Here is a 132,188-nt window from a genome sequence, read left to right on the forward strand (position 1 = left end):
GGATCTACTGGATTTCATGATGGGCTGTGTACCACGAGGGGGATGGGGGGGAACACCCTAGATTCTCAGAGCTCTGTCTTAGGTGACATGGTCAGTGAGTCAAATAAAATGGGAAAAGAAGTGAGTTTGAAAGGCTTTGGGCAAGGTACCTGACCTCGCTGGGCCTCAGTTTCTCCACATGTAACATGAGAATAATAATATCCACCTCTCAGGGTTGCCACGAGAATGAAATAACCAGGGAAACTACAGGGCATAGACTAGATGTTCAGTAACCACTTCTGGATGATACTAATAATAGTGCTTGCTCGTGGGCCAAACACTTAATCCTGACAACAACTATAAGGCAGGTACTATTCGTATCCCTGTTTTACCAACATGGGAGCTGAAGCACAAGCCGGTGAGCAGACTTGACCAAAGTCACCCAGTTAGTAAGTGGCAGAGTGTACTTGCCTTGCTCCTGCACTCCACTTTACTCTTTCTGGGACCCAGAACTGGACTTGAGGCAGGAAGAGCGAACATGGCAGGAGAGATGGACGGCAGACCTGATCAAGGGTTCATTCCAAGAGCAGTTTTTATTTGGAAATGCGCCTCCACCACCTGGTGGCAGTCTGAGGACACACGCCGTTGGCTTGCTTATTTGCTCTCTTTTCCAGCCCAGGGCACAGGGTCCTTGGGGTTAAGGCACAAGATCAAGTTCTCAAGAATCAACATCCCAGACAGCCTCCGTGGTCAGGAGCCTGGGCTGGTGCCAAAAATGAAGTAGCCTCCATTCTGGACTGTGTCATGGCTGGAGGGCCGAGGGGGCTCCTGGCACCAGGACCTCAGCTCCCTCTTCTGCGAGGGCTGGCATCACCCACAGGCCAGCTGTGGCCAGGTTCTGGTGGGTATGAGGTTGGGGGGTGGGAGGGGATAGCAGAGGCTAATTTTCTGGTGCTGGGTCCAGTTTATTTTCCTGAGGGGGAGAAGCTGAGATGGGAGCCTCGTCCCCACCATTGAGGGACTTCTGCTCGTTGCTGCTGGGCGAGGGGGTCCGGTTGCCCTGGGATCCCCAGCGGGTCAGGCGCTTTAGGGAGGAGTCGCGGCGGGCAAGTAGATGCGGCTGGAAGCCTGTGAAGGAGCTGCTGGTGGTGGGACGCTTATCTGGCAGAGAAAAGGCAACTCCAAGTAAGGACAAAGGTGCATGCGCAGGGGAGAGGTTGAGGGGCCTTGCCTCAGCCCGTGGGGGAGAGGAGAACCTCCTGACTTTCAATACCACACGGCCTCTCTAGATCTGAAAGGATCCCTTTCTCCCTCATTTCCCCCACCCCACTCCAGAGAAAGCTCCAGGATCTACTCCTTCTCACCTCCAGGCTCAATTGGATGCATGAGCCGGTTCATCTGAACATTCCAGTGTTTCACGTTGGTGCTGGCCTGGCGCAACTTCTGCTGGGCAGCCTGTGGGGGCAGGGCCAGTGGAGAGCGGGTCAGAGACACCATCCTAGACAGAGTATCTTGACCTTTTCAAGTTTGGAGGCCTCTTAGAATCTGAAATCTCCCCAGAAAAACTCATATACGTTCTTAAAGAGTTATGTAGATGAACAGTTAGCTTCCAATTTCAGGGGTCTCATGGACCCCCAATGGGTCAAAAATAGTCATCATTATAGTTTCCATTCATTAAGCAGCTAAGATGTACTAAGTATATTTATTATTTTAGTTAATCTCCAGAGCATAAGTTAACAACAAAGTGCAAAAGAAGTTAAGTGATGGGGTGCCTGGGAGGCTTAGTCGGTTAGGCATCTGACTTCGGCTGGGGTCATGATCCCAAGGGTCCTGGGATCGAGCCCCTCGTCAGGCTCTCTGCTCAGGGGGGAGCCTGCTTTTCCCTCTCCCTCTGCCTGCAGCTCCCCCTGCTTGTGCTCTCTCTCTCCCTCTCTCTCTCTGTGTCAAATAAATAAAATTTAAAAAAAAAAAGAAGAAGAAGTGACTGGCCCGAGACCTATGTTGAGCTGTAAACCACCGCACCACACCACCTCTCCAGGGTCAAATGCAAAACCTCTACTCCACTGTCCCCCCGGTCATTAGCAGTGGTTGTGGGTAAGGGAATCACGGAGGAACTTTCCCTTTCTATGTTACATGTTTCTGTGTCCAGATTTTTTACAATGACCATGTCAGCCAACAAGGCAAAATAAAATAATCAATATTAATAGAATATCAAAAATTAGGGGCTCCTGGGTGGCTCAGTTGGTTAAGCGTTTGCCTTTGGCTCAGGTCATGATCCCAGGATCCCGGGATCGAGCCCCACATCTGGTTCCCCGCTCAGCCGGGAGTCTGCTTCTCCCTCTTCCTCTCCCTCTGCGTTCTCCTTCTCTCTCTCTCAAATAAATAAATAAAATCTTAAAAAAAATCAAAAATTAAAACAAAAACAACAACAACAACAACAACAAAAACCCTCTTCTATGGAGATCCGAGCCAAAGTACAGGGAGAGCAAGGTAGGCGCTTGGAAGAGTATGAGAAAAAAACTTTGCCCAGATTCATAATGATAAAAATAGCAGCTAATGTTTCTTCCCCACTTGCTACATACTAAATGTCAGCCATCAGCTCCTTTAGTCTTCAGACCATGCTATTTGAGGCCCCTTTCCCTGATGAGGGATTTGAAACTCAGAGAGGTTAGGCAATTTGCCTGAGGTCACACAGCGAGGAGACGGAAGAGTTAGGGTTTGAGGGAAGGCTCCAGATCCTGCGCGTGAAGGCGCTCACCCCGCCGGCCTCCTTCCTATCCCCCCACCCCCACCCCCCGGCCTCACCTCTACGTCCTCGTCGGCCCTCTGCCGGTTCTGCCGCACCTCCTCCAGCTGAAGCTGGGCTTGGTGCAGGGAGCGGCTCTGCAGCGCCATCTCCTGCTGCAGTTCTTGCTTCTCCTGCTGCGCCCGCTCGATGTAGCGCTCCTGCTCCTCCTTCAGCTGCAGCAGCTGCTTCAGCTTCTCCTCCTCCTCCTGTAGCAGTCTGCGGGCGGGCGGGCGCTGCGTCGTCTCCAGAGCCAAGGCACCTCGCAGGCGCTCAGCAAGTGGGACGCCGGGGAGTCAGGGGAGAGGAACGAGAAGGGGTCCTACCGGGTCTGAGCTAGGCGCACGGCCTCCTCGTCACGCCGAGCTTTCACCTCCAGGTGCAGGGCCTCCTCGAGCCTCTGCTGCATCTCCTCCAGCTCTTGGATCCGCTGCCGCTGCCGGGCAGCCTCCTCCTTCTTCAATTCCATCTCAGCCTGCATGGAGGCCCGGGCCTGTGCCGGGACGCGGAGCCACGTCACTGGGGGCACCGCGTGGGGTAGGGGAGGCTGCAAGTACACTGCCCTTTCCCCAGGGCTCCGCTAGGCCGGCCCACATAGCTCTCTCTCAGTGACGGTCTGGGAGTTCCTTCACGTCGGGATTCCTTCCTGATCTGATCTCTTTGTGGGAGCCTGGCTAGGTCAGATAATCGTCAGTGAAGAGATGCTACATGGCGGGGGGGGGGGGGGGGGCTCGTCACTCCCTGCCTAGCACCAGCCTTAATAACTATTGTTCTGTGTTATAATATTAGGTGTTATGACTGTAATTAGAGCCAGTGCTAGGCAGGGAGTGACTATAATTATAGTAATTGTAACAACTAAAGGTGTTTCCTCATTTGATCCTCATCATACCTCTAGGAGCAGTTTAGCATCAACACGTCACTGATAAGTGATTGGGGCACAGAGAGGCTAAGTAACTTGCCTGAGATCACAAGTCTCCTAAGAGGCAGAGCTGGGATGGAATCCAGGTGTCTAACTCCAGCTCTAGATCTCTTAAATCCTAAATCTGATTGCCTCTACATGCCTAGTCCGCCTCCACATTCGTAAATCCTTCCTTCCTCCCATCCTGCATTCCCCAAACTGGTTTCACTGTAAACTTAGATCAAGTCTAGTCCAATCTAGTCTAGCGTTGGTCCAAACTTATCCCTGACTAGGGGGTCTTTAGCACCATCTCTGTCCAAGCCCCGCCCCCAGCCAAGGGCTCCAAACCAGGCCCCACTCTACACCTATAGCACTCAGCTCCGGCCCCACCACATTCTTTCATCTCAAGCCATCCTTAGGCCAGGTTCCTGCACCCCCACGCCTTCCTCATCCCGTCCCTGGCACAGGTTCGGTCCCGTACGCATGTTTCCGGCGCAGGGACTCTGTCCCAAGTCCCTCATTGCAAGCCCCGCCTCCACGCACCTCCTTCCCAGCCTGCGGGCTCCGCCCTCGGTCCCGGCCCCGCCCCCGGCCCTCCAATCCCGGGCCCAGTCTCTCCGCATCCTTCTACCCGCCGGCCCCCGCCGGGTGCGGGCCCCACCTGCTCCGCCTCGCGCAGTTGGCCCTCCAGCGCCTGCTGCAGCTCGCGGTGCTGGCTGCGGCGTCGCTCCTCCTCCTCCTGCAGCAGGTGCTCGGCCTGCCGCTGCGCCTCCTGTAGCAGCTCCAGCTCCTGCAGCTTCCGCTCCTTCTCCTCCTGCAGCTGCTGCAGACGCAGCAGCTCTTCCTCCTTGGCCGCCCGGCGTCGCTCCCGCTGCTCCCGCTGCTCGCGCCGCTTCTGCTTCAGGTCCTTGTGCAACGACATCTTCCCCTCGGCCTGCAGCCGGATCGCGGTCTGGATGGCTGCGGAGGAACAGGGACCGGGTCAGCAGGGGGCTAGCTGGGAGCAGCGGGGTCCTCGAGGTGGCCCACCTCCAGAAAGGGGCCTGAGAGGTGGCTCGAGGCAGTCTCCAGCCTCTCGCTGGGCCGTGTTGTCACCCTTTTCACTCGGCAGTGTTGTCACCCCCTGAGGCGCAGCCAGACCCAGGCCGCCCAGCGAGCACTCACTCACCCGCCGTCCATTCCTGGCGCTGGCGCGTGTCGGAGGCGCTCATCTCGTACGTGCGGGAGGCTGTCTTCACACAGAACATGCAGCGCTTCCCCTCTCGGTCGGGCAGCACCTGGGAGAGGGCCGGTGGCCCCACACGGGCTGGCTTCACTGGCGCCGGGGCCACACCCGCCGCCGGGGTGCTCCAGCTCCATCCCCTACCCCCCATTGCTGACCGTCCTCCCGGAGTACCGCTCCCACTCTGCCAGGGGCCTGTATGGCCCGGCGTGGAGGTTAGTTATGGGTGCGCTTGTGTCCCCACAAGTCTTGTGGCCTCTGCTCTTTGGAGGTAGGGCGGGGATGTTTTCATCTTGGTGTCTCTCCATGGGGCCTGGCACCTAATCCGTTACTGAGTGTGGATGCAGATCATTCGCGAACACCGCCAGTGACAGGGTCCTCACTATCCAAATCATTCATTTTCACAGAGCCCTGCCTGTTGGGAAAGTTCTCCATTCATTCATTCCACAGATCTTTTGGAGTGTCTACTGAGTGCGGCTCATTGTTCTAGGCATTTAGGATACTGAGGTGTGCCTAACAGACCAAATCCCTGCCTTCCCTAAGCTTATATTTTAGTGGAAAATAACAGCTACCACGTATTTAAGCTTCTTCTTCTTCTTTTTTTAAAAGATTTTATTTTTAAGCAATCTCTACACCCAACATGGGATTCAAAAACTCACACACGCTCCATCAACTGAGCTAGCTGGGGACTCCCATGTGTTGAGCTTCTTACACTCTAGAGGCTGAACTAGTGTTTTATATGCATCATTTTATCCATAACACCGAGACAACCTTGCCAAACGCATTATTAGCTCCACTTTACAGAAAAAGAAACTGAGGCTCTACCAGGTCCAGGAACATGCCAAATTCACACTGCCTATTAGTGGTGGAGCTGGGCTTTCTGCCTAAGATCCATGCTCTGTCCTCAGTGACACCTGTTTCCTTATGTGACAAAAATGGAGAAAACCTAGGACGGCTATAATAATAATTTTTTTTTAAGATTTTATTTATTTGTGAAAGAGAGAGAGAGAGAGAGAGAACGAGTTGGGGGAGGGGCAGAGGGAGAAGCAGACTCCCTGCTGAGCAAGGAGCCCAACTCAGGACTCCATCCCAGGCCCCTGGGATCATGACCTGAGCCGAAGGCAGATGCTTAACCGACTGAGCCACCCAGGTGCCCTATAATAATAATTTTTAAAAATGTAAAATAACACATGTTGATGAGGATATGGAGAAAGTGGAACTCTCATACACTGGTGGTGAGAATGTGAGATGGTATAGCTGCTACGGAAAACAATTCGGCTGTTCCTTAAAAAGTTAAACATAGGTCGCCTGGGTGGCTCAGTTGGTTAAGCAACTGCCTTCGGCTCAGGTCATGATCCTGGAGTCCCGGGATCGAGTCCCACATCGGGCTGCCTGCTTGGCAGGGAGTCTGCTTCTCCCTCTGACCCTCTTCCCTCTCATGCTCTCTATCTCTTATTCTCTCTCTCTCAAATAAATAAATAAAATCTTTAAAAAAAAGTTAAACATAGAACATGGTAATTACCATATGATCTAGCAATTCTACTCAGTATGTACCCAGAGAAATGAAAACATATGCTCAACCAGAAACTTCTGCATGGATGGCCAAACCAGCATTATTCACAATAGCAAAAAGATGGGAACAACCCATTGTCCAGCAATGAATGAGTGGATAAACAGAATGTGGTCTATGTACACGATGGAATATTATTCAGCCATAAAAAGGAATGAATTCCTGACCCATGCCACAACATGGATGAACCTTGGAACATTGTGCTGAAGAAAAGCCAGTCACAAAGGGACAAAATATTAGATGATCCCATTCCATTCTAGGTACCCAGAATAGGCAAATTCGTGGAGACAGAAAGTAGAATAGAGGATACCAGGGGCTGGGGAGAAAGGAGGGATGAGCTATTTCTTAATAGGTAGAGAGTTTTTCTTTGCGATGATGAAAAAGTTTTAGAAATAGATAGTGGTCACTCCCCCTGCTTGTGTTCCCTCTCTCGCTGTATCTTTCTCAAATAAATAAATAAATAAAATCTTTAAAAAAAGGGGGGGTGGCACCTGGGTGGCTCAATCATTAAGTGTCTGCCTTCTGCTCAGGTCATGATCCCAGGGTCCTGGGATCGAGCCCCGCATCGGGCTCCCTGCTTGGCGGGAAGCCTGCTTCTCCCTCTCCCACTCCCCCTGCTTGTGTTCCCTCTCTCGCTGTCTCACTCTGTGTCAAATAAATAAATAAATAAATAAATAAATCTTAAAAAAAGGGATAGCGGTGAGGGCTACACCACATTGTGAGTATACTTAATGCTATGCATTGTACAATTAAAATGGTTAAAATGGCAAATTTCATGTTAGGTGTGTGTGCGTATATTTTTTTCAAACTACAGTTTAAAATAATTGTTTTAAGCCTCCTAAAATAAAAACAGACAGAGCCGAAGGGAAAATAGGGGGGAAGGACGGGAGGAGAGGGATGTGGAGAAAGAGTAGGGACAGAGAGAGTTTCCAAAGAGAATGGAATTTGGGTGAAGGAGAAAAACTTTTCAAGAGGACTTTTAGAAAGTTCACTGTGGGGGTACCTAGTTGGCTCAGTCGGTTAAGCCTCTGACTCTTGATTTTGGTTCAGGCCATGATGTCAGAGTCATGAGATGGAGCCCTGCCAGTGGGTGGGCTCCCCACTGAGCGTGGATCCTGCTTAAGACTCTCTCTCGGGGCACCTGAGTGGCTCAGTCAGTTAAGCAGCTGACTCTTGATTTCGGCTCAGGTCATGATCTCGGGGTGCTGGGATGGATTCTCCTTCTCCCTCCGCCCCTCTGCTACCCCATGCTCTCTCTCTCTCTCAAGTAAGTAAATAAATATTTTTTAATAAAAGGATTCTCTCTCTCTCTGCCTCTCCCCTGCACCCCTCCCCCACCCACTCTCTTTCTCTCTCTAAAAAAAAAAAAAGCTTTGCGTGTAGTGTGAGGCATAAGCCATCTCCTCTAAAATCCTTAGCAAAATCCACATTACTCACCAATGGCTTTAGTATTTGATTTGCGGTTTTGGGTTTTTTTTTTTTTTTTTTTTTTTTAAGTGCTGGCATGGATGAGAATGGCCTTGAGGCACCCAGGTATATTTGGGTTATGGTCATCTCAGCAGACATTTGCCACTGTGGCTTTTCTCCATTCACCCTCCTCCCGAGCCTCTTGCCTTTACCCCACACTGGAGAGCCTCTGGGCCCTGAGTTGTGCTCCACCCCTTCGCCTGTCCCCCTCACCTCCACGCAGCACTGTGCATCCAGCGGGATAGTACCCCTTTTCTCCTTGCACTCTTCACTCCCAAAATAGCAGAGGGAGCTGGGCTGCAGCTGGAACCAGCGTTCTGCCCAGTTCCTCCGCAGGTGCCCTCGCTTCCACAGGTAGCCCTGCCATAGCCAGAGCAAAGTCAGAGGCTTCCCTGCACCCCCCCACCCCTTAACCCTGCCCCCCACACCCTGCCTTGGGGTCCTCCCCAAGCTCCCAGCTTGGCCTGACCTGCTTCAGGACATCTTGGATGAGCTCCTGGTAGACTTCGTGGATGGCCATGCTGAGAGTGTCCCGCCCCACACCTCGAAGACAGCGCCCCGTGTTGAAGAGCTCCAGGAACTGCCAGACGCTGAGCCCTCCAGTGGTCTGGGCTGCCTGGGCTTCCTGGGCCAGCAGCTCTTCCAGCTCACCCAAGCCCACCTCCAAGCTCATGCTGCTGAGCACCTTCTTCAGCAGGTATTCCACCTGGAGGAGGGGGGAGGCCTGGGGACTGCAGCAGGCAGTGTTGCCTGTGACGATGCCGGGGTTGGGGGGGCCCCTCTGGCTCCCAGAGCCTGGGCGGAGGTGACCAGGGACAGGGGGTAGGGGAGCCAGATGACTAAATGTTGGTGGAAACCAGGGCAGATTTGGGGGGCGGGGTCCTGGAGGCCCAACCCCAATTTGGGCATCCCCTTCCCTCCCCAACTTCCAGGCCCACGTCCCACTCCTCCATGCTTTAAATTAAGGGCAGGGTGAAGGTTGAGGGCTGGGGGCCAGGCAGAGGCAGCAAATCACAGAACACGTCAGAGGGGGTGCAAGGGCCCTCTCATCCAATACCCTTACTTTGCCGATGACCAAACTGAGGCCCAGAGAGGGAAGTGACTCGTTCTAAATCACACAGCAAGTTGGTGGCAGCCAGAACTCGATTCATATCTCCTGAATCCCATCTGAGTCCTTATTCCAAGCCCAAGCCCCAACCCCGAGGATCCTTCCCCTATGGGAGGGCAAAGGGATTGGGGGTGGAGGTAAGCAGGGTAGGGACAGGAAACCTGCTACAGAGGAACAGGAAGTGGTGGTTAGGGTACATCCTGCTGCAGTTTGTTCATACAACATGTTGATCACGGCCGTGAGCAGCCTTCTGGCCTATGAGGGGCCCCCTTACCCTGATAGGCGGGGGTCTGACGAGGGTGCCTAGCCAGGTGCCTGTGCAGATGGACACACATCCCTTTCCTGCCCCAGCAGCTTCTTGGGACACTCTCTTTAGGACTTTCACTCTGGAGGTTACCGGGTCTCCAACTGGGAGTGGGGTGGGTGTACCAGCTCAGGGATTAGGCATCTCCCCTCACCCTTCCCACAAACAGAGTCAAGGAGATAAAGCTGAGTGCGGTTAGAGGTGTCAGGACTTCTTGTAAACACGGAGGACCCCCTCCCCTCCACACCCTAAGACCTAAATTCACCCTGGCATCTTCACAGCCACCAAAAGGGCTAACAGATCAGGAGAAGGCTGAATGGATGGGGGAGAGAAGTGGAAGGGGGGTGGGGGGGCACCTGCCCTGGCTTCGTCCATGAGTTGAAGAGGTAGGGGCACAGACCCCAGGCCTCTACTCCCAGGATGCTCCAGAGAGGGCTCTGGAGCCCGGAGCTGGGTCGGCCATGGCTCTTCCTCCATATTATAGAAGACAGGGAGGGAAAATCTAGAACCGGGGCCAGATCTAGTTGCCTCTGCTGGAATAATGGGCCAGGCATCCCAGGAAAGTCTCCCTTCCCGTCATCTGGTAACCTTCTCAGATTGCCACAGTGCCTGAAGTCCTGGCATTCGATCTTAAATGTTTTCATTTTTAAATGCCCGGTAACATATCAGGCTACACTCCTGTGTAAATAGAATCTGCGGTCATTTTCCTCCTTTGAGGGCCAAGAGAGCCCTGAAGGAAGTGTAGTTTTGGTTCTCCGGGGCACAGTGACTCTGATACAGGCAATTCTAGGCATCTGGAGACAGCTGGGTGCAGAGAGGCACCAGCGTGGGGAGACCAAGAGGTGCGGGGATGTGGGAAAGTTACAGAGGCGATTTGGCCTCCTTCATGGTTTTGTTGAGGCCTGGCCCCAGTGATTCAGCCCCTGGGGCTGCCATCACCCTCACCTCGTCAGGAACCATGATCAGAGGGTACTTGTCCTCAGACAGGAAATTGAACAGGCACCAGAGGCGGAAGGCATCCTCATTGGAGAGCATGTTGTTCCCGTTGCTGTCCACCCGATAGTTCTTCTTGGCCGTCAGGGTCCAGCACAGCTCATCAAAGTGCTCCTTAACGAAAGCCCCCTCCTCCACCTGCCACCAGGCCTGCAAGTCAGCCAAAACGGCCACCCCATCCTTGCTCTACCACCAAACAAGGCTCTAGGGGCTTTCTTGGGGGCACCTACTCCCCTGCTCCCCACCCTGCCAAGTTGGGGCTCTGACTTGAGTAATCCCTGAGCTGCTTACCAGGTAACTAGCTGATTCCAACCACCCACCCCCTCCCCCCTCCCCAGTCCCCTGCCAATAGAGAAACTAGTCCCTCAGCCCAAGGGAGAAAGAAGGGGAGGACAAGGGGGCGGGGATGCACGACCACGAAGAACCTGAGAAGAGAGTGACAGCTGGGAGGAGCAGGGGGCACAGCACTGGGGGACACTGGAGAGCCCTACAGCTAGAAATGGGAGGTGAGCCTAGGCAGGGATGGGGTGGAAGGGTGGAGGCTAGGATAGAGGTGAGGGAGATGGAGGGGGGAGTTGGGGGGCAAGGAGGGGACAAGTGGCTGGAATGTGAAGGACAGAGATGGGAGGGCAGGGACAGACAGCAGGGACAGAAGTGGGAGTTGAGAGGGTGGGAGGAGTTGGGGGGGCAATGTGTCGGGGCACTGGCCAGACTGGGAAGTGGGGACAGGTGCCCCCTCGAGCAAGGCCCCACCTTGTCCAGGATGTACTTGTTGAGGTAGGGCATGTATCCCTGGCTGGACACGGGGCCGTCGTCATCATCCCGGAAGTGCTCCTCCAGAGCCACAGGGTCGTGGGGGATGTGCAGGACCGTGTACAGGTTGTGGGACAGCACCTGAGACAGAGTGGCAGTTGGCCTTCCCATGCCCCAGCCAAACCTGGGCTAGAGGGCTGCTCCCACCTCCCGGCTTGTCCCCGTTCCCATCCTGGCTAAGTCCTCCGCACACATTATTCAATTCAATCATAACCAAAACATAGGCATTTGTATACAAGGGAATATTATTCAGCCATACAAAAGAAAGACATCTTGCCGTTTGTGACAACAGGGGTGGACCTTGAGGGCCTTATGCTAAGTGAAATAAGTCGGAGAAAAATATATACCAGATGATCTCACTTATACGTGGAATCTAAAAAACAAATTAACCCTCCACCCCCACCCCAAGCTCATAGACACAGAAAATGGATTGGTGGTTGCCAGGGGCAAGGGTAGGGGTGGGTGGAATGGGTGAAGGAGGGTCAAAAGGTACAGCTTTCGGTTATAAAATAAGTCATGAGGAGGTAACACACAACATGGAGACTATAGTTAATAATACTGTATGGCCTATCGGAAAGTTGCTAAGAGTAGATCTTAAAAAATTCTTATCCCAAGAAAAAAAGTTTTGTAACTATGTATGGGATAGATGTTAACTAGACATTGTGGTGATCATTCCACAATTATTTACAAATACCACATCATTATGTTGGACACCTGAAACTAATATAATGTTGTATGACAATTATACCTCAGTAAAAACAAAAAAACCTAAAACCGTACACCCTTACTATGCACCAAGCACTGAGCTAAGCACATTATATATAATTCACTTAACCCCCATAACCACTGTTAATATCCCCATTTTACAGATGAGAGAAAAGAGCTGGGATTCAAACCCAAGCAGCCATGTTCTCAGCCACTTCATTGGGTAGGGATGTCCTCTTTGTGCAGACAAGGACACTGAGGCTCAAGAGATTCGATAAATTGCCCAAGGATCCACAGTGAGCAAGAGTCTGGGATTCAAACCCAACTCCGCAGATCCCAAAGCCCAGGTGCTTCCTAGGATGCTGGGCTGTCAACAGGGAGGTGGCTGTCACCCCAGGGCAGGAACCCCGAATTTCTCATCATTCCCATCAAAGACTCAGGGTTCAGGCTGCAGTGTGTCTGCTCCAGGAAAGGCAAGTGCAGTTCCAGTCACTGCCCTTCAAAGATGGAAGGGAGCTGGAGGGGGTTCAGAGAAGGCTCACGAAAAATGGTCTGTGACATGTGGAGGAAAAGGCCTAGAATAGATGGTGGCCAGGATGGTGTGGAGGGGAAACATGAGTTGTTAACAAACCCACAATATAAGAACAAAGATTGAAGTCTGAACAAGATCAGGAAAGAAATAAAATTGCCTTGGGGGTACTTCTGTCATAGTACTTATCCCAGAGTGAATGATTAAACTACTCGTTACTGGGGCGCCTGGGTGGCTCAGTCGGTTGAGCATCCGACTCTTCATTTCTGCTCTGGTCCTGATCTTGGGGTCATGAGATCGAGCCCCGCATCGGGCTCTGCACTGAGCGGGCAGTCTGCTTGCGATTCTCTCTCTCACTCTTCCTCTGCCCCCCACCTCCCCTCCCTGGCTCGCACACACACTCTCTCTCTCTAAAAAAAAAAAAAAATAATAATAATAAAATAAAAAATAGGGGTGCCTGGGTGGCTCAGTTGGTTAAGCCACTGCCTTCGGCTCAGGTCATGATCCTGGGGTCCCGGGATCGAGTCCCACATCAGGCTCCCTGCTGAGCAGGGAGTCTGCTTCTCCCTCTGACCCTCCCCCCTCTCATGCTCTCTCTCTCTCTTTCATTCTCTCTCTCAAATAAATAAATAAAAATAAAATAAAATAAAAAATAAATTTAAAAAAGTAAAATAGTCATTATTGCACACCTACTATGTGGCAGCCACTGTATGAGATGCGTTCTACACCCCATGTCTAACCTCCGCAACAACTGTGATACACAGACACTATCCCTGTTTTTCAGATGAAGATGCTGAGGCTTGGGGAAGTTCAGAGCAAACAGCTGAGCTGAGCTTGCAACCAGGTGTGCCTGGCCCTGAAGGCTGCCTCACTATTACAGTGCTGACCCTGAGACTCTCTCTGCAGGTAGATGGTGAACTCTGGGGACAACGTCTCTGTTCATCTCCATGTCCCACGGCCCCTACGTCCTGTTCTGCCCCCGAAAGTCAGTCAATGAAAGCTGTATATAAGGGCTGCTCCCACAGTTAAGCTTAGAGTCAGTTCCTGGGGCAGGAGCTGGTAACATCCCAGAGGTGGTACGCGAGCCAAATCTGCACTTCTTTATTCCCTGGTGAGAAGAGGTGGGACAAAGGATTGACACTTTTCCCCCCGGTAATCTCCTGAGCCTCAGGCTCCACTGAGGCCAAGTGGGAGGTTGGTAGGCCCAGCAAGAGGGGTGCTTCTCTTTTCCGTCACTCCCCTCTGGGCAGCCATCTCTGACCGCCACCCCCACCCTCATCCCCACGCTCTTCAGATCATCTCCTGTGCCAGGTTTGGTTCTGCTTCTCTTGTTCTAGAGGACATCTTCAGTTTCTTCCTGACGAAGTCGGCCCTCTCCACCCATATTTGGTAATGGAGCCTTAATTTTTCTTGGAGAAGCACCTCTCCCCCCATTCTCAGTATCTGTGGTACGGACTATTTGCACCCCTAACCCACCTGGCTGCAGGGGTGGGCACATCAGAGTCACGGTGACTGGCTCAAGGAAGGGCACATGACCAATCCTGGGCCAATGAGAATCAGCCCTATGATTTTTGCTTCCTCTGGTGAAAAGAGGTATACGCTTCCCATGAAATTGTTAAGCTGTTGGAACGGAGATAAACATCTTCACCTTCCGAGCCTCAGTTTCACTGTCAGCAAAACAGTGGGATAATACCTGTCCTGTGGAGAAGCTGTGAGGATAGAGTGAGAGGACATATGGAGACAGCCAGAATTAGATGTGCACAGAGCAAATGTTAGATCCCTTCCTGTAGACAAAATGCGGTTTTTTTACCTAACGAATTGACATAGATCAGAAGACTGATAACATCAGGTACTGAAGAGGTTGTGGAGAAATAGGGACTTGAAGGCCCTACTGTTGAGGCGTGAATTGGTAATCTTTCTGGAGGGCAAGAATGTATCAAACTTAAAATTGGGAATGATCCCAGCATTTTTTTCCCAAGATTTATTTATTTGAGAGAGAGAGAGTGTGTGTAAGCTGGGGGAGGGGCAGAGGGAGAGGGGAAGCGGACTCCCCGCTAAGCGGGGAGGGCTTGCTCTCCCAACCCGGAGATCATGACCTGAGCCAAACCAAGTTGGTCGCTGAACCAACTGCGTATGCTCCACCCAGGCGCCCTGCCCCCTGCATTTCTAATCATCTAACCTGTAGATGCTCAAGGGAACAGAACTACATGTACAAGAATGTTCACTGAGGCATGTTTATAATATGAGGAACTGGAGACAGCTTGAGGCTCCTTCAGTAAGGGCCAGGTACATCGCGTCATGGACCTAGGTGTGGTTGGAAAGATTTTATACATCTGCCACTTGTGTGCTTACGGGCAAGTGATTTTCTCTAAGACCTTGGTGTCCTCTGTGAAGATTATAAGGAGGCCTAGTCTGAAGGGTTTTTAGAATGAAGAGCTTAGCACAGCACCTGGTGCGTAGCTTATTGTTTAATAAAATTGTGTGCTATTTTTATTATGTTTTTACAAACAGACATGGGAAGATAGGCGGCATGCTATAGTGGCTGGTGAAAAAAGCAAGCTATAGAATGAAATGTTTGTAAAATAAATGTGTGCAAAGATTAGGTTGAACCATAGCACATTTTAATAGATGTTTTAATAGACTGAAACAATAAAATGTCAGCAATTTCATACGGTTCAACCTAATATGTTTATGCGTACATAGAAAAAATCTAGAGGACTCAGCAAACTGTTACCAGCTATCACCCCACCATCCTTCCCCAGGGAGGGGCGGAACTTTCACCATCTTTTTTTTTTTTTAAAGATTTTTGTTTATTTATTAAGAGAGATAATGATAGAGAGAGAGCATGAGAGGGGGGAGAGTCAGAGGGAGAAGCAGACTCCCCGCTGAGCAGGGAGCCTGATGCGGGACTCGATCCCGGGACTCCAGGATCATGACCTGAGCCGAAGGCAGTCGCTTAAACAACTGAGCCACCCAGGCGCCCTCATCATCTTTAACGTTACATTTGTCTTTGAATTTTTTTAACCAGTAACATGTTTTACTTATAGAATAAATTTCATCTTCTTTAAAATTATATTCTTCTGCACTCTGATTTTTTTTAAACAGGAGCATATATTGTTTTTAGGACAAAAATTTAAAACTATAGAGATAAAAAGCAAAGAGTGCCATTAACCACTGTTATTAATGTACCCTGTTATTAAGTTGCTCTATAATAACATTCCTTTGCTGTTCCCTTTTTGTGTGAGCATTTCTGGGTGCTCGACATTCCTGGAGGGCAGCAAGGACTCTGTGTTCAGGCCTGATTCCAGATCTCAGTACGATGTCCTGCACACGATAAATGTTTTTGACCGACTCCTCAAGTTTCACTTAAACGCTCCAATGGTTTCCTGTTGTTCTCAGAGTAAAATCGCAAGTCCTTCCAGAGGCCTTGGGCCCCCTGGGACCCAGCCTGCTGCACCTTCTCTGGCTTCATCCCTCTTGGTCACTTCTCTGCAGCTACTCTGACCCTCTTGACATTCCTCAGCCGGGCCAGGCACACATTTGCCTCAGGGCCTTTTAGCTTGCTATGCCTTCAGCCTGGAATATTCTTCTCCCAGGTCCAGGCATGGCACACACCCTCCTCTCCTTTCCATCTTTACTTAGATGCCCCCTTCTCAAGGAGGACTTCTCTGGACCCCCTTATTTAAATCTATAACCCCATCCCCTCTACCGCCCCCACCAATCTCTATCCCTGTTTCTGCTTTATTTACTTCCATGTCATGTATCATTTTCCATCACATGATACATTTTTACTTATTTTGTTTTTCATCTGTATTCTCTGACTAGAATGTCAGCACCTCAAGGGTGGGGATTTTTGTCACTTTTATTCACCTCATTCACTGCTGTATCACTGGGTCTGGCACATAAGGGACACGCAATAAATATCCGTTGAATGAACTTAAATGCTTCACGGGAAGAAGTAGGAGAAATACAAAAGTCAGACAGACATGGACTGATCTCTCTGAGCAACTTAACCTCACTGGGCCTCAGTTTCCATAGGTCTGAAAACGGGGTTCAAAGAGATGATGTACAAACCCCCTCCCACCCCAGGATAGAAGGGACCACACAGCGGCACAGTTATTTGGAACTGTTCCTTGCCTTGGTTCGTTCGTCCACACTGTCCTCTAAGACCTGCCTTCCTCACCTGTACCTTTTGCCAGTGGAATCTCAGGGGCCCAGGACAGAGGCTCCAGTCCCTGTGAGCCATCAGGTGTCAGGACATGAAGGAATTAAAGGCTCCAGACATTGGGGGCTCAGGGCCTCTCCCCAGAGAGCTCGGCAGACCTCAGACTGCCAGGCTTCCTGTGCCTGGGCTCGGGTTGGGGCTAGAGGTGGGGAGAGGGTGTGACCAGAGGAGGGTCATGCTGGAAAGGAAATGGCAGGGGTGGAGGCCAGAATGTGCAGGAGCCCAGGGGGCTGATTTCAATCAGTCCTCAGCCCTGGAGCCAGGGACTCTCATGACCCTCCTTTTATAGATGAGGAAATCAAGGCGCAGAGAGGTAAAGTGTCTTCCTGCAAGTCTGCCTCTAAAGGCCTACTCTTGATCTCTCCACTACATTAGCTCTGGCTGAGCCTCAGAATCACCTGGGGAGCTGCAGAAACTGACTGGCGCTGGGGCCCCGCCCTCCTGACTGACTCAGAGTTTCCAGGGGTGGGTGGGGTCCAGGTGTCTGTAGTTTTCACAAGGCTGCCAGTGGGGTCCTTCAGAGAGGACTCTCTCTCACAGTCTCACCGCCCAACCAGGCAGCCCCTGACCGTCGAGTTGGCAGCCATTGACCTTCGAGAGGCTTCATTGACGCACCGTTTCCTCTGAAGGCATGTGGGGAAGTGGTTCTCTTCGGGGGGCTTGTGAGTTCCCTGAAAACTCAGGTGTGGGGATGGGGCAGATGCTGGCCTGTGGTTCTGTGGTTCCCAGCCTTTACTGGACGCGTATAGGACGGGTGTGGGAACCCATGCACAGCACCGACTGATGGCTACAGACAGAATGAATAATCTCTCTCTCGCCTAGATGGCCTATAGTGTGTTTTTTTTTTTTTTTAATGTATCTAGGTGCCAGGTGATTTTTTGTACAATATACAGATCCTTTTAAGAGTTACTGAATGTATTTTACTAAAGCATAACTATTATCACGAGGGAGGAGCACTGGGAATTTTAAAAGGTGGGAATCTCTGGATGAGCGGTGTGCCTGCTAACAGCAAGAAAGGGCTAGAAGGGGTTGGGGGGCGCCTAGCTGGCTCAGTCAGTTAAGCAGCTGCCTTCAGGTCCTGGGATTCAGCCCCGCATCTGCATCCTCGCTCCCTGCTCAGCAGGGAGTCTGCTTCTCTTTCTGCCCCTCCCCACCTTTCCTGCTCTCTCTTGCTCTCTCTCACATAAATAAATAAAATCTTGAAAAAGAAAGGGCTAGAAGGGGTTGAGGGTGGGCACCAAAGGAAAGACAGGCTTGGAAAAGGGAAAGGGGAGGCTGCATCAAGGGTCAATTTCATCTACTTGATGTACTTTGTTAAAATTTCTTTTAGTAGGCTAGCTGGTGATCCCCAGTTCAACCCTCTGCCTTTACAGATGAGAAACTAGAGGTTCAGAGACAGCGATCACTTGCCCAAGGTCATCTAGCTGGGGAGCAGGCCTATGTGGCTCTGAGTCAAGTGCTCTGCACATCACTAAATCATCCCGTCACTCCCTGCCATCCTAGCCCGAGACCAGTGGCAGGAAGGGGTCAGAACAAAGTTGAAGATCGTGGGCTCCTGGGTGGCTCAGGTCATGATCCCGGGGTCCTGGGATTGAGCCCCGCATTGGGCTCTCTGCTCAGTGAGGAGCCTGCTTCTCCCTCTCCCTCTGCCTGCCGCTCTGCCTACTTGTGATCCCTCTCTCTCTCTCTCTCTCTCAAATAAATAAATAAAATCTAAAAAACAAAACAAAACAAAACAAAAGCTGAAGACCCCAGCCAGCAGATTCCTGGACTGGAGTTGCTCTTGACTTGCCCTCCACCAAAATGAAGGTTGTCGTCCCCCTCCCTGCCTGCCCACCCTGGCTCCTGCTAGCCAAGGGTAAGGGGCAGGCCTGCTGCCTCCTAAGGGCTCACTGAGCCAGAGACACACTGCTCCATCCACATCCCCAATTGCAGGGCCATTACCCCAATTCTCAGCTGACTCCCCACTAGGCCTGGAACCAAGGCTGCTCCCCAGAGAAGAAGATGTGGCCATTAGGAAACCCATGATTGCCAAGGCTCTCCTCCTTGCTCTCCCTCCGGCAGGACCACTACTGCCTCCCAAAGGTCTTTAGAGAAGGAGGTTCTGGGGACCCTGGGAAAACTCACAGTCCTCAACTCCTGGGAAATTCTGTGCTCCACCTGAATCCATCCTGGGCAGAAGTGCCATGCCTATGGGTCTCATTCTACTTTTCTCAACTCACCTGGACAAAGGCCACGGTACCTTCTACAAGAATTCAAACAGAGGAAAACCCATCCGCTCTGCCGCCCAAGCCTTCTCTTCTCCAGAGAGAAAATCATGACGCGCTGGGCTACTTGTCAGACGCCTCCCTGCTCTTCCTCCTCCCTCATCACGGCTTTGCCCCTGAGAGCCAGTGGCAGCCCGAAGCATCAGGGAAGCGGGGACTGTCACAGACAGACGTTGCTCGCTAGGCGGGTGCACGTCTCCCTGCCTGGTCCCGATCCAGGGCCCTGAGGCCAGGGACAGTGTTAGTGAGGACAGACTAACCCCAGGGTCTTTTCCCTTCTCCCACGAGTCTTTTCAGGGGTGGGGTTGGCCCCCGCTGCTATCTCTCTCATCTGCTTCTTCCTCTGACTTCTGACCACTTCTCTTTTGCTCCTTTGTCTTTCCGGCATCCCTGCCCCCAACACGATCACTACTTCCTCCTATTCCAGTATCTCCCACTATGGTCTCAGGGAAGAACTGCCTTGCCTATCCTTCTCTGGTGTGACATGGGCCCTACCATGTCTCTGCCTCACCGACCACCCAGCCCAAGACTCCCGTGGCTTGGCACAGATTTCCAGAGTGGACACGTTTTCTGTTGAGTGGGGGAGAAAGCTCCCTGCTCCTGTGTGACCAAAGGCTGCTGGCTGTGGGCTCAATTTGAGCTGTGATGTGGTACAGACGGTGGACAGTTCAAGGACGTAAGCTCCTAATAGAATCTTCCCTGCAAATACTCGACCTGTGGGGGTGGGGAGTGGGCATCGATCCAGCTGGAGGCCGAGAAAAGAGGGTCAAGGTAGGAAGCCTTACTGGCTGATGGCACCAGGAAAAGGGGAACCACTTTCCACATGTGAGAGGTGGGCATAGAGAGCCTGGGGAGGTTATAGGGGCTGCAGGTAATGGAGACAGAAAATGGTACCTTGGAGATAAACTATGGAGGTTGGCATTGTTCCTACAAGATGGGAAAGGCAGTGGGAGGTGGATGTAGGGCACGGGTTTCTGCAGGGATGGATTTTGGATGATCTGCTATTCTCCTGTCTATCCTGAAGCCCCCACTAGATGACATGATCTGCAATAAAAGGATTTACGGAGAATGTAAGGAAGAACCTGCCTTATTGAGGAATCCTCCCTGATGATCCAAGGTAGTGGTGGACTATTTTTCCTGGGGGAGTCAAGAATCATTTTTTGGATGCTCATAAGTCTGGCTAAGGGACAGATTATGGGATAGGACCAGTTTGGGATATCCAAGTTTATTATGTCCTAGTTCAGCAAAGGAGGGGGCTGGAATGGGGGCGGTGCATAATGCCTATCCTGCCTTATTCATCTCGCCCACGTTTGCAGTCACCTCCTACACCTTGGTCATTAAAAATGGAGGTTTCCTTGACACCAGAAATCTAGAGCCTAGCATCATGCCAGGCACATGGTCACTCAGTTAACATGTGAACGGAATGAATAATCCCTTAAGGCAAGTCACGGAGAGCTGAGGCTTACCCTGCTCCTGTCTCCCAGTGTTCCCTGGTTCCAGTGGCCTGGGGCCTTGCTTCTTCCCCACTAACCAGGGTGGAGAAGGCAGCACTAAGCCAGGACTGGAGGGAAGGAAGGAGAGAAACTTGCTGGTCTCCCAGGAACTGTTTAGGTCCAAGTACTGAACTGTAGGGCAATCACTGATGGGGCTCTTCATGGGCTCACATTCGAGCCCCTCCCTGTCTGAGGTCCCACGGCCAAAGGGACCAGTTTCCCAACCTGGCGTGTGGGAGGAGGGGGCGGTGAGCTGGGCGGTCCGGGGCAGAACAGGGTCTCGGTCCTTGCCCCTTCCTAGCACTGTTGCATCTGGGAGACAGGGTTCAGAGGAGCTGTTCTCTGCCAAAGGTGACCCAGTCAGCCTGGTCTGGAACTGGGACAGGCTCTTTAAGCCTCTCTCTCAGCTCCGGGAGGAAGTGACTGACAAGTACTAACTAACTGTCTCTCTTCAAAGCCAGGAGGAAGCAGCAGGAAGGAGTAGGGTGCGTACCTAGGCTTCACTCTGGGGAGACGTGTGCTCATCACACGGAGTATAGGATGTAGCCTGGCCTGTTGGCCTTCAAAACCTAATGATGCCAACTCCACCCTCCAGAGAGTCCGGGGAGCAGGTCTCTGGGCAGAGGCTCCGCGTCTACCTCCGGGGGTCCCCAGAACATGGGCAGCAGCATTCACTGGGCTGCGTCGTCCCGGTTACCCAGTCCCGGCTCCCCTCCCCAGGCCTGGGCCTCTGGATGGCTGAGTGCCATCAGCACAGCGTTCCTGCCTGGCTCCTGGGCGGCAGGGGCTGAGGAGGCACGTCTGCCGGCCTCCCCTGGGCCCCGGGGGCTCCTCACCTTGAGCTGGGACTTGGAGACCTTGCCGCTCTTCTCCACGTCCAGGGCGGTGAACGCGTACCAGATGGACTTGAGCAGCTCCTTGCGCAGGGCCATGGCTGAGGTGCCCGCCCGGCCCGGGGGCGGCTCTGACACCGAGATCCGGTTTCAGGAAATGCAAACGGCTGCAGAGACCGCAGAGGGGCCATGGCGCAGAGCAAGAGCTCCACCTGCCTGCTTGCGCGGGCTCCCTGTGCTGCCAGGAACAGGCCTGTTGCCCTTGCAGTGCTCATGGCCTCACTCTCTGCGTGGGACCTCGGAACCCAGCCCTGGAGAGCCAGAGCCCTGCTTCTGTTCACTGTGGCTCCCCGAGCGTGCGGCCCTCGAGAAGTCTTCTCAGCCCCAGAAACTTCTGGGGCTTCCTGGGCTCCCAGAGGCAGCTTGTTGAGGGGAGAAGAAAAAAAAAAAGCAAGCCCACCCTGGCTTTCAGAGGGTGCAGGTAGAGGGTATCCTGTCTCACTTCCACACTTACCAGGCAGGAGGCCTTGGATGAGTTACTACTAACCTCCTTGAGCCGTTCCCTCATGGGAGAGCAGGAAAAATACCCACCTCACACAGTCCTAAGGTCTGAGGATGGATGTGAAGCAGAGCAGGCACTGGATAAAAGCATTTCTTTCAGGGCCATCTAACATCACTATGGTGGTGGGGCTCCTCCCAAGCGGAAGAAAACAAAGGCGACGACACAAAGTTGGCAGAGGAACTGGGCCAGGGCACCTCTCCAGGTCAGGCGGGCTTGGCACGTGATTGGTTGCCTCCCCATCCTCTGGGCTTTGGCTCGAAAAGGCCTCAGCTCAGAGCGTTGCCCACTCTGGGGCCCACTGGCCCTGAGGATGCAAGCCTGTTTCTGAATCACACAGTGGGGGGAGAGGCGTAAAACGGGGGCAGGGGTGGGGCAGCTCCCAGGGTGCTGACAGCAGGAGGCTTGGCATTCAGGGCCCCCCACGGCATGATCCCTTTCTTCAGATCCACTGCCTGTGAGGGCCGGGACACGCTCCCACCCAGAACAGTGGTCATGGATGCTGGATGAAGCCTGCTTGGGTAACCGAGCCACCCCCTCCCTGGGGGCATGCCCCAGCTCCCTCTGCTTCCACAGAGCTGCTGGCACGAGTACATAGAAGAGGAGAGGGTACCTGGGCTGGGAGGTAGGGTTCCATTCCCAGGTGGCAGGAAGGGACTGGGGCACATCCATCATCGTGGGGAGAGCAAGAGGCCCCTCCAATCCCAGCAACGCTCCCATGACGGAGGAGGCAAACTCAAAGAGTTCTTCCCATCAGGTCCCCCCCCCTGCACCCCTCCCTTCCCACCAGGGCTGGTCTGGTCCTCCCACGCACTTTCCACTAGGGTCCAATGGTGGCTTTGGGATTCCACAGCATGGTCCCTGACACCTCCCTGTGGGCATCTCCAGAGCTGGGACTTCAGCACCAGAGTCATCAGAGACCCTCGCTAACCTTGGCAAGGCACCTCCTACCCCCACTCCTCGGTGGGGCTCTGCCCACTTGGAGCAGCTGACCATGCGCAGAGTGAATGTGGGAAGGGGCTGGGTGCGGAAGGGCTCTATATCACATGAGGTAAGGTAGGAAAAAACACAATTCCTCTAGTCCAAACACCCTGATGCCTGAGATCCAACCAGAGCCTGGAAGCAGGGGTCACCCTGGGCCCGTCTGGCCACCCTGGGGCCCACCTGCTCAGGTGTGGGCAGGAAGTCGCTGGTGGCTCCTCGGGGCTTTTCTTACTCCTGGGCTTCCTCCTCCCCCCCGCCCCCCCACTCCCCGTGCCTCTGGTAGGCCAGTCCCACCAGTCTGTCACCGAGGCTCGCTGGGGTCGTGCCGGGGATATGGGGCTAAGAGCCTGATTCGACCAGCCCTGGTATCCTGGGCCCAAAGCCGAAAGGAGGGAGGGAGGGAGGGACCCAGGTGGAAACTTGGAACTTTTATTAAATACTCATTCACCCATTTGCCACCACCAACCAGAGCAAGAAAAAAAATTATCAAAATGGAATTTAAAAAAACAAACAAAAACAAATTAAACCCAGTCCCCAGTATGTACAAGGCCACTCACTGCTTCTCTGCCACAGAGAGGAGAGGGGGCGGCTGGGGGTGGGTGGGGCTGGGCACCTTTTCTCCAGCCACAGGCCCCTGAGCGGTTCTGACCATGGTGGCAGGAAACCCTGCTGCCAAGTGGCCAGGCACCATGGCAGGCTTCCAGGGAGGTGGTTATTGCTGGGAGGAGCGGGGCTGGATCTGCCCTACTCCTACTGGGCTGAAGAGCGGTCGGCCCCGTCCACTGGTGGGCAGTGACCAGTCAGAACAGAGGACCAGTCCCCCCACAGCAGTCCCAATCGCCATCTGAGCGGGGGAGTGGACTGAGGGTAGGAAGCGTGTTCTCTGGAGGGAGGAGAGTGGGCACCCAGCTGATTCTGAGGAGGGGACGCCCCAGTACAGCCTGGTGATCAGCTTGTCCTCTTTAGCTCCTGAGGATGGCACACTCCTCCGAGTCCAGCTGTGCAGCCCTCCTCTGGGGCAGGGCCCCCGTCGTCCCCTTCAGTTAGGCTGTTTTCCTGCCGCCGTCTCTCCCTGGAGACCTCTGTGGCCACCTGCCAAGTGTCGGCCACAGCCCCGGCCCTTGGAGGCAGGGACGCCTGTGTGGCATGGCACCTCCTCCAACGTGGTGTGGAATCCAGCCCCCTGGGACTCAGCAGCCATTCTCTGCCTCTGTGGCCTCCAGGGTCACGGCCCCTTGCTGCATGGCAGCGGTGGCCACGCTGATGGCCTCCTCTAAGGTCTGCTGTTCCTCCAGCTGCGGAGAAGGGGGCAGAGAAGCAAGGAGAGAGTGAGACACTCCCCACCAGATTCTAGTGCTAGCGAGTACGTGGCCTACTGTTCTGAATCCCCTCCATTCGCCCAGTGCCACATACTGAGCACTTAGCGGGGCCCCCACGAACGGCAGCTTCGCTGATAGAGTCCCAGTAAGCTGGCCGTGGCCAGGGAGCCCCAGAATGGTCCAGGGTCAGGGAGAGGGGCTTGTTCACAGAAGGGGAGGACTGGCTGGAGGGGACCTCAGTAATCATCTACTTGAGCCCACTTATTTTGCTGATGAAGAAATGGAGATACAAAGAGACAAAGGGTTTAGACCACCAGATATGTTGCCATCGAAATTATTCTGAAGGCCGGAAGGGGCTTCAGCACTGTTTCCGTCAAGAAAGCGCCTGAGACAGCTCTGTGGATATAGGTGAAATGAGCTCTTTTTCGGGCTGAGTGGCCTTCTTTTCAAGATCTCGGTCTCCTCCCTCTCCCCTCCTTATTCCTTCCTTTTTCAGGCTCGGGGACCTCCACCCACCTGCACGGCAATGTGTGTGCCGTTGGCTGTGGCCAACAGTGCCACCTGTTGGTGATGAAGGGATGCTACACTTGAGTCGTCGGCCACCACAGCCCCAGAGGTAATGATTGTAACCTGAAATATAAAAGAATGAGATTTTCCAACCCACCTACGTGACTCTCCCTCCCGCCGAGCCAAATAAAAATCCCTTCAAGCAAGGTGTCTGGGAACAAGCCATAAGGGGATGGATAACACCATTATAGGGCAGACTAATTAGCATGGGGCTCGGAGCTTGGTGAGGTGGCATTTTTCTAAGAGCCAACTTAATTTAGGGATTTGGATTCACAGAGGTCAGAACTGTAAAAGGCGCAGAGGTCATTTAATCCCATTTGAAAATGGACTGAAGTCCGTGGAAAAGTGACCTGCCTGTGGCAGCAAAGCAAGTGAGAGGTAGATCAAGATTTAGACACTGTCTCTTGACCCCCAGTGAAACGCTTTTCCAGAGAATGGCTGATGGAGCAGAGGAGCCGTGGGGAAGACGGACCCTTTTTTTGTGGGGGGAATCTTGGTCCCTGTAAGAAGGCTGGCCGAGGTCAGCCTGCACGTTGACACCCACCCCACAAAAAGGAAGTACAAGAGAACAAGAAACCCCAAGCAAACCGCCTGGTCATACGGGCTGCGTCTGGGTGCCATCAGCGCTGACCATGGTGACCGTATGTGTGCCAGATGTGGCCAGGTCATCGTCCTCACTGGGTATGGTGAGGGTGGTGCTGCTGTGCTGGGTCACCATGCTGATAGCACTCCCCAGGGCCTGCAGGTCTTCCGCGGACAGGCTAACCTGCCAACAGGAAGGAAGATGAGCTGGGAGCGCACTGGCAGGTTGTCTGAAAGCCCCTGGGTGGAGGTACCTGTGCTCGCAGACAAGGTTAGCTTCTGGAGAAGCTAGAAGATTTGCTTCATGTCACAGAGGGGGAGGGGGACAGGGACAAGCAAGAAAAACGGGTCTTTGTTTGCCCAAAGGAAACACTAGAAGAATTCCGCTGATCACTCCTATTTACCATCACTTTGCCTCGGGGCTCTGTTCCATGCAGTTCGGGGTCTCGACCCAATTTCATCCTCATGTCAACTCCAAAAGACAGAGGTGCACTCGACAGTGGGTGCTGATAAGGGTCTTATCATACTGCTAGCTAGAAACCCCGGGCCTCCAGACCCCCACCATGCTCTGGCCCCCACAACACGCCTCTCTTGAGGACAGCCGAATGTCTCACTCATACGATAGGACCGTCAGCCTCCATGTAAAGAGGGAAGCTACTAACTGTGCTCTAGAAGTTCCAGAGGCTGAGGTGGAAGCATGAGGAGGAGGGGCTGGCTGACAGGATTCGGGACCCTCAGCCTCAGCTGTCTGAGCTCCATGAGGCTAAGAGGAGAACCTGGGTAGGGGGTGGGGCTATCAGAACTTTGGGAGTCCCCAGAGAGAGTGACAGAGGGGACCAGCCACAGCGGCCCACCCGCCGCCCCCCTCCAGGGGGCCTGTACCTGCTGGGCGCCATCCTGAGTGATCAGAGCCACCCGGGGCGCCCCGTCCTCCTCGGTCACCATGGTCACTTGGGCTGGGATGTCATCGCCCTCTTCCTTCACCTCGGAGAGGTAGGCAACACGGGGGCGTTTGGGCGGCGGGCTCTCCCCGGTGGCGCAGGCAGCTGGGAGAGGAGAGCCCGAGCTGACACCTGCCACTGGCGGGCCACGGGGAGGCCTGGCCCGGCCCCGCTCTCACCTCCTGCCCGTAGCCCTCACCGTCGAGCTGCTGCTGCTCGTACAGGGCCTGCTCGCTCTCCTCCGTGGCCTCCAGCTCGCCGTGGGCGCTGCGCTTGTGCATGGCCAGAGTGGAGGTCTGCCGGTAGGTCTTGCCGCACGCACTGCAGGTGTACGGCTTGCAGTGCGTGTGCACCACATGGTGCTTGTACAGGCTCGAGTACTCAGTGAAGCGCTTCCCGCAGCCTGGGACCGTGCAAACGTATGGCTTCTCCCCTGGGGACACTGGGCTGTGAGGGGGGCGGGAACTGGGGCTGGCAAGGGGAAAACTAAGGGGCCGGGGGCGGGAGACGGGGATTGGTGAAGGGAGACCTGGGGGGTTGGGGGGGGAGGGAGAGGGACTGAGACCTGGGACTCTCAACAGACACAGCTGGGGGTGACGGCCAACAGAACAGAGGGGGCAGGAGTGTGGGACAGCTGAGCCTGGAGGGAAGGCTGGGGCGAGTGAAGGGACTGGTTGGGAGGACACGGGGGCGGGCTCGTAAAGGTGACTGTTGTGAACAGGAGAGGCAGGAGACAGAGAGGGATGACTGACATAGCGGGGGTGACGGGGGAGGGAAGGGACACATATGCCGAGAGAGGACACAGAAGGCTGGATGAGGGATATGACACTGGGGAGGGCGAGGATACACAGCAGTCATACGGGCTGTGGAGGAGGTGAGGAGCTAAGGGTGACACTTCACTCTTTTCCCCCCATCACGCCTGACCCTGGCCTTTTCCCGGGAGCTCGGCTGGAAGGGGAAAATTCAGGGTGGGTGTAAGGAGGTGGCAGGGAGCTTGAGAGGGCCAGCGGGACCTGTCGGACGGGACCTCACTGGCAAGGGAGGGACCGCTCGCTGCAAGTGAGACAGAGGTTCTGGCCGGAACCACAGAGCCCCCTCTCCCCGCCCACAGGCCAGCCTGCAATGGCCAGCAGAAGGGCTCGGGGCTCGGAGTCGAGAACGTGTCTCAGGTCAGAAGCCTAGGGTCGAGAGGGCTGGGGCCTCAGAAGGGGTGCTTCTCGCATGCCGGCTGGCCCACCTGTGTGGATGCGCACGTGATTCTTGTAGTTGGTGGCGCTGGTGAAGCCGCGGCCACAGTGGGGCTCGGGGCAGGTGTAGGGCCGCTCGCCTGTGTGGGTGCGCACGTGTACCTTGCGGATATTAGATGTAGTGAAGGAGCGGCCGCAGCCCTCGAAGGGGCACCGGAACGGGCGCTCACCTGTGGAGATGGGGTGTGTGGGGTGGGCTGGTTCAGGAAAGGGGGGTCATGCCAGAGTAAGGAGCTCCAGGTCGCAGCATGAACGGGGCAGGGCCCAGCCTACCGGTGTGGGTCCGGACGTGCTTCTGCAGGTCTCCTGAGGTCTTGAAGGCCTTGCTGCACAGCTCCTCTGGGCACTTATATGGCTTTTCACCGGTGTGGGTGCGCACATGGCTCTTCAGCCCGTATCCTGTCCGCAGGTGGGAGGGAGGGATGAGAAGAGCACTCCGGGGAATCTCATCCCCCACTGCCTCATTATCCTAATTCAGAGGCTCTCCATCTTCGGGTGGGCTCTGTGAGGCTCCACAGCTCCTCAGGCACAAGAAACCTGTGTCTGCCTTTATCCCTACCCAGCCCGGGCAGGTCAGAGGGGCTGGAAAAGCCCACACTGCTCTCCTCCCCTCTCCAGGGGCGGCCGGTGCCATTCCAGAACATGAGTCTGAGAGCCATGGCTAGAGGTTTCCGAAGGGAAATGGAGCCGAGAGAGACGCAATGGCCCAAATACCCCACAGCTGATGCAGGAGGCGGGGCCTCTCTACCAAGCCCCCAGCTCCCTTTGCGAGTCTGGATTATGCTGCCCCCACTTCCGTAACAGGGTTTCCTCCAGAGATGGCGCCCTGCAAGTCAGAGCGCTCGGACAGCAGTTTCTCCGGGAAGGCAGGAAATTCCCAAAGTGAATCTAGAACTCTCTGCCCTCAGTTGGAAGCAGTCCATCTTTAGTCTTCTTCTAGGTAGGTTACCTGTGGCAAAGGCCTTTCCGCAGCTGGGGAAATCACACCTGTACGGACGGTCACCCGTATGAGCTCTTTCATGCACCTGTGAGGACAAGCAACCACAGGACTCAGAGGGACCGGGGTATGGAGGGCCTCTTCGGTTGTCTTTAGGGCTCAGAGTACCAGCACTGGCCACCTCCTTTATCCTGCCTCTTTAGCTGAGAAGCCACCTCCTCCAGAGGGCCCTCCCTGATTCTCTTCCTTCCTGCACTCTTCACGTGTGTCACAGGCCCTGGGCTGACATTTTGGTACACTCATCTCTTCCTGTCAGTAGGGCAGGGACTGGTTCTAGTCAAAGCGGGAAGGTAGAATTACAGCCTCGTGAGGAAAACAGTAAGGCTGAAAGGTGCACGTGACGACCTTACCTTTAAGTGATGAGCAGTGGTGTAGAGACGCCCACAGCCTTTGTAGCCACAGCGGAATGCCCTGTCCCCAACCTGCTGTCCTTTGCCGTTATGGGGAGCCTGGCTGTCATGCAGGACCTGAGGAAAAAAAATCTTGAGGTTCCTATCTGTATCCTCCTCAGTGACAAGAGAGAAGAGGTGGAATACAGGCAGCTTAAGACCTAACACACAGGGTGAAACCTGCCAGGGGGAGAAGGGCAACCGGGGGAGACAGACCGAGACAGACAGGAAACAGGCACCGAAGCACTCTGCAGGAGAAACAGGGCTGGCATGTGCAGCCCCCACCCACCTGTCACGGATAGAGGGAGGACTCAGTGTCACAGGGGCTGTGACAGCTATGGAAGAAAGGCCATCTCCCAGACAGCTAGGTCAGGCTGCTGAGAGCCAGTACCTCCACTTTTTTTTAAACTTTAAAAAAATTGTTTACTTATTTATGAGGCGGGGGGGGAAGAGCATGCAAGGAGCACGGTGGGGGGCGAGGGGAGAGGGAGAGAGAATCTTAAGCAGACTCCGTGCTGAGCGTGGAGCCCAACATGGGGCTCCATCTCAGGACGCTGAGATCACGACCTGAGCCGAAACCAAGAGTCGGGCGCTCAACCAACTGTGCCACCCAGGTACTCCTTAAGATTTTATTTTTAAGTAATCTCTACACCTAGTATGGGACTTGAAACCACAACCCCAAGATCAAGAGTCCCACGTTCCACTGACTGAGCCAGCCAAGCCCCCCAGCAACCCCCACTTTTTTTTTTTTAAAGATTTTTATTTATTTATTTGACAGACACAGCGAGAAAGGAAACACAAGCAGGGGGAGTGGGAGAGGGAGAAAAGCAGGCTTCTAGTCTGACCTTGAGTGAGTCATTCTGCTCCCAGGCCTTAGCTCATGCCTCTGAGAGGATGAGACAGGACTAGATGACCTCAGAGGTCACTTCCAACCCTCGATTCCCCCGAGAGCCAGTGAGGCAGGGGAATGAAATCCGAACACCTGAGTGGGTTAGCCTGCCAAGCAGGCCTGGCCAGAGAGCCCAATGCGGGGCTCGATCCCAGGATCCTGGGGCCATGACCTAAGCTGAAGGCAGACGCTTAACGACTGAGCCACCCAGGCGCCCCCACTAGCAACCCCCACTTTTGACCACACGCACCTAGGAGGCCACAGCTCTGGACGCCGTTATCCTCTTATGGGAGGAGACCCCTCCCTCCTTGTGGGAAACCTATGCTTAGCAGGGGCATTAACAAAGGGGCTTGCTGTGGGGATACGCTCACCTGGGTTTACCAGGGTGAGGTACAAGCAGCAAACCACAGAAACACCCAGGGCAGGGGCCTGCAGGTGCTCACCAGAAGTTTCAGCTCTAACCACAGCACCCAGCTGACTGACCAGTCCCCCCCTACCCTGTCATCTCTCTTGGGAACATTGCTGGAGCCACCCACTTCCCACCTGCCCCGGGCTTCAGGGAGCCCTTACTGCTCTTCCGCTTTCCTGAGCAGGGTCCTGTTGGGACTGTCCCTTAGTCTTTGTTTCTGGGACACTTTGGCCTTCCCAGAAGCTCCTGAGAGTGCCTGGGTGGCTCAGTTGGTTGAGCGACTACCTTCAGCTCCGGTCATGATCCCAGGGTCCTGGGATCGAGTCCCACATCGGGCTCCCCTTGCTTTGCGGGGAGCCTGCTTCTCCCTCTGCCTCTGCCTGCCACTCCCCCTGCTTGTGCTCTCTCTGTCAAATAAATAAATAAAATCTTAAAAAAAAAAAAAAAAGCTCCTGAAACAGAAGTCTGGAAGGCACGGGGCATAGGAAATGAATTGGTGAGACCAAATTCATGGCAAGGTCTGTCTAGTCAGCTCCAGTTCAGGGAGTCAAGCAGCTGACAAAATTCCACAGACACTTAAACAGCTGGTGAATGGCGGGGCAGTGTCATAAGTGGCCAGGCCTGCTTGGCGGGCTAACCCACTCAGGTGTTCGGATTTCATTCCCCTGCCTCACTGGCTCTCGGGGGAATCGAGGGTTGGAAGTGACCTCTGAGGTCATCTAGTCCTGTCTCATCCTCTCAGACGCACGAGCTAAGGCCTGGGAGCAGAATGACTCACTCAAGGTCAGACTAGGTGGTGGCAGAATCAGCACGGACCTCAGGGCTCATGATCCAAAGCCCAGTTGTCTTTCCCTAACAGCAGCAAGTCGCAAATATGGCTTCTAAAATACACCGCAGGGAATGGAGGGAGTGGGCAAAGTCCAAAGCAGTCTGCTATCAAGTTTTGTGCTTCATGTTGGAAAGACATGAGAGTTTCCTCTTCTTCTCTGATACTGCCACATAGTCTTATTATAAAAACAAGCCCCCCGTCCCCAAATTTTGGGTAACATTAGTGCCCCAGGGAGCCCTGCCACGTCTACCCTGAGGCCCTGCAGTTCACCCCAGGGAGGGGGCCTCCCGGTATGGCATGCTCACAGATCTCAGTGCCCATGTCCCCCGTGGGCGGGACCGCCACTCCGGCAGAGAGCGTGCCACCTGACACGGGGGAGAGCCCTGATCTTCCTCTTGCAGCTGAGCTACTGTGCGGGCCCCATGTCCCGAGAAGCCCAGCTGCTCTGCTGCATCTGCCCTCGTCACTGCCTACTGAGGTTATTCCCCCAAATGACTACATGAGTTGCAGAGAAGAAATAAATACGAGACCGGCTGACCTCGGTGGCCCAGAAAACTAATAAAAGTCACTGGCAAGGGCTTTCTCAGACAGCACAGAGGATTATTATAACAACAGCCCAAGTGCAGCAGGCTCTAAGTCACCACGGTACAGATGTCACCGTTCTTTGAAGCTGCCTTCCCTTGGCCGAGACGGCATAAACTAGGGGGAGCGTCACCAGCTGTCGGTGGCCCCAGCCACGCTGTCAGGCACGCTGTGGACAGATGCGTCGGGGGAGCCGGGGTGGAGGGGCAAGATGGGGAGTAGCTCGGGCCAGGCCCGAGCACAGGACGGCCCTTGTCCCCTAGAGTGGTGGTGGTCTGGGCCGAGGGAGCGGACGGGCCGCGTCAGGCTCCGCAAGCTCACCTTGCTGGCATACTGCTCCAGGGCCACCACTGTGTCTGCGCTGAAGCCCTCATCATCCTCCGCGGCCAGGTCCTCCAAGCCCACCTCTGTCTGCACGGCCAGGATGGCGCTGTCTGGCGGCACAGCCACGGGGTGGTGAATGTAGGCAGTGGAACCGTCTTCCAGCTGGACGGCTTCCAGGGCACTGGGGTCATAGCCCTCTGTGGGGAACACGCAGTTAGCCCCGAGGCCGCACGAGGGCAAGGGATGCGGCAGGGACCCTGGCTTTAAGGTAACGAGAGCTACATATACCAAGGAAGGTTTCGGCATCTTCTGGTCCCTCCCCTTGGTGATTCACCCTGGCTGGCCCTTCTTCTGGGGCCAGCTCTCCGGAGGACAAGGTCTCCTATAGAGCTCTGACTGGGAATTGGCCTTAGATGACCACAAGGACCTCCTAACTGGTAGCCCTTTAATTCCCTCCAGGCTGCACAGCATCCAAAAGGATCTTTGCAGGACACATGGGAGATCATGTTATCTGATGGTTCCACTGCTTCCCACTGGTCTCAGGATAAAGACCAACAACCAAACCTTGAGACTCGAGCCCCAGGGCTCTGGCCCCTGCCTCTCTTACCTACCTATCTTGTCCCGTCCCACCCCCCCCCGCCCCGTTCTGGCTCATAGCACTTCCTGCAATATGCCATTCTTCCTCCTCCCATCTCTGAGCCTCACATGCTGTTCCTGCTGTTCCCTGCCGTCCCTCTTCTTCCAGCTGAGTCTACCCTTCAGCTCTCAGCCTGAGCATCACTTCCAAGGAGAAGCCCTCCCTGTGCTGGATCTCCGCTCATGATGATGAGTTCATCGGCGACCGTTCATCTCGCTCCTGTCCCCCGCTGGCCTCTGGAAGAGCAGGGACCATGCCTGCCTCCGTCCCCGCTTGTACACTCCAAACCTAGTGCAATGCCTGGCATGCAGTAGCTGCACAAGAAACCACTTGTAGAAGGGATAAACTGTTGTTCCTCAGGACTTAGACGTCCTCGGGTCCTATTTAAAGCCCTAAGACTTTGTAGCTGTGGTAGAGACAAAGCCACCATCAAGGCCCGTGCTGTTGAGCTCAGGGGCTCAGTTTCCTGGAGGCAGGAACTGCCGCTCTGATGGTGGGCACCGAGGAAGGGAGGCGAGCCTGATAATCCAGGTAAGCTTGGGCGCTACAGCTCCCATGGCTATGCCCCAACCTCTGCCAGTTCTGCCTCCCTTCCGTCCCACCAGTCGTGAGGACCGTGACCCCACCTTTGGGTGTGCGGTGTATGTAGGCCATGCTGCCATCTTCCAGCTGTATAGGCTGTCCATCCTCAAAGGAGAGAGGCTCTGTAGGGAGAGCAATGCTTGCCTTTCTCTGGAGCTCGATGCCATCCCACCCCTCCCTCGGTGGGAGCTGCCTGGACTCCATGAGGCTGGGGTGTCTTGGGGTGCTCTCACCTTTCTGCACCGTCACTTGGTGAATGTATGCAGTGGTCCCGTCCTCGAGCTGGATCACTTGCCCTTCAAGCAGCTTCTCTCCTGTGAAGGTGGAAATGGGGAGAAGCAGGGCAGGCCCGGAAGAGGGCCAAGGGACACCTGCCTGCTTCTCGAAGAGGCCTGTTTGAGGCACAGTTTGCATGTCTAAGCACAGGTGACATGCTCCATGTCCCCTGCTCCCTGCCTCTCTGGGCCTGGGCCTCAATGCTACTGGGTGTGAAGACATCCCACCATGAGGAACCCGACAGCCCCCAACAGATTCCCTTCCTCTACTCAAGGGGGAGCAACTTCATTTATTATTCCATACATGCCCAGTAAAGTAGGGACTTCCAGCCTAACGGTAAGCTGCCTAGACTGATCTAAATAGAGAACAAAGAATGCCCTGAAACCTGGAAAGACCTCAGTGGGTCAAAAATCAGCACTCTAACTGAACTAACAAATCGAAATACATTCCTTGTCTCCCACTGTGCAGTACACCCAGAACCAGACCTTCTAAGGCAGGATAGCTCAGTGGTTAAAAGCAAGTGGCTCTGGAACTGTCCAGGCATCCTGGGTTTGAATTTCAGCTCTACCTCTTACTAGCTGTGTGTTCTCAGCAGTTTATTTAACCTCTCTATGCCTCAGGTTCCTCCTCTTAAAAAGAGGATTAAAAACTGTGTCTTTGTCACTGGGTTGCTGTGAAGGTTAAATGAATTAACGAATATAAAACAATGCCAGGAGTGTGGGTAGTCAGCCCTCAAAAAGCCTTAGCTTTTTTTTTTTTTTTAATTATTTGGAGAGAGAGCGAGCGGCAGGGAGAGGCTGAGAGAGAGGGAGAGAGAGAAACTTTAGCAGACTTCTGTCTGAGCGTGGAGCCCAAAGTGGGGCTTGATCCCACAACCCTGAAATGACGACCTGAGCCAAAACCAAGAGTCAGATGCCCAACCGACTGTGCGCCCCCAGGCGCCCCAAGCCTTAGCTCTTATCATCATAAGCCTGATCTGCATTTTAGAAGAGAAAAGAAAGCAACAGGGAGCTAATGTGAACGCAACTGCTGCGCTATTGTGTCTCTTCTAGGCCTTGTTCCACTGCTGCTGTGGGGACTGTCTCCTTCATTCACCTGACATTTTCATTTCAATTTTCTAATTAAAAGATGACTCACCCAAGGCAACAAGCAAGCAGTATAAAACGTAACAAGACTCCAGAGTTCCTGAGATATTACCCTTCCTTTACCTCAGATCCTTACTGGGAAGCACTTTTTTTTTTTTAAGATTTCATTTATTTATTTATCTTTAGAGATGGTGGCGGGGGAGGGGGCTCACTGGGAAGCACTTCTAAGAGCAACAGGCTCTTTGGTTTAGAATTAGGATTAGACAGGGACGCCTGGGTGGCTGAGTCGGTTAATCGTCTGCCTTCGGCTCAGGTCATGATCCTGGGGTCCTGAGATCGAGTCCTGCATCGGGCTCCCTCCTCAGCGGGAAGCCTGTTTCTCCCTCTGCCACTCACCCTGCTTGTGCTCTCTCTCTATGACAAATAAATAAATTTAAAAAAACAATCTTTGTAGAATTAGGATTCGACAGGCCTCTCCTCATGTCCAATGAGTTTCCCAGGGGATGAGAGGGAACGAAGCGAGAAAAGTAAGAAGGGAGAGGGAAGAGCTCGTGACAAGTGGTTTGCTTACTCCTTTCTTCATGAGTTTCGGGTTTAGGAATTTGAACTCTTATGATGGGGGGAAAAGACCAGGCAGCTGCTTCCGGCCTAACTCTGCTATCTTCCCCTCAGAAGAATCCTCAAACTCGCCTCCACACCGAGTCTTCTCGGGTCAGGAGCCCACAGTTCGACAACCCAGGCGAAACCAGGTGAGGTAGACAGAGGTAAGTAGGAGAAAGGCAGTCAGAGGAGGGAGCGGGACCCCCTTACCGCCTCCCATCAGCAAGCCACGGGCTTCCCTGCATTTAACGCCTTATCTGCCGCGGCCAGGGCACCGCACTTGGGGTTCCAAGAGCAGGGGCAGACTTCTGCTAGCACAGCGGCTATTGCTTCGAGGCACGAGACCATAGGTTGAGAAGAGTTACTTGGGACAAGATTTCAACCTAGAATCACCTCGCACACCAGAGACGACAATGCGGAGGGCCGGGTGGGGACGTCAGCGGACTGACACGGCCCTCATGTCCCATGATGGAGAGGGGGCTGTATGTTCCCGTTTGCCCCGAAAGGTCCCAGTGCATTTTTATTCACAGCACACTCTTCCACTCTCAGAAGTGCTGGGCTTGAAGAACATGTTTTACGCTTACCCTGATGATAGACAAAGCTCATAAACTGTTAGGGCTGCCTGCTGCCTAAGCTGGCCCCAGAGAGAGCTGGCCGCTGACAAGGACGAAAGTGCCCTGGTCAAGAGCTGCAGAGGAGCTCGCCAGGGGGAGTGTGGTCCTGGTTCCCGAAGGCCAGCTTTCCCCTCAGAAGTGTGAAATCGGTTGTGTGTGAGTCTGTGTGTGCACACGCTGCAGCGCCATGCAGGAGCCAGAGAACAGCGACGTGACAGAGACAGGAACGGGGAGGTGGGCGAGGCAAGGAGACCCACACATAAAAGGGGAAGACATAAGAGAAGAGGGTGGCTTTCTCAGGCCAAGCGTGGCCACTTGCTTTTTATTCACCCACTTGACCATTAATTCACAGCAGAAGACCGAGGCACGGGAAGTAACTGGGTCCAGGGAGCAGACACAGCCATTTTTCCAGGCTTCCTAAGTTCTTCCATCTCATTCTGCTGTGACTGCAGCAGAGGGGAAGACCTGTGATGGGGAGTCTGCCAACAGAGAGTTTCAGGCTTCAAAGGTATTCCAGAGAAGTTCCGCTCTCAAGCAGACGAAGCCAACCAGGCCCAGACATCATAGACAGCTCTTGACAAAAAACCTTTCCAGAAGGCAACCCTCCCCGCCAACACTGTCATATGGAAAGAGCTTACTGAGGAGATTAAGGGGCCTCTTTGTCGTCATCAGGAAGCAGACAATTTAAAATAAAATCAACAAACAATTTCTCTGGGGAACCGAAATACACTTTCACAATGTGTTGACAATGAAGGCGGGCAATGTTGCAATGATAGTGCATTCACGAGGATGGTGGAGCACACAGAGTCCAGAAGAGGCAAAATAAAGAGCAGGAGCGAGGCGATGTTTGCCCAGTGCTGTCCAAGGAAGACAGGCAGGCCATCTGGCATGCCTGAGAATGCTGGTGAGAAAGGAGGCTGTCACAGCGGTGAGTGTCCCTGGCCGGGAGGCCCTGTCCTTCAGTGACACTCAGTTCTGACTCCACGCCCACCTTGATTTTAAGTTTCTTGAGAATGGAATTTCAGGTGATTCCAAATTTCAGGTAAACAGCAAACTCTTTTTCAGGACTTGGTGCTACTATTTTACTACTTTTATTTTATTTTCTTAAGATTTTATTTATTTATTTGAGAGAGAAAGAGAGAGAGCACATGAGCAGGGGCAGAGGGAAAGGGAGAAGCAAACTCCTCACTGAGCAGGGAGCCCAATGTGGGGGCTTGATCCCAGGACACCCGGATCACGACCTGAGCCTAAGGCAGACGCTTAACTGACTGAGTCACCCAGGTGCCCCATTATTTTACTATTTTTAGTGTTTAATCCCATGTTTATACTTATCTATCCCATGTGGTATTTGGGACATACTTTACTACAAAATTATTCACTGCCTATCTGCAATTCAATTTTTTTTTCCAATTCAAATTTAACTGTATACCCTGTATTTTTATTCCTGGCAACCTTAGTGGGGCCTAAGGCATGAGATCTCTGCTTGGGTGTCCCCCTCTGTACATGGCTTAACTTACTTGAAAGTTTCTAGAGAGCCCTGAGAAACTGGACTTATTTGAATTATTTGAAAAGCAGGAAGACATATAACGAGCACAGTGTTCATTCATGTCCAGAAATATTTATGAACTACTTACCACATGTAAGGAATTCTGCCTTTCAGAGGTCTTGGTTCCTCCAGCTGGGCTAGTCTGATTTTCTAGGCTGGCCTGCCTCGATGGCATTTTCTTTTAAAGAGTTCCTGTTTTGTCAATGACCTCAAGAAATTCTCATGCCGAGTAAGTTGTGGCATGCAAGCGGGAGTGCACAGTGGTGGTGGTGGTGAGACTCTGAGAAGGGGACACTCCTCTCCAGAGGCTGGGGGACAGGGTGAGATTCTGGGGTACCTGGAAATACTCACCTTTGACAGCTTGCTGGACATAGGCCGTCGTCCCATCACTGAGGGTCACCGTTTGCAGCCCCAAGCTCTCCATGGCAAACTGCTACTCGTACACTCAGACATGAAGTTGGCTTCTGGCCAGCACCAAGAGCCACCGCTGAGGTCAGAGATTTCCTTCTGGGTCACAAGTCTGAGAAAATGGACAGTGTCACATTATGAGTTGCACAGCTTTCTCCTGCTACAAGGACACATAAGGAAAGAGTGAATGAGGCCAACTAAGAAGAAAAAGAGATGAATTCTTCCAAGTATAGAACTATGCTGGCTTTTGTGAAGGTTCACAATATAAATATTGAAGAATTCTAAAAGTTGAGCATACAACAGAGGCACGCCAGCCAAACGGGTTGTAAAGTAACATTCATTGATCAAAACCCACTTTTAAACTCGCTCTCCTGGGGCGCCTGGGTGGCTCAGTTGGTTAAGTGTCTGCCTTTGGCTCAGGTCATGATCCAGGGGTCCTGGGATCGAGCCCCGCATCGGGCTCCCTGCTCAGCGGGGAGCCTGCTTCTCCCTCTCCCTCCGCCCCTCCCCAGCTCATGCTCGCTCTCTCTCTCTAATAAATAAATAAAATCCTTAAACTCACTGTCCTTAGAAGGAAGCCCCGTTAAAGGCAGGCTGCCAGCCCCAGTGCTGCTGGTTCTAGGGAGCACACATCACACCTCTACACATTCCCACAGCTCTCCTATGCTCGGATCGATCCATCCACTGGCCTTGTTGAGTATCGTCAGTGAACATCCCACAGGCATCACAAACAGAATGAGGCCCCAACAGAACTCACCATGTGCTCCCCAGAACTCTTCTCTTCCAGTATCCCCCATCCCTGGGCTAAAATTTCCAGCCACCCAGAATTGGTGGGGTCATCCTTGATTCCTTCTTTGTCCTCAAAAGTCTAGATACACCACTATCTGACACCATACACAAAAATTAACTCAAAAGGGATTAAAGACTTGAATGTAAGACCTGAAACCATAGAACTCCTAGAAGAAAACATAGGTGGTAAGCTCCCTGACATGGTCTTGGCTATAATTTTTTGGATTTGACACCAAAAGCAAAGGAAACAAAAGCGAAAATAAACAAGTGGGACTACATCAAACTAAAAAAGTTCCTTCACGGCGAAGGAAACCATCAACAAAATGAAAAGGCAACCTACAGAAAGGGAGAAATATCTGCAAATCACATATCTGATAAGGGGTTAATATCCAAAAGATACGAAGAGCTCATACAACTTAATAGCAAATACCCGAAACAATTCAATTAAAAACCAGGCAGAGGATCTGAATCAACATTTTCCAAAGAAGACATCCAAATGGCCAACAGGTACATGAAAAGATGCTCAACATCCCTAATCATGAGAGAAATGCAAATCAAAGCCACAATGAGATATCACCTGTTAGAATGGCTATTATCAAAAAGACGCAAAATAGCAACCGTTGGGGAGGATGTGGAGAAAAGGGAACCCTTGTGCACTGTTGGCGGGAATGGAAATTGGTGTAAATTGGAAAACAGTATGGAGGTTCCTCAAAAAATTAAAAATAAAACTACCATATATGATCCAGCAGTACCACTTCTGGGTATTTGTCCAAAGAAAATAAAAACACTGACTTGAAAAAATATACACATTCAGCATTATTTACAACAGCCAAGAGATGGAGAACTTAAGTGTCCATGGATGGATGAATGGATAAAGAAACTGTGGTGCATATATACAACAGGATATTATTTCGCCATAAAAAAAGGAAATTTTGCCATCTGTGACAACACGGATGGACATAGATGGTATTATGCTAAGTGAAATAAGTCAAAAACAAATACCATATGATCTCACTCATGAATGGCATATAAAAACACCCAAACTCATAGATACAGAGAACAGATTGGTGGTTGCCAGAGGCAGGGGTTAGGGGTAGGCAAAATGGGTTAAGAGAGTCAAAAGGTACAAACTTGCAGTTATAAAATAAGTAAGTCATGGGGATGTAATGTACAGCATGGGGACTATAGTTAATAATACCGAACTGCATATTTGGCAGTTGCTAGGAGAATAAATCTGAAAAGTTCTCAACATAAGAAAACAATCTGTAATCATGTAGGGCGATGGATATTAACTAACTGTGGTGATCATTTTGAAATACATACAAACATTAAGTCATGATGTTGTATATCTAAAACTTTAATATTGTACATCAATTATACCTCAACTAGAAACAATTTTTAAAAACTTAAGGAGTCTATGTACCTATTTCGGATATCACCTCTCACATCTTAACTACTATAAGAGCCTACTAATGTATGTCCTCAAATAAGCTCTTGCCTGTTTCCTAGGCATTTTGTAATATTGTGTCAGACTTTAAAAAAAAACTTCAGGCTCACATGAGTGGCTCACTGAGTTAAGCATCTGCCTTCCACTTAGGTTGTGATCTTGGCGGGGGCGGGGGGAGGCGAGGTGGCTAGGATGGAACCCCATGTCAGGTTCCCTGCTCAGCAGGGAGTCTGCTTCTCCCTCTCCCCACCCCCCTCCCCCACTCATGCTCTGTCTCCCTCAAATAAATAGAATCTTTGGGGGGAAAAAAAAAGTACAAACGTAAATCCACTACTTCTTTGATCAAAACGCTTCAAAAGCTTCCTATGGCCCTTGGACTCCACCTTGCAGGCAAGGCTGGGAGCTGTTATAAATCCCTGCAGCCCTTGGCTCTACCTCTTCCTAGCACTCACACACCTAGTCACCTACTTCAGGACTTATCACTGCCTCTTTCACATTTGTTGCCCACACAGGACTCTGGGCTCCAGCCTGGTTTCTGGTTCACTGTGGGCTCTCTGCAAATCCTTGTGGAGTGACTCACCGGGTCCTTGTGGGCAAGGAGGGAGGTGCTGGAGCAGCCTGCTGGCAAACTTCCTTTGCATTGGTGATCAGCCTACGTGAGCCAGAGCCCATAGCTGTGAAGTCTTGTATCTGGGTTTAGCAGTTACGATTCTCACTGCCCGTCCACAGAATTCCCCTGGACTTAGGACCTGGACTGCCTACTTGGTACTCACTATCTGCCAACTGATCTTCTCAATCAGTGCTCCCCAAACTGTTTTCATGTCCGGGCACCCAAAGAGAAGGATGTTTGTACGTAGCAGACGGCTTCTCCTTGAAGCCAGGAGCAACCAGCTGGGGCTCTGGCAGCCCCAAGGGCTGAGCGGGTCAATATCTTTTACATAACTATAGGCCACTTGTGACACACTGGTTGGGATGTTCTACTTTAGACTTGGCATCCCCATTAGAATTATTCATTCATTCTGCCCATAACCATTTACTGAATGGGCTAAGCTACTACTAGCAGTTAATAGTGAACAGTGCTGTAAAGGAACAGTGTACTAGGCATTTTATACATAGTAACTCATTTAATCCTCACAATGATCCTATAATTAAATACTGTTATTATCCTCATTTTATAGTTGAGGGAATTGAAGCCCGAGACACTAAGTAACTTGACTCAAGGCTGTACAGCTAGTAAGTGGGAGAGGAGGATTTTGAATCCAGGACATCTGGCTCCAGAGTATGCTCTTCAATACTTTACTATGCAGCCTAGTACAGAGGTTTTTAGCTAAAGCCACCTGAAAACACTATTTTGGTGTGCCAGCTTGTACGTTTTTCTGAAAAGAAGGGAGTTCAAGATTGTCATGAGTGTCTCACAGGGGTTAAAGGTAAAGAAGCACTGGTCTAGATGGGAATTCTGGCACCTGACCCATCTTATCTGGTCTACTAGGATCCTGGCAGTGACCCCAACCTCGCCCAGAGCCCTGATAACCACAAGCTCTGGTCCTGGCCTCTCTTGGTCTGCTCCCTGACCCTCAACTTTCAGAGTCTCAAGCAGGGAGAGAAATTCTTTTGGTAATCTGTTTTTGTTAACAGCATTGTCAGAATAAGGACACACGTGAGACCTAGGTCTGAAAACAAAGCAGATTATAGGTTGAAACAGGATTACAAAATGGCCTCAAATCTTTATGGCTGACTGCTGTGGCTGCTACAGCAATAGTTGGTTTAATTGAGCACACCTGTACTCTACTGGGACTTTCTGAGGAAAATCCGTGGCACGGTTAACAACACAGGTTCTGGAGTCAGACAGCCCGGGCTCTAACCCAGGCTCTACCTCTTTGAAGCTGTGTACCCTTGGGCAAGTCACTGAACCTCTCTGAGCTTCAGATGCCACTTGTAAAACAAATGGGACTAATAATAGCACCTTCGTCACAGGTTGCTGTAAGGATTAAATAAGGTCACATGTGTCAGCCTTTAGCACAGTGCTGGCACATAAGAAGTACCCTAGAAAAACCCTAGAAGTACCCTAGAAAAACCCCTCAGAGGAGGGGATGGAAGAGGAACAAAAAGGGAAGTGCTTTCGAAGCAACGGGCAATTTCCAAAAGGTAGCCAAACGCTGGCAACAGCCCTGGTCTAGACGTGTGCAGAAATGGCTTCTAATCTCAATTCTACCTCCTACGACTGCCCCCTTAGCTGTAAAGTGAAGTGCTGCTCCAGATGACCCTAAAATGCTTCCCACTGCTCGTGCTAATTACATTTACCACATAGACAGCCTTAAACGATGCCAGCCACTGTTCAAAGCACTTTACCTATATTAACTCTTTTAATCTTAAAAGTAACGCTATGAAGAAATAGGTACATTATCCCCACTTTATGGATGAGGTGACTGAGGCTTAGAGGTAGAGTAATTTATTCCAAGGTCCCACAGCTAGGAAATGCGGAAGCCAGGATTCCAAGCCAGGCTGGCCGGCCTAGGTCCATACCTCTCAATACCCCATGCATTTCTTCCTTCTGCTGATCCAGTGTGACACAAAACACTTGACTACTGATTAACTTTCCTCTCACCCACAGTAACTTAAACCCAGTCCTCTTGGACCTGACTACAATGGAAAGAGGGACAAGCTGGTAGCCACATTTCAGAATATAACACTTAGACTCAAAGAAAACAAATCTCCACTCCTTCACATGTTCTCATGTCCAGGCTAAATATTCAATTTTCCTCCTTAGGCCCATAATATAGACCTTTAAAACAGTCCACTGTGGCTCTCCAGGCTTTCCTGATCTCTGCTGCTGCCTTCCAACAGGGCCTGACCGCGGGTGGGGAGAAGGTGCTCAGTGGCGGCCAGGTGTGTACGAGGGTCTGATTGCCATTTCTCTCCCTTTCCTTTGTGAAACGATGCTTTCCTCGGACTCCTTCTGTGCTGGTACTAAACTGACAACAGTGATACTGGCAGAGCCAAAGAGAGGCCTGTCACTGCCTCTGGACGGCTATGACTGCACATTTCCTGCCCGCACTTCACATTTCATATTCATAACTCCAGTGGCCTTCTGAGCAAGGATGGAGGGGGAGCAGGGGCAGCTGCTCTGTTTTCTCCTTGTAGGGTATAAGGTTTGTCAGCTCCCCAGTGACCTAAGCTGGGTGTAAGGGAGAGACAGACTGGGGATTGTGGAGGGGAGAGAAGAGCCATGACAGTGGGTAGGGATGAACAGGGAGTACTCCCAGACTCTTCCAGAATTTGCAGCCAGCTTCTGTTTGTTGCATTTTAAAATGAACTTAATCTATTGTTGGCTCTGATGCAGGAAAGAGCCCTATGGCTTCATAATACATAAATGTTTCCTAATGTAAAAACGTAAATTATCATTTATCAGGGAGAGAGAACATTTAGAAAAGCTTTTTGGATACTTCGGATCTTTAGGCCTTTCTATGAAACAAGATGTGCTTCAATTGTCTCCTCAAAGCAGAAAAATAAGGGCCACGGAAGACGGGAAACTAGATGGCAGCTATATATTTGTGTTTCCCCACTTTGGCACGGTACAGATCTCATCCGACCCACACCCAAGCTAGGCTGCCTTGGCCACAGGCACCTGTTCACTCTTCCATCATCTTCTGCCAACCCAAACTCCTCGGACATTTGCAACAAGGCTTTCTGTGCCCTGCCTCAGCCAGCCCAGAGGATAACTGTATTTAGAAGCCAAAAAAAGAAAAAGAAAAAGAAAGAAAAAAAGAAAAAACTAAAACATTTGCTTGGAAGGAAAAGATTGTTCAAGTTGGGGGGGGCATGGAAGACTTGATTTTCACTCAGGAAATTCCTCATTTGGAGATAAACAAAACTCAGAGAGGACAAAGTGACATTATGTTGGGAGAGACAGAGGCTGAGCAAGTCAAGTGGCAAACAAATGAGAACCAGATTTGGAAGAGCTGTAGTAAAATGATTCAGTATTTGTTATTATAGAAAAGGACTTCAATGCACACACAAAAACCCTAGTGAAACAGGCTTGGTTCTGTGGGTTTTCAAACAGTAAAGAGAAAACAGGAAATTAATAACAGAAACTTGCATTAACATAACACACATTTAGAACATCAGCTAAGCATCTCTTTGCAAAAGGCACATTGATTTTAAAAGCCCAAATCACTTTTTAGTATGGTTCCTATTTGGCTACTACAATTTTTATAGATTTTAATTAGTCACAGAAAAGAGAGTAATTAGGCAAAGCAGATTATTTTTAATTCCAAAGGGCAATGAAAATGCATACCCCTTTACTAGCTGAACAGAATTCATTTAAACTAAAATAGGTAACTTAAAAACCTAATATTCAGTCCTAAGTTTAAGGTGAATTTTAACACCTTAGTTTGTAAACACCAAACACAGAATCATGGTTGAGTTTCAAACCCACCTTTAGTCCATGGAAAGAAAAGTTCAGAATAGTCATTTTGAAAGGGTGATCCTAAGGGTGTGCTTTATACCAATATGCAAATTAATATAGATATTACCAAGTTACATCTGACTTGTTTCTGGGGTCACTGCTGGCTTGGGAAGGGCTTTTTTTAAAGATTTTATTTATTTGACAGAAAGAGAGCATGAGAGCACACAAGCAGGGGGAGTGGCAGGCAGAGGGAGAGGGAGAAGCAGGCTCCCCGCTGAGCAGAAAACCCAGGACCCTGGGATCATGATGGGAGCCAAAGACAGACGCTTAACCGATTGAGCCACCCAGGCACCCAGGGAAGCGCTATTTGAAAATGAAACATGCCATCAGCCATCAGGAGGGACCGGATCATCATAGTTATTTAGGAGCATTATGTTATTTAAAAACATCACTCCAGGGGCGCCTGGGTGGCTCCGTCGTTAAGCGTTTGCCTTCGTCTCTGTCAAAGTAAATAAATAAAATCTTTAAAAAATAAAATAAAAATAAAAACATCACCTCAGGACAAAAAGGTTAAATTTATTCCATCAGTTCATTAAAATGGAACAAGATCCAAATCTCAACTAGGAAGAAAAGGTAGTTTTTGCTTTTGAAGCAAAAGAAAATCAAGTCAAAAGAAGAGTTAGGTTTAAAAAAAATCAGTATTAAGGGAAAATATTAAAGAAAATATAAGACATGATATTAAAAACACATGCAACTTAAACGTACACTTAAAAATGGTTAAGACGGTGAATATTATGTTACATGGATTTTACCACAATAAAAAAAAATTGGGTGGATAAAAAGAAACACACGCAGACACATATAAACTTCCAAGAACAGTATCAAATTCCCACTGGACAAATAAGGCTAGAGTATGAATTCATGCAAGAAAAACACTAGTAGTAAATAAATAATTCAAAAACGGTTTACTCTCATTAGTAATTAAAGTACAAGACAAAATAATCATGGTGGTATTATACTTATCCCATTACCATAAATCAAAGTAAAAGTATTAACATCCAACAGACAATGAGATACCACTACACACCTATCACAATAGCCCAAATCCAAAACAGTGATAACAGTAAATGCTGGCAAGGATGTGGAAGAACAGGAACTTTCATTTGTTGCTGGTGGGGATGCAAAATGGTACTGTGGAAGGCAGTTTGGTGGTTTCTTACAAAATTAAACAGTCTTGGGGCGCCTGGGTGGCTCAGTCGTTAAGCGTCTGCCTTCGGCTCAGGTCATGATCCCGGGGTCCTGGGATCGAGCCCCACATCGGGCTCCCTGCTTCATGGGAGGCCTGCTTCTCCCTCTCCCACTCCCCCTGCTTGCGTTCCCTCTCTCGCTGTGTCTTTCTCTGTCAAATAAATGGATAAAATCTTTACAAAAATAAAAAAATTAGAAAAATTAAACAGTCTTACCAAATGATCCAGCATTCCTACTCCTAAATGGGTTGAAAACTTATGTCCACAGAAAACCTGCACATGGATGTTTATAGCAGCTTTATTCCTAATTGCCAAAAGCTGGAAGCAACTAAGATGTCCTTCAATAAACAAACTGTGGTACATCCAGACAATGGAATATATTTCGGTGATAAAAAGAAATGAGCTATTAAGTCATGAAAAGACATGGAAGAAACTTACATGCATTTTGCTAAGTGGAAGAAGTCAATCTGAAAAGGCTACACACAGTATGGATCCAACTATATGACTTCTGGAAAAGGCAAAACTATACAGACAGGAATAATATCAGTGGTTGCCAAGGATGCGGGGGGTGGGAGAGGACGGATGCACGGATGGAGCGCAGGGCATTTTTAGGTCAGTGAAACAGTTCTGTAATGGTGGACATATACCCAACATTATGTATTTGTCAAAACCCACAGAATATACAGCACAAAGAGTGAACCATAATGTAAACTATGAACTTTAGTTAATAATAATGCATCAATATTAGTTCATCAATTGTAGCAAATATACCACACCAGTGCAAGATGTTAGTAATAGGGAAAACCAGGAACTGGGGAGGGAAGGGGGGCAAATGGGAACTCTGCATTTTCTTTTTTTTTAGTTATTTTTTTAAAAAGATTTTATTTATTTATGTATTTGTCAGAGAGAGAGCACAAGTGGGGGAGCTGCAGGCAGAGGGAGAAGGAGGGTCCCCACTGAGCAAGGAGCCTGATGCAGGACTTGTTCCCAGTAACCTGGGATCATGACCTGAATTGAAGGCAGACGCCTAACTGACTGAGCCACCCAGGCATCCCTCTTTTTTTTTTTTTTTTAAAGATTTTATTTGAGAGAAAACGAGCAAGAGCATGAGCCAGGGGAGGGGCAGAGGGAAAGGGAGAAGCCGACTCTCTGCTGAACAGGGAGCTCAATGCAGGGCTTGATCCCAGGACCCTGGGATTATGACTGAAGGCAGATGTTTAACCCGACTGAGCCACCCAGGTGCCCCAGGAACTCTCTGCATTTTCTATTCAATTTTTCTATAAACCTAAAAATGCTCTAAGAAATAAACTCTCTTAATTAAAAAAAAAAAAAAGAAATCCAACCATCAATGTTGGCAAAGCCAGGAGGCAGGCACAAATGAGCATTGCAGACAGTGCTAGAGACTGCTCCAGGCTTTCCAGAAGACAAACCATCAATTCTTAACCCCACCGGGGAAGGCTCAGGATCTGAGATCTAAGAACCTCATCTTCATAATTCATTCCACAAAAAGCATGCACAGAAAATATAGCTACTTGCACGGGGTGCTTGTTTAAGCCTTTGGGACAAGAACCATGAAGCCCATCTGGATGAATGGAGGAAAGTGAACAAACGAACACTAAGTGAAACAAGACATAAGGTTAACACTCATCCAGTTTCAACTTGCAGACACCTTAACTCCAAGTGAGGTGAGAACGAAAGAGGCCAAAAAGAGATGAGCAGGTGCACTAAAAGGAAGGGGTATAACCTTTCAAAAAGATAAGGTCACTGAGATGAAAAGAAACCAGCTGAGAGGTACTTCTCCAGTGGACACTAAACGCATTTGCTTGGTTACCAGCTCTTCCCTCTTGGGGTCTCCCTTTATTCCCCCACAGCCCTCCCATCACTAGCTGCACCTCGTCCCTGCCAAGTCCTGCAGGAAAAGACATCTATTTCTCCTTTAACTCATGTTAAAGACTGAGGTAGGGAACTTCTTCCTCTAGGATCTTCCTTTCTTCTAACCAGAGGTCTGGTGGCTATCTTTTTACATGTGGTATTCCTCATACTGGGCTGTGTTGGGCTTTGTATGTCTTGAGGAATAGAGTGTCAAGGTGGGTCCCATTATTCAGTATGCTGAATACTGGACCCCAGTATGTTGATCTGTAGGTGATCTGTATATATTTTTTAAAGATTTTATTTAATTATTTGACAGAAAGCAAGAGAGCACAAGCAGGTGGAGCAGCAGAGGGAGAGGGAGACGGAGAAGCAGGCTCCCCACTGAGCAGGGAGCCTGACGCAGGGCTCGATCCCAGGACCCTGGGATCATGACCTGAACCGAAGGCAGATGCTTAACCGACTGAGACACCCAGGGGCCCCGGGGATCTGTTTATTTTTAATTCAGAGCAATGTCTATGAAGCTGTGGGGGAAACATGCAGAGTCTTCCATTGCTGGGGGATATACATCGGTACGAGCTCTATGTAGGGCAATTTGGCAGTATTGATCAAAAGTACAAATGTACCGGGGCGCCTGGGTGGCTGAGTCGGTTAAGCGTCTGCCTTCAGCTCAGGTCATGATCCCAGGGTCCTGGGATCGAGCCCTGCATCGGGCTCCCTGCTCTGCGGGAAGCCTGCTTCTCCCTCTCCCACTCCCCTTGCTTGTGTTCCCTCTCTCGCTGTCTCTCTCTCTGCCAAATAAATAAATAAAATCTTAAAAAAAAAAAAAGTACAAATGTACCTACCAGCTGACCCAGCAATTTCAGGTCTAGTCTGCAGGAAGACATACACATGTGGAAAATGGCACGGGTCTAAGGTTAGTCATGGCACCCCTGTATGTAGTAATAGCAAAAACATTAAAAGCAGCATAAATGTCTATCGATAAGGAATTTCTATACGATAGGCAGACATAGGTAAATGAGGAAGGTCCTCCCATATTGACATGCAAAGATCTCCAAAACATATTAAACAAAAAAATGGGAAGGTGTAAAACAGTGCCTTCTGTATGCCGCCACTGGAGCACAAAAATTTGTGGCAACATGGTCGAGAAATGACTAACTAGGGTTGCCTACATAAGGGTAACTGAGTGACTGGGGAATAGTAATGCAAGGTTGACTTTTCACTGAACTTAGGGCTCGTGAATGTCTCATCTACGTTAAAGAAACAAATACAAATACATGAATGAAAGAAGAAAGTCTGAAAGCATGCCTTGCACTCCTTTTATTGGCTATTCTGATTCTCCATTCATGAGGCATGGCTAGTTCAGTGCTGACAGCATAGATTTGAGGTTATAGGTTTGTAGCAAAACCACATCTGAAAACTTAGCTTCACAATTCATGGATCGTATGGAAAGGTGATCAAGCTGAGCATGAGGCAACAGCGAATCTACCAGGACTTGGGACCATGCTGGCTCTAGCACATGTGGACCCGACCTGCTCACAAGGGGGGTGGGGGGTTCCGGCTGAGTAGTGGCTGAGCAGGAGCTGCCTTTGTCCTTCCCTGTTTCTGTGGCCTCAGGCAGGACTTCCTGGGTTGAGAGGATGATATTCTCAAACAGAGAGAACTCTGATCTCAGGGACACCCTCCACATCTAAGCCTTAGGTCAGTTCCACAATCTCACAGAGCCCCCATTTCCTTGGTTCTTATCGTAACTGCATGGGTGTCAGGCTTTATCAGCTATCCCACGGCAGGGGGACTTCCAATAAATGCAGTGAGAAACAGTACCAAGCTAGCAAGTTGTATCTGGGCTTCTCAGAGATGAACCATTTACCGAGGGCAAGCTCAGGGTGAACGTTAACCCAGAGGCACCAGAAGAAGTGCTCTGATTTCCGGCTGGTGACAGTTTAATGTGCTGTGAGGCTTTGAACATCACATCCAACAGCCCAGATCTTTTTGATTCTGGGCTCTAAGTGAGGAGCCTAAATAGGCCCTGTGCTTCTTACCAGCAAAACAGAGACAACTGCATAGGATCCCTGCATAGGATTTGGAACCATCTACTACACTCACGGCAACACCCATTTCTCTACCTTGACTGAGAACTGCCAAGGCAAGAGGCATCTGAAGTTTTGTCAGTAGCTTAAGGCCACTGGTTAAAGACAACAGCTTTAGCTGACCTTGGATTTTAGCTCAGTGGTTTTGTTTCACTCACCAGGACAAAATTTCCCCATTCCATTAAATGAAAGATGATTACATATCCACTCTAAAACAAATTTTGTGGGTGACCTGTCAATGAAGATGGGCTGTATCCTGTACTCTTGTTTAGCTGGTCATAGACTCTCCTTACAATATAAACACTGAGATCTAAATGACACAAAGATAAACACGGCACAGCAAGCACAGCGACCGTGCTTCCAGATGCAGTGAAGGGATTACTCTGCCACAGTATGTGTCCTCCTTAAATCGGACTCTTCTGGGGGGGCGGGAATAACACACTCCTCCTTGCTTATTAACTTACGTTGCTTGAGAGCATGTGTTTTGGTGTAATCAGCACCTAACAAAGAATGTGTCCCCAGATACTAAATGAATAATACCATTAGATCACATAGCTAACCGAGCTCTTTAGCTAAAATCTGAATCCTAAATCAGCTCCACTTACTGTGAATGAGCTCTAATGGAAACTCCTGAGGGCAGATTCGGAACCATCTACTACAGAACTAGGAGCTCCTGAAGAGAAGATCCTAGCAGAGGAATAAATGTTGAAAGAATGAAGGAGGGAAGAAACTGAGTCCCACCACCCCCGCTCTTCCCCAGCCCCACCACCTTTACTAGCTTGGGGTATCATCTTGCCTCATCTCTGACATCCATGTTCACTTTTCTCCCAGACCCAGGTGAAGCACAGGCTTTCCCTAGCTAATGTCACACCAGACCACCAGACTCTGGCCTGTTTCCTCTGCACTTAGCAGCGAAGCTGCACCAGGGAGCTGGTCTGTAGTGTTCCACGAGGGCACGGATGCATCTTCTGCATCCAGCACTCACTGGATGTTACTTTAGCGAAGGAAGGACTCTTACACTGCTACCTGGTATAGGGCTCAGCAGTTTAAAATGCTCTCAGATATACAGATACGTTATCTTGTTGACTCCGAGCACTACTTCATTGACTCTCACAATGGGTGTGGGCTGAGAAGAGGGTTCATTTCTAGTCTAATGCAGTCATTCTGCAGATGAAGATCTGGAGGTCAGAGCTGTGGGACGGAGTTCCAAAGGATCACACAGCTAGCTGGTGGCAAGCCAGTGTTCTTCCACTGTACTGCCCTGTCTCTTGCTCAGGAATAGTGTTCTTTCAGCTCTCAGATGAGCAGAAATTTACACGTCTCATAGACTTGTCTATCTAGCTGCTTATGCAACATCTCCGTGTCCCCAAACACCTGAAACTTGACACATTCGCAAGCGAACTCCTTATCCATCCCTTCTCGCACCCTGCCCCCTCCTCCAGGCTCCCCCCTTTCAGTAAATAGTAACTCCATCCTTCAGTTGCTCAGGCCAAAAATGAGGGAGCCATCCTCAACTTCTCTATTTCTTTCACATGTCATATCCAATCCATCAGGGGATCCTGCTGGCGCCTCTTTCAAAATATAGCCAGAATCCAACCACTTCTCACTCTTCCACTGCTTTAACTTTGGGTCCAAGCCATCAGCTTCCCTTGCCTGGATTCTTACAGTAGCCTCCCAACCGGCTTCCCTCCTTCCACTCTTGCCTTCTTGTTACTCTCACCAAAGCAGACAGAATGATCCTGAATGTCAAATCACGTCACTTATCTGTTTAGAACCCTCCAATGAGGGGTGCCTGGGTGGCTCAGTCGTTAAGCGTCTGCTTTCCTCTCAGGTCATGATCCCGGGGTCCTGGGATCGAGCCCCACATCGGGCTCCCTGCTCAGCGGGAAGCCTGCTTCTCCCTCTCCCACTCCCCCTGCTTGTGTTCCCTCTCTCACTCTCTGTCAAATAATAAATAAAAATTAAAAAAAAAAAAACAACCCTCCAATGGCTCCTCTCATGCTGCACAATAAAATCCTGACATGACCTGCCACCAACCCACTCCCACCCCCACATCTCCTGCTCTGTTTCCCCTCTCTTACTCTACTGCAGCCAGACTGGCTGACGCCTTTGTGGTCCTCGAATATAGAATATACAAGGCATACTCCTGCTCTGGAGCCTTGGCACTTGCTGTTCCCTCCGACTGGAATATATTTCCCCCAGAAATACGCTTGACTCACCGCTTAACTTCTTACAGGTTTTTGCTCAAATGTTACCTTTTCAATGAGAACTTCCTTAACCACCCTGTTTAAAATTTAACACCCTGACTTCTGGTACTCTCTCCCTTCTCTGCTCAATTTTCTTTTTTCTTTTAAAGAATTTTTATTTATTTATTTGAGAGAGAGGATGAGAGAGAGAGAGAGCATGAGAGGGGGGAGGCTCAGAGGGAGAAACAGACTCACTGCCGAGCAGGGAGCCCAATGCGGGACTTGATCCTGGGATTCCAGGATCATGACACGAGCCAAAGGCAGTCGCTTAACCAACTGAGCCACCCAGGCGTCCTCTGCTCAATTTTCTCAGCATAGATTTTACTTGTTTATTTGTTTATTGTATGTCTCACCCCCACGGTGAGCTCCTTAAGTCCCAGAACTTTGTCTTATTCACCGCTCTATCTCTGGGTACTAGAAAAGTACGTGGTCTCTAGCAGAAAGTCAGCAAATATTTGTGGAATGAATGAATGAATGAGGGAATGAATGAACACCCATATCTTTAAGATCTCCCAGTAATCTGAAGGCCTTAGGCCCAAAGGGGACGACCCTAGTGAGACCTAGCTCTGGTCTCTCCTTCACCTCCCACCCTCCATACTGCTTCACCTTCTCAGGTTCAGGGCAACAGGTACTTGCTGCCAGCATGTTACAATTTCTGGGCCACCGGTACAAAATTCTGCTGGGTGCTAATTTTTGTATTTAGCATCCTGCTATCTCACAAACAGAAGAGGTCAGGGATAGGTTAGACTAAATATACTGCTTAACCTAGATAATAGTACTGACTCAGTAACATTTGTGTTGAGGTGTTTTCCAAGGAACATTGCTAAGTTTGCACTTGTTCATCTACCATTTTTTTAACTTCTATTATGGATTTCAAACATATGCAAAACTAGAAATAGTGGTAATGCGTCCCATGAACCTATTACCCAACTTCAACAACTGCCAACATTTTGCCAGTTTGATTTCTCCTATCCCCTGGTGGTCTTTGCAACCCCCAGTAAATATTTCATCTGGCTGTTTTCTTGAGAATTGGTCTGTCTATAACAGACCCTGGCCTGTTACCATTGTGTTCTAGCAACTAGGGCAACCAATCCCTCTAGTCTTACCAGATATACGGTAAAAATGAGCACTCACGCCCATTCCCCCAGCCGACTAATGAGTGAAAAAGGAAGTGTCTAAATTCCAGACTGTTTAAATCAAGGGACTTGCCCATTACTCCTCTGCAGGGATTTGGGGATGTGGGGGTTGTTGTGGCTACAAAAAGAACACAGACGCGAGCTGTTTTTACTTGTTTGTACCTGATGCAGAATTTCTGAGTGAGTTCATTCAATTCAGTCAGTATTTACGGACTCTACCTCAGAATATAAGGGACCAGATTAAGATGACAGAAGATAAAGAAAAACTCTGTTCTCAAGGAGATCGCCGTGGGGTTGGGGAGTGGGTGAGAAGTAAACAAATAACTAAGATCCATGGCAGAATACGCTCTGTGCCCTAAGAAAGGTTAAGCAAGCATAAGGCAAAAGCTTCTTTCAAAAATCAATTTGTAGACCCCAGGGCTTACCCCTTCCTTAACTCTAGGTTTGCCCTCTGCTGTTATTTATTGCTATACAGCCAATATAGGAGACCTGGGAATTTGGTGACCTGCAGAGTAGACTCTGGGATGTGGATCTTTAATGTCACATTTTGCTATTCACCATCCAGTGTTCCGGTGGGAGAGAACTGGAAAGTCCTCCCAGAGCTTGGAAAACAATGGGGCTAATTCAATGCCGGCAGAAGCTAACACTCAGAGCATTCTACCCTGAGGGCATATACACCAAGCAGCTTCAGCTACAGAGGAGGATCGAAGAGGATCATGGGAGTGTGTCAAGGAGACGAGGCTCTATCAATTCAGAAAGATTTCCAAGATCTCCTTGCTAAAGGACAGTGATCTTGGTGATCTATGATCAGAAGTTCCTAGAAAAGAGTGTGTAGTTCTTTGGACAAACCAAAGAGGTCAGTGAGGTTTGGCCAGACAGTGCTAGGTATGAAGGTAGGAGAGCTGGCCACTCACGGGGCCCTGGAGTTAGATGCACAGAAGAGTGGAAGCAAGGAGAGGATGAGAGGGACATTTGCATCATAATCTATGTTACCGAAATTGGTGAGGTGAGGATGGCTGGGAGAAAAATAAGAGGAAGCATGGGAAGAGGCACTGTGAGAAGGGGCAGGGATGCAGGGAGAGGAAAACGGGGGGAAGACAACTCCGGTTTGAAAAGGAGCTCACTGATGACGAGGAGGATGCCACGGGATCGGGGAATATGGGAGGCAGGATCTTTTAGGAATCTGTGAAGAACGTGAAGAGGAGGGATCTTAGAATGGGAGGGTATATGGGTTCACGTTGGGATGGAAGGGGCTCATTTCACTGAAGCTGGGGGAAGGAAGTCACTGGATAAAGAGCTACTTAGATGAAGGCTCTGGGGAACAGGACTTGGCTGAGGGTGGTAGAAGGGAGGCAGCCAGAACACTGAGAAGAGACTGAAAATAGGAAATCAGGCGCGGAAAGACTACTGGGCCAGAGGGTTTGAGAGTGTCTGAACTCCTGGCAGGGAAGGGACTTAGCAGGATAAGCGGGTTTGGGGTAGAGTGCCTGTAAGCTGGCAGCCCCTTTAGGGTGAGATCGTGGAGTGAGGGCTGTGAGAGGATGTGTGGACAAAAGATGAAGAGAGGTATTAAGGTGCAGGGGTCTCAGGGCCCGTGGGGTGGAAAGTCATGAACAATGGGTTGAGGAAGTCACTAAGCCATGGGGCAAAGAGTAACAGAACCCTTGGGAGTCACGGTATGAATTAATGTTGGGCTTAGGAATCATTAGAAAGTAAGGAACAAGGGGCTCAGGGTGAGAGGACCTGGGAAAACTGCAGGTTTGGGGGCGAGAGGTAGTGGAGCAAGTGGGTTTTGAAGGCTGTGGACTCAAATACTTGGCTCTGCTACTTACTGCTTCAGGTTCTTTATTTATTTGAAACCAAACCAAACCAATAGAAATGGGAAATGGTGGTGGATATAGTAATAATCCCCTCTTGGCGTTGTCGAAAGGTAAATTTAATTTATACCCAGAAAGCACGGCACACAGTAGGTGCTCAGCCAATCATAATTAAAGAGGGACGAGATAAAGAATCAGAGAAGGAGGAGGCCACAGCAGAGATTAAGAGGACGGGGATTCCAAGAGCTCCGGGGTAGAGGAGCAATGTAACACATGGGCCCTGGCTGGTCTGTTGAATCCCTGGCACCCAGGACAGAGTAAGACCCATAGGAGCAGTTTGTATTTAAGGGTTCCCATGGGCCAGGCATGGTGCCGAGGGCTTTGTATGCATCATCCAGGCAAGATTATTCCCCTCCCTTAGCAGAGGTGGAGGCCGAGGGTTCAGACAGGCTAAATGGTATGAAGAGCCAGAATCAGACCAGAACCGAGGTCTCTTATCACATCAATGCCCCTAGCTGAAGTGCTCTGCTATCTTGCTTCGCCAACATGTTAACTGACGGGGCCTGGTCAAGGGAAATGGGTATATGGACTATTAAGAGTGTAGGGGGTCATGGGAGTGAGGGAATAAAGTTCATGAAGCAAGTGGACCCTGAGGTGAGGTTACTAGAGTAAACTTCTAGCGAGGGTACAAAAATGATTGCAAACAAATATTATCTTGACTGAGAATTGCAGAATTTCACAGCTGGAAGGAAACTCTCAGATCACTTAACCCAGCCTTATCACAATACAGAAGACAAGCTGAAGCCCAGTGAGGAAGGGGCCTGTCCCAGGTTTCCAAAGCACAACGGTGGCAGAGCTGGGACTTGATGGGATCACACACTCAATCCAGAATTCTTTGATGCCTCCAACTACTACTACTTCATATTCATCTCTACATCTTCCCGGGCACCAGCATGGTGCTAGGGCACTTCTAAGTCATGTGCTGATTGACACTGAGGGGCTGAGGGTGCAGAGAGGGACGTCGGTGGGGGTGACTTTAGGATGAAGGGGGGAGCATGGAATGAGGATCATGAGGTTACAGGGCAAAGAAGGGATTACTAGATATTGGGGGTTATGTAGATGACTGGGTGGGAAACTATTGGAGTAGGGCTTAAGAGTTACCAGGAAAGGTTTGAGGGGAGTCACCAAGTTTGTGGGCGAACACGGGATAGAACCGTGGGAGTTACCGGACCAATGGTGTGTCATTGAGAAGGTTGGGGGGTCACCTACGAGGAGTGTGGGGGTCTCGGGGCTTGAGTCACTGGATTAGAACTGAGGGAGTCACTGGGTTGGTGGGTCCCTGGGCAGAGCTGGGGAAATTCCTGGGTTGGCAGACTCAATGAATAAGAATTGAGGATTACCTGGCAAGGTTTTAGGGTCAGTGGGTGGGGTGCAGGGTCACAGAGGTGGAGGCGGGCGTGAGGTTTGGGAGTCGGGGTGGGGTTTAGAAGTCAAGGGGGAGGAGTCGCAGGGCGGAAAGAAGGGGCAGGGATGGGGGCCGGGGCCCCGGGTGGGGGAGGGGTCAGGTCGCCGTCCAGCCGCCCGGACGCTGGGCTAGGGCCGGAGGAGGGTGGGCACGCTGGGCTCGGGACCTTCCCGGGGCCCTGCGCCCGCCCGGCCTCCCACCTGGGCACGGTGGACCCACTCTTCCCGCAGCCACCAACCTGACAGCCCCCGAGGGCGACTCCGCCGACAGACCGCCATGCACCGGGCCCCGCCACCAGCGCCGGCCCCGCAACCCGCCTGCGCCATAGCCCGCCCGCCCGCGCGCAGCTTGCCTCGCGCGATATCCAGGTTCCAGGGCCGCCGCACTTTCCTCTCCTCGCGGCGCGCCTCTACCGGGCCCCGGAACCCGTATAGAAAATACAGGGCACGCTCCACCCCGCACCCCCAGTCGCCGCGGCAGCCGTCCTACTTATCCAGGTTCCCGGGCCCCTGGAGCCCAGGCGGCCGGGCTCTGAACCGTGCCCCTCCGAGCCCCGCCCCGCCCCCCGGCCGGGTGACGCACGGCCAGCGAGGCCGAGCGCCCGGGGAGGGCGTGATGACGTCACGACGCCCCGGTCAGGGCCTGGGCGCGGCTGGCGAGCCGGGTCGTCGCTATAGCAATGGGGAGCTGCCACCTGTCCCTCCGAGGGACTCGGTCCACCTGAGGCCTGAGGCGGCAGCGGGGAGGAGCCCGAGGCCCCGAGGGCTCCACGCTGTCTCGTTGGCTGCCTGCGGGAGAAAAGGGCGCTCCAGGAGCCGGGGAGGACGGGAGGGTTAGGTTGTGGGGGAAGCCGTTCCCGCGGGTGCCACTGCCCGCACTGGGGTTCAGAGCCCGGGGGCTTCCTCCTGCGCCTTACCGCCCCGAAGCGCTTTACTGGGCGCAGTCCGCAGGCACTGCCTACGATCTTCGAACTAACACCCTGAAGGAAGCAACTGCAGGTATTACTAGCTCCGTCTCGAAAAGGACGTCATTGAGGAGCCGTGAGGGACTTTGCCTCTCTAGGGAGGGCGCCCTGACGGCCCTCGCGGGTTCTCTCACCCTCGTACCCCCCTCAGCCCCACCCGCAACCTTAAAACCAGCTGCTCCCCACCGTAGGCTCGCCTGGGGTGAGCAAAACCAAGCCCTTTTGCCATTTCACCCCTCCCAGGAGGGAGGGGCTAGTTGGGGGAATTTGCAGAAATCCAAGGGAAAATTAAAAGGGAGTGAGCTTTTGGTAAGACATTAAAAATAACTGAGAGGAGTTAGATAAGGAACTGGTAAAGGTTGCTTCTTAGGAGAGGAATTGGGTGCCTGGAGGAATGAGGTGAGAAACTTTTCCCTCTCTGTCCTTTTAGACTAACTTTTTTTTTTTTTGGTATCCTCCCTCCCCGCACCCCCAAAAATTTAACTTAAAAAAAAAAAGAATTTTCAAAGGAAGTATTCCGATAAAATAGAAACAGTTACAAAGTACAGGGTTTGGGGCCTATGGTAGCTAACGATGCTATTGAGGGCACTGACAGCCTCTTACCTACCCTGTCGGAAGCATAAACTCCTGGTTAGAAATAGAGCAGGGACTAGAACTCAGGTTGTCCTAGTTTGTCTCCTCACCACCTTTTTCCATAATAGAAAATACATTTGTCCTTTCTCACATTCCATGCAGATCCTAATCTGGCTAATCACCTCTCCTATTACACAATGAACAAAAACTCTGGGCAATCAGTGTGTGACTTTGAAGTAATAAGATTTTGACGGGTAGTTTCAGGTACTCAGGAGAACTGATGAAGAACATATTTTGGAGTGGAGGATTGAAGGTCATTTCTAGCAGCTTGTGTTCTGCCTTTGAGCCCCACCCTGACAATATACCACCATATAGGCTAGTGGTCTTTTTTTTTTTTAAAGATTTTGTTTATTTATTTGAGAGAGAGCACAAATAGAGGGAGGGGCAGAGGGAGAGGGACAAGCCACCTCCCCGCTGAGCAGGGAGCTCGATGTGGGGCTCGATCCCAGGACTCTGGGATCCTGATCTGAGCTGAAGGCAGACGCTTAACTGACTGAGCCACCCAGGCGCCCCTAGGCTAGTGGTCTTAGGACATTTTTAAAACATGGAATCTATAAAAGAATTTGAAAGGACTGTATAACCCCTTGTTCATTTAAAAGTTGGTATCTAAATTTTCCATCACAAATTTAAGTACTTGTAGAAGATATAATTTCTGAGTTATTGTAATTTTAACATTTTAAACTTAAACCATTCTGTAACTCTTTAATGGTATCCAGTGTACTCCAAATACCCTAAATATTTGATGCCCACCATCATCTATTTAAAAATATATGAACAAGCCCTTTAGCAGAAATTTTATATGGTTCCCTTTCTTCTTGAACTCCTAATTCCATTCACTTTGCCTACAGAACTGTATCCTAATTAGTGTATTTGTATGTTTTAAAGATTTTTATTGATCACTGTCACACTTCTTTGCAACAAGAATGAGTGTAAATTTAACTTTATTGCCTGTGACCATAGGCTTTAATTGTTAAAAAGTTTCTTTTGAATTGAATTGTCATTACAGTTATTACTGGTACACAATTTATTAAAAAAACATAAATATACATGTTTTTATAACTTGTGAAACCTAAAAAGTATAATTTTTATTGAAAATGCATCCCTTGGGGTGCCTGGCTGGCTCAGTCAAGAGCATGCGACTCTTGATCTTGGGGTCGTTAGTTCGAGCCCCATATTAGGTGTAGAAATTACTTAAATGAATAAATAAAAACTTTTAAAAAATGCATCCTTTAATGAGAAATATGGTATTTCTTAATTAGTTCGGGTTTTCATGGATGAGTTCAGGTATTCAGACCTAATGGTAGAAGGAGATAAAGTGCAATATCCATTCTGTTTTTTATTTTTATAGACATAAGCATTGAGAAACCTTGTTAATGTAGTAATTGGGGAAAGGAAGAGATTTGTTACAGCATTAGTCCTTGAGGCTTTGAACTACTCCTAAATTACATGCCAGTGATCACAAGGTGTCCTATTACCAAATAATATTCTCAAGTACTATCAAATAGAGTCCTTTAATTTTATTAAAAACAAAGAATTGGAAACCACTGAACTTGCAAAAGGATTTGTTATCCAGTCATTAGAGTCTCAGTTTCAGTCTTATAAAAATTACTGTTAGTTACCTGTTACCTTTTCACTCAGAGGCACCTTGTTAATCAGACTGATTTTCATACTCTTTTACCAACACAATTTTTTTTATAAAATTCTTTTATCATTACATGTTTTCAGGATCTTTTTGTGAAAATATTGAAGTGCAGATTCACTTCAGTATGGAAAACACCTGCCATTTGTGGAATTAGCAAAGCCAATCTTCTTTCAAACCAATCAGCTAAATCAGACTTAACTTTGTTAGGAAAAAGTCTGACTTTATTCTTCAATTCAAATAAATATGCTAATATTTGTTTTAAAGACTATTGTAAAAAATCACTGGGAAATAAATTATTAGTTGTAACTTATAAAATAGATTACTAAAAATCAGTCATGATTAAAATTATGTAGAGTTAATATTAACATTGCAAAAACTGTAAAAACAAGATAGTACTATTTCTCATTATATAATTTGGAATAATGCCGTGTGATATGTAGCTAAATCTACTAGTAGCTAGTAGAGAGTAATATGTAGCTAAATCTACTAGTAGCTAAATGAGAAGTAGGATGGAAGGCATGTTATCCCCTTAGCAGATACGGATATGTGCTCGTGTTGAATTCTGATGTTTGACTTTGGGGGTGGCTCAGTCGGTTAAGCGGCTGCCTTCGGCTCAGGTCATAATCCCAGGGTCCTGGGATCGAGCCCCGCATCGGGCTCCCTGATCGGCGGGGAGCCTGCTTCTCCCTCTCCCTCTGCCTGCGTCTCTGCCTACTTGCTCTCTCTGTATCTCTCTGCCAAATAAATAAATAAAATCTTTAAAAAAAATCAGAAATAACTCCAATTAATTTTTTTAGACTTCATGACAAGCTTTTTCTAGCATACTTAATAAAAAAGAAAAGTATATTTGCTAAGAAATAATGGACTGAACAGCTAACAAACAATTTGGTTTTACTAGTAGGTGGTAGAAAATAGTAAACATTTTATAAGATGAAATAAGAGGACTGATTGTAATAGGAATATTTTTATATGAATGGAAAAAACACCTCCCTCCTGTTCCCCAGGTTGTTATATCCTGGGCCATGGATGAAGATTCAGTGTAGGTGAGGGATATGCCTTTCTTTTGTAAAGTAGGACAAAGACTATGCTGAAAGAGGAGGTGGAATGGAGTGTGCCTAAGTATCCCGGCTGGTTCCCAAACAGATTCATTTGGGGGAAGATTTCTAATAGAAGTTGAGGATCTGGAAACTTATTTCCTTAAAATGCCCCTCAGATTGATTTCCTTTCCTAGTATCTCTTCACATACCCTTGGAAAGAGTTCCTTGGGATGTCTTCATGTGCCCGTTTTATAAAGACTGATATAAGCAGACTCAACTGTACTGGCTCTGATATACATTAATCAGGGACAACATCACAAATGTTCTAGGAAGAAGGTGGAAGACTTGCTGTTTTGGAATAAAAGAGTAACCCTCTGAAATAAGTCAGAGAGGATGGCCCCGAGCTGATGTAGTCATAATAGTCCTGTATTGGTCCTTGGCTTTGCAGTTCCAGAAACGTGATTTTGTCAGCCCACCAAAGTGTTAATGTTTTGTCACACTAAATCAAACTTACAGGAAGTTAATATATAAAACGGAATGCCAGTGAATTAACATATACTCATAGCCACCACGTAGACTGGATTTTCTCTCCTGTTGAGAAGTGAATGTGGAAAGATCAGTTGTAATCAGAATCTTACCTGAGGAGTATGGGTCTTGAGTATGGCTATTGTTATCAAGCTGTGATAGCCTGATGCACGATGCAGGGCACATAACAGGAGCTCAGTAATTGAGAAATGAATGCACCTATCCTTTATAGATGCTAACAAGGAAGTTTAGGATTCTAGTAGGCCAACTCAACATATTTTTTGATCAGGTAGATTTTTGCCTTGTTTCTCTTAAATTGCTATATCATTTGGATATTAAATCCAATAAAATTTTATGTCAGGGAATTACATAATTGTAACAAGTTTTATCTATCATCTCTGAGCCTAGAAATTGGGACTGTTCATTTGTAAGAGACTGGAGATTGTGTTCCTGTGCCCTATGGTAGTAATGGTCATAGTGGCTAAATGATATTTCAGAATTCTGTTGGGTGGCCAAGAGTGTACTGCCTTGTACCTCTCAGTGCTGGTATTTTGCTAGAGCGGGACATCTTAATTAGGGAGTCTGTGGCCTGGCTAGATTTGGGGAACTGTACTATAGTAAGGAGAAACAATACCCTAAACTTCCCCTACTCCCTAGATCCCCCGTAGGGGATAATTCTTTTTTTTTTTTTTAAGATTTTATTTATTTATTTGAGAGAGAATGAGAGAGAGCACGAGAGGGAAGAGGGTCAGAGGGAGAAGCAGACTCCCTGCCGAGCAGGGAGCCCGATGTGGGACTCGATCCCGGGACTCCAGGATCATGACCTGAGCCGAAGGCAGTCGCTTAACCGACTGAGCCACCCAGGCGCCCGGGGATAATTCTTGATACTACCTTTAAAAATAGAGAGAGAAGCCTTTTCAGATTCCAAAATCATTAGGAATAAGATGGATACATGAGACAATTTTGTAAGTCCTATCTGAAAGCCAGAAGATACTTTGTTTCCAGCTCTAGAATAAACTATTGACACAGAGGAATAGATGCCAGGCCAAGGAGTTTCATTTAGTATTTTAATAATAATAATAAAAAAAGACAATACAAAATCCAAACATTTCTTTTTACAAGTTCAGATACATTTTTTCCCCAAGTGCAAAATACTCTATGAACTGCATCATTTACTGTTTATTGTTGATTGTGTAGGAGATACTTACTATATTGGCAGCAGTGGAAGGCAGATATAAATACATTTTGAGATTCTTTTTCTGCATTAAAAAAAGCCTCCCACATGGTAATGATTATTCTCTGAAACTTCAGTTTAACTCACATAGAAGAATAAAGTTTTCAGTTTGTCCAAACTGCTACAATGTGTTGTCTAGATAAGCTGATAACGGAACTGGGGGTTCTATTCTCTCTAATCATATATTTTCTTAAAGGGTTCCTAGTCCAAATAATGGCCCAAGGACAGGGTGTGCTATCTTTGAGACAGGTCCAATTTAAAGATATCCTTGTGTTGTTTGCTTCCACTTTTGTGCTTTAGAAAGAAGCCAAGCAGGTTAACATTATTTTCTGCTTATGGTCAGTTATACTTTGTCTCCCTCCCCCTAGTGTGAGCCTGTTATATTGAGGTTAAGCAGCAAATAACAAAGTTTGAATGCTCTATGTTTTCTGACATTTTGAGATATGACCTGTCAGTCCACTACAGAGTCCCCTCACACATGCCTATGGAGAACACTTCTCAGATACAAAAATTTCATTAGGGCCAGAGACCAGGGCCGTATTACTGAACTTGCAGCAACAAATCTGAGCCTCCATTACCTCAAACTAACCCAATCCTCAGGAAGTCAGAGCAGTCACAGCTCAGTGTCTTCTGGGGATTTATAGGCCTGCGGTAGGGCAGCTCAAGTCCGGGCTCTGGTCAGTTTTCTCCTGGCTGAGAGTTCCCTCGGGTTTAAGGAATGGACCTGGCCTAATAATACAGAAAGGGAGGCAGAGAAGTAAAAAGGGATTGCCATGTTGCTGAGGATTTAAGTGCCTTTCTGATGTGCATCACTCGGCGCTCAGAGTCCTTGCAGAAATGGCTTCCCATTCCCAGACTCAGATCAAGGCAGGTTTTGTACTAAGAGAAATGAAGCCTCACAGTACTGTGGCCCTGTAAACACCCCCATCCTGCAGAGAGGCCTTGGGACTGGTTCGTGAAGGGTTCCCATTTACACCATCTACTTCCTTACACTGGTAAAAACTTTTTTTTCTGTCTGACCTGTAAAAGGCCTGGAGAGTCCCTGAGTGTTGACTCCTCATTCAGTCTACTTAACCCCTGGTTTGATGCCCCAAGACTGGCTTCCTCCATATGTTCAGCAGTAGCTTTGCCTGGATTGTTAACCCCCTACTTGGACGACCTAAACTAATCATGGTGGACATTAGCAGGTCTTTACCTGCTCACCAAGATCTGTTTTGACATCAATTAAGAAGCCTAGTGGTCTATACTTTCCATACTGTGGAAACCACTCGCAGTTTCCAGAAACTATGGAATAAATTATTGGAGGAAATCTGTTTATGTGTATGTATGGGGTGACAGGAAAGGAAGAGAGCAAGGAGAAGCCAGACCCTGAAGGCCTAAGTTGGGAAGTACTCTGCTTAGCTTTCTAAGAGAGATGCAATGGTAGGGAGAGAATCAGAAAGTTATCCTAGCTTCTGGTGGAGAATGAGGATGGTCAGAGTGGATTAAAGCAGTTTCCATGGCATTTCCTGGGAAGTGTGGATACTTCTATTAAATGACCATTTTCTTGTATGGAAGCAGCCATGTTGTATGTTTATAGCAGAGCCCTCTCTGACTAAGAGAGACACAGGAAGCCAGACACTCTACTGCCAAGGGCCTGGGTGTTCGCTAATGGAAGTCAGGGGAACTAGCTTTGACCCTGGCTACCTACTGCCTAAGGCTATCTTTGGCTGGTGAACGCTACTGATTAGGGAGTGAGGGGATGGTGCAAGCTTCTTTATGTAGTGTCGACTCTCCTGGGGGAGCAATAACCTGGGATAGTCACTTAGAAATGAACCCTAGGAGTTAATTGGTAGCCTTTGATTGAATAGAACTACAGCTTTGGGGGAAATAAAAGGAGCAAATGGAAAATAAATTTATAGACAGCAGTGGAATGAGGGTAGAATGTGTGCAGGATGTGGGCTTGGGCATGGGCTTGATTCTTCCTTTTGAAAAGCAGTAGTGGAGGAAGCTAGGCTTGAAGTCAACTCCTAGAGGGAATGGCAAACCGGTAGGGGTAGGCAGAGTGGCCAAGGTCAGACAAACTTCATGCCTGGATAACTGTCCTGTTCTTGGTTCCCATAGCCTTGTCTCTGGCCTCAGGGCCCTCAGTCAGCCCATCTCCAGGGGGTTTGTCCTGATGCTCTTCCATGTGTACACCAGGGGAAAACAGGATGAAGGCAGGGAAAAGATGGAGGCTTTCCCTACTTGGGAGTGGAGAGTCACTGACCGATTCTATCGGCCTCTACAGTCGTGAGGTCCGTGCTGAATCCATAGAGAGGCATAGGGATGGCAGGATTGGATTAGCAAACACAGGTCCCTCTCCTTCCTGCTCCGTCAAGTCCCAGAATTACTCTCCTACACATCAGGTGCCTCTGAGCTACAGTTTTGGGTTCCCCCAGCTGAGGGCTCCAGAGGTCTGGATGGCCACTGGTCGGGGAGCAGAGACAGCTCCAGCACTCAAGGTTCATGAGATTCAAAACCTTTTTTCTTCCACTTCAAACATACACTCTTCTCTCTTGGGCAGCTATAAATAGGTTTGTCCTAATAGAGGAAAAAAGAAACAAAAACAAAAAACGAAACCAGAAAACAAAAACCCCTCCCTCTAGACAACATAGGAAGACTCAAAATGATTGCACTTATTAGATGTGGACAGGGTGGGCAGAAGGCTCGCCAAGTGTGCACACATTCCTCTTGCTGCCCACAACCTGGGGCCAGAGGTAGGTGGCTCTGGGCTGGCTGCAGAGCAGGGTCCTCTTTGGTGGAGCCCACAAGCCATCTGGGGCTACAAGGGAAAGACAAGTCTGGGGCAAGGCCCAGGCTGGCTTCTGGTCAGCAGCCATGTTTCTTTAAGGACAACACTTAGCAAGGGGAGTAGGGCTCCCCCAGGGAGCACTCAGGTAGGGGTGAGGAGATGGCTGGGCCAGGAAGACAAGAAAGGGGATTAGTGTTTGAGGCTGGCTTCCAATTGTTCTGTAGTCTAGTCCTTTAGATGATACATTTTCTTTCTTTCTTTCTCTCTTTCTTTCTTCTTCTTCTTCTTCTTTTTTTTTTTTTTTTTTTTGGTGATGCTTTAAAACCTGGTTTCTGTCCTGCAGAGCTATAGTCTTTCTGTTGGGGGGTGACAGCGGCACATTCAACATGGTAATGCCTGCTGCTTTTCCTCATTCAGCTGCTGTCCACTAGCCCAGTGCTATGGGCCTTTTGTAAGCCCTCATGGATTGGACCCCAAGCAGACGTGGGGGAAGACGGAGAGAAGCTGTATAGACAAGAAAGCCAGCTGAGTGGACAGTCCAGGGCTCGAACCACGTGCCCCAGAGGACCAGTGCTGGCATTAAGCCTGTAAGTCAAAGGCTTCTTTGGCAGAACCCTGGGTTGTTAGAATCACCCTGGGGGGCACAGCCAGGGGACGTTTGGCTCCTGACTAGCAAGGCACAACCCTAAAATGGCAGAAGCCCTTCTTCCCCCGCCCCATTCCCCACTTCCTTCATGGGCCTCTAGCACCCTCCCAAGCTGATGGAGGCCAAGGATGTGAGCTAGTAAAATGGGCAGTGTGGCCGGGAAGGGGAAGGGGACACTGTTCTTTTACCCCTCAGGGGAAACAGAGCCAGCGCTTAATGGCTTTTCCAGGTAGCGTGTAGGAAAAGAGACCACAGTAAGAGAGAGGGAGAAAGAGAGAGGCAGAGACAGGAAAGGAAGCTAGAGAGACAGAAAGGAAGAGTGCTTTTTCTATAGTGATTTTTTTTTTCCTCCAAAAAGAAAGAGAGGAAAGAGTTCCTCATCTGGGGGTGGGGGCTGCCGGCTCTGAGGGCTAAGGAGTCTGGGGGCTTTAAAACCTGGGTCTTGGGCTTAGGGGCACTATTTGTAGGGCCTCAGGAAGCTGGAAACTTTGGAGCGGAGTAGCTTGATGAAGGATTTTGGCAGCATCTCCTTGTGCTTCTCTGTGTACTTGAAGTAGTTCTGGGGGTGGGCCAGCACCTCAAAGAAGGCCTTGATGAGCTTCTTGTCCTGCAAAGGGTGGCAGGCGGCAGTGTCAGCCTCAGCGTTGGGGATGGGAAAGAGCGACACCAGCCTTGACTCAGAAGCAGCCCCTCCTGATGTTGAGTAGGCATGCCCAGAGGTGAACTCTGGATTTCCATCCCACCATCTGTTCCTCCTTTAGAATCCTACAACTCCGTCATTGGCAGCGCCATCCTTCCCTTGCTCATGACCCAGTCCTTGGAGTCATCCTTGACTCCTCTCTCTTGCCCACAACCACAGCAAATCCTGTCGATTCCACCTTCAAAACATATCTGGGGTCTGACCGTTTCCTGCAGCCTCCACAGCTACCACCTGTCCAGGCCACCATCATCTCTCACTTGGACAACTTGCAATAGCCTCCTACCCTGCTTCCTTGCTCCTTGCTCCCACCTATCCTTGTCCCTCTAGAGACTGTTCTCCCCCACAGCAGCCAGAGTGACTTTTTTGGTTTTTAATTAGATCATATCCTTTTGCTATTGAAAACACTTCTCTGGTTTCTTTTTTCATTCAGTAAAGCCCAGTCCCTTGCATGGCCCATGGGCTGAAAGTGATCTGTACCCTGCCCTCTGTCCTCTAGTGCCCCTTGACTTTCTTACTCTGCTGAGCTCTCCTGGCTTCAGGGTTCTCAAACATGCCACACAACTCCCATGCTTCTCAGCTTAAAATGCTCCTTTCCTGATCTTCTAATGGGTAGCCCTTTACCTCATTCAGGTCTCTTCTCAGAGGCCTTTCCTGACCATTCTGTCTGAAACAGCAACATGGTGTGTGGAGAGCCTACTAGGTGCCAGGCACTGTGCACTGAGACTCAGGTCTCCTGGCTTCTAGGCTAGTATTCTTCCTATGGCATTAGTAGATTTTTAAAATAAGAGGCAGGGCTTCTGGCCCCTCATCCCCATTACTTTATGCATTGGAGTTCCAGAGCACATCTGAAATAAGGGTTCAGATGCTTTAAAACATGTTCAAAAAGCACTGCTGAAATGATTTTCTTTGTAGTCTGCAAGTTCTAGGAGATTTTTGTCATTGTGTCTCTTATTTTGATGATAATGCAAAAATGATTTTAGGAACCATAAAGATAAAATTTGTTCTTGCATTGATAATTTATGAAGGACAATACTGTTGCTAGGACTGTAGCTTCCCAAGTAAGATTTTCTCAAACAGATCCACAGACCCTGGGGGGTCTAGTTCATTCTTTAACGTTGGTAACATTTCTTTTCCTTTAAAACAGGTTGTGCTGAATTAACTCTGAGAAACACTGTGCTAGATCTGCTCCTTTTCTGTGGGAACTGAGAAGGGAGGCAGGGAAGGGAGGGTAAGATGCAGAAGCATCTTTCTGTACCTCATTTCCCCCCTATTTCTTGGTACAAGCCGTAGGGGACATTTCATCTCCTCATCTTCTCTTCCTCTTCCCCCACAGTGGAAGGTACTGTGAAGGACCCTGCAGTCAGATGGGCTTGGACGCACTGGGCAAGTTCTGTAACTCTGTGCCTTAGTCTTCTTATGTGTAAAGTGGGAATGATGAAAGTACCTATTTCATAGAGCTCTTGTGTATATCAAATGAGGATATTCCTGTAAGCCCCCAGCCTACTGCCTGCACATTGTAACATGCTCATTAAATGCTGGCTGTTCTTATTGCTGTGCTTGTTCACTTGCCTTTAAAATCTCCTGGTGGTTTTCAGACGCATAGAGCCGGCCATCTCGAACAATGTCTTCTACTAGTTGCTCATAGTCCTCTGCAAAATCAACCAACGGGAGCAGTTTACGAGTGGAAACTTTCCCTGCTCCCCCTGCTCCCCCTGCTCCCTCCTAAGACTCATGAGCCTCGCCTTTCTCACCCACCTCCCTGGCATTCCTGCCCTTGCTCACCATCATAGGTAACATAGGGGATCTGGAAGCCACGAGCGCTGTTGGCCTCGCTTGTCTTAAAGTTGATCCAAAGCTTCCTGGAGCGGGCCGTGAAAGCAATGGGCCGCTCGTAGGTCTGGCAGGTCTCATAGGTAGTGATGGAGGATGGGGAGGCTGGGAGGGCAAGCAGCAGGTCAGGAGAGCAGCAGGGCAGGCTACCCAAGCCCTCGTGGAGGAGGGCCGTGGGGGCAAGGAGTCATGCTGACAGAGGCTCTCCCCCGTGCATGTACCTCCCCCGCCCCCAGCATACACATATCCTCTCCCCCTGCCCTCCGCTTGTTCCACAACTCCCCTTTGATGTCCAGGCACTCACAAGAGTGTAAGAAATTTGACATTTAAATGAATGGAACAGCAAAAATGCTAGAACAGGAAAGTGACATGTGTTAACACTATTGGAGTTCTAATCCCAATGCTGGCTTTCTTAACTCTGCTCTCCACCAAACAAAGAGCATTCATTGCTGTTTTCCTTTGTTAGCCTCTCTCCTCCCAAGGCCTCCCTTCTCACTGCCCCAGTTCTTCCTGTACCCATCTTCTCTCTCTCTCTCTCTCTCTCTCCCTCCCAACCAGATTTGCCCTTCCCTGGCCCAGCTCTGCAGCCACCCACAGTTCTTTCTCATGACGAGGACGTCCCCACACTCATCCTCAGATGGCAGGAAGATCTCGGGTACCACGATAAGGATCTTGCGCTTGGGTGGGGGGTTGATGTTCCAGATGCACTCCACGCCAGCTGGGTAGTTGCCTGGGTAGTTGGGGGACTCGATGTAGCCAGTGAACTCACCCAGCTCCCCACCACACTGGCGATCTGTATGCAAACCCAGGTGCAAGAAAGAGAGCAAGAAAGAGAAGGGAAGTCAATGGGGAAATGGGGTAGGGATATTGAAGCGTTTTGAAGTGGAAATCAGACACATGTAGATAGCCGCCTTCCTGGTTCATCATCTCTTCTCCAAGTTCTGGGTCCACCTTCCTTCCCGCCCTTTTAGTACCTTCTCATCTCACTTCACCTCTCTGTCTCCCCATTACCTGTGTCCAGGGAGAGAGTGCCATGGGGCCCAGCCCAGCAACGGTCCTGGGATTGAGTGGGTTGGGAGAGGTGGAGGGTGGGACTTTCGTGCCCACCCACTCCTTAGCCTTGCTCCCTGTGGGTTTACTTATCCCACCCCCAACCTCTTCTCATGGCCATTTTTCCCAGGCCTCTCTACCCCCTTTTCCACTGCCTGGCCTGCCACATACTCTTGCACTGGGCCACGCTGGTGGAGCCATCAAAGTCAGTGCTTGTGTTTCCTGGGCAGCGGGTGCAGAAGTTCTGACGGAAGTCGGGCTGATAGGAGCCCATGGCACAGCGGATACAGCGATGGATGCTGGTGTTGTAGTAGTGACCAGGGGAGCACTGGACTGCAGGCAAGGGGGAAAGGTAGGAGTTAAGATGGCAGGCAAGTGGGAGTTCTGGGGCATGGGATGAGCAGGACATATTCATCGTGGAGAAGCAGGGGACTGAAGACACCCAAGTTCCTTCCAAAGTCCTAGCCTTTCCTAGTCATGCCAGAATTTAAGCCTAGGGAAAAACAAACTTGACAGACTGGCCGGCTACTGTGCCAATCCTTTTCTTTCAGGCACTGAGCATCGTGCCAAACCTATAGAAACTTATTTGTAGTATTGAGGGGAATGTGCTACCCATTCTCCAAAGCAGAGGAGTAAATGAGACTGTTATTTACTCCCTAATTCCTGGACTTGGGACTGGTGAGGGTCAGGATGCGTCCTCTGAGCAGGATGGTATGGTTGGTCAGGCAGCTGGGCCTTTCCCAGTCTGGGGAAGATGGTGGGGCAACATACTTAGGTTTACTCTGAGGACTTGGAGAGTTTTTGGAAGTAGTTCAAACTGGGGAGTCTCCGAGTGAGTAGCCCATTCACCTTTGGTGTCACAGTCTTGGAAGGAGATGGCCCCCTCATGCTTGGTGGTGAGGCCCCCACCACATGGGAAGCACAAGGTCCGTCCTGCTTCAGGTTGGTAGGTGCCCCGTGGACATGGCTGGCAGGGCTTGAACCCGTCTACAGAGTATTGGCCAGGTGAGCACTGACCTGCAATGAATCAAGGGCCCAATTCTGATGGGGATGGTCCTGGTCATCCCCACGGGATTACCCAGTCTCAGGGACAGAGGCACACAAACAGGATGTTGATGAGGAGAGTGGTCTGGAGCCTGGACCTGCCCTTGGGAAATCCCATGCCCGTGGGCATCCCAGTGCCCACCCTACCCCACTCTGTATTGTTTGTTCCCCTGGCACCTGCACATGTGGTGATGTTGGTGGCTCCGAGAGGCCCGTGGGCATCACTCCCAGGGCAAAGGTCGCAGGAGAGCTGCCCTTCTCTCTCCTGGAAGGTGCCCGCTGGGCATGGCACACACTGCTCCATCTGGCCGTGGTAATACGTTCCCTGCGGGCAGCTGACTGAGGGAGAGTCGGCCGTGCTAGCCCCCCACCCCCCACTCAGCCACCCCCCCCTGCCTATTTCCCACCACCCAGGCCTGGGATTCCCGTTCCCGCCCCCGCCCCCCCCCCACCCCGCCACAGATTCAAGGAGAATCTCTTTGTCTGGGAGGGGACAGAATCCTGCTTGGGAAGACCAGGGGCCAAAGCCACGTACAGGAGGGTTGGTGGCCCCTCTAGACATGATATCCCTCTAGATTTCAGCCTGGGACCAGGGAGAGGAGGAGGGTAGGCAGGAGGGTCTTGGCTGCCTCACAATCTGAGGTACAACTGAGGCCGTCAAGTGTCCTGCTCTGAGTCAGGCCCAAGTTGGGCCGTCCCCACTCCCCTGTTCCCCAGCAAGCTCCCTTACCACACTTAGCCCCAGCGCGGTGCTGCCCAGGCCTACAGGTCTCCACCAGCTCTGCTCGCTCCCCAGCTCCTGGGCCCGGCTTGTGGGCCAGTTCATAATCAAGGCCTGCCAGGCGCAGCAGGAAGCGGTCCTGGTTGATGGACTTTCTAAGCATCTTCAGGGACCCTTTCAGCCGCCGTTCCATTCGCTGTCGGAGGCAGGGGAGTCCACAGGTAGCTGGTGGTAGATGATGGTATGAGTCAGGGAAGGAAGAGAAAGTGGCTATGAGCAGGAGGGCAGGGAGCAAAGCTAGGAGCTAGGAGGGGCATAGTAAGAGACTGGCTCCTGAGTTTGGTGTTAGGCAGGGTCTGCCCTTAGTACAGGCGTTGCCCCTTCCTTTTGCTGCTGAGACCTGCAGTTTCCCCACCTCTGACCCCTCGCTTTCCACCCTCCTCCCAGCAGTGCCCCCAGTCCCACCTGTGGTTTCTTCGGCTCTGACCTCTGCCTCCAGTTCCAGGGTGAGCCGAGTGACCTCCTTGCCTGGAGGGGTCCGGGCCCGCCGGCCCTTGCCCTTCCGAGAGGAGTCACACTTGAGGTGGATGAAGGTGACCTGGCAGTCAGAGCAGGGGGCACCACCTGGGGGAGAGGCCTTGTCAACCCCAGGGGCAGAGAAAGTTCTTGCTCCCAGCTCTCACTGTTCCACCCCAAGCCAGCCAGACCTCACCAGATCTCCGCAACTATCTCAGTTCGCTTTTAATGTAGGATCCCAATTATTTGGTGGGGGGATATCCCAGGACTTCCTTGGGCCCTGTGCCTGCAAGAGCCTCTCCCCCTGCTCTGTCCAGAGTTCAGGATGCCAGTGGGTTTTTGGAGATCTCGCTAAGCAGAGGAGCGGAGCAGTGGGAAGGGTGTGGTGGTCAGACAACCCAGTGGGGTGGGGGCCCCGGTCCAGACCTTGCCCCAGGATCCTGCTGGCCTCCTCCATTTTGCCTTTGTTTCGTAGGTGCAGGCGGCACTTGGCATCCTTGATCTTGAAGGAGGCCCGCTGTTTAACCGACAGCACTGCAGCCTCTAGAGGGATGGTAGAAGCTCAGCACAGCCTGGGGGCCCCGTGGGGGTGGGAACTGCTGTGGAGGGTATCGAGAAGCTGGGCAATAAGCCAGGGGCTTGGCTGGAGAAGGATTATGAAAGCCAGGGGAGTCAGATATTAGGGGCAGAGGGAGCAAGGCAGAAGGGCTGAAGAATGACAGAGCAAGGAAGGGGATCCAAGGATAAAGTAAGGCCAGAAGAAGCAATAAAGAGAAATAGGGGTTACTAAGCAAGAGAGTAAGGTGGGAACAAGGCCTCTGGGCTGGTGCTCACCATGGCAGTGGTTGGAGTTTGTGCTGTTCCCGGTGTGGCCAGCTCGGGCTGGAGTGGCCCTGGGGCTGGGGGTGCCACAGCTCACCGTGAAGCCATTCTCAGACTCTGAGAGAAGGGGGCTGTCACAGCTCTGACCCGTCCCAACACCCACTGGGTGGAGTAATGCAGGGGAAGCAGAAGAGCTCCCTGCACAGGTGGCCTTTCCTCCCTGCCAGCCCTACAGCAACCGCCTCTGTGTACCTGGTGAAAACCGGGCCCGGGAGGGGCAGGTCAGGGCACAGGTGTCCTTCTTGCCAGATCGGTTGCAGCTGAGCATGGCTTTCGAGGCACCAGGACTGCTTTGACATTTTACCGGCTCTAGGAAGGGGAGAGAGACCCGAGGAGGAGAGGGCCTTACTCCCCCACCCTCCTCCGCCGTTCGCTCATTTGGAGGAAGAGACTTAGCTACCTGCAGAACTGTGACTGTAAACCGAGACCGATGAGGGGATTCTTTACCAGAACTTTCATGTCTCTAACTCAAATGACTACATTCTGCTCCCCTAGTACTTCACAGCTTCCTCAGTGTGGAAGGACCCCACTTCCAGGACCCCAATTTCCACCCCCCAAAAGTGCAGTGCCGGCTCTGGCCAGCAGAGGGTGCTGCCCACCTGTGCAATCTTTGCCGTTCCAGTGCAGCCGGCCCTGGCCGGCGGGGCAGGTACACTGGTAGCTGCCCGGAGTGTTGATGCAGCCAAATCGGCAACCTCCGCGGTTGATGCTGCACTCATCCACATCTGGGGGAAGGAGTAGGGAGACACCAACAACGGTGGGGGCAGAGTAGGAGCCACGTTGTGGGCAGTGAGTGAGGCTTTGTTTAGAGTCCCAGGCACTCCGAGACTTGACTACCGGCTTGAGAAAACTCAAGCCTGGGACCTCCCTCCCTTATCTCTGCCCCCAGCCAAAGAACCGACTGAAAAGGGGCCTGGCTAACAAGGTTTTTAAAGCCTTCCACTCCTTCCTGCCACTGGGGCTGTAATTTGGAAGTTGCGGATGGGAGTCAAGAGGCAGCAATGGAATGGGAGATAGAAATTATGCAAGCAGAATGCTGTTCCCCGATCTCATCTCCTAGTTGTCTTAATATCTCCCAGGTCATCATGACGGATGCAGACATGGCACATGCACCTGGGGACTGACTGCCCATAGCCACAAGCCAACTCAGGAACTTGTTCAGGGTGTGAAGGAGAGAGGGGCCAGGAGGCGGAGGGTCTGAATTTGCTGGCTTACCCCCACAGTGGGTGACACCATACAGCAGGTAGCCATGATGGCAGAGGCACTGGAAACTTCCTGGTGTGTTGACACATATGTGGTCACAGGTTCGATCAAAAGAACACTCGTCTATATCTGGAAGAACAGGGATGCAAGCCACTGAATCTGTCTTGGGGCACTTGACCCTGGGACCCCGTGCTTAGGTGAAGGACCCACATGAGGGGCCTTGACCCTCCCTCATGGCCCAGCCCTAGGATCAATGATTTGGCAGTGCCTACCCATCCCCTGTGCCCCCTCCACTTGTAGTCTTTGGAGTCAGGAACTGTGAGATGTGGTGCCCATGGATCAGGACCACCATATGTGGTTAGGCAGGTCAGATCCTGCCAAGGATTTGAATTAGGGAGAAATCCATCCCTCCTCCTTGCCAAGAGCAAGGTAGAGCTGATCTATCAAGAGGAAGGGGTACGTTTGCTAATTTCAGCATGACACTGCCTATGGAGACTCTCCGCAGTGTCCACTGACTTTCTCAGACTCTGGCCCTCTGGCCTCCCTGGAGCTCTCCCACCCCTAGTACCTCTCCCAAGACTTTCCCCTTGACCCACATCTGCTCACCCTGGCAGTTCCTCTCATTGATGAGAAGCTTATAGCCCTTCTTGCAGCTGCATTCAAAGCTGCCCACTGTGTTGCGGCAAATGTGGTCACAGCCCCCATTGTTCAAGCGGCACTCATCTATGTCTGGGGAAGCAGGACAAAGTAGAGAGAACCAAAGGTGATACCAAAGCCTAGGAACAACAAATAAGGAGATGACCTCCCTCCCTCCCTCACAGAGAGAGAAAATCAAGCAGAGCCCTGGGCCTGCTGTTCTGACTCCTCTCTCACTCTCTAGTCTCTGTTTCTTCCCTGTTCATGGGATCCGTGGTCATTAGGAACACCTTTCCTGGGACTGAGCCCTGTTAGAAAGGGACAGATGGGAAGCAGAGTCAGGCCCTCAGGGAATTGCCTAGAGTAGGAAGTAGGTAGGCATTTGAACCAGGGGGCTAGTTTCTGTCCTTCATTCTGTGGTGATGGTCGTTCCCCAAAAGGCTGGTGGATAAGGTTTATCCCATGCTGTCCCCTGCCCCTGCCTGGCCTAAGAGCCCTAGGCGATGGTGTGGGGGGTGGCAGAGAGAGGTGAAGATTCAAAGGGGCAGCCCTTCAGAGAGGAGGAGCTAGGAGAGAGCCAGGCACCAGGACCTCCAGGAGAGCCAGTGAGGCTGGGTAGCTGCTGGGGGAGGGGTGGGGGCCAGGCAGGGGGCTGGACTGGGAGAGGTCTGGAGAGGCTCAGGCCTGAGGCGGCTTTCAGCACTAGGAAGGGAAGGGGGGCCCGTGAGCAGCTTCCTTCCTGAGGTCAAGTTCCCCAAGCTGGTGGCAGACAGGACCCAGGCTACTCACCCCTACTTGGGGGAGGGGGCAGAGAGGGCAGTCTTCCACTTCACTCTTAGCATACCTGTCAACAGTCCTTCCCAGCAGGAAACCTCTCAACTCTGGCTGTCTGACCTGCTGCCCCAGCCCTCCCTGTCTCCCCATCCTCTCTGCCAGCTGTTGGGCCGAAAGACACAAAGGAGGAGCTCAGTCCTCTTTCCAGGCCTCCTTGTGACCAGGGGACACAGACCTGATGAATCATTATTTCAGTATGGCTACCCTCCCTTTTTCCTCCCCCACTCCACCCTTCTCCCAGACCTGGCTTATTAAAAGGAAGGGAAATAGGATGGACAATATGGGAAATTATACCATAATAATAGTTAACACAAGACACTTACCATCTGTCAGGTACTGTTCTAAGTACTTTTTATATGACTTATTTATAACTGATCTAATCCTTAGGACAAGCACCATTATTGTAGTGGAACTGAGGCACAGACGCTAAGGAACTTGCCCAGGATCGCAGAGCTGGGATCTGAACCCAGGTAGCCAGGCTCCAGCATCAGTGCTCCCAACTGCCACCAACTTCTCCCTCTGACCAGTGTAGCCTTTCCACTTGGAAAGGTCTGGGGAATGTGGGTTAAGAAGGTTATGGAACACATCTGTGACCTTGTACACACACAGTCAGGGCTCAAATATCCTCCTAGAGCCAGGGACAAATGAGAATGGCATGTTCATTAAGCAAGAGGGTTAGGGACCTGTAGGGGGATAGGAATGAGAGTAAGGAAAACAATGTAAGGTTGGGGCACTAAGGGGCTGGCCAGACTTTCATGCCCCTTGAACTGAGGTGGGAAAGACAGACAAGAGACGAGCCTTAGCCATGCCCTTGGTTCTTTCTTATCAGGACAGCCTCCGGGGGTTGAGGAGCTCCCATAATAGGTACTGTATCTCTGGTCCCAACCTCGGCCCCTTACCCCGATGCTCTTGTCCTCTGAGAGCCCTTACCTTTGCAGGTCTTCCTGTCTGGCTGCAGCATGAAGCCCACGGGGCAGCTGCAGTGGACGCCCGTGGCTGCATCGTGGCACTTACTGTCACAGCCCCCGTTGTTGACCGCACAGGTCTCTGTTTAGGAGGGAGGCATGAGGATGGTAATTGGGTTACTGGCTTGGAGGAATCCCAAACTCGAAGGGAGTAGAGAGTGCAGAGGCGCGAGGGAAGGCCTCAGCTGCCTCCCTGTGCTTTCGAAGGAGCATTCAGTGGAGGCTCCCAGCCCCCATCCCCTCACAAGTGCAGCCAAGCAGTCCACTTCCCTGCCCCCTACTTGATTGAAACAAGGTGGACAGCAGTGAGGCAGGTACAAGCCAGAGCTGTCAGGCAGGAATGCGCTGAGGGGGTGGAGGAGGTGGAGCGGGGAGGGTGCAGGGAGGGATGGGAGCTAAGGAAGGGTGGTTCTCAGCCTCCAGGGAACAAGAAGGGACAGATAGGAGTCTCCTCCTTTTTCCGCCCACTGTCTCTCTGGTGTCAGGGTGGGATAGTCTTGGGAAGAGTGAGCCTAGTGATCCCTAAGACAGCTGAGGGATGGCCACCAATTCATCTTCCCTTTCCTCCTTGCTCAGCTGTCTTAAAAAAAGATCCCAGTTCCAGGCCTGACTGCTCATCCTCAGAGGAGAGGCACATACTTGGTCATTTCCCAGCCCCTTCCCGGCTACCTCCAACTCCTCCCAAGCCCTCCTTTTAGTTCCAGATGGAGATAAGCTGGCTGTTCTGTTGTTTTCCTTTCCTAATGGAGAGAGACTGGCTAGGTAGGAGATGGGGGGGCGGGGGAAGGAGAAGAATCCAGAGGATCAGGCAGGGTGTAAGAAGGTAGATGGGAGCCAGAGAACCTCAAAGCTAAGTCTCTTCTCTTGCCCCTTCTTGACTGGTAAGTTCTCTCTTTGCTGAGGGGGTCACAATAGGGGGAGTATGGATGGGTCACTCTCCCTATTGTCTGAATTCAGAGCAGGACATAAACAAGTTTCAACTGCAGCTCAGGAGAGTCAGGTAAGCCCAGGGGAAAACCATCAGTTCAAATAGTGCAAGGCCCTGACCCAGGGACTCTGGAGGAGGCATGGGCCATCCTCTGGGGGGCCTAGAGTTCTCCCACTGGAGAGACAAAATCCCAAGCCCTCTCCTAGGGAAGAAAGGAGAGTGGTTCTCTGAATCAAGGGAACTGAATGAGAAAAGCAGCCGAGAATACTATCATCTTCTTTCATCTTTGACTGCTAAAACCCAGGCCCAACCCTTGTTACCAAGGAGACCACCAAGGCAAGGGTTCTAGAAGAAGCCCAACGCCACCTGTGGGTCCCCAGTCATGTCCTGGTTGCTCAAATGCCCAGGTCTGGGAGCAGCCACAGTGGGATCTCCTATGTGCCACTGCCCCCCTAGTCTCCTGTGATTCCCCAAGACCATGGGAGGAACTGGAAGGGAACCTTGAATTCAGGCTCCAAGCCTAGCCATTCCCTCCAAGAGTGCTTTTAGTATAAGAAGAGGTCCCCCAAGGCCTGGAGCAGGGGGAGAGGAACAGAGGTCCTGCGCCAGGACCAGGTAGGTTCGGAGGGACCCAGGGTGGGGAGCAGCGGAGCTGGTACGACGTCCATCCAGTTCAGACCAGGATGCCGGGCTTAGCTGCCCTCCCGTGCAGGGCAGCGTTTCACCAGGCCAGGGTTGGGGCGGCAGGATGGCAGAGCCTCAACCCTTTGTTCTTCGGGTTGCGGTATTAAGCCACAGTTTGATCTGTGCTTGTTCTGTGCCGGGCACTTAGATGCTCCGCACACACCATCTCAGTGTTCCCAGCAACCCTAAGGGAGAACTCTGTCTCCCTGTCTACAGAAGAGTAAACAGAGGATCAGAGAAGAAAGTAGCTTGCTGGGGGTTGTACAGGTAGAAAGAGGCAGAGGCAGGATTCAAACTCAGGTCGGTCTGAATTCAGATGTCACGCTGGTACCCGTTCCGGTGGGGCAGGATGGTGAGTGACGCCGCTGTGAGCTGGTGTGGGCAAGAACCCAAGGACACGGCCCCACGGAGGGGATGGCCTCGAACTCTACCCCACCCCTGTCTCAGCCACCTAACAGGCACAACGGGTGAGCTGGAGCTGCTGGGTCTTTTGCTGTGTAGAAGGCAGAGAGAGGGAGGGGGCAGATGGTGGGGAAAGGGTGAGGTGTTAGAGGGTGGGGGAGGGAGAGGCGAGGAAGGAGAGGAGAGGGACAGGAACGAAAAAGACAAAACCAACACGAAGGCTCCTGGGCCAGCTCTTGGGGACTCGGGTGTCCTGTCACCCAGTGGGCCCAATACCCAAGCTGCAGGGGAGCCCTGCTGGTAGGCTGGAGTCCAGTCAGGCTGGGCCCAGTGGGCATGCGGTTAGTGGGAGCCCCAGCGGGTTAGCCCTTCCCCTAGCAAGCCAGTGAGAGCAAGCGGAGAGAGCAGACATATTTACCATTAGAAACGGCCTGAGGGGGGATGTGCTGCTCTAGCCGCCTTTCCCCTGTTTGACATTGTAAAAAAGCTGTTTAGATGCTGGGCAGCAGCCACTGTGGCCCACTGGGCCCCAGTTCCCCCCCCTTCCCTCCTCCACCCCTATAGCCCCAAACCACTAGCCCCAAGTGATGAGCCCTGAGACTCCTACACTTAGCTCCCCAGCCTTGTCCTGCCCGGTGTCCTCAAAGAAGCCAGGCTCCCACCAGATGACTGATGGAAAACAGAGTCCCAGGGAGGGGCCGTCATGGGCCCGGTACCACACAGCATGCCAAAGGCAGAGCTGGGATGCAATCTCAAATCTTACACGCTGCCAAGCCCCAAAGGGTGCCCACCCTTTTGGCTAAACTATACTGCCCTTTCTGTCTCCCCACTAAATTTGAATGTCCTGGCGGCCCCGAACAATGACGTTTCCTCCTACCAGGGCTGGGGAGAAAAATGTGATTAGGGCAAGGCAAACTAAGTTCTAATGGAGAAGAGGGAGAGGAACTCGGGACGAATATAACTGTGAACCCTAGAGCTGCCTCATTTGCTCTCTTCTGCCTTGCCTGGCCATGGTCCAGAAGACAGAATGGGTCTCGCCTTAGAGAAGAGCTCAAGCTTACTAGGGGTATTTCAAAAGCAGCCATGCCCAGGACTATGTGAACAGAAGGCACCAGAGAGGGACCTGGCCCCACATTCATGGGTCTGAGCTCTGTCCTGATATGTGCAGCTTTTCTTTAACGCATGCAGTTTCTCTTGGGGGACTCTGGGGATGTGTGAGTGTGTCCAGGGGATGGTGGGAGGTTTAGGAAGCAGAAGAATTCGACTTACGAGGAAAAAGATGAAAGGAGCTGGAACAAACCCAGCCAGGAGAAGGCGACATGAAGACCTAAAAATGGCCCAGGGTCTTTAAAGGGTTAGTTTCAGAGGGAAACGTGTAGCGGGAGAGAGTTTAATTAAAGAAGTTTAGAGCCGTGTGTGTGAGTCTCTGGAACAGGTACTCAGAGGACACCTTTAAGAGCACCATTTGCTCCCCTGTTCCTGTGTCTGGGGGTTAGGGCAATGCTGTCTGCAGAGACGGGCGGGGTCTCTGGAGAGAGATGGGGAGAGTCTGGTTCTTAAGCCGAATGTCAAGTCTCTGATGAATACACAGAGCGACTGTGTTCATGCTTCCTCGTCCTCTGCATGGTGTAGCGCATGAGATGACCGGCGTCCGTAAATACACAGAACAAGCTCGCCCCTGCCTGGCTCCCTCCAGACACAGCCTTTCCTCCCTGCCCAAACCCTTCCCTTTCATTTCCCACTTCTCCAGGGGCACGCCTTGTCCCATCGTCTTTCTCAGCACTCTGTGAGCACATAGTAATTGGCCTTCACAAAAGTCCTAAAGACAGAAGGGGTGAGGAATTAAACTTCAGGAATCAAGGAATTAAACCCAGCTATGGTACCTGACGGTATGTGAGGTAAGGCCTAGGAATCCAGGAAAAGGGATCCAGGTGTTAAGAAGGACCCAACCGGGGTGAGAGGGATGGAAGGCTGGAGCTGGTGGGGCAGTGGAGGGCTGCAGGCAGAGGTGTGGAGGAGAGGGGAGGGGGTGCGGGTGCAGGGGAGGGGAGCGGGCAGGGGTACACAGGACGGAGAGGAAGAAGAAACCTGGAGCCAGGAAACCCCATTTGTCAGTTCAGGGCTGGTTGTTCCAGGAAGGGGCGCTGTGTTCCCCCCCCCCAGTTCCAGAGCAGGGACGGTGGGCTGTGACAGCTCCCATCTTACCGCACGAGTCCCCCGGGGCCTCGGGGCAGGCTCCGTCAGCCACGTGGCCCCAGCTCTCCTCCCCCTCTCAAGCACAGCCTTGGTCAACAAGCACCTCTGCTAATCATTCCCACTTTGGCAACACTTTATCCTGCATAAAGAGGACGGCGAGGGGCCCTCCGGGGGCGGGGCAGGAGAATGAGTGGCCCGGGAGGAGAAGAGGGTGAGGCCTGCAAGCTCTCAGGGTTGTCCCTCACTAGCCCTGGCCTTGTCGTCTGGCTCGTCAGTACACTCACCGGCCATTCTGCGCCCAGCACCAGGGCCCCAGGTGCTCCCCCTCGCCCCTGGTTCTCCAAGGCCCTGACTTCCACCCCTTCCCCATCCCAGGCGGACTCGCGTTCACCGGCCTCACCCACCGATGCATGTCTTCCCGTCGGTATGGAGCACGAACTTGACATGGCAGCCGCACCGGGGACCCTGCTCTGTGTCATCGCACGTGTGCTGGCAGCCGCCATTACCGTAGTTGCACGTCACTGTGCAGAGAGGGCGGGAGGCCTGTCAGCTTGCTGCTCCCTGGGCCCCAGCGTCCTCCACAGCACGGAGACTGGCCCTCTGCTCTGGTTGCCTCTCCCACACTCCCTTTTCCTCCCACGTCTTGCTGCCCAGTGTCGGTGCGCTTCTCCCTCACCGCCATCCCCAGTTCTCTCACGTTTACAGTCCCGTTGGTTCTTGGTGAGCTCGAAGCCAGGGCGGCATTCACAGGCAATACCCCCTTTGGGTGTCTCCCGGCAAATGTGAGCACAACCGTGGTTCTTGTTCATGCAATTCATTCCTTCTAAAAGGGAAGAGGAGGGAGGTGAGTGCTCCGTATGCCTGGATGCCTAGAGGAAGAGGAACTAGGGGGGCAGTGGGGCCTAGGAGATTGAGAGAATCCACTGAGGCTGCCCCATAGTAACCTCAATCCCACACTGATCCCAACCCCAAATGAATTCCCCCAGATTTTGCTCCAACACAGTGTCTGTCCATGGAGCCCTTAAGCATGTGACTGGGTTGAGGGACAAGAGAGGAAGGAGCTGGTGGAGTTGAGAACAGAGGGTGAGAACAGAGGGTTTTGAGGGAAAACTCCACAGGTGGAGAGCAGCCTGGGAGTGCAGGGCTGGGCCCTCCCGGCTCGTGCGCTGACCTTCTGGCCGCTGGATGCAGGTGTGCTGGTTGTCGCTGAGGAAGAAGCCGTCCCGGCAGTGGCACTCATAGCTGCCCATCATGTTGACACAGCTCTGCTGACAGCCACCATTGCCCTCGGCACACTCGTCCACATCTGTGTAGGATGGGTGGTTGGTGCGGCCATGGGGTGCAGGCCGGGGTCCAGAGTATGCCCTGAGACTTCAGCACGCCCTCCCCACCCCAATGCAGCACCCAGCCTCAGGCCAGAAAGTTCTCGCTCACTCATCAGCTAATGTTCCACTGCTCTGGAAGAGGCCGCCCTAAGAGGGCAGAGCTGGGGAGCTAAGCCAGTGGAAAGGGCACAGTGGCACCTGCCTCTCTCAAGCGAAGACTTGCCTCCCCTTCCCTCACTTGTTGGAATTGGGTGTGAGAGCAGAAGGAATCAGGAAGGGAGCCAGGGCAAGAGGGAAGAGAGATGACGATAAGGATGGGGATTGGTCAGGGAGAGGAGCTGGGGCAGTGGTTACAGCCAGGGAATGCAACAACTTGGAGCTGGCTCCAAGTGCAGGGAGAGCTGTGGCCATGGCGCTAGGTCTGAGGGGCGACGTGGGTAAAGGCAGCAAGCCTCAACTCCTTGCAGGGCAGGGACCATTTCTGTGGACAGGCCACGGCCCCATCCTTCCTACCCTCCCCCCATGCCTGGGCTTGCTGCCATAGTCCTTAGCCTTTCTCCTATTTTGGTTTAACAAAACAGTCTGGTAGCTTGGTGGGGAGGGGTAGGAGGAGAGCTGCCAGGCCACACCCTAATTACCACCCCAAATCGCCACCCCCAGGTCCCAGAGCCAAGCTCATTCTGGGGCTCCCACTTCAATGCCTTGGTTCTGTCTCTGTGCTACCTACTGCCCTCCCAAGTCCCTAGCCCTTCTCGGTTCTCCTTGGCCCGGCAGGCATCCGGGAGTCTCCAAACAGAGCAGCTGGGATTTGAGCTCCTGAAGCCCTCATCTGCCTCTCTCTTCCCATCCTCTCTGCTGAGCCCCGAGACCCTGTCCTTTCCCCCTTCTGGCCAAGGGCAGAGGGGCATGGATCCAGCAGGCTCCTGCCTGAGAGAGGTACCCGTTGTAAAGCCAAGGAGATGCACTTTCTTTTTCCTTATACCTGTCCCCTCCCCTTCTCTCACTGCACCCGACTTCTTCCCATCCTTGTCTGTCCTTTGTTGCCCCATCCTACAGTCCATCCTTCTATTTGCTCCCTTCTAGTGCAACCTTGTGACTTTGCTACTCTTTAGCCAAGTTCCTTCCTCCAATTCTCAGTGGGGAAACTGAGGCCCAGGGCATGGAGGACTTAGGGTTCCCCTAAAAGCCAAAGGTTTTTACAACAAAGAGTTGAGACTTTGAACCCCATCCCTAAGGGTAGGGTTAGGTAGACCTTTGCTCCCCCTGCCTCTTCCCATAGCTATTCATTCCCTTGCCCTCTGGTTGGTTCTCCCCAAAATGCAGGGAAACAAGACTTGGCGAGAATCAGGGGCTTCGAAAGGTCAAAGGCAGCCAAAGAACTCAGAAGCTGATGTTTCCCATCCTGCAGGAAACTCACTGTCCTGGTCAAAGTGTCACAGCTTCTCCTTCTGAAGGAGTCCTCAAAGAGGCCCTCACAGGTGACTGGGCAGAAGAGAAGTGAGGTCCTTCCCTGGTAGAAGAGGTGGCTGGGGCTGGGGGGAAGGGCCCAGCATGGCTCAGGCTTACCTGATTAGAAATATTCAACTTAGTGAGAATTAGTTTACCTCCCTTAGAAGGCCTGGGTTGGGAAGAGAAACCTATAAGCCTGGTCCAAAGATGGGATGTGACTGGGTCTAGAGGCAGCCCTGCAGGAAGGAGGCTCTCCTAGACTAAGGGAGCCTCAGATAATTCATCGGTTTGGTCAGGTGGAGAAGCAGCCTAGCTGCTCTTCTGGGCATCATTCCTCTTCTTTTCATTTCCTGCTCTTCTAGTCTTCCAGTCTCCTGCTTTTATTTTGACACCAGAGAGGAAGAATTTGGAAAGGACCCCTGGCTTCACATTTCAAATCCTTTTCTGCTATGGGCTTCAGTGTTTCTACTTGGGGAAGAATCTGACACGGTCCCAGTAATTTTCCAAAATGATAAGAGACCAAAGTTGAGTGGAGTTGCCTAGAGATTCTCCTATCTCTGACCCAGCTCCTGGGTCAAAGATCAGGTCAGATTGAGGCCTGAGAAGTGAGGAGAGGGAGAGCCTGGAGATTGCAGGACAAGCTGGAAGAAAACCAATCTTTAAGGGTCAGAGGCTCCCCAGGACCCAGGGGAGCACCACCACCATCACCACCATCATCATCATCAAACATTCCTCCCATTTATTGAAGTGTAGAGCCAAATTACCTTCCCACCATGCTCTGCTCCCTATGGCTACACCTACTATTGTCATCTTCTGGCCCTTGCCCTGGGAGCACTTTCTAGCAGCATCTCCTCTGATGTTTTTCATCCAGCAGCAGGGTTATTTCATCCTCAGTGCCCAGTCTCAAAGGGGAGGCTGACCTTATTCTCTATTTTGTGAGAATGCAGCTTTTCGATCACCTTCCTCTCCTTGCCCGGGAAGTGGGAAATGCTGGAAACGCCTCCTTCCCCACAAGACAGCCCCTCTGCCCACACCTCCTCTCCCTCCTTTGCTTACCCAGACAGTTGTGTCCGTCATGTGCCAGGTGGAATCCATCATAGCAGGTGCATCGGTAATTGCCAGGGATGTTGACACAGTCGTGCACACAACCTGCATTATCTTCTCGTTCGCACTCATCCACATCTGTGGGCAAAGAGGATCTGAGGCAGCTGGCCCACCAGCATGCCCCCCACTGTCTACCCCTGGGCTCGGCCCTGTGGTGGTTTAAATATGTATATATGTGTATATATATGTATCTTCTCTGTGTATGTATGTTTACATAGTTACTTTCATAGCCTACAAACCATTTTGCATTTTACTATTTTTTTTAAAGATTTTATTTATTTATTTGACAGAGAGGGAGGCAGCGAGAGAGGGAACACAAGCAGGGGGAGCGGGAGAGGGAGAAGCAGGCTTCCCACCGAGCAGGGAGGCCGATGCGATGCGGGGCTCGATCCCAGGACCCTGGGATCATGACCTGAGCCGAAGGCAGACGCTTAATGACTGAGCCACCCAGGCGCCCCGCATTTTGCTATTTTCATCTAAACTTAAGTCATAGGGGCTCCTGGGTGGCTCAGCTGGTTAAGTGTCAGACTCTTGATTTTGGCTCAGGTCATGATCTCAGGTTGTGAAATCGAGCCTCGCATCAGCCTCCACGCTGAGCATGCAGCCTGCTTAGGATTCTCTCTCTCCCTCTCACTCTGCCCCTCCCCCGCCCCTCTCTAAAAGTAAGTAAGTAAATAAATAGATAGATAGATAGATAGATAAAATATGGGGCACCTGGGTAGCTCAGTCGTTAAGCGTCTGCCTTCAGCTCAGGTCATGATCCCAGGGTCCTGGGATCGAACCCCACATCGGGCTCCCTGCTCCACAGGAAGCCTGCTTCTCCCTCTCCCACTCCCCCTGCTTGTGTTCCTGCTCTCACTATCTCCCTCTGTCAAATAAATAAAATCTAAAACATAAAATAAAAATAAGTTTAAGTCATAAACATTTTCATACGTCTCCACCCAGTCTTTCTAATTACCGCTGTACATAGTTGCAGAATATTCCATTGTGTTGCTATATCATAACTTATTCATCCTTTATTGTCAGATTCCTTCCATTTATTTTACTATCATAAATAATGCATAAAGAACATCTTCTCCTGGATATTATTCTGTTTCTTTGAATTTCCCTTGAATAAGTCCCTAAGAATAAAATTTCTGGGTCAAAGGGTATAAATACCTTTTAAAAGTCCTGCTAGGTATGTCAAAATCACTTTTCAGTCTATAATGTCACCAAAACTTAATGAGTGTACCTTGTCCACTTAAGTCTTACCAACACTGAAGGTCATACATTGAAAATAACATCTAAGCATGCTTTAATTTGCACTGCTTTAATTATGAGAGGGGAAGAATGTGTTTGTTTACGGTATGAATTTCCCCTGGGGTAAACTGTCTGTTCTCATCCTATGTGGGAATGGTAGAAGGGCCTAAAGATGGAGGTTCCAATGTCAGGGCACCTCAGGCCTTAGTCCCATGATTCTGACCCCCCACCCAGCCAAGCTGGGAGGCTGTGAACTATTCGCACCAGAGCCTCATCTAGGCTCTATGGTGCCGTCCCGGGGGAAAAAATAGCCACCCCTCCCAACCCCCTCCCCGAGCCCACAGGGATTGCAGGCCTTCCTGTCATGTGCAGTGTGGCTGAGGGCAGTGGCACTGATTCCCCCTCTCGGGCGCCCTCCCAGCCTCACCTTTGCAGTGTTTACCATCCCCTGTGTAGCCAGACTTGCAGATGCACTTGTAGGACCGTGGGGTGTTCTGGCAGATCGCATCGATGTGGCAGTTGTCAGTCCCCTCCACACATTCATCCACATCTGGCAGGGGCAGAGGGGGCATGTGAGACCTTCTGTCAGTGCATTCCAAAGGGTGTCTTGAAGGTGGTTCCCCAAGGGCAAAATCCCCTCTCCTCTAAAATAGAGATAGTGACCCCTCCGAGAGCAGGTGCTCTTCCAACACCCTTCTGATTTCAGAGTGGGTCGACTCTGTAATTTCAGGAATTCAAAAAGCACCCCCACTGTCCTCAGAAATACTTAATCCATAATGACAGCTAAAATTCCATCATTTGAAACACTCCTCTTTGATTTAAAAACAAAAACCCTTGGACTGAGTAACACACTTACCTTGATTAGAAATATTCAACTTAGTGTGAATTAGTTTACCTCTCTTAGAAGGCTTCAGGCGGGGGTGGGGGGAGCATGGGAACAGTGGCCTCTGGGAAAGTGGCAGGGTCCAGTGGCCTTCAGTAATGGAAGGAGGAAGAAAGGGAGAAGATGGGGCACCCGAGAAATCCTCATCTGTCTCAGTTCTGCTTGAGACCAGGCCTGCTCCCACTTGGCTACCATGGCACCAAGAATCTTTAGAGGAAAGAAGTTCCATCCTGGAAGATTTCCCTCGGCCCCTGTGCTGTCAACAGCAGAGGGACCAGGACCGGGCAGGGGCTGGTACCAGCAACCTGAAGCCTGATCAGTGGGGCACTTGTGGCTCTCCAGCTAACTCCAGCTTGTCCAACTCGCCACCCTGAACTCTCCCATCTAACTCAAGGTGCTCCTCTCCCTCCTGGCTCTCACTCTGACACGAGGTACTCCTCAGAGAGCTATGCTAAAGGAAGAGGCCACCCAAGATCTAGCAAAAAAGAGGATGGTTCTGAAAGGACAGAGCAAAGAAAACTATTTATCATCTTTGGGCAAAAGATTCCAACTTCTGGGCGCCTGGGTGGCTCAGTTGGTTAAGCGACTGCCTTCGGCTCAGGTCATGATCCTGGAGTCCCGGGATCGAGTCCCGCATCGGGCTCCCTGCTCAGCGGGGAGTCTGCTTCTCCCTCTGACCCTCTTCCCTCTCATGCTCTCTATCTCATTCTCTCTCTCAAATAAATAAATAAAATCTTTAAAAAAAAAAAAGATTCCAACTTCTGGGGCAACATTACGGTGTGCATAAAGCAGAGCTAAAATATGGCAACATGTTGCATTCAGTTGAAAATGTTTTACAGGGTGTATTTGTGAAAGGTACTATGCTGAAGCCTGTGGAGGCCCCGAGGTGACTTGGCCCAGCCAGAAGGACAGACAAGTAACATGAGGCAGGGTGTAGTTGAGCGCTACAGAGACATTAGACATAAGGTGAGAGGGTCCTCAACCCTGGCTACACATCATCAGAGTTAACTCCCCTAGGAGATGCCCAGCGCCATCCCCAGTGGTCTGGTCAATGAGCCCACAGTATTTTTCGAAAACTTCCCAGGTGAGTCTAACATGCAGCCAGGCTTGAGAATCTCTGTGAAAAGGAAGATCAGAGGAGGAAGAGACTACTTCTAGCTGGGAACTGGGGAACCCAAGTGTGGCGGTAGCCACCTGCAAATAAAGAAATGGGATTTGCAATCAAGACAGTGGACTGTAAAAAAAAAAAAAAAAGAGTGGACTATAGTGTTGCCTGGCTTTTGTTAAAATGCAGATTCTCAGGCCCTATCGCCAAGCTACAGAATCCAAATCCTTAAGGTGCTTGATACATATTTTTACAGAATGTGAATGAACAAGTGGACCAGTAATCACTCCAATTTATAGATACCCAGGAGTCCTAGCTTGAAACAGTTAATTGTCCTCTGCTTTCATGTTTCAAGAAGTACTTTGGGGGCAGGACTGAGGCTTCCTGGGATGAAGAAGAGAATTGAAATTTGGAAGAGTGCCCCCAAACATCCGGCCTCAAATCTTCTGGACTTCCATTCGGCTCTGCACTCTACCTTCCAACTGTCTTGGACTCCTCTGCAGCAGTCCGCCATGCCCGGTCATTCCAACTGCTGTAACTCACACTTACTCTCCACCTCCCTCAGGCTCAGTGGTCATGGTGTCTCTGCCTGCTGGCCCACCGTGGGAACTCATCCCCAAATGAAAGAACAGAGAAGAGGGGCATGAACACTAGTGGAGGGCAAGAAGGGTAGTGGAGAGTAGACAGTAGGAGGCTGCGTGGAGTATCAGTAGGTCCAATGAAGAAATGTACTCTCATTAAAAGAGCCTAAGCTCTGAAACCGGTCAGTCCCAGATTCAAATCCAGCTCTACCTCTCTAGGGAAGCTTTTCTGATTCTCTTTTATTTCTTCCTCTTTAAAATGGGGATAATACCTCCTCGTGAGAGTCTGTGAACAGTTGATAAGATAATCTGTGTAAAGTTCCTAATAAAATATCTGGGAAATAGTATGGAAGCTGGTTCAGACAACAGATGCTCTAGGACTGTGCTGTCTATGATGGTAGCCATGAAGCACATATGGCTATTTAAATTAATTTAAAATTCAGTCGCTCAGTTGCCCTAGGCCAAGTGCTCAATGGCCATATGTGGCTAATGGCCACCACCAACGGATAGCACTTCCAGTATCACAGGAAGTTCTATTGGAGCACCGCTCTGAGTTAATAAGGGATACGCCTAGGCCTGGGTAGACCAAAATACTTCCTGAGCCGTGGGATTCAAGTTGACTTTTGGAGACTGGATCAGCATTTGACCGTCAGAAGAAGAAAGAGGAAATTTCAAGTGTGGTTAAACACATGAAGAAGGACAAGGCACTCAGAGATCCAAGTCCTGTTCTCTGTCCCCACATTTATACACGCCCTTGTGAGTCTTCGAGGCTGGCCTGGGACACTGGACAATCCCCGTGACTAACGATCATTCTGTCCATCCTGCTTTGAGCCCTCTTCTGTCTCTCACCATCTCTTCCCCCGCAGCCAGCCGGACAATTTAGAAATCCACTGGGAAGCCCTTCCTCTAGGTCCATCTCAGAGGGACATGCCTGTCTCCGAATCATTGGGTGATTCGCTGGAGTCTGCACCGGGCCATCTGGGCTCTCAGTTCTTTGCTTTGCCTCCAGTTCAGTGCTCACTAGGACCAGAGTGCCCCTGATGCTGATGGCAGCAAACCCAGGCTTCCCGGCAGAGCCCGTAGACCCTTCCAGCAGCTGGGCTCTTCCCAGCATCCTACCCACTCCCTCATCGCCCTGCTCATGGTGCTTATCCCTCTCCAGCCAAGAGTCTCTGCCCTGGAAGACTTTTATCTCTTACCTCCTCCCTCTACAACGTCTAAGTGTTCTGCCCTTGTCCAAGCATTCACATACATCTCATTCTTCACATTTGAGATGCAGTTCTCTTTTCTCTAGCCACACTGTTCCCGGCTTCCCCGATCTGGTTCAAAATTGTCTTCCCCAAAGCTCTTCCTGCTAAGCCCCATTCGTAAAGGGTTCCTGATCCCAGGGGACTCAGCCTGCCTCCGCTCACTTGCTGCCATTGCTGAATCCTTCTGCTAATGCTGTCAAGCCCTCTTGTGTGGCATGTATCAGCTTCCCTCACTTGGCTAGTCACTCATTGAGGACAGGACCTTTCAACCATTTGATTGGAATCTTTTGAAGCAGTTCAGGCCTAAAGCAGAGCTCTGAGGGGCGCCTGGGTGGCTCAGTCGTTTGGGCGCCTGACTCTTGGTTTCGGCTCAGGTGATCTCAGGGTCGTGAGATTGAGCCCTGGGCCTGCTTGAGATTCTCTCTCTCCCTCTTCCTCTGCCCCTTCCCCCTCTAAAAACAAATAAACAAAACAGAGCTCTGAAATAGGGCCCCCCATTATATCCAGTGTCTCCTCCTTTTGCGAGTTCATTCTTTCAGAGCTCCCTTCCACCACATCTGCCCACACACGATTTGTCCATGCAGGGATCCCTTCGATACCCATAGGCACAGTCTCATCATAGCTCTGAGGGAGCAAGTATTTACTACTGGCCTGACAAACAAGTTGATGCTAGTTGGACATGGATTGGTCTAGACCGGTGGTTCTCAACCCTGGTTGCACACTGGGATTCCCTGGGGGCCTTTTAAAAAATGTGGTTGTCTAGGCACTCTCCTACACCAGCTGCATCAGGATCTCTAGCTGCATCGCAGGCTGGGCTGGGCTGCTATCTTCCTTTCCCATCTCAGATAATATGAATAGACCATTTGCCCGAGCTGGGAAGACACTGGGGGCAGCAAGATGACAGAGTGTTTGAGAAAAGGGATTCTGGAGTGATGCTGTGTCAGTGTAAACGCCAGCCCCACCCGTGTCTGTGTGGTCCTGGGCCAGCTTCTGAACTTACCTGTTCCCTGCTCTGTAACTGCATCTCAGAATAATAGCACCTCCTCATGGGGCTGCCGCGTGCATCAAATGAGTTAATACTTGTCAAGTATTTAGCACTGCAGTGCAGGCATATAGTAAGTGCTGAGAGAGGTCTGCTATTTTTGTTCCTTCTCTCCAACTTTCTCCCCAGTATTGTTTCTGAACCCCCTTTCTGCTCCTCCTTCCTCTTACCAAAGCCCCATTTCAGGCCTCGTGTGGGGCCATGCAGCACCAGGAGAGCATGTGATGGTACAGGGAATGTTGGGGAGACACATCCCTGAAGGTACCTTCTCCACTGCCTTCTCTGCCCATGCTCAGAACTGCCCAAAGAGGAGGGTGAAGTGGGTGACAGGCCAGTTGGGAACCAAAAAGCAGCCCTCCACGATCCCTTGTGAGGGCTCTCCTTATGTGCCTTTACCCCCACCCCAGGTGCAGGGCTGGATCGAAAGCTGAATTGGGGGACAGTGGCAGCTGCAGAGATACCCCAGATGAGTCAAGACTTCCTTGCCTCACCCTACCCTGGCATGAATGCGTGGGTCTGTAACTGCAGCAGCTTTCCCAGTGCCATCTGACATTTCTGCTGGATTTGCTTCCGTACCTAGCAGAGCCCTCCATAAACTCTGCTCAAGGTAGGGAGGGAGGGTGGGATGTGGGGGTGGTGTTTGGAGGGTGAGAGGGCAGACCGGACCAGAAAGGGTGGATTGTTTGACCATGGGTAGTCCTAAGATTCCCTTCTGAGGATGGGCAAGTATACCCCAAAAGGGAAGCAGGAGGACCCCAAAGGAAACACTTCCATCTACTTCAATGTTTTGCCCAGATCCAGCTCAGGAGTAACAACAAATGGAAATGAGCAGAATGCAGGCTGCAGATAAGCAGACACCCCTAGGGACAGTCCACCCCACCCGCTTTTACATTACCACAGTAGTTACCCTACCACTCACAGCAGCAGATTTGCTGGGCCCAGTGAGGAGGTCCAAAGCAGCCTGACTGGTGTCCTAATGGGCCTGCATGACTGTGACATCCTTCCTGCCCAAACCAGGTTAGCCCCAGGTGATTGGGCTGAGTGCAGACTCTCTGATTGCCTGACCAATCACTGTCTTATGATGCCTCTTACATGCTGCCTTGTACCATTATTTAACTTCTAGTGCATGTGTAGTATCTTCCTCCAGAAGCCTCCCTGAGGCTATGGCTTCTGAATCTTTGAAATCCACATGGCAGCTGGGAGCTGATCATATGCATTTAGCCATTCAACAAAGAGTTCCTAAGCATTTGCAACATGCCAAACACTGTGCTAGGAGCTAGGCATCCGGCAGTGAACAAGACAGACTGATATACTGAAGGCATTTAGTAAATATTCGTAAAACATTTACTCAGATGGGTGGATGGACGGACAGACAGATGGATGGGTTGGCGGGTGAATAGAGGAGGTCCATATTTGTGTCATCTTCCCAGTTCTATGTTACCACAAGGAAAAACTTTTCATTTTCCTGTGACCCCACAGTTATTCCAGGTGGATGGCAGTCCTAGGAAATTCAGTCTTAAATTAAGGGTAGGGGGATAGGAAACTCAGAGAAAGTAAGAGACCCACTTAAAGGCATCCATTTGGTGATGCAGAGGCCAGAAGAGACTGGGAACAATGAATCCAGGGTAGGATTCGTAGGGAATCCTATAGGACCCGTAGGCTCTCAGGGTCTTCAGATATTATCTGGAGCTGCTCAGGCATCTCTTTGGAGTATCCTTGTCCAATAAATGTTCCCCGGCCTCAGGGCTAAGTAGCACTTGATGATGGGGCACCAGGGTCCACCTGAGACCAGCACACCATTGCTGCTCCTGGTCAGTTCTCTTAGCCTTTCCTCCATGTTGCCTCCCACATTGTAAGTAACACCCAAAGTAGAACCAGCCTGGGCTTCGGCCATGACACCCTGACCTGTATATGTGTGCATGTGTTCTCCCTCTAGATGAAAAGGGCAACTAGGGTAACTGGCTGAGCCTGGCTTCCCAGCTTGGGCTTCTCAGGCTATCTTCCCGACCTGGAACCCCAGGCTGAGACTCTGTGACCTCAGCTGGAGCCTGGGCCCATCCTCGGCCTGGACAAAGCATAAGCAGGGGTAAGGAAGGCCTGGAGAGAGTCCAGGAAACCGCACAGATGACCCCAAGGAGAGGAGACAGAGCACTTTCTTCTCGTCAAAAAAAGGACCCTTTTTCTTATATAGCTGAGCCTGCTTGACTGAAGAGCCAGGAAAAGCAGTTGGTGCTCAGTGCCTGGAGGGGAACAGGGCTGAACCTGAGAGCTTTGTCACCCATCGAGAGGCCTTGATGAGTTTCTCTAAGTCCTACCACCTTATCCCTAAACCAGCTCCTTGCTCATTTGAAAGTACCCCAAATGGACAAGAATTTTCTCCTTTTCAATGTGGATGAAACCAACCCTGAGTCAGAGGCCTTAGAGGATGGGTAGGTAGGGGATCCCCGGGTAGGGAGGAAAGAACAAAACGCTGGAGAGAGAGGGGCAGGCAGGCAGTGGGCCAAGGAAGGTTCCAGTTTCATGATTATCCGTCTTATCTCTTTACACGGATGGAAAAAATGACAGCATGAACAACGATGGTGTCAGATGGTGCATAATTACGTGTGCGGAGCTTTCACCCAGGCTATTTCACATGGGCCTCAAATGGCCCTGTCTCTCACTACATAGATGGGCAAGTGTGAACAGCTTGTGCAGAGCCAGACCCCGGGTCTTCTGACTCCGAGTCCAGTGCTTGCTCACTACACACTATCCAGAAACACCCCAGGGGAGGAATCCCTGCCTCAGGCATTGCCGTGCCTGCCCTGACCCCAGCTCAGCATGGACACATAACCGTGGAACGGCCCGGGACTGACAGGTGGATATTCCTGGTCGGAGAGCCAGAGCAGGGATGCGGATGCTCTGAGGTTTTGGGCACGGGGGTGGCTGGAAGGAGGGCAGGGCTGAGTGGCAGGCAGGGAAGGAGGGCAGTGCGCCATGGTGGGCGCATACAGAGCTGCAGTGAGGACGGGGTGGGCAGGTGTCTCCAACTGGGATTCACTCTGCTGGGCCAAGCGGCTGGTTAGAAACAAAAACAAACACCGGGATACAGGTTCCTGCTGTTAACAGCTTCAAACCGCCAGAGGAAAACTCCAAATAAATATAATTAGAAACTTGTAAAAACGTCCTCTCTGTAAACTTGCTCCCCAGGGTCTATCCTTTAAGCTCCCCCTTTCTTCCAGCATCCCCCCCCCCAACTCCATGCCCGCATACCCTGACCCTCCACCCTCACCCAGGGATTCCTTAGATCTCTTTCCTTATTCTGGATCTTCCCTCTAGCCCAGCAGCTCCTGCCCAGGTCTCTACTCAGCGTGGTGCCATCAGGGACCAGATGTGGACAGCCCTTGGCCTGGAGCTCCGAAATCCAAACCCCACAGCTCTCTAGGGCTACGGGTACAGCCGCAGGGAAAAACCATAGGTAAGAGCGAGGGCCACAGCGCCCGATTCAGGTGTCACCTCTTCACCTCTGTGGCCAAACCCAACAGCAACTACAAAACAGTACTTTGGTCTGAAAGCGGGAGATGTTTCGGCTGGAGCAGAATACAGAGGGCCAGCCTTGGAGCTGAGAATAGACCACGTAGGACCAGGGACTGGGGCCTCAGGGCCCTGCCTAGATAGTATTCAGTTCCCAGAACACAACCATTGCAGCTCCCTTACCCAAAGTTGCTGGATACACACACATTCACACACACATGCACGCACAGAAACACACTTGTTTTGTAGGGGCTCTTTCCAGGGGGAGAGACTCTACTTAAGGATGCAGAGCAATTGGGTACTTGGGGCCCCAGGAAACTGGGGTGGGGGAAGAAAGGAGGAGCAGCCATGACAGACTCGAGCAGGGAGTAGTAGAGGAGGGCTCAGGAAGCAGAGGGCCTGGGTGTTGGGCGGGAAGGCCCAAAGAGGCCTGGGGGCAGGACCGAGGCTTGCTATCGTGTTTTCTGCCTTCCAGCAGGAAGGATTTCAATGAGATGTGCAGAATCTGAGAGCAGAGAGGGACCCTCCTGATACTCTAGTCCATTTTACAAGTGAGGAAGGGAATTTCAATGATTTCCTCAAAGGCCCCAAAACTCGGCTCCGCGTCTACCAACCCACTGGCACCAAACGCCCCACCACATGCCATTTGGAGCCGGCCGTATGCGGGCGTGGGAGGAAAGTGGCCCGTCTGGTGACAGAGGGGCCCGTGGGGAGAGGGGAGGGCCTGTGTTCCCTCTTCACCCAGGCGCCTATCTCCACCCCTCAGACATCCCCGAGTTAGCCATTGTACCACTTCTCCCCGCCCAAGGCCCAGCCGTCCCTCTGTTTCCAGACGGCTGTCTTATAACTGAACCTGAAGAAGCTGTCCCCAGGCCTGGGCCTCTTGCGGGCACTGCCAGCCTCAGAGCAGCTCTGCCGTTTCCAGCCCTGACAGGGACTCTTTCTTAGAAGTGGTCATGTGCTAGGGGTACAGGACGTCAAGGGAGGCCCACACCCTGACACACGGGGACCAGAGCTGGGGGCAGGGACTGGGGTGAGTTCAGGCAGCAAGCTCCTCCACCTCCATCTTCGCAAGAGGGTCTGAAACTACCCGTTCCCTTCCCCCACCCTCAATCCAAGGCACTGGACCAAGCCATTCCATTTCTTGACTTCTCCAACGAAAACAAAACGCACATTGCCCTGCTTCCCTTTTCCTCTCACCGGAGCACTGCGCACGCACACACGGGGGGGGGATACACACACACACACACACACACACGCGCGCACACACACACACACACCCTGAATCATGCACACGCACGCTCGCACGCCCCAGTGAATGCACACCTCGCATTCCCAAACTCACACCCAGGGCCGGCTCCTTTTACAACAGGTCCCGGCCGCTCACATCTCAAACCGGTTCTCATGCTCTCAGATTCCTGAAGGTTTCAGAAAACAATCTCATTTAGGGGTGGCTGATAACTTTCTTTCTCTGCCTGTGGTAATTCTGGCCTTGGTGTCTTCCGCTCCCCTCTCTCACATTCCACTCTGCAGAGACTCAAGGAGATGAGGGGTAAGAAGTGGAGAAGTGTTCCCCTGGCCCCAGGCTTTCCCCACCTCCCCAGGGGACATGTCACTGAGAGAAGAGAGGTCAAAGGGATTCCTGAGGAATTTCTAAGCAGTCCATCCCCCTTCTCCACCCTTCTGGAAAAATGGAGGGGTGGGGGGAGACAGGCTTAGAAGCAACTGATTGAAGATCAGGCTCCAAGAGTGGGGACTGACTCTCTCTCTCTCTCTCTCTCTCTCTCTCCAGTGTGGCCTGGATGGGGCACGGGCAATAGCCGGCTGCCCACGGGGCCACCCTCACCCGCTGACACGGTTATGGTTTTCATTTCATATTTTGGAGGGAGGGGCTAGGAGGAACAGTCCCCTCACTGTAAGAGCTGGCCACAGGAGCCCAGGGAAGCGGGGAGGAGAGGAAATAGCCACATTAAAGAGGAAGAGAGGGGTGGGGGAAAGAAAGAGAGAGACACACATACACCCAGACAGAGACCCGGAGAGACACGCGGAGACAGAGAGACACTGTTTGCCACCAGATGAACGCTCTCAGTCCCAGGGATGGTGTTACTTGGGAACTCTAAATACACGACTTTATCAACATTTTATCCCTAATGAGAAGAGAAAACAACCAGGTAAACTAAACGGCCAGGCTGACTCTCCCTGAGCCCGCCCTGGGGACAAGTTTTCCCCGGGAGGCCAGGAGACCTTTTCATTCAGCTGTAACCTGAGCCTTAAGCAAGGATTAGGTCTTTTTAACCACTGCTGCACACCCCCCCCCCCAAAAAAGCAAAGCAAATTAATGCTTTTAAGTTAACAATTATCTTGGTTATCCAGTCTGTCTACTTTAAAATACACAGACAGGCACTTGAAAAACACTCAAAACCATGTACCCTCATGCTCACTCACTCCCAGTCACACAAGCTTACCCACCCACTCATCCACACCCAGTTCTCAAAGACACGAAAACCTTCGTATCCAGGCTTAATAACCGAGTCACAAGAGACACAGACACCCAGCTGTATCACCCGTGGGCGATGGCGGGGAACCTCTCTCTCTCTCTCTCTCTCTCTCTCTCTCTCACACACACACACACACTCACCTGCACACTCAGGGCTCCCTTCCTTGTCCTTCCCTGCCTCCCTATCCCTTTCCACTTTGGTTCTTGGGGGGGAAGGATGGAATCTCTGGAAAAAAGGCCCTGAAGTATAGTAACTGTACACAAACACGCACACACACGCACACACTCGCACACACACACTATACCCAGAGGTATAATAACTGCGCAAGATATCTGACAAGAGTCTTTGCAGTTTAAAGACACCCACTAGAGCTTCGATTATAAGCACGTGGCATTGAAGACACACCTGCTGGCCCTGGTGATACCCAGGAGATATGTCTGGGAGCGAGGGATGGCCACAGCACTCCATCTAGGGGTAAGCCTGCCCTGCCCGGTTTAGTGCTTGTCTTTCCCAGGGCATTGGTCTGCAGATTTGGGTCCAGAGACATCCCTCTAGCCCAACAGACCTGTCGTTAGGCAATCTCTGGCAGACCAGGTTGATACAGTTCCTGAACAGCAGCGTCAAATGTAGCTGAAATGACAGGCTTCGAGTCCATGCCAGGCTAGACTCAGGGATCAGAAGGAAGGAAGAAACACAGATAACTGCGGCCCAGTCAGGGCGAGTGACTGTGGCCTGAATATAAGTAGTGAACAAAACTATGAGGATGTAAGTTCCTTGAGGGCAGGGGGCCTCCAATCTAGCTGCACCCCCCCAACAGCACCCAGCAGGGTGTCTGATGAAAAAGGGAGCCCCAGAACACCTTGGAGGGATTTTGAATCCTTCCATCCCTGAAGGATGAGCTGATTCCGCCCCCCCCTCCCCCGCACCTGTCCCTTCTAGGAGTCTCCATCAGCCCTGGGAATCCCCTGAATATACTGTTTGCTCCCCCTTTTGCCCCCAGCCCCCCAGTCTCACTAGGCCACTACAGACACTGGCTCCAACTTGAAAGAGGCCCTTATCTTGTCTCTAGATTACTGAATGAAATCTGTTCCTTCCTTCAGACTAAACTCCCTAGCTAATTCCATGTTATGAGTAAGTCAGCACACACTACAAAAGCCAGCTTTGTTTATGAAAACACAAGCAAATCCACAGTGGGAGAGGGGCTGCTTCCAGGCTGGGGGGGTGGGGGTTGGTGGTGGCAGTGTTAGTGGGCTGTCTGGAACCAGGACTGGCGAAGAGGCAGTTTGGGGTTGGAAGGGGGTGGGGTTGGGGTCTGGTATGTGACAGCTGCGATCTCCAGTCCTTGGGCTCTGCTAAAGGACAGGTTGGAGGAAGAAGGAGGTAGTTGAAGAGGCAGCATTTGGGAGAAGAGACTGGCGTTGATATAGCACCTCCCTTTTACCAGAGTGGGAGCCCATCCAGTACACAAAAGCAGCTTAAGAGCCAGGCACTCAGGCTCCAGGACACAGGGACCTGACTGCCAGAGACTCAGGCTTCCCCAACTCCCAAGTTCAACTTTCCCTTCTGGCTCAGCCACTTCCACACCCCAGCTTGGCTTCGGGAGCCCCTGGGACAATAGGCAGAATCATATCCTCCTCCGCAAAGCCTTGCCAGGAGGAATTTTCTTTTTGTCCATATAAATCTCTTCCTGGGTGAGGACATGATGGGGGGAAGGGTGCAGCAAGAGGTCAAGGGGGAGGGGAGGCTGTCCCCAAGAGAACTGTAGCCCACCAGCCTGGTTTCTGCCAGCAAAGCCTTGGGACTGGCCGAGCAATGAGCCTGGGGTCAGGGATGGGGGCCGGAGGGCCTCCCTGTCTCTCTCCCTTTAATTCCTAGAGGGATCTGTCAGAGCTCCCCAGCCTGGAATTTTACTTTGTTATTTTAATGCAATTCTGACCTGGATTTAAATGGAATTGGAAACCCGAGGCCTTAATAAATAAATATTATGATAAGAAATGAAAGCCATGCAAGACGAAAGAGATTTCCCCCCAAAGAGGCAGAAAGCGACATTCTTGCTGGGAGCCAGTCAGAAATTTTCTTCTCTTCTTCAGCCCCCTACCCTCCAGTGAGAGACGAGCTGGTCTTTCCAGAAAAGATCCTATTTTTCTTTAACATTTTTCTACTGATAGGACAACAACTTGGAAATTTTGTCTGACTTTGCATGAGGGTTGGGGGTGAGGGGAAGAAATACATGGCGTGGCTGAAAAGTTTCATTCTCTCCGTCTCTCCAGGCCACAGCTTAAGTTTCTGGCAATGTCTGAGAGAAGAGAAGATCCTCTCTCGTACTTTTGGAGGACAAGAAGTCTTTCGAAGATGCTGGGGTGGCAATGAAGTCGGGCAGAATTCTGAGGTGCTTGGCGACTTCTGCCTAGGGACCCCCAAACTTCTCACTCCTCCGCGTCGCTCCTGGCTCCTCCAGCCTTTTGCCCGGGACGCAGCGCCCAGACAGAGGTCAGGTCCCCGGCCGGAGTGCGGGTGCACGGTGCTGGGTTCTGACAGCGGCACGCTTCCCAGCACCTGCCCTGCCCCTCGGAAATCGCGCCCCCCCCCCGCCCTCGGGCCCCCGCAGCCCCCGCCGCCGTGCGTCCCTCCTTCCTTACCTTGCGCGGCTTTGCTGTGCTGGGCGGCGCGGGCGTGGACCAGCAGGACGAGCAGGCAGAGCCCGGGCACGCGCCCCGAGCCCATGGCTGGAGCCACCGGCGGCCGGGCGGCCGGGGCCGGTCTCGCAGCCCCGGGACGGGCGGAAGCCGGCCGGGCCCCCGCGCGCCGGAGGGGGGAGGGGAGGGGGCGCCCCGCCGGGGCCGGGCCGGGGGCTGCGGGCTCGGGGCGCGGACCGCGGCGCCCTCGGCGGGAGGCTCGCGATGCTGCCGGCTTCTCCCGGCCCGACGCCGGGGAGAGCGAGGCGGAGAGCGCGACGAGGCTGGGGGGGCGCCCGGCGCCAATGAGGGAGGGGAACCCCCGCCCTCTCCGAGCCCGGCTCTGCTAGCGGCGGCGGCGGCGGGGCCGCTCCGTATAATCCCACCCAATTCCCAGCTTCGCCCGGAGAGAGCTGCCGCGGGAGAGCGCGCAGAGCCCGAGCGAGGGACCTGAGAAAGGGGAGGGGAAACGCAGCGCCAGAAACACGCCCTTTCTGCCTCTCTTTCTTCCTCTCTCGCTCCTTCTCCGTCTCTCAGGCTCCGTCTCTTTTTCTTCGCCTTTCTCCTCCTCCTCCTCCTCTTTCTCCTCCTCTCCTCGCTCCTTTTCGTTTTCTTCCTCCTCCCCCTCCTCCTCCACCACCTCCTTTTTCGTGCCCTTTTTTCTTTCAAATGGGGCCTCGGCGCGGCGGCCGCTCCCCCTGCGCGCCCGGGCGCGGCGGCCCCCTCCCCAGGCTGCCGGGCCGCTGCCTGCAGGAATTTACAATCCGGCGCTGGGGGAGCGGGCCCGGTCTCCATGGAGACGGCTTCCCCGGGAGCAGGGAGGTCAGGCGCAGACCGCGCACAATCAATGGATCAATGCAAGCCCCGCTCCGCTCCAGACCAAACAGCACCGGGCTCCGGCTCCTTCTCTCTCCCCGCGGGAAGAGTGGGGGAGCTAGGGTGCGCCCCGGCGCTCGCACGAGATGAGGGCCGTGCAACGCAGGTTTGCACGCACACCTCCACGAGGAGACAAAGAGAGCTCGGGGTGTCGGGGAGGCTGGGACGGACGGGATCGCACGGGCACTCCGGCACGCCCGCCCGACACAGCCCGACACGCGAGACACGGCCACATTGGACCTCGAAAAACCGAGAGGGGCTCCGACTTCGGACCGAAGGGCGCCCTGCCAACTCTTACCTCCACCGCTCCCCCCACCCCACCCTCGGGTCTCAGTGCTCCTTCCTAGTGCTGAGTCCACTTTAATTGAGGACCAAGAAGAAGGTAGCCTTCCCCCAGATCAAACTGCCAGCTCCAGGGTAGACTCCCTTGCAGTTAAGGCCTTGGAGGTAGCCCACTGAGTCACCCTGCCCATATAGAGGTGGGCTCACATATAAAACACTCTCAAGCACTCAGTACAGGGGCAAAGGCTAACCCATAGGAATAAGCCTGTGCGTGTAAATACAGACACAAAGATCAGCGCAGCACACTTTTCCAAACCTGCCCTCACAGCTTCAAGATGTGGTCCCAACCAGTCCATTCCGAGCTCTTCTTATCTCCAACTGCTGGCAGCGAGGAAAGATAAATGATATTTGCAAAAAATAAGGGCAAAAAGTATACAAAGAGCAGTGTCTCTGAACCATGAACACTGCCTCCTGGGTGGATTCTCTCCTTTCATCCTAGAGGAAAGACCCCTTGAAAAGGCGGTGAGGGGCTTCCTTGGAGTGTGGAGCTCAGTCAGCCTGAGACCATGCCAGGTTCCAGGCAGTTACTTACACTTCAGAACCAATTTTTTTTCAGGGAAGAGGCAAGTGGAACCCAGACTAACCTCACAAAGCCCTCAGGATACCCGGGAGGAAGGGAAATGACCAGAATCATCCTGAAAATAACTCCGTTCTTAGACAACCTTGACACTGGCAGCCCACATCAGCTAGGTGACAGGTGTGATACGTCAGAGGTCTCCTGAGCCCCCAGGGAGAAGAATTGAGCCCTTCCTTCCCTAGGGATTGAATAGAAGAGTAGGAGGATGGAAAGTCTCAAGCATTTGGGGTTTTGTTCTGGCTCTATCCTGGAACGAAGATTGCCTTTGGGCAAGTCACATCTCAATGAGCCTCAGTGTTATCTAGAAAACAAGAGGGTGGATTAGCTCCTTAGTGGAAAGGAGGCAGGAGACAGTGCCCTTAGGAAACCTGGGGGAGGAGGTCTTGAGAACTCCTGCTTGGCAGGAGAGATGATGGTAGGGATGGAAGTACACAGATCATAGGAATGGTGTGGAGGCCACAAAAGTTTCGGTCAAGTGATCTCCCAGGTCCCTTCCAGCTCTGTCACTCTAGGACTCCCTCCCTCCTTCATGCCATTGGCAAACCCCTCCCCTTGAAGCTGCTTTGCCTGCTGCCACCAATTATGTATAGGGCTGGGGGACAAGCGCAAACTTGCCATCCTTTCTGCCCCAAACAAGAGAGTGGTTAGAAGAAGAAGAAGAAGAAGAAGAAGAAGAAGAAGAAGAAGAAGAAGAAGAAGAAGAAGAATTGGAGGTTGCCAGATGGTGCCTGATCTACATGGTGACACAGGGAGAGAGCTGAGAAGCCCACCTCTCCAGGGCAGGGAAGGGAGATTGCATTGTGCCTTGCTTTGGACACTCGTGTGAGCTTCTCTGGGTCCCTAGGGAGGAGGGCTCCGGCTCACCCTCTAAACCACAGGGGAGGTGGGCATGAAGGATTCTGTAGGGGCGGATTAATAGGTCACTTCAAACCTTGTTTCTAGTTCAGTGTGATTTCCTGGTCCCCTGAGCGTGGCCATTGCCCCACCTTAGCTGCTAAGTCTCTGGGAGGCTCAGTGTCTTTTACTCTAGTTTCCTTTTTTCCCCCTCATTTTGTCAGCTTTTTCTCCGGGATTGGGTGAGCTTCCTCCACATCTGGGCAGAAGAGGCAGATCCCTGCTCTGCTCCCCACCATCCAGTCTTGTCCCAGCCCACCCCTGGCCCTGCAGACAATTCTGCAGGAGCAGAAGCAAGGCTTCTACCACTGGGCACTGTGAACTGGGGAGGCTGGTCCCATGGCCCTCTGCCCTGTCCACTTCCGCAGGGACTCACAGCTGGGTAGTGACACGGGAAGGTGCCAAGAAATCATGATATGGCACTTGCAAGTGGTATTACAAAAGCAGCAGCATACGCCATACCCTCACCCGCAGGAGCAAAGTGTCGCCGGGTTCTCTGGGTCTTCCATACTCTCTTGGGCTTTCTGCCTTCACTTCTGCTTCTGACAGTCATTTCCTTCTAATCTGCCCTGCAAATGTCTAGGGAGAGAACTGGGCTGGGGACCCAGCCTGATCCTGCTTAGGGATACCTCTGCCAGGGCCCCATCACACTCAGAGACTTCCCCTCCCCTGCCAAGTCTCCTTCCATGAGCCTTTGCTTTTTCTCTCGGCTCCTCAGCGTCCTCATCTGTAAAATGGGTCCAGTGACCCTCCTTGACAGGGAGTCTAGTCTAATGGAGAACATGTATACGTCAGAATTAGACCATCCCAAGGACAATGTCGGGCTCTCCCATTTTCCAGCCATCTATCTGTTTCTGCTGAGTTATTTCACTTCTCTGAGCCTCAGCTTCCTTGTCTACATCACGGGTATGGTCACACTACCTCACAGGTGGGCATGCATCACTGCTTAACTACATGCGCTCAAGAGTAAAAGAAACCCTGCAGTTCAAATCTCAGCTCTGTTGGGGCGCCTGGGTGGCACAGTCAGTTAAGCATCCCACTCTGATTTTGGCTCAGGTCACCATCTCAGGGTTGTGAGATCAAGCCCCGGGTCGGGCTCTGCGCTGGGCGTGGAGCCTGCTTAAGATTCTCCCTCTCCCTCTTCCTCTGCCCCCCACCCCGCTCTCATTCTCTCTCTCTCTCAAAAAAAGGGCAAATCTCAGCTCTGTTAACTTTCGAGCTATGTGACTTCAGATCAGTTATTCAATCTCAGTGAGCTTCAGTTTTCTCTTCCCATGAAGGGAATAAAAACACCCACCTCGAAATGTTATGGCGTTAATTAAATGAAATGATGAATGGAAACCCCCTTGGCACATAGTAGGCATTTGGTAGGCAGCGGCTACTGCTGTTCTTCTGACTACTCAGAAGTGTTTAATAGTTAACATATAGTAGTGCCTGGGAAGAAGCAGTCTTGTCCCGGGCCAGACTTTGATGCTATTGGGTGTGAGTACAACCAGCTGGGTTCAATTCTCACCAACCCCAATAGGTTCTGTCTGTCACGTTGTTCTTTTTTTTTTTTTAATATTTTATTTATTTATTTGAGAGAGAGAACAAGAGCGGGGGGAAGGGTAGAGGGAGAGGGAGAAGCAGACTCCTTGCTGAGCAGGGAGCCCCACGAGGAGCTCGATCTCGGGTCCCCAGGATCATGACCTGAGCCCAAGGCAGACGCTTAACCGACTGAGCCACCCAGGTGCCCCCGTCACACGTTCTTACTGAGAAGTTTCCAGAAATGCCATGCATCCCAACACACTGCACTCATCCACAGCACTTTCAAGTTGGAGAGTAGAAGGAAACTCACGGGCGCCTGGGTGGCTCAGATGGTTAAGCGTCTGCCTTCGGCTCAGGTCATGGTCCCAGGGTCCTGGGATCGAGTCCCACATCGGGCTCCCTGCTCCTTGGGAGCCTGCTTCTCCCTCTGCTTCTCTCTCTCTCTCTCTCTCTCTCCTCCTCTGTCTCTCATGAATAAATAAATAAAATCTTTAAAAAATAAAAATAAAAAAATAAAAAAAAAAAAAGAAGGAAACTCACCTGCCAGGTAGGGTAGCTCCAGAATCCCTCTTTCTCTACCATCTTGTACCTTCTACCCTGTGTGAAGAAGACCCAGACACTAAGACAAATTAGAGCTCATAGCTACCATTTACTGAGTATTTTCTATATGTGTCAGGCACTGTAACAGGCATTCCACTGCAAGCCTATTAGGCAAGAACTGTTATGCCCATTTTTTTGATGAGAAAACTAAGGCTCAAGTAGGTCAAACTGCCCAGATGACCGACTAAGAAGGGACAAAGCCAGGACTTGGGCCCAGACTTGACTCTGAAGTGTGGCTGCCTCCTCCATTCTCTATGCTGCCTCCTCTGAATCCACAGAGACCTAACACATTCTGGCCATTATTAGAGTTTAATCATTTGGGGCAGGCTGAGGGTCACAGACCAGCCCCTTCACATATAAGAGGGAATAGGGCAGTCATCTTGCTCTGGAGGATCATGTAGGAGTACAATTTCAAAAGTCTTTAGCCATTGGGTCTCCTGGGTGGTGCATTCGGTTAAGCATCCAACTCTCGGTTTGATCTCAGGGTGGTGACTCAGGGTTGTGAGATCAAGCCCCATGTCCTGCTCTGCACTCAATGCAGTCTGCTTAAGACTCTCTCTCTCTCTCCCTCCCTCAAGTAAATAAAGAAATCTTTTTAAAAAGGGGGTCTTTAGGGGCGCCTGGGTGGCTCAGTCGTTAAGCATCTGCCTTCAACTCAGGTCATGGTCCCAGAGTCCTGATCGGGCTCCCCGCTCAGCGGGAAGCCTGCTTCTCCCTCTCCCGCTCCCCCTGCTTGTGTTCCCTCTCTCGCTGTGTCTCTCTCTGTCAAATAAATAAATAAAATCTTAAAAGAAAATAAAAAGAGGGTCTTTAGGCATCACATTTGTCTAATGAGAGGTCACATGACTTGCTCAAGGTCACACAAATTTAAGAGGCAAAGCCAGAAGCAGAATCCATGTCTCCCCTGACTTCTGACTTTTGGATCAGGGCTCCTAAGCCTGTACCCTCAGAGCTGCCAGTCCTATCTCTTCTGGTTTTTGCTCTTCCTCTTCCTGATGATTTGATCAGTCATGAATCCTTCCATCAAGTGGAATATGGTACTTATCACATACCTTCTCCACAATACACGCGGTCCTAGGCCCTCTAGGGCCTGCAAAAGAAATAGAGAATGTGATTCCCTACTCCAAGAGATATATCAACATCAGTGCGTATGGTTACAGACCCCTCCGCATCAGAAGGCAAATCCCCCCAGAGTACTGGAATCTCACCAGGAAGACAAGATCTGTATACGCAAAACAGACTCTGCATACGCAAATGTAACATCAAGCAATCTGGGTGAAAGTGCCCTGGAAAGTCAGCAAACAGAAGTCGATCATCCAGGAAGACTTCATGGATGAGGAGGGATTTGAGGTGAATCTTGATGACACTTAGAAAGAAATCGATGGACAAGATAGAAATAGAAACACAAATCAGTGACTGACAGAGAAAGAAGAGAATGCTCCGAACAACCACCACCAAAGAAATGGAAGAGAGGAGGGAGGGGGGAATCGTGCCGGGTCAGCGGACACACTGACCCTGGTCAGTCCTTGTGCCCCACCTGCCCAGGTTGTCCCCGGAGCCATTTGGCCATGTAGGCAGAAGATTGGAAGTAGTGCTCTCCGCAGAGGTCTGTTCTGGCCCTGGGATTCTAGGACTAACTGGCTCCAAGGCCCTTAGTCTTGCCTTTACAAGAGAGGTCCACTGGCAGCCCTGCCAAGACCCAGAGGAGGGGGGATAGCCCAGTCCAAGCTGCCCACACCTGTTCCAGTCTCTCCTCTGGCCACTTGGGTGGCCCCCTTGGCCCCTCATCCCAGGGTCCTCCCAGCCCTTCCTCCCTGCCCACCCCCACACCTGAGTCACTTTGCCACCTGCTTCCTTCCCACCTGCTTGCTGGCTGCTTCCATGGAGGAAACGAAAATACCCAGCCTGCCAATTGGCATCGACACCAATGCGTGGATCCAGACCCCTCCACATCACAAGGCAAGTCTCCAAACAGCCCTGAGTTTGTGCCCTGTCCCTTTCTACACAGCTGCTCTTCCAAACTTTGGTTGCCCCTCTGCCAGCCTCAGCCCCCTGACTTCTCCCAGCCGTACACCCAACTCCTATTTCATGGAGAAGCCAGAAGCCATCTCCCTCTACTGCTGGGAGAGGGGTCCCTCCTTTTGGCCAAGGCCAATCCTGCATACATGGGCAAGGATCCCATCTTGTCTTGGCCCTGTAGGGAGCTCGGGCTGTCAGTTATCCCCTCTCTCTCCTGAATCCCTCGCCTCAGCTCCTTCTCCTACAAATGCAGTATAACCTGCAGCATCCTACAAACTTCCCCAGACCCCGCTGCCTCTGTGCTTCTGGGCTCCCGAACTTCTAGGAGGAGCACGCCTGCTTCCCATCTCCACTTTGCTGCTTCCCTTAACCCCTCACCCTAGTGCAGTCTGGCCTGGGGGCCCTCTGACACACATCTGCTGGGGCTCCAGTGACTTCCACGTCTCCCCATCGGGCTGCCTGCCAGTCCTTATCTAGCCTGACCTCCCTGCGTCATCAGAAGCCTCTGAACATTTTTCTTCCCCTTCTTGGAGCCCTTTCTTTTCCCAGATCCCCTGCTAACTGCTCTCCTTCTACTGGCCTCTTAAGTGTTTCTAGTTTGGATTTTCTCAGCTCTCACATTATGTGACCTCCCTAGGGACTCTCACCCAGGACAGCAACGGTGGTAAAAAGAATATTGGCTTTGTGGTCAGACAGTTCTAAGTTCAAAGCCCAGCCCATCAGTGGGTGAGTTTGACCAAGTTTCTTCACGTCTCTGAGCTTCAGCTTCCTCATCCAGCAAATGAGAAGGATAAAATTCTGACCTTGCAGGTTGTTGGACGGTTACTGCTGATAAGTCTCATGGAAATCCCAGCACCAAGTAGGTGGAGAGTTTGCTCCACGCTGCGGGGCCCTATGGCTCCAGCTGCCACCAAAGTGCTGAAGACTCCCAGATCTACATCCCTAACCCCTGCTTTTCTTCTAGCTTTTATGCTATGTGTCCAATGTTCAGATCTCTATCTCTAGCTACTTCCTCTCTTTTCTGTCTAGTTCTATATTTCTGCCTACTTATAGCTCTTTCCAATGGCATTTTTCAAGACCTCGAGCTGAATCGACACCCAACCAAACTCACAGTTCCTCTCAACATTCTCCCCTGACCTGTCGTCTTCCTGTGACCTCCACCTTGGGGTTAATGGCCCCACAACCCACTCAGCAGCCCCAGCTGGGTTTCTCTAGGACCAGAAGGACTCTTTTTTTCTCCCCATCTCTAGACCACCAGATCCTGTGAAACCTCCCTCAAACCCATCCCTCCCGTCAACCCCCATAGCCACTGCCTCCATTCCAACACTCGCTGTGTCTCCTGTGGACCATTGCCCGACAAGGGTAAGTTCCAGACTCCTAGTATGGCATACGCGGCCCTCTGTGCCAGTCTTGGACCCTTCTCTCCAATGACATGTTTGTCTTCTGATCTCGCCATCACTGTACCCAGACCATACCATGCCTGGCATATGCCATGTTCTTGCCAGCTGGAAAACCCACAGCTGCCCTTCAAGATCCAGCTTAAATGTGCCTTGCTGCAGGCCTGGAACTCAGTGGTCCTTGTGATGGTCCTGGCCATGCTCTACTATAATGGTCTGTTTCCCCTCACTGGTCTTCCAAACCTTCGAGACCCATTGGTCACCACTGTATCCCCAGCCCCGAGCACATGGTTGAGCTCAGTGAATGTTTGTTGAATGAATGAAAGAATGAAGGAATAGTGAGCTCATGGGAATCGCAAGGAGATTCAAGGGAATCCCAAGGAACAGCTCTTGACCCGTGCCTCTGCCTTCCGCCAGCCTGAGAATGCTTCGGGTTCTTGAAAGGACTGGTGGCAGCAGAGGGTTAAATGGAGGGTCAGTGTGGAGACTCCAAGCTGAAGAAAAACCACAGAGATGCAGGGGGCCTAGGAGGTGACCCTGGCTAGAGACTCTCAGATTCTGGAAGACAAGCAGAACTGGAACCTGAGCCAGAGCTCAGGATCTCCCCAAAGGCCAGGGGCCAAGGTGGATGGGACCAAGTCCACAGGCAACTTCTATCTAGGGGAAGCAGGTTCAGGAGGCAGGACCCTCATCCTCCTTCAACTGCTCCATCAAAGATCCTTCCCACCAATGCTTAAAATCCCATCATAAGAGGATCACTCCTTTGAGCTATACCTTGTGTTCCTTGGGTCCTAAATACAAATATCCCTGTGAGACAGGGTAACAAGATTAAGCCTTTGCTGGTTAAATCTTTAGTTATCGGTAAGATAACTAAGTTAACTGAGTTAAGAAGCCTTAACAAAGGTGTGGCCGAGGAGGGGCTGAGGGACGCTCCTAGAACCTCCTAACTTTGCTGAGAGCAGGCTCAGCTTTGCTCCTCCTGACCTGTTTCCCTGTGGCTCTCCTGCCCCAAATCCCCACTGGGTTCCCTCCCCAGAGGAAAAGTTGGAGAGACAGAGGGGGACCCCTCCACCTAACAGTGTAATCCCTCTGGGTACCTCGGATCAAAGAAAGGATGGGGGGAGGCACTGGGGCAAAGTTCAAGGTATTCATGAACCAATTCATAAAGTGAATGGCTGTTTTAAAAACCCAGTTCTCCAATAGCTTCTATTGTATTTTCTGAGAAGGGCTCCCACAGGACTGAGAATCCTGTTAGGAGAAGCTGAAAACTTGCAGCAAGGGAAGGGGTCAGAATGTTTGCCAGCTGTGTGCTTACGAGGAGTGTCAGTATCCATACAGAAGTTTGCCTCCCTTGTTTGGCAAGAGGTTCTCCCTTCACGCCACCTCTCTTCCTCTGTCTTAGGTGGAGAGCTGTCCCAGGCATCATGTCAAGCTGGGCTGGCAAAGCTAAGGGGGCATCACAGCCAGGCTGTTATTCCTCAGTTTCTCACTCTGGTCCTGAAAAATTATCCAATCTGCAGGAGGCTGCGGTGCGCTGGTGGGAGAGCAAGCCTTGGCCCGGACTCAGGAATGCTCCTCCCCATGATCAGCCTAAAGCTCCTGAGGAGCGAGAGGAACTCATTCTAGTCCTCTTCTGCCTCACCGGCCCAGCCACACCCTGGTCCAATCCTGTTGCGATTGATTGAGAAATTGGGTTGCTCCTCTGTGGCGGACCCAAGCTGTAATGCCACCCTTAGCCAGTAGGTGCCGCCATCTAACATACCATCCTCCAGCCCTTGGCAAATGCCTGAAATCGGACCTTGGGGAGCCTACTCAAGGAACCCAGTGCCTCAAACAAATTTGCAAATGGCGAAGTCAAGATGCGGAATTAATTGTATGTGTGCTTCTTATAACCGTGGACTCGATTTTTAATGAGTTTGACATTCTTTGTGCACTTACTATGTGCCAGGAACTTAAAGGAGATGGGAACTCAAAGATGACATAAATTCTGCTTTCAAGTTCATAATTAGGCAGGAGAGAGAAATTTGCATCTAAATAATTAGAATATAAGGCAGAACATGGTAAATGCCCAAACACAAAGGTGTCAACATAAAATTGTAATGAGGGCACAAAGAAAACAGATTAATTCCAGCTGGAAGCTGGGGGACGCCCCAGAGGGGAGGGTTTAAAAACGACCTCAAAGAATACATCGAATTCCCATATGTGGAGTCGCATGAAGAGGGCAAGGGCTTTCCCGGTGGTGGACATGAGGTGAGTAAGGACTTGGAGGGGGAAGGTCTCCAGGGGACTAATAATGTAGCTCAACTTGAGACAAGTACTTGTCAACAGGGACAAGTACTGAGATCTGAAAGGTGGGCCAGACGATGAAGAGCGGGTTTCCACATGATGTTAAGGGGTTGTGTGTGGGTCTGGAACCCCTGATAGATGACTTTAAAAGCAAGGCGACAGTGTGGCTGGCTCACATCCTGAATTGGTTTTATACACTCTGGGCTTTATTTACTCTGCAGGATTTCTTCAATGTTTAGAGAGTTTATTTCATCATGGATGCAGAAAGAGAACAGAGAGAAGGCAGCGGGGGGGGGGGGGAGACACGCAAAAAAAGCAAGAGGGAGGGAAAGAATGGATAGAAGGAAAAGAAAGATGGAGAAGGAGAAAGAGAAGGAAGCAGCCGGGGAGGAGGCAACGCAGACCCTGCCTTGGGAGGAGGCTCTGCTCAGGGGCTGCACTCAGGGAGCTGTTCGGGCTTTTCCAGGCCAGTGGCCTCGGGCTCCAGGCCCTGGCCGACCGCAGAGGACAATGTGAGGCGGGTTTGTTTGGTGGTGTGTTTTCTGCTGGCCCTGTTTGTTTGTTTTCCGTTTTTCTGGCAGTGTACGCGTCTGGGATAGAGAAGAAGGAGGTCAGGGACGTGGCCGGCATTGACAATGGCCCCGGGGGCCAGGCTCTGGGCTGGCAGAATCCTGTCATGGGGGCTTGGTGAGCATTGGAGCCAGACTTTGGATGTCCTGGGAGGGGCCTCTATGTGGGTGCCCAGAGCCAGGTGGCCTGCCCAGCTTGGAGATGGTTTGCCCCAAGCTCTTTGTCCCTGTCTTTTTCCACCCGGGCAGGAAAGAATTAGTCCTTGAGGCCTGGGCTTCTTGCCTGTGTAGCCAGGATGTCATGCTGGGCTGCGGAGCCCGTGGGGGTAGCAAGACCAATCACTTCCAGCTCGGCGCTGGGCGCCTCAGGGGTGCCCACGAGAGCCAGCTCACTCCCAAGCGCTGATGATGAGTCTGGCTTTCTCTCTCGTATCCCAAAGCCCTTGGAAGCCAACATAACGAGCACTATTAAAGTTAATGAAACGCAATGAGTCCTCCGTTTGCTCAGTTACAACTCTTAACGAGATTACTCCCTCTTGCTGAGGAGATTCATTTGAGCTGCCAGGCTTGGCCTTTGTCCCCCTAATTTTTATTGGCCCATTAACGAGATCAGATGCTCTGGGCTGACAAGGAGGATCTGGTACTGTGGTCCCAACAAGCCACTGGGTCAAGTCTCAGGTGGCCTTTTGATTCCAAATTAGCCTAGAAACAGCCCCTGTTGCCTCTTTTGCTTCCCCACCTCCAAACCCAGTTTTATATGTAGGTTCAGCAGCGATATGGGAAGACTTCAGAAGTTAGGAGATGCTTTCCCATCCCCTTTAGAAAGGGTCTCAGCCTGCTGATGGAGTAGTTCCCCAGTAAGAACAGTTCCTTTGGCTTAAGGGTTTTATTCCCCATTAAGATGGAAATACAGGGGTGGCTGAGCCTGCGTGGCTCAGTCGTTAAGCGTCTGCCTTTGGCTCAGGTCATGATCCCAGGGTCCTGGGATCGAGCCCCGCGTCGGGCTCCCTGCTCGGTGGAGAGCCTGGTCTCCCTCTCCCACCCCCCCTGCTTGTGTTCCCTCTCTCACTGTGTCTATCTCTGTCAGATAAATAAATAAAATCTTTAAAAAAAAAAAGATGGAAATACCGAATAGTCATTTACATGTCAGTGTGAATTATTTTGTAAGGTCATGGATAGGCTTCAAAGGGATCTGAGGATCTCCTAAACTGTAAATAAACTTCAGTCTCCAGTGTTCATTTTCCCAGAGAGAGGTTTTCTACAGCTTTCTTCAAAGTTGCCATGACACAGACAACACCCCCCTCCAAAAAAACACCCCATAGAGGTGGAAGAAGAATGGTCCATAACTGGGGCACAGAAGACAAACTCTCCTACCATCGCTTGGCCAACCCCACTCTTGAGGAGGCACCGGTCCCCTCCTCCTTGGGAGACATTTCCTCCAGACCTCCCATTGTCACCACAGCTCAATCATGTCTGTTCTAAACCTTAAAACCAACTTCACGCCGGATGACTGGGGCAAGAGGAGAGCCCTTTCTCGCTATGTTGATTCACACAGTGGGGCTGTGATGATGGGCTTGCATGCTGGTGTAAATACCCATAAACTCTCTGCAAAGTGCTGGGCATCGCGTGCCGTTGGGGTCAGAGAGGAGGAGAGTACGGACCTGGCAGCAACTGTCATGACAAGACCTCGGCTGTGACCACGGAGGAAGAGGGCACCGTTTGAGCCGGTCCCTGTAATCCCTAGGCCTCCCCCGCAGAGCAGGTGGCGCGTGCACAGTGATACCTTGAAGGCCCCCCCTGCCGCCCCCCCCTTCCCCCCGCTCAGCCAGTTCTACTGAGCTTACGGCTTAGGGACGGCATTGTCACCGGAAGGCCCAGGTTAAAATGCAAAGGGGCTGCTTGGACAGATGAGTGTACCTGAGAGCCTGTTCTTCCCCCAGCAGCCCAACTCCTCTTCAAGCAGGGTTTCACAACCTCAGCACTCTGGATACGTGTGGGGGGATGTCCTACGCACTGCAGGATGCTCAGCGGTGTCCCTAGCCATTACTCACCAGATGCCAGCAGCACACCCTCCCAGTCTGACAACCAAAAACCGTCTCCAGACATTGTCAGATGTCCCTTCGGAGCAGGGGGCAACATTGCGCCTCCCCCATCCCAGCCCCATTGAGAATCTGTCATAAAGATTATAAATCAAATCATGTCACTCCTTGATGAAAATCTTGCAATATCTTCCCATTAAGCTAAACATGAAATCCAGGTGCTTGGCGTGGCCTTCAGGGCCCTTGTAGGCTAGGCTTGCCTCTCTCTCCAGCCTCACCCAAGCCCCTCGGCTCTTGCCTGCCATCACCCGTTGGCCATATAAACCTTTTTGACACACCTAGACAAGCCAAGCTCTTTCTTGGACAGAGTGGAAGATGGGGAGACCTCACAGATTTGGGATACGTTCATATACACTTATGACAACTCATAAATATTTGACTTACTGAATTGCTTAGTTTTCCTGTCTCCCCCCATAAGAATGTAAACTCCCTGAGAGCAGGAACCTTGTCTGGCTTGTTCACTGTTGTATTCCCATCATCTTCCCTAGTGCCTGCCTCACAGAGTAAGTCCTGAATAGTTATCTGTGGAATGAACGAATAAGGGTGGCAGGAGTTTAGAGAAGGAGAAAGATTCTTCTGGAAGGTCAAGGGAAGGTTTCTTGGGCATGCCGAGGCTTGAAGCTTGGGTAGGAAGGGTGAAGAGTAGGAAGGGCAAAATGTGTTCCGGGACAGGGCTGAGGGGGCGGCAGAAGCAAAGGCCCAGAGAAAGCACAGTGGCCCAAATATACTGCCACCGACCCAAGGGGCATGCCAGCAGCAGAAACTCCTCATGGGGCAGAAGGACAAATGTTGTGTGACTCATTCTTGGTCTGAGGGGATTCAGGGGTGAAGTACCCGAGTCCCTTGATGAGGAAGTAGGGAGAGAAGTCAGCCAGGTTGGAGCCTTGTGAAACGGGGGCCAAACAAGGGAGGGTTTTGATGGCCGAGCCTGGAGTCTGGACTTGGCTGAGCCTCTGAAAAGTAATGATTATTCCTCTCATGGTATCTCATGTCAGTGACTCTGATGGCGCTGATGGCCTCGGACCCCTGGAACCGACTTTTGTGGCCGGAAGAGAAGTCAAAGCACTGACCAGACAAGTGAGCCTAGACCAGTGCAGAGAGCCCTGGGACTCAAACGGAAGAGGCCTGGGGCCTGGCTCCATCGTCCCTCCCTCTCTTGATGTGTGGCCTTGCTCAAAGGCATTGGACTGCAATGGACCTCTGTGTCCTTCTTTAGGAAAACAAAGTTAACAATACCTGCCCCATTCAGAGGAGAAGTGAGGTCATGTTTGTGCAGCGTTGTGAGCTCATTGGAGACAATGAGTGTATTCTTCTTAACAGTAACAATAATAATCATTACTGCAAATCTAAGCAGTAAATATATCTCCTCAAAGCGGGAGTTGGGCCCATGAGTAGGATAGCAATTAAAGTTTAAAAAAAAAAAAATCTCTAGATGGGGGAGTTTTCTGGCCCCATTTTGATCTTTGGGGTTTGCAGAGTTGATATCGCCGTGGGAGGGAGAGAGGCCTGCAGCGATCATTCATTTTACTTCCATTCAGTTGTACTCATTGTATCTCTCTTGTGCTTGAGTTATCCCCAGTGAGTTTTGCAACTTCTCACCCTCCCGCAGTCCAAGGAGAAAGAGGTCCCCTAGACTCTCCATCTCCACACCACCCAGTGTCCCAGTCACTTATGGAAGTGGTGATTGGGCTGTTAGAGATCTTGGCATTTAGGCCTTAGCCACAAACTAGCCTGCAAAGTAGGTGGCCTATCTTGAGTACTTGAGTCTCTTTTCGACCCATCCCACTACGGAGGCTGATGATTCCCAAGCCAGGATGTGCATTCAAAGCCCCCAGGAGTGGAGTCCATGGATTCCCCAGGGATTCTAATGCAGCCATTTGAATTTGGGAATCACCAGGTTTAATGAAATGTTAGTTATGAAACATACCTACAAGGAGCAGAACGATGCTTATACAAACGTATTGTTGAAGTTTGGGTCAAGCTGGCAAAAGGCCCTCTCTCCTGCCCCAATCCACTAAATGACAGAAAAACTCTAGGAAAAAAAAAATAACCATATTACAGTGTGAGAAAACAAGAGGGAACAGTCAGCGTATCAGAAATGTTGGATCCCAGGGGCGCCTGGGTGGCATAGTCAGTTAGGTGTCTGACTCTTGGTTTCGGTTCAGATTGTGATCTTGGGGTCATGGGATCGAGCCCTGTGTCAGGCTCTGCACTCAGAGTGAAGCCTGCTTCAGATTCTCTCTCTCCCTCTCCCTCTGCCCCTTACACTCATGTGCGTGCTCTCTCTCAATAAATAAATAAATCTAAAAAAATGCAAAGAAAAAGAAATGTTGGATCCCAGAAAGAGAAAGAGCAAATAGCATCAAAGCTTGAAAGCAATCAAACTGGAAAGAACCACGGCTAAAACATATGAAGAAGACTGCTGTGGAGGGAAGAATGGTTTCAGGGCTCCAAGCCTGAGACAGCAGACTTAAAATAAGCAGAAGAGGGATGTTCCTTGCTGCCTCATGACCAGTTGGCAGTTGTGGATTTGCCCCAAGATGCTGGAGCTAGAGAGGCAGAGCAATGCTCCAAGTAGCTTCTGACACTCTGAGAGAGAAATAGGGAGCCGTCATCTGGGAGGAAAGGTATCAGAGGCTGCTCATCTCCCACCCACCCTCAATAAACAGTAACAGGCTGCAGTGAATACAAAGCTGGCGAGTAAATGGCCTCAAACACAATGATGAGCAGAACATCAAGAATCACTAAAGAGTTAAGGAAAAATAGAACTACGGTTTAGAGAAACTCTAAGCCAGTACGACCGTCCAATAGAACTTTCTGGGATGATGGCAGTGTTGTGTAGCTGAGCTGTCCAATATGTAGCCGCACACCACTTGTGTCTATTGAGCCCTTGAGATGAGGCTCTTGCAACTGAGGAACTGAATTTTTAATTGTATTTTGTTTTAATAATTTAAAATTTGTTTTAAAAGATTTTAGTTTTAAGTAATCTCTCTGCCCAATGTGGGGCTCGAACTCATGACCTTGAGATCAAGAATCACACTCTCCATGGACTGAGCCAGTAAGGTGCCCCTAATAATTTAAATCTGAATAGCAAGCAGCTACTGTATTGAATAGCATAGCTCTAAACTTAAACATATAGAAGGGGAAACATCCAAAGAAATCGAGATAATAGAACAAATAACAACACAAACCAGTTTAGTTGAAGAATAATTATTATCCTCAAGAGATTCCAAGTAATAATAAATCTATTTTAAAAATCAACCTGTAGGGGCGCCTGGGTGGCTCATCGGTTAAGTGTCTGCCTTCGGCTTAGGTCGTGATCCCAGGGTCCTGGGATCGAGTCCGGCATCGGGCTCCTTGCTCAGCCGGGAGTCTACTTCTCCCTCTCCCTCCCTCTCCCTCTGTGATCTCGCTCGCTTTCACTCTCTCTCAGATAAATAAATAAAATCTTTTTAAAAATAATAAAATAAGAATCAACCAGTAGGGGCACGTGGCTAGCTCAGTTGGAGGAGCCTGTAACTCTTGATCTTGGGGTTGTGAGTTCGAGATCTATGTTGGGTGTAGAGATTACTTAAAAATAAAATCTTAAAAAAAAAATTCAACCAGTGGTCTTAGAAACTTAAAAATTGAAAATCAGATTTTGAAGCTCAGTAGATGGTCCAAGTTGAATTTAATGGTCTAGTTATTAGGGGAAGCTGAGCTGAAGAAGTCTCCTTAAATGCAGTGAAAAGGAGAAAAAGATGGAAAGTCTGAGAGAAAGAGGTAAGAGACATCTGTCTAATAAGCATTACAAAAGGATAGAACTCCAGAGAATAGAAGAGAGAAAATAATTAAAGAACTAACAAAAGAAAATTTCCCAGTTGTTGAAGAAAGAAATTAATTGTTAGACAGAATGTTCTCAGGAAAAAAAAGACCCACACTGAGAATTATTATAGTGAAATCTCAGAACAACAACAATAAAGAAAAAAAGGCCTAGAAATTTCCAGAGAGAAAAAGCAGGTCACCAATAAACTAATATTAAATTGGCATCAGGTATCAGGCTGGTTGTTAAAAGACAATGGAACACTATCTCCAAAGTTCCAAAGGGAAATGAAGTATTCAAGTAGGAAGGGGATAATTAAGACATTTTTTGTTTCATAAGAAGAAAGTTTGCCACCCTCAGATAACTTGAAAGAATTCCTAGAGGAGGTGCGTCAATTAAAAAAAAAATAGTGAATTCAAGAAAGAGGAAGACGTGGGATGCTGAAACTATGGTGAACAAAGAAACTAGTAAAACTTTTAGTGAACTCTAACTATTGAGGCATAATGTAAGCATTTTAAAGATAACAATATGGGGGTGGCTCGTTGGCTCAGTTGGTGGAGCATTCAACTCTTGATCTTGGGGTCATGAGTTCAAGCCCCATGTTGGGTGTAGAGCTTACTTTAAAAAATAAATAAGTAAAAATAAGAACAACAATATGGAACCATGATCTACTCAGATGATTTCAACTTGGGAGGTGACAAATGGAGGAGGAGAAGGAATACTTCAGTGTGCTAAAGGAGACAGAGTTCCTGATTAGCTGTAGACATTGATAGAAAAGCCTAAGTTAAAGAATATATGGATTCAAGTTTAAGAGTAACCAACAGAAGATGGAGAATTGGAAAATCAACTTCCAAATATTTAGAGTGAATTAAAAGGCAGGGGTGGTGAGGGGAGAAAAATTAATCTAACAAAAAGCCAGAAAAAAAGAAAAAATAAGAAGAAAGCAAATTAAAGAGGAAGCATAAAATAAAATGACAGGTTAAGTCTAAAAAATCATTGAGATAATACATGAAAAAAGAGAAAAATTCCTCTATTAAAGGCAAAAGCCTGCTCTATGCTGTTCACATAGATGTATTTGATACCAAATGACAAGAACATTTTGAATATGAACAGATGGAGGAAATATACCAAGAAAATGATAACAAAGATTAAGCAGGTATATTAGCACCAGACAATATGGGATCCAAGGCAAAAAGCACTAAAAGAAACAAAGAAGATACACAGATAGAAGTTATAATCTTACAAAAAATATATAATTTCAATGATTCTTAATCCAGTTTCAAAATATATAAAGCAAACATTGACAGAAACCAAGGAAAAATGAACACATCTCTGGCCATGGAAAAGCCTCAGAAATCTCCAGGTCAAGTAGACAAAAGCCATCATGAGAATAATGGAGAATTTGAGTGACATGATTAACAAGTTTTAACTGATGCATGTTATACCCTACAAACTGAGAACACATTTTGTTCCAAATACATTTTTAGTATTCATCCACAAAAAAACCTCAACAAATTCCTCAAACCCCCATAACACAACATATTATACCAGCCATTTGCTCTGTCCACAATACATGAAAATAAACAGTTAACATTAATATGGTGGGCTGGGGCGGGACTCTGTATCTGTGGTACTTGGAAATGTAAACTCATTCACAGGGGGTCCCTTGGAACTCAAAGCCTGGTTTCTCTCTGCTACAGTCTATTCTGGTGTATACTCATGGAGGTAAGTCTCACACATGGATGTCACCTGTCATGGTCTCCCAAAGTGGAGAGAACATTATTGTGAACCTTTGCTCCTGAGAGTAAAGTCTAAGTAAACAGCCTGGTATTCGAAGCCTTCCAGAATTGGACCCCAGTCTGCCTGTCCTCTCTCACCTCCCACTCCTCTGCAATGCGCAAGTGCCAACGACTCTTGGCATGCTCACCACCTAATGGGTGCTCCTTGGTCCAAGACAATCGTCCAGTTACTTAACTGGGCCATTTGTATAAATCTCACCTCCTCCACCTGATGATGCATACCAGCGAACTGTGGCTCGAGGGCCATCTCTGGCCCGGCCCCTGTTTTGTAAATAAAGTTTTTTTTTTCCCTTTCATCTGGGATCAGGGAGTCATTTGGACTCACTCTACCTGAGTGAAAGAAGCAGTGAGAGTTTATGTTGTTATATATATTGTCTTTAAAATGATGAGATAGGAGCAAAGGAAGATGAAAGTGTTTGTCCAACATAGTGCTCTGGTGAAGTCGGAATTAGTAGGCACCATCTCATGATCTAATTCCTAATTGTTTTTTCTTCTTTTTTTAAAAAGATTTTATTCATTTTTAGAGAGGGGGAGGGGCAGAGGGAGAAGGAGAAGGAGAGATAGAATCTCGAGCAGACTCCACCCTGAGCACAGAGTCTGACTCGGGGCTTGACTCCACTGCCCCGAGACCATGACCCAAACCGAAACCAAGAGCCGGACATCCAACTGACTGAGCCATCCAGGCGCCCCTCTAATTGTTTTTTTCTTTCTCTTGGACAGCTCCTTTATTTAACAGAAACTTATAATGTGTTTCCCATGAGTCCAGTATTTTTTTTAAAGATTTTATTTATTTATTTGAGAGAGAGAATGAGAGAGAGAGCACATGAGAGGGGGGAGGGTCAGAGGGAGAAGCAGACTCCCCGTGGAGCAGGGAGCCCGATGCGGGACTCGATCCCGGGACTCCAGGACCATGACCTGAGCCGAAGGCAGTCGCTTAACCAACTGAGCCACCCAGACGCCCCTGAGTCCAGTATTTTTGTATGTGTTTTATAAATTTTCACTCAGTTGACTCTCAAGACAGTCCTCGGAGTCAGACGCTACTGTTGTCATCCACCTTGCAGAGGTGAGGAAACTGAGGCACAGAGGGGTGATAGAACTTGTGTGAGGACACAGTCCCAGTGTGCGGCAGAAGCGATTTGGTTCAGGAATCTATACTTACCCACTATCCTGTGCTGCCTTTCACCCTCAAATGTGACTTGCCTTTTTCCTCTAGGTTAAAAACACATCAAAGAATGCCTAACGTCCCCATCCTGTGATCAGTAGAGCTTCTACTCAATTAAACACATTGAATCAGTCACCAAGGAGGGTACAAGTAAAGAATGTGAGCTCCAAGGGGGGAGGGGTTACCTTGGTGATGGTATTCCCATCACCTAGAACAGTGTCTGATACATGGAAGGTGCTCAGCAGAAATATTTTGGATGGATAAACAATCAGATGAATTGATCAATGAATGGACACATGGATGAATTGATCAATAAATGGATACATGGATGAGTTAGATAGGTATGTAAATAAAGTTTTATTGGAACCTAGCGACGCCCATTTATTTATATAATGTCGATGGCTGCTTTCCCCCGAGTTAACAACAGAGGCCATATGGCGCACAAAGCCTAAAATATTTACAGAAAATTTGCTGAACCCTGGAGTATAGAGACAGTTTCTTCCTCTTGCCAGCTTGTTGCACAGGTCAAGAATGGCCTGTGCAGGGGGTGCCTGGGTGGCTCTGACTTTTGATTTCGGCTTGGGTCGTGATCTCAGGGTTGTGAGATCGAGCCCCATGTCAGGCTCTGTGCTGGGCATGGAGCCTGCTTAAAATTCTCTCTCCCTCTCCCTCTGCCCCTCCCCAACTCGCTCACTGGCGCGCTCCCCTTCCCCCATCAAAAAAAGAACGGCCTGTGCAGGAAATAGCAAGGATGCTCTCTGTGGCTCAAGAATGCCCTTGCGGGCGAGGAGGAGGCTGTGTTACAGATGGATGTCATCCTTGCAGAAGTGGTTAGAAGGCAGGCTTTCAAGCCCGGAATGACTCAGGTTTGACTCCCAGTTCTGCCATTGACCAGCTGTATGACTTCAGGCAGCCTCCACACCCTCTTTGAACCTCAGCTTGCTTCTCTGTAAAACTGTGGGTGATAGGGGCACCTGGGTGGCTCAGTCTGTTAGGCGTCTGCCTTCGACTCAGGTCATGATCCCGGGGTCCTGGGATCGAGCCCGCACTGGGCTCCCTGCTCAGCGGAGAGCCTGCTTCTCCTTCTCCCTCTGCCTGCCTGTCTGCCTGCTTGTGACCTCTCTCTCTGTGTGCCAAATAAATAAATAAAATCCTCAAAAAACCCCCCAAAACTGTGGGTGATAAAATCTAGACTAGTTCAAGGTTCAAGCGAGATAATGTGCAGAAACTATCTGGGATCTAGGGACCCCGATAAATGATCATTCTTTTTCCTTGTGGATACCGAATGTGTTTCAAGGTGGTCTCTAATTATGACTGGCCAGTTTCAAACGAGCTTTTGTGCCCAGGTAGCCCTTCCTAGAGAAGACCACCACTGCCTCCACTCCCTTCTTCCCGCACTTACCTTCTCTAGCCTTCCAGGTTCTGCACTGGCTCTCAGCCTGCCCCAGCCCTCCCTGATTTCTGCTCCCTTGTACCTCCGCCCTGCACTTACACACTCCCTGACTCTGTTTTTCAAGTCATTATTGTTCTCTGGGGGTTTCCTGTGAATCCAGACACCTGCCCAAGCAGATCCACCCTCACAGGGGGTCCAGTGAATCTTTGAGGGCTGGTTACTTGATTTGACAACAGTGGGCAGGGGTGCTGCCGAGCAGGCCCAGCCCAGCTCCAGGCCGAGTGGGCCCACACCCACCGGTCCCTCTGGGGTGGCATCCTCATTCCCAGCCAGACTAGACAGCCTCTCCTGCCTGAAATTGCTGGGCTTGAAATTTCTGCCACCAGACAGGCATTCCTTTGTGATTATTCTTACCCTCAGGACGTTCCTCTGTTAAAATGCAGGTAATTCCTAGGAGGCCATCACCTGTGTCCAGGTTCTTATCTTGAGTCACAACCTCCGCAGGGTCTTAACCTACCAATGGTCAACTAATTGCTGAGCTGTTGCAGTCCCAAATGAGATGGTATATCTGAAAATGATTTCAACACTGTGAAGAGAAATATATAAACAAAGGATTATTCTTAGTGTTAAAAGGTGTTACATCCTCTCCATTTTATCACAAATGGCTTTTAGAAGTAGATTCCAAAGGAGTGAATCTCTAATGGTGGAATTCCAGACTACAAAATAAATGTTAAAATACTGAAGGTGGCAGGGGCAGGTTCCTTCCCTTGCAAAGCCCACTGCCCAGGTAGCTATCAACTCAGCCAAATTCTAGGCCAGCTCTGACCAGTGGAGTCTTAGAGTGAAGGCAAGGCCTTTGAGGTGATTGAATTGTCCTTGCCAAAGCTTAGAACCAGGAAGAGTCTTGGAATCTTCTTATGTTACAGATGAGGAAATGAGGCCCAGAGAAAGTTTCTCACTCATTCATAGCGGGGGAGCTTAAGTAGTAGGCAGGAGCTAGAGTAGCTAGGCTGGATCTGGGGGCTAGCAGGATGAAGCCAAAGCTGGGTTAAGGGTGAAGCCCCCTTGCCAGTGCTGGCCCCTCTGAGGGCTTCCCCTGTGGACAACTGGCACAGACAGACAAACAGACAGAAGAGTCCACTCATCCCCTCACACAGGCTGCCCCTCCCACATCAAGTGCAACTCCTCCTTGCCTGGGGCCCCCCTGCGGAGGGGAGGCCTCCCATCCCAGGCCTTTGGCCCACGGAGAGAAAGTCCGAAACAATGCCTCTAAACTGAAAACATTTTTGTCTTTCTCCATGGAACAATGGCCATTAACAGCCATGGAACTGGAGCAGAAATGGAACGCAAACCCCAGGGGCCTGGGAACCTTCAGGGGTGTGGGGGTGGGGAGGGAATTGGGGGACAGAAGTCTGGGGAGAGCCTCTCCCCACCACCTCCCATCACACCCCTGCACCCCCTGTCCCCCTGAGGCACTTCCGGTGGCCGCTGCCTCTTCCATTTGGAACACCACTTGACCCCCACCCTTCAAAGTCTCATGGGACTCTGGGGGGGAAGGGGGGCTGCACAGACCACCCTCCCACACAGCCCAGCAGTGCTCTGGACACGCACCACACACAGGAAGGCCAGCAATGGCAATCATGAGACAGCTTAAGGCTGCCCCTCAACCCCCTGGAGCCCCTGCTGGGGAGCAGACAGGACCACGTGGGTGACCTTGAGGCCAGCGACTGACCTCCTAGTCCCTCGCTGTGGAACCTCCAGCGTGGGCTCTTTTGGGGGGTCGCTAGACAATGTGCCCCGCCGAGAGTGAGAGATGACGCATTTTTCTGTGGCCACAAGCCACTTTTGACGGGTCCGCCCCATTGAGGAGCAACCGAAACCTCATCCCACCCAGCACGGCTTTTGTCTGCACCACATATTTGTCTTATTTGGAAGATTTTTGTGGGTTTTCCCGTCTTTCTCCAGCGCTTACTGCCCTGAGGGGGCCGGAGGCCATGGTGGGGCTGCGGGAAGGGGGGAAGAGGCATTCCTGGGGCATGATGCCTGGTGGTCTGCGGCGTGACTGGACGTGGGGGAGAAATCTGCCCCCCGCAACACCCTGCGCACCCCAAATGGGCACCCTGGACCCAGGCCACACGCCTCTCCTCTGTGGGCCGCCCACGGCTCCTGGGCCTTCCTGGGCCTGTTTCCTGAGTCTTCCCTCAGCCTCCTCTGCTCGGGCTCCCCTGTCTCTCATTCCTTCATTCCTGTGCACCAGCCTGCTCGGCTCCCGGGTTCCTACTCCTTGGCCGGTGCCCACACCTTTCCTCCCCTTTCTTTCTGCCTGTCTGGATTCTGGAGTTTCTCTCAGGGCCTGGCACCGTCTCACCCCCTCCTCGGTGCCCCCCCCTGCGCCCCCAATCTAACTCCTGTCAGGGTCTCCTGCTTCTGAACTTCAGAAGTGTGTGTCTTCTCTCCCTTTGGTGATTCCAAGCACACCCTGCCTCTGTCACAGCTGCCCAGTAACATGGAGGACAGAGGCTGTAGCTTTTGTTCTTTTTTCCACACACCACCCCCCCGCCATCGCGCCTTCTACAACACAGTCGCTCCATTAGTGTTTGTTTGTTTGGGGCTTCTCAAGGGCTGGCTGTGGACCAATTTGGAGAATCTCAGTGATAGAAGAGACCTAATGCAATGACCCACTCAGAACTTGAATTCCTGCCAAAAGGTGTTTTGGCTTCAGCTTACATGCCTCTGGTGACGGAGATCTCACTACTTGTTGTGACAAACCATTCCCTCTTCTGATAGCTCTGACCTTAAGGAAGTTCTTCCTCATATTGAACTAATACCTGCCACCTTTGGCTTTCCCCACCGGACTCCCAGCTAGGCCACATAAATCTATTCCAACCGTTTTACCTCACAACCACCCTTCAGATATTTGAAGGTGGCAATCTCCTACCTCTGCAGTCTTTTCTTTTCCAGAGCGAAACACCTATTGTCCTAACCTCCAGTGTCCCAGTCCCCCAGTGACCATGGGCTTCGAGTGTTCACCCCCGCCCCCCATGTTGAGCACCTCCCCAAAGCCCTGTTGAACTCATTTTCCTAAGATTTCCCCTCTTTCTGGATCAAAAATGAATGCCACCAGTTTCAGATGGGCTTGCCACCATGTGGTTATTTGAAGTGTCTCAAAGAAAGGACCCACTCTCTCACTAGGGAAAGGAAGGAAGGAAGAGAGAGAGAGAGAAAGAGAGAGAGAGAAGGAAAGAAAGAAAGAGAGAAAGAAAAAGAAAGAAAGAAAGAAAAAAGGAAGGAAGGAAAGGAAAGAAGAGGAAAGAAAAAAAAAGGGTTAGAGGACCCTGAGCAGCTGCTTTGTCTATGTCTCCATTTGTCCCAAGCAGCCGTACCCTCTCCTGAGGGGTAGCCGGCAAATCTGACAACTGACTCTACATGTCAGCGAAGGTCTGGCTTTCCACACATTTCAAAGGCTGTCAGGTCATTTCTGTGCATTTTTAAAAAAAGATTTATTTTTTTGAGAGAGAGAGAGAGAGAGAGAAAGTGCGTGTGGGGGGAGGGGCAGAGGGAGAGAGAATCTCAAGCAGACGCCCTGCTGAGTGCGGAGTCCAATGCTGGGCTCCATCTTAGGACACCCCTGACATCATGACCTGAGCCGAAATCACGAGTCGGATGCTTAACTGACTGAGCCACCCAGGAGCCCCATTTCTGTGCATTTTACTATAGGTATTCCAGGGAGGGAATACCAAACGTTTTAAACCAGAGGGGTGACTCATGGTGGCATTTCCGGCTGCTGAGATATTTTGGGAAAAGCTAGGCTTGTGGCAACTGGCCTGATTCTCCCCGACCCTCTGTGGGTGATGGAGATCCCCCAGCCCCAAGTGTATTTGCATCAGGACCAGACACTTCCCTTCAGTGCCCAGCCCCCATAATTTGTGCCAATTATTGGAACTGAATGCTTTGTTGCCTTGTATAGTTCACTGTCTTTCTTAAGTGTGTCTATCTTGCAGCAGGTGATGACTCCTTGAGGAAAATGACAGGGATCTTAAAGGATTCTGTATCTCGCTTGTGGTGGTGCTTACACAAATGTATGCATTGATTAAAACTCATCAAACTTGGGCGCCTGGGTGGCTCAGTTGGTTGGGCGACTGCCTTCGGCTCGGGTCGTGATCCTGGAGTCCCGGGATCGAGTCCCGCGTCGGGCTTCCTGCTCGGCGGGGAGTCTGCTTCTCCCTCTGACCCAACCCCCTCTCATGTGTTCTCTCTCTCTCTCTCAAATAAATAAAATCTTTAAAAAAATTAAAAAAAATAAAAATAAAAAATAAAACTCATCAAACTGTATACTTAAAATGGTTGCGTTTTATTGTACATGTATTATCCTCTGATGAAGGTGGTTTTTTAAAAATGATTTTACATCCCATGCAGAGTCTAGAGTCATGTCCTGCTCGTACCTGGATTCACCTACATTTGTGGATTGATTTACTAAGTTAAGCTGTACCTAGAGCGATAGCCAAGAGCCATCTTCCCTTCTAAGCCCAACGATCAACTTGAGAAGGCTCCTCAAAGCTCATGGCTGAAATGACTCTGCATTGTCTGGCCTTGCCTCCAACCTGATCTTCCTACCCAGCGATTCAGGCCCAAATCAAGCAGACACACTCGATTCCTCACCCAGCCTATCTTGTAGAATTGCTTTAATATGACCGTTGCCATCCCTACTGCTGGGATTACAGTTCCCTCACACCCCAGCTCCTTGCCCTGTATTCCCCACAACTGACCTGGAGAGTGGAAGGCTCCTCCCTGAAACGCTGAATGCGGGGGCACTGTGACTCAAAGTTGATTTATCAGACCATGTCTGTTGCTCTGAGCTTCCTAGCCACTCTGTTCCAGAAGCCATGGGGCAGTGGTCTTCTTGCCTGATGGGCTACCATCTTGGGGCCAAGGTTCTAACCATCTTGCCCGAGCTATGGCTCAAGGTGTCTGGGCCCCTTGGATGCTGAGCCCTGTCCTTCTGCCCAAGTGCCTAGCTTCTTTGACTTGCCCGGAACTCAGAAGTGTGGCCTTAAAAAGAAGAAAAAAAAAAAGAAGTGCTGCCTGTAGGTAGCAGGGTGGATAATTTTAATTTGCCCATTTATGCTCTCCGGTCTCATGATTCCTGAATAAGTGAATCTACTCTACCAGACTGCAAGCTCGCTGAGGGTGGGGGCCGAGAACTGTCCCTCTTCATTATTCTCTGCTTCTGGCTGGCCTAGCACACAGTTGCTGTTTGATAAACATTTACAGAGTGATGAATGAGTTCAATTTCATGAAAACTATGGGGGAGAGGCTCCGCCTCATCAGATAGTACCAGGTGCTGATAGAGGGAGACCAGAGGCTTATGTACAGCCGACGGAGTGTGGCTTGGTCCAGCCATGCGGGAGAGCTGTCTGGCAATCTCTCGCCAAGTGGAAGATGCCCTTACTCTGCTCATGCACAGGAATGCTCAGAGCACAGCGATACGTAATCATGAAAAGTTACAGGTGACCTAGATGCCCATCCACAATGGACATCGTGATAGTCACACAATCAATCACAGCTTCACCCATCAATGTGGATGATTCTCAAAAACATGGAGCAGATCAAAAAAGAAAGTTGCTGATGGGTATATACAGTTTGATACCACTTACATGATCTTGAAGTGCAAAACATACGGTATATTCGACCTAATGTATTAGGGCCTCAGGACAGGCTGAGTGGCGACTGAGGACCCAGTTCACCCCTCTGCAAAGGGTGTATGTAATATGTGCATATGTATATATTTTACTATCTATGGATACAGGTACTATATATTGATATAAACAATATATGGTAAAATATAGAGAATGATAAACATCAAACTCAGAAGAATGGTCGCCTCGGTGGAGCAGGGAGCAGAAAGAGATATACTTGAGTCAGGTGCACAGAGGGTCTCACCCGTATTGGCAAAGTGATATTTGCTAGGTTGGGTGGCATGGGCACGCGGTGTTAGTGATGTCATTCTTTATTCCGTGGTCATTATGATTGTTGTTCTCCAGACATCTGTGGCCCCTTTCCCTTCTAAGTGTTAGAAGAATTGCACTACCTGGTTCCCTGTGGTCAGGGGAAGCCTGTGACTGACTAGTTCTGGCTAGAGCATTAAATTGCCTTTTTTTTTTTTTAAAGATTTTATTTATTTATTTGAGAGAGAGAATGAGAGAGAGTACGAGAGGGAAGAGGGTCAGAGGGAGAAGCAGACTCCCTGCTGAGCAGGGAGCCCGATGTGGGACTCGATCCCAGGACTCCAGGATCATGACCTGAGCCGAAGGCAGTCGCTTAACCAACTGAGCCACCCAGGCGCCCTTAAATTGCCTTTTGAGACCCTCTGGATTTCTCTTTTGCTTCTGACAATGTTTGAGATGGTGGTTGTCTTATCAAATGGGTCCCTGAGTGATTTCCTGAGCAGAGCCCCCAGCTCATCCTTCAAGGACATGTAGCAGAAGCAGAAGTGTGTTAAGCCACTAAGAAGATATCAGGATTGTTTGGTACTGCCACATAATCTAGTATGTTCTGACTGATACATACCTTTTAATGTGTCTAGAATATTACAATTAAAAAATGAAATGAAAGAAATGCCAAGATTTGTTAAGAGAAGGAGGCATAAGAGAGAAGGGTCTACAAGTCCTCATTTCCCCTGGTTGCCTACAAAAAAAAAAAAGGCGATTTCCTAGCTCCCCATTCCCCCTTGAGTGGTGGCAATGGCCAAGCTCAGCAATGAATTCAGGGAGACTTGAAGCCTGAGTGTGCCTGGCATTCCACTACACCTTCCTTAGAAATCCACTGGGTACCACTGTGCTTTGCACTAGTCAGGCCTCAGCTTCAGGAAATGAGCCCAGCCATTGCTGGGCATCAGACACCTGTGGGCAGACCTGACTCGGAACAATCTCCAGGCTTCTGAGTCCCCTTCCTCCCCTAGGCTGCAGGAACATCAGCCAGAGCCTATATGAGAGATGAGAGCAGACAGGATGTGAAGTTCTCACCTTACGTGCTGGGCAAGAACGTGAACCTGGGCTCTTGGGAGCTTGGGCTTGATGGCTTTGTCACACACTCTGGAGCCCACTGACACTTCGAACATGAGCCTCCTGCCTTCTTACCTCCGGAGGAAGTGTTCCCGGATTACCTTCAGTTGGAGGGGAGGAGGGAAGGAGCTGCAGGTTAATACCTGGATTTCTATGGTGCTTTTCTTCTCAAAGCTTCAAAAAACTTCCCTTACCCTGATCTCCTGTGGCCTCCCCCAGAAACAGGGCGAGGAGAGGAAGATTCTTTCATTTCCCAGTCCAGGTGAGGAAATGGGGGCCTGGAGAGGGTAAGCAAATGGCCTGTGGTCACAGAGCAAGACAAGGAGATGATTCTGGTGGGAAAAGTCTCTGTCTCCAGACCCCATCTCCCCCACCCTGGGCCTAGACCCACCCTGCTGGGCTGGCTGGCCTCTCTGTGTGGGCAGCAACCTCTGTGCTGAGGTGTGGACCAGGCCCTGAGTCTCCACTCAGCTGTCCTGGGGCCTGAGCAGAGAGAGGAGGAGCAGGATCCGGGAGAGGCTAAGGTCAGCTCCCCCTCCCACAGAGCAGTGACGACACGTTGGCTGTAAGCCCCAACTGGGAGGTCAGGCCACGGAGGCTGCCAGAACACCGGGGCTGAAGAGGGTCCAGATAATGCAACTGGGGTAGCCTCTGTGGGTGGAAATGACATTTCTTGGCTTTAAATAGCTCCATCTCCGGAGCCCTGGAGCCTCGGCGGGGCTATTAATTCCTAGACTCCCAGGGCTGCCCAGCCCCGTCATTCTGTTTGCACAAGCTGTGTAAGATCTCAGGCATTTTTCCTGCCACCCGTGTCCCCACCTCCCTTCAGTTTTCCTGTGTGACTTCAACAAGGAGTTAGTTTATTTCTAGTAGCAGGCCTGGGTTTCCAGCTGACCGCATACATATTTTGTCCTTCTTACAAGTGACATGGCTCAAGTCAACAGCAAACTCTTGAGGGTTTTCTTTGTAATCTGGTGTCTCCAGAAAGAAAGGTAATATGTGTGTGCATGAATGACAAAAAGAGAGGCCATATCTATGCATGTACGCGTGTGTATATCAAGTTAATTAGTCCTTTAATCCCCCAGATTTTTTTTTTCTTGATTGTTTACTAAATGTGAGGCACTGTGCTGGTCCCAAGCACACAGGGTGAACAAGAGTCCTAACTGATCAAACAACTGTTATCACCCCTACGCCTGCCCCTCGTGGCATCTCCCGGCCTAGATGGGCATCCCAGCTACTCGTCCCACATATCTCTGAATCCTGCCTACCCTCACCAAGTGGAAAATGATGAAGAGGAAAAGACAGATGGGTACAGGAGGTGCTTAGGGCAGAAAACTGACAGGTCGTGGTGGCTGACTGGCTGGAGAAAGAGGATGAATCGATGACAACGCCAAGGTATTTGGCATCTGCTGACAGGGAACGTTGGAGAATGGCTAAGACAGATGCATGGACTGGGGGGCGGGGGCGGTAGGCCACTTGTTTCAGTTTGCTGATAACAAAGTCCACTCACAGCGGCTTAAACACACAGGGCTTTCTTCTCTCACAGCTCCAGGGAAGGTGGAGTAGCTCCACGGTCACTGGGATCCTCCTACCTTCCTGCTCTGTCATCCTCAAATTCTCCTCATGGCCCAAAATGGCAACTGGAGTTCCACCCATTTCATCCGAATTCCAGGAAGAGAGAGGGAGAAAGGACAAAAGGACAAAAAGGGTATATGCACCCCTGCCCTTTTAAGGCACTCACCTGGAAGTCCTCTGTCACCCTCTGCTTGTGCCTTGTTGACCAAAACTTAGTCACATGGCTACACGAAGCTGCCAGGGAGGCCTGGAAATGTAGTTTTTTAGCTGGGTGTGTTGCCCAGAACTCTGTTACTACTGAAGAAGGAAAAGACTGACATCAGGAAGCAACTAGCACTTTTTGCTACGGCACTCAGTAAGTATGTGTTGACTTGCACTGAATCAGCAGGAAAGATAAGGAATTGTGTTTGGGGCCATGAAGGGTTTGCAGTGAGGATGAAACGCCCTATCTGAAACAGGAGTGGAACATATGTGACACAGGGGCTGAAAATCTAGACTCTCAGGTCAGCCATAGACAGGTTAGAATTAAAACTGTGGCTCTGGTGAAAGCCCATGGCTTAGCCTGGGTCAAGTCTACAGCATGGGGGTGGGGGGGGCATGGGAGGGAAGAGAGGGAAGAGCATCTTGCAAAAGAAAAAACTTACAGATCTTGGTTTGTCTGTCGTCACTCTGTGACGTCATCGGGGCTCACTCAGCCTCCAGTCGGTCTGTAGGACACTGCAGTTCCTACCTGGGGATGGCTTTGGAGGGCACCTGTTAAGTAGAGCCTGCCCACTTCTCTCCTGCGCCCAGGCTGAGAAGTTTAAGGACATCCATAGGAAAGATACCCCATCTGCTCCTCCCCACCCAGATGTGCCCTGCTCAGACCTGGCTGCCATTTAGACCATTTAGACACCCTGGGAGTGGAAGCGTGGGGGGCTGCCCCATGGAGAAGGAGCAGAGGCAAGGGAGGGCCTTCCCCCCTTGTTATAGAAAGCCTCAAAACGTTTCTCCCGGGGAGGATTTAGATCAGTGGTTCTCAACCACAGGCAGTTTTGTCCTTCAGGGCACATTTGGCCAGGTCTGGGAACATTTTTGATTGTTATGACTAGCGAAGCAGGGTGTGCTATTGACATTCAGTGGGTAGAAGCCAGAGATGTTGCTAAACATCCTCCAAAGCACAGGACAGCCTCCCACAACAAAGAGTTATCCTGCTCAAAATGTGAATAGGCCGAGGTTGCAAAACCCTGGTTTATGTGAGTCTGATCACTGGGCCCACAGGAAACTTAAAGAATTCGTTTTACCCAGGACCATACAGTGTCGACTGACATTCAGGTTCTTTACATAAATTAGTGCCATGCTTCCAACAACTGTAAAGATGTAAGCAGCACTATCATTATCCCTGTTTCACAGATGAACAAACTGAGACTCAAAGAAGTTAGGTGATTACCCAATAGCGCACATCTAGTAAGTGGCCCCAATGCCCACTCACTTTTCATTCCCCACATGCTTCTCCTGTTTGTTATAGTCCCATTACTACAAATATCTGCCTATGATCTCATCTTTTGAAAGCTCATAATTGGGTGTGACAAGTGAGGGAGCACTTTACTAACTAGATCATTCCGTTCACCCTAGCGCCTCCTTCTCTAGCAGTTCTGGGTGAACGGGAATTTCTTCGCTTAAAGCATATAAAGATGTATCAGGAGGCTGCAGTTTTCCCTAAAAAGCAAAGCCAAGTAGCCCCAAAGCAGATGAAAATGCACTCAAGTTCATTAAGGGGTCAAGGAAGTACAAGTTAAAGTGACAGGGAGATACCTCCGGGGGTCCCACCTGTTAAAATCACTAAGCACCTGTGCTACCCCTTGCTGCTGGCTGTCCCAGAAAGGGCATCCTCACTCGTCATTGGCGGGGAGGGGAGGGGAACGACCTTTGGCAAAAGCAATCTTCAGTCTCTTCTAAAATTAAACCCAGGGCCACTTTTCCCCAGCAATCCGACTCCTGGGCACACACAGATATGCAACAGGGTTTTATCACACCCTTGCTCATGGTAGCAAGAAACTGGGAATGCGAGTTTTATTGGATGTAAATAAATAAGTAAATAAATAAATAATACCGCTATACAACCATAACAGCTCCTGCGATACAGAAAAATCTGTCTCGCAAGATGCCATGTATATGCATTTCTGTATATGTACATGCAGGAAGAAATATTTGCGTGTGCTTATAAGAACATGGAGAAGAATACGAAAGAGTTTATTCTAGGTTCTTGATATGGGTTTCCCGGGAGTGGATGAAACTGAGGTGGGTCCCCAAGGAGGACTCAAGAAGAAAGGAAAAGGAGAAGGAGAACGGAGTTGGTATGTGTGATACGAAGGAGTGTAGGCACTTATGCGACCCTTACACACGTGTAGGTATCTGATTAAATGAAGTTGTACGCACTGTAGTTCTGCAACGGGCCCGAGCAGGGGAGGAGGCAGCGGGGCTCCCTCGGCCGGCCGGGCTCGCGGCTCGGGGCCCCCCAGGGCGGGCGGGCAGAGGCTGCGCGCTCCCGGGGCGGCGAGCTGCGGGCAGGGGTCCCGGCGGGTCCCGGCGCCTGCGGGCGCGTTGCCCCTGCACCTCGTCGGGGGCGCGGAATCCCTCGCCTCGAGGGCAGCAGACGCCGGCCGCCCCGGAGACCGCGCGGGGATTTTCCAGTGGGGGCGGAGGCTCCTGAAAGGCGCATTGTCGGCCGGGGTGGCGGGGTGGCGGGGTGGCTGGGTGGGGAGAGGCCGGCGCGGCGCGGGCCAGCACCCCCAGCCGGGCCCCCACCCCCACCCCCACCCCCACGAAGGTCCGCGTCGCGGAAGCCCCCCTCCATGGCCCGTCGCTTCGCCCGATTCTGCCGCAGCTCGGCCAGAGGCCCGAAGCCCCTGTTCAGCGCGAAGGCGAGTATTACCTGCATGCGGAGGGGGCTGGGAACTCGCGCCCCGCGGGCCACCGGGTTTGTGCGCAGGCGGGCCTTCTTTTAGAGCCAGAGCGTGGCTTGGGCAGGCCCCTGGGGCTTGTTCCGCGTTTGGGGCTCCCTGTCCCTGCCCCTGCGGCCTAGCTCCGTCAAGCGACCTTTGCATGGTGAATGACTAGAGCCTTTGGTAGATGTCTGGGGACGTCCCCTCTGGGGTCCCCATCGTCTCTCCAGATCCCTGAGCGGCATTCCTGTACCATCAGAATCCCACTTCCCCGGCTCTGCGGCTCCATCGTTCCTCTCCATCTGTGGCCTGCTCCCCTCTCCCTCCCCTCCAGCCAGACAGGGCTGCCCTTGGGGACAGGGACCGTATCACTTCCCAGAACACACAGTAGGTATCTTTTACCGAAATTGACTCTGGCAGGGCAGAGAAAGAGGACACTTTGAGTCAAGTGGTTCTCTCCATGTCCCTTGCATAAAAATCTAATTAGGTCTTAGATATCTGTTGTTTGTGCC

At 50.9% G+C, this 132,188-nt stretch overlaps 3 protein-coding genes and 1 long non-coding RNA gene across 15 annotated transcripts; 1 reads left to right on the forward strand and 3 right to left on the reverse strand.

Annotated features, from left to right (window-relative positions):
- Positions 1 to 553: 553 nt before the first annotated feature.
- DEF6 (DEF6 guanine nucleotide exchange factor) lies at positions 554 to 21,448 on the reverse strand. 5 transcript variants are annotated; one of them, XM_028120397.2, is made up of 12 exons: positions 21,195 to 21,282; positions 13,850 to 14,082; positions 11,080 to 11,220; positions 10,279 to 10,476; positions 8,391 to 8,627; positions 8,135 to 8,281; positions 4,831 to 4,939; positions 4,324 to 4,622; positions 3,091 to 3,257; positions 2,785 to 2,983; positions 1,344 to 1,434; positions 554 to 1,140 (listed from the first exon to the last, which is right to left on the reverse strand). In XM_028120397.2, the coding sequence occupies exons 3-12, from the start codon at positions 11,110 to 11,112 to the stop codon at positions 920 to 922; spliced, it is 1,701 nt and encodes a 566-aa protein (XP_027976198.1). In that variant the 5' UTR covers positions 11,113 to 11,220; positions 13,850 to 14,082; positions 21,195 to 21,282; the 3' UTR covers positions 554 to 919. The 5 variants fall into 5 exon arrangements, with proteins under 5 accessions (XP_027976198.1, XP_027976199.1, XP_027976196.1 ...); XM_028120398.2 differs by lacking the exon at positions 21,195 to 21,282 and adding an exon at positions 18,821 to 19,180; XM_028120395.2 differs by lacking the exon at positions 13,850 to 14,082 and having other exon boundaries at positions 21,195 to 21,448.
- A 1,699-nt stretch (positions 21,449 to 23,147) lies between these two features.
- On the reverse strand, positions 23,148 to 56,606 carry ZNF76 (zinc finger protein 76). Of its 4 annotated transcripts, XM_028120659.2 has the most exons (14): positions 56,307 to 56,606; positions 37,501 to 37,669; positions 33,262 to 33,342; positions 33,073 to 33,150; positions 31,807 to 32,006; positions 28,738 to 28,854; positions 28,340 to 28,415; positions 27,664 to 27,789; positions 27,381 to 27,560; positions 26,343 to 26,576; positions 26,085 to 26,248; positions 25,222 to 25,386; positions 24,570 to 24,683; positions 23,148 to 24,029 (listed from the first exon to the last, which is right to left on the reverse strand). In XM_028120659.2, exons 2-14 carry the CDS (start codon positions 37,571 to 37,573, stop codon positions 23,925 to 23,927), a joined length of 1,713 nt encoding a protein of 570 aa, XP_027976460.1. In that variant the 5' UTR covers positions 37,574 to 37,669; positions 56,307 to 56,606; the 3' UTR covers positions 23,148 to 23,924. The 4 variants fall into 4 exon arrangements, with proteins under 4 accessions (XP_027976460.1, XP_027976457.1, XP_027976462.1 ...); XM_028120656.2 differs by lacking the exons at positions 37,501 to 37,669; positions 56,307 to 56,606 and having other exon boundaries at positions 33,262 to 35,671; XM_028120661.2 differs by lacking the exons at positions 23,148 to 24,029; positions 37,501 to 37,669; positions 56,307 to 56,606 and having other exon boundaries at positions 24,595 to 24,683; positions 25,198 to 25,386; positions 33,262 to 35,671.
- Positions 56,607 to 56,733: 127 nt separating this feature from the next.
- LOC114222057 (uncharacterized) lies at positions 56,734 to 90,581 on the forward strand. Of its 3 annotated transcripts, none has more exons than XR_003611863.1 (3): positions 56,734 to 57,066; positions 65,294 to 65,463; positions 90,499 to 90,581. It is a non-coding gene; the product is annotated as an uncharacterized LOC114222057 (long non-coding RNA). The 3 variants fall into 3 exon arrangements; XR_003611862.2 differs by lacking the exon at positions 90,499 to 90,581 and adding an exon at positions 80,489 to 81,442; XR_015768363.1 differs by lacking the exon at positions 90,499 to 90,581 and adding an exon at positions 67,556 to 67,729.
- On the reverse strand, positions 65,980 to 98,823 carry SCUBE3 (signal peptide, CUB domain and EGF like domain containing 3). 3 transcript variants are annotated; one of them, XM_088024021.1, is made up of 23 exons: positions 98,739 to 98,823; positions 85,658 to 85,780; positions 83,944 to 84,069; positions 81,285 to 81,419; positions 80,811 to 80,936; positions 80,518 to 80,634; positions 78,336 to 78,383; positions 75,869 to 75,985; positions 74,075 to 74,197; positions 73,481 to 73,597; positions 72,865 to 72,990; positions 72,458 to 72,574; positions 72,218 to 72,322; positions 71,810 to 71,926; positions 71,333 to 71,491; positions 70,877 to 71,092; positions 70,324 to 70,485; positions 69,952 to 70,119; positions 69,274 to 69,435; positions 68,648 to 68,845; positions 68,005 to 68,157; positions 67,792 to 67,871; positions 65,980 to 66,129 (listed from the first exon to the last, which is right to left on the reverse strand). In XM_088024021.1, exons 1-23 carry the CDS (start codon positions 98,821 to 98,823, stop codon positions 65,980 to 65,982), a joined length of 3,030 nt encoding a protein of 1,009 aa, XP_087880147.1. The 3 variants fall into 3 exon arrangements, with proteins under 3 accessions (XP_087880147.1, XP_027976190.1, XP_027976189.1); XM_028120389.1 differs by lacking the exon at positions 78,336 to 78,383 and having other exon boundaries at positions 80,811 to 80,933; XM_028120388.1 differs by lacking the exon at positions 78,336 to 78,383.
- Between the last annotated feature and the right edge of the window lie 33,365 nt (positions 98,824 to 132,188).

Source organism: Eumetopias jubatus, unplaced genomic scaffold (assembly GCF_037043125.1).
Source record: "Eumetopias jubatus isolate StellerSeaLion01/CBP00866 unplaced genomic scaffold, mEumJub1_p1.0 scaffold_6, whole genome shotgun sequence".
Lineage (NCBI taxonomy): Eukaryota > Metazoa > Chordata > Mammalia > Carnivora > Otariidae > Eumetopias > Eumetopias jubatus.

What these genes read in the sequence shown, in the direction of transcription:
- DEF6 (XM_028120395.2), bottom strand. Translation starts at nt 21,290, where the DNA reads ATGGCCCTGCGCAAGGAGCTGCTCAAGTCCATCTGGTACGCGTTCACC. An exon ending in ACAAGTACATCCTGGACAAG is followed by an intron (nt 10,477 to 11,079) that starts GTGGGGCCTTGC and finishes GCTGACTTGCAG; the next exon opens with GCCTGGTGGCAGGTGGAGGA. An exon ending in GTGCGCCTAGCTCAGACCCG is followed by an intron (nt 2,984 to 3,090) that starts GTAGGACCCCTT and finishes GCCCGCCCGCAG; the next exon opens with ACTGCTACAGGAGGAGGAGG.
- ZNF76 (XM_028120656.2), bottom strand. Translation starts at nt 33,526, where the DNA reads ATGTCTTCACACCCAGTAGCATTGAGGCCCAGGCCCAGAGAGGCAGGG. An exon ending in CCAAGTGACGGTGCAGAAAG is followed by an intron (nt 33,151 to 33,261) that starts GTGAGAGCACCC and finishes CTCTCCCTACAG; the next exon opens with AGCCTCTCTCCTTTGAGGAT. An exon ending in CTCAGGATGGCGCCCAGCAG is followed by an intron (nt 25,387 to 26,084) that starts GTACAGGCCCCC and finishes TCCTGTTGGCAG; the next exon opens with GTTAGCCTGTCCGCGGAAGA.
- SCUBE3 (XM_088024021.1), bottom strand. Translation starts at nt 98,823, where the DNA reads ATGGGCTCGGGGCGCGTGCCCGGGCTCTGCCTGCTCGTCCTGCTGGTC. An exon ending in CTGCATCCAGCGGCCAGAAG is followed by an intron (nt 80,937 to 81,284) that starts GTCAGCGCACGA and finishes CTTCCCTTTTAG; the next exon opens with AAGGAATGAATTGCATGAAC. An exon ending in CCGGGCCCGGTTTTCACCAG is followed by an intron (nt 72,323 to 72,457) that starts GTACACAGAGGC and finishes CCCTTCTCTCAG; the next exon opens with AGTCTGAGAATGGCTTCACG.